The sequence below is a fragment of the Mercenaria mercenaria genome, chromosome 11 (assembly GCF_021730395.1).
Source record: "Mercenaria mercenaria strain notata chromosome 11, MADL_Memer_1, whole genome shotgun sequence".
Lineage (NCBI taxonomy): Eukaryota > Metazoa > Mollusca > Bivalvia > Venerida > Veneridae > Mercenaria > Mercenaria mercenaria.
In genome coordinates, this window is record NC_069371.1 from 72,552,793 (window position 1) to 72,693,839 (window position 141,047).

The window sequence follows — 141,047 nt, forward strand, 5'->3', positions numbered from 1 at the left end:
CTCAAAAAGTAGCACTGGGACCCTCATTTTTTTTTTTTTATTTTTTTTTTTTTTAAATATATTTGTTTATAATATGATGCTCTATGATCATGCAGAGTTTATGAAAATTCTCTCGGCTAGTTTAAACTTTCCTTTTTGGCATATATAAAAACCCACAGAAAGGTCTTTAATAATGGTTAATTTTCTAAAGTTAAAATCAAATGTAACTATGTATTTGTCGTAGATGTATTCTTTAAGACGGTATTGTTAAATAGACTGATTACGTTATGGGCATTATGAAAATATACCTGACTGTGATATAGTATGCCCTTTATGTTCAAAAGCTATAAAATGTTAAGCACATGTACTTTCCTATTTAGAAGAAACAAGGTAATTGTTTTGAACACACTAACATTGTAAACAGTATTTTTGGATACTCAGCGAGATTGATAAACCTGTTATCATTATTACCCATTTGCAAATGTAGAAATGATTAGACTAGTAGCAAAAGCCTGTTGAAATATCTTAAAAATTCCTTTTTCAGTACATGTATTGTTTTTAACCGCACTTTATGTGTACAGTGTTTTAGTGATCAGAAGAAATAGTATGACATTTCATTTTGCAGTTGTAAAGATAAAGAATTAGACTAAGAGAACAGTACAACCTCTCCAGAGTGGCCCTCTCTTTAGCAAAAACCTCTGTAAAGTAACATCATCAAAATTTCCCAAAGCTGAAATATACTATCAAATTTACCTCTCTAGAACAACAACCTTTACATAACAGTCAACTTTTGTATCTCTCAAAGGGTGTTTCTCTACAGAGGTTGCACTGTATGTACAATATTTAATGACAAGTTTATTTTTGAATTTATTTGTTGTCTCTTTTATGTACGTCTCCCACTACACAGTGGTGTAGGAGACGTATTGATTTACTCCTGTCTGTGTGTCATAAAGCTTGTTCACACTCTTTGTCGAACATTTCTCATCCGATCTTCACCGAACTTGAACAAAATGTGTTTGCCAATAAGTGCCCAGCCATGTTCGATAACTAGCCAAATCGGCCCAGGCAATTCGGAATTAAGGCCCTTAATTTACCAAAAAAACACTCAGATTTCTTGCGCGTTGTTGACACCAAAAGGACACCTATACTACTTTTATAAGGACACCTATGACTTTACCTCACCTGAGTGAAAGGCTCAAGGTGAGCTTTTGTGACCACTCGTCGTCTGTAGTTTGTCAACAATTTGTATAAAAAACTTCTTCTTCAAAACAACGTACACTGGGCAGAATTACACCAAACTTCAAAGGAATGATCCTTTGATGGCCGCCCTTTCAAAATTGCCCAAAAAATTGAAACCCATCAGAACTCTGGTTGCCATGGCAACCGAAAGGAAAAACTTTGAATATATTTCTTAATATTTTAGGTTGTCAAGTTGACATTTGAAACATGTTTGCAAAACTTGGATAAGGTTTCAACGCTTACTTACATTTGACTTTCTTAACTGATCTCTTACACTTGTCAGTGAAGCTCACATTACTCAGGTGAGTGATCCAGGGTCACCATGACCCTCTTGTAAAAAGATATCACCTTTAACTACTTTTTAATCCCCCGCCGTGGCGGAGGGATTATAGGAATGGTCTGTGCAGAACCCATGAGTCAGCTATGCCGGCTCAAGGTCAAGGTCACAACTCAAGGTCAAAGGTTTGAGCCTTCCATTTTGTGTCCGCTCTATATCTCTTAAACCCCTTGAAGGAATTTTATAAAACTTGGGTCAAATGATCACCTCATCAAGACGATGTGCAGAACCCATGAGTCAGTCATGCCGGTTCAAGGTAAAGGTCACAACTTGGGGTCAAAGGTTTGAACCTTCCATTTTGTGTCCGCTCTATATCTCCTAAACCCCTTGAAGGATTTTCATCAAACTTGGGCCAAACGATCACCTCATCAAGGCGATGTGCAGAACTTATGAGTCAGCCATGTCAGCTCAAGGTCAAGGTCACAACTGAAGGTCAAAGGTTTGAGCCTTCCATTTCGTGTCCACTCTATATCTCCTAAACCCCTTGAAGGAATTTTATAAAACATGGGTCAAATGATTACCTCATCAAGACGATGTGCAGAAATTATGAGTCAGCCATGCCAGCTCAAGGTCACAACTAAGGGTCAAAGGTTTGAGCCTTCCATTTGGTGTCCACTCTGTATCTCCTTAACCCCTTGAAGGATTTTCATCAAACTTTGGTCAAATGATCACCTCATCAAGAACTCATAAGTCAGCCATGTCAACTCAAGGTCAAGGTCACAACTGAAGGTCAAAGGTTTCAGCTCTGTATCTCCTAAACCCCTTGAAGGATTTTCATGAAACTTTGGTCAAATGATCACCTCATCAAGACGTTGTGCAGAATTCATGAGTCAGCCGTGTCAGTTCAAGGTCAAGGTCACAGCTAAAATCAAAGGTTTTACCCTTTCACTATCCATAGCAGTGGCGGGGGATTTAGCTGTCTTTCAGACTGCCTTGTATAAGTAGTATAGGGGTACTTTTAGTGACAAAAAATGCACATACGCTCTAGTAGTATAGGTGTCCTTTTGAAGTCTTTTATGTGCTCTAAGTAACCAATATACATGTATATATACTGACTTACTATCTAGATGATTAGGCAGTTGTGGGACACATACCCTTTTCTCAAAAGCAGCTCTAGTTCTATTCCGAGTATGACTATGTACAGAGCTGTATTTTATTTCTGTTTTTTGCCAATTGTATTGTACATAAATGAGACTAATAAAGTGAAAAACTACAATTAAATAGATTTATTTCATGTATTTTTTAAATAGTCTTTAAAGGGAATTCCTATAGTTTTGTATGCAGAGAACATGGGGAATTACAAGGCTAACTCCATTTTCATTCAACGTTTGGACTATTTATTAAGTATTATAGTTTTGTATGTACATCTTTCTGTGCAGCCGACACTATCTATGGAAAATTGAAGTGAAGTCAACATTTGTTGAAACTTTTGACAGACAGTCTAAAGTATGATATGAGCTGTGCCATGGGAAAACCAACATAGTGACCTTACATGTCAAGCATAGATCTGTCATGTGATTTTAGCAAATAAAATGCAAAGAAACTAAGGAAAATAGCTCTACAGAGCAAAAAAAACTAAGAACTATTTCTCTCCGCCATTATGCTACTACCTTTTTTTGCGCCATTTTTCTATGCTACTACCTTTTTTGGCGCCATTTTCTGCCTATTGCAATTAGAGAATCTGTTAGCGAACAGCATGGATCCTGACCAGACTGCCGGGATTGGCAGGCTGTTGGTCGCAATGCCATTATGTTGGTTTTCTCATTGCGCAGCTCATATATCATGAATAAAGTAACAATTTTTAATAAGTTTTATCAGTGATCAAATGTTGATACCTGTTTATGCTGTATTGACATGTATCATGCCTGACAAGTATCATGCAGCTTGCCATTTCTGTCTGTGTTTAGACATTCCATTTTATTAGATAGACTATTTGAAGAATAGTCTAGCTATTCTACTTACCCTGGCCTCAGTGTCGGCATCAAACACCTGGGTTAAGTTTTTGCATGCAAGTACATACAGCTATCATTTAAAGGCATATAGCTTTGAAACTTATTTTTTCTAGGTCAATTACCAACCTCACTGGGTCAAGTTCCAGAACTCTGACATGTATTTTGAGCAAATTGTGCCCCCTTTTGGACTTAGAAAAATCTGGTTAAAGTTTTACATGCAAGCTACTATCTCCAAAACTAATGCAGATATTGATTTGAAATTTCACGTGTCTTCGGGGTTATAAAACAAATTGATGGCACCAAGTCCCATAACTCTGACCTTCATTTTGGTTTGTGGTATTTTTCGTCCGAACAGGTGTGGTATTCAAGTGGTCTTAACTTACAATTTAGCCTGGTTACTCATACATTTTTGTCCATTTTTGTGTTCACAGTACAATTACTGGTACCTATATACAAGGAAAACAGGGAAAATCTATGTATTACAATTAGTAAGCAAAATCTTTACTGTTTCCTAACATATTTATTCCTCTCAATTTATATATTATAAATTTATAATGATAATAATGTTTTATTGATGAAATACAAAAATGTGAAGTAAATCATAAATACATGGCATCGCATTCTGTTTAGGTAGTTCTGCACTTCAGGACCGGAAATTTTTTCTACAATGTAGAATTTGATTAAACTCTGATTTTTCAAAACTTCGGAATATTCTAAGAAAATTCAGAAAATAAAAAAGATAGGGTTGTGTGCTTGATTTTTTGCTAGACTGATTTGAAAAATTTCGACCTAACGCAAGTTTTCATAATGGGAGTCTATGGGAAAAACGCAATTTTCAAAACATTTTCGCAAATAGAAATATTTCTGCAATGTAGATTTTAATGAAACTTCTCAGAGTCATAAACAGACATATGGCCTATAATACGACGAAATAAAATGTATAGGTCCATGTGCTTATTTTTGAGATATTTGGCTATGATTAAAGTGAACTGCCTATTTCAAGCTAATTTTAAGACATTATTTTAGATTATTTAACGTGTAAGATGTTTTAATATCATATTTTAACTTTAGAAAGATAGTAACAGTGCCATTTTAATATATTTATTCACAGGTTGTCCTTAATTCATAAAATGATTTTTGTTTCCGTACGCCGAATCAGGGCATTATTCTACGTTTTCCAGATAAGTGACGTTATGCAATCACTTCCGGTTTTTCAAACGTGCAGAAACACATTAAGTGACATATCATAACAGTGACAACAATGTGAGTTAGCAGTACATTGCAATAGAAATAATCCATCATATGAATAAGTGATCCTTAAGAATATTAAAAGATGCTGATTATTTCATCAGTTTTACAATAAAATTTTATAGCAACTAAAGCAAAGGTTTAAAACTTAACAATAATGAGTTTTCTACAAAGACATCCATGTACACAGCTAGTCACTTCTGGACATGCATATAAATAATTTCACTTCCTCTTGATACAACATGTATATGTACAGGCTACATTCTTGTACAATTAATAATTAGGCTGAGCTACAGTGCCTTCCACGTCACTTAATTCTACAACTGTAATGGGAGTCGGTACTGTTCTGTTCAAGCAAAACAGAAATACCATTGAAGGTTCTTCAAACATTGAACTGAGTGCTATTTGAACATTGCACTTCATGAGTTCCAGGATTCCAAAGCTGAATGATGTACACATCTCACCAACAGTTTCCACGTTGATTCTGAAGACATAAATAAATTATACTGTCAAACTGAAATCACACCTACTTATGAAGTGCTTTAATATCTTTTTTTGGCCACCCAATGGGGAGGCATATTAGTTGGGCTGCCTGTCATTCAATCTGTCAGAATGTTTAATTAACAAATAATCAAGGCCTTCGAGTGGTTTATCGTCTAATATACCACGGTCAGAGTTCAGATGCGTAGGAATTGAACCAAGAGGGCGCTAGCCTGAGTGGTCAAATACTGAAGCATAACGATGAACTGTGGTAAATTAAAGATAAATCACAACAAGGCCTTGATTGTTTTCATTCTGACATGCTCACTGACCATGACTGACGTATTTAAATAAATATTTTGCTGGAACTAATTTACCGGAGAAGTAATGTATCGGACATCATGTGGCAATTTGACGTCATAATGCTTCCTTACCAGTCTGCGCGTCAACTGTTGTTTATCACAGAATATACAGAACTTTATTTCCTTCTTTTTTGACTGTAAATAAAATCGAGCCATGTTAGAATTTACTATTGATCAATGCAGAACCTTTATGCATACACGCGTCAAACTTCATATGATGATTACCTAGGGTAAAATTTCTGTAAAGTTTCATCAAAATCCATTCAGTGATTTTGGCATATGTTATTTAAAAAATCACAGAAGGAAAATGACCATGCCCATGCCCTCTGGCGGCCATGCTTTTTGAAAAATCTGAAATTCATTAACAACATTTGTATAAGGTCACACAAGGACATTGTGAGTGGAATAAATATTAAATTAGGCAAATATTAGGGAAATGTTATCAATTGGTATAAATACTGACACAATGACCAACATCTGCAAAACAATATACACCTTCTCAACTTTAACCAACGGCGCTGACAACGCCGAGGCGAGTGCAATAGCTCTACTTTTTCTTCTGTAGTCGGGCTAAAACAATAACAGTGTGAGTCAATTACTGTTGGGTAATGCATCATTTATAACTGCATGTGTAAAGTTCAATACATACTTGACAGTTGGACTTGAAGTTCTTTGAAATCAACTACACAAGCCTCTCATTGACATTACAAACATTAATTGACCTATGCAGTGATTTAAGAAATAATTTATAGCAAAAGAGTGGTTTAACAATATTTATGCACGTTGGGTGGTTATACTTCTGGCGTAATAATTTCACGAGGGCGCATCCCGAGTGAAATTATTTAAACGACGTATTACCACCCGAGTGTATAAATAGTGTTAAAGCATGCTTGTGCTATAAATTAGTCCGATTCTAATATGCCCTAAATCTCAAACACTAGATAAAATATAGAAGCGCTATTTCTTGGTCGCAACAAAAACTTTGACGTCACCGCACGTTAACGTGACGTCATTATAGCGTAAGAGTGTTTTTAACAGAGACAAGCATATTAGAATTTTTCTTTTTGGAATTTATTCTGATAAATTACAAGTGTAAACATTTACCTGAGTGTACCAATATCTCATTATTATCTGTGTTTAAACATGTTATAAACCAACACACTGGACGGTTAGTCTCCTCAAATGATTCCCTCAAGAGGTTTATATTGAACTGTATGAACAACTTCCTACAATCATAAATTTTATATCATCATAAAAAACAAATCATAGATTTCACATGGATCGATATAATATAATTGAGCCTTGCCATGAGATAATCAAAACAGTGGCTTTATGACCACCGCGCAGTCTGGTCAGGATCCATGCTGTTCGCTAACAGTTTATCTAATTGCAATAGGCTTTGAAAGCGAACAGCATGGATCCTGACCAGACTGTAAAGCCACTGTGTTGATTTTCTCATGGCGCGGCTCATATAATTGGACACATACCAAAATATTTTACAAGTTAACCAGTCATGAAGGGTCTCAATATTGAACATTTGTCTCATGTAAATCAGTATCTCTCAAATATACATCCTGTAAAAACCATTAATGGTGTCATATGAGAAGGCGTAGTAGACACCCTAGTGGTGCATAAACCAAAAAAGCTTGATTCAGTGGCCAGCACCTTACCAAATAGGCCTGTCCGTACTATATCATTATCATGGTTACAATTAAAATAAGATGGGTAATAATTTTTATAAAGTTCTTACTCTAAACAAAACAGACACACAGCACATATTACTCTCTACATATATAATGAAATCATTGGTGCACAATGCATCTTTAAATATTTACAGTGAATATGATTTTATTACCTGAACCTGCATTACTGTCACCAGGTCTGTCTCTTGAGTGTAGTTTTTACATCATTAGCATTTACAAATTAAACCATTTTCTTCTGCTTCTTTGAACTAAGACATACAGCAGTCTGAAGTAGTTCAAGACTCATCATTGCAATTTAAAAAAAAAGAAAAAAAGACATCATATCATTCATCTTTCAACAATTGTAAGTAGATAAATTGCTTGTTCTTAGTATCATAATCCATTATTTATAAAATACCTTTAAAAAAAAGAAATTACATATATACCAGGTGTTATCCTGTTACTTGAACGTCAATTGCTGCATTTAAAAAAGAGGTATTTTCAAAGCTTGGCAGTCACTTGGTCATGTTGGTCACCTGGTTATTTTACCAGATTCAGTCTGAAAAAAGAATAATGATATTTTTATTAATTCTTTATAATAATGTTATCATTTGCAGAAAGAACCAACTAAGTCTGAAAATGAATTTTAACTCAAATTCTAATACGCTTGTCTCTGTTAAAACACTCGTGCTGGAATGACGTCACGTTAACATGCGATTATGTCAAAGTTCTTATTGCGATCAAGAAAAAGCGATTCTATAATTTATCTATTGTTTGAGATTAAGGGCATATAAGAATCGAAATAATTTATAGCAAAAGTGTGCTTTAACAGTATTTATACACTTGGGTGATAATACGTCGTTCAAATAATTTCACTTGGGATGCGCCCTCGTGAAATTATTACACCCAGCTTATAACCACCCATCGTGCATAAATAGTGATAAAGCACTCTTTTTGCTATAAATTATTTCTTAAATTCATTCTGTATTAGTGGCATTATGCGCATCTTACTGCACATAGTGCGTTTTTGGTGAATGTTGTATAAAAGCAATTTTCGGTTGCTGTGCATTTAAATGTGTTAAATTTACAATAATGCCGCGTAAATGTTTGAAGTTGATGCTTTAGAAATAAAGAAATCAGACTAATAAAATAATAGTTCTTTTCTTCCATCTTCTACGCAGTGATCTCCCTTACCTATAGGTAGAGATTTCTCCAGTTGAAAGGAAACAACTCCTGCATGCAGTTTGACAATTCTTAAAAAGACTGCCCCAGTCAAAATAAGAAAAGTCATACAAAAAATGTATTTGGAAATTTATTATTTCGTACTGGTAACAGGAAGAGTTTGGTATATTGGGTTAAAAGCTATAATTCCATCCACCATTTTTACACACACATCTATTTCAGCTGAATTTTGACTTGAAAAAATGCCCATAATTCCACTTTAACCTGTTTACATACTTTCGTTAACGGGTATGACTGAATAGCAAAATCTTGTAGATTTCGCGAAATCTAATCAAATTAGCGAAATCTAGACTTAAAATGTAAACTAATGAATAATTTTAAAAATCCTTTTAAGCTTTTATTAAAAATATAAATCTACACGTGCATGTCAATTTTCAAGAAAATATACTTATATTTAGGGTGGTTTTGAAGGGAAAAATTATACGGGTCTTGATTTCGCCCAATTGTACATGCGCGGAAATCTCAAGTGACAGGTAAAATCAAGACATAAAATTTAAAGTGATGAAGTTTCTTTTTAAATCTTTTTAGGCATTTATTAAGAATATATTTTTTAGTTTGCATGTCAATTTTCAAGAAAAAATATTTATATATAAGGAGGTTTTGAAACGAAAAACGTATACGGGTGTTGATTTCGCCAGATTTTATATGCGAAGAAATCTCAAGTGACAGGCAAAATCAAGACATAAAATCTAAAGTGATGAACACTTTTTAAAATCCTTTTAAGCTTTCATTAAGAATATATTTCTACGTGTGCATGTCAATTTTCAAGAAAAAATATTTATACTAAGTATTAATTAGAAACGAAAAATATATACAGATGTTGATTTTGCCAGATGGTCAGTGACATGCAAAATCAAGTCATAAAATTTAAAGTAATAAATAATTTTTAAAATCCTTTTAAACTTTTATCAGGAATTTAGATATACGTTTGCATGTCAATTTTCAAGAAAAAATATTTATATTTAGGGTGGTTTTGAAGCGAAAAACGTATACGGGTCTTGATTTCGCCCGATTCTACATGCGCGGAAATCTCAAGTGACAGGTAAAATCAAGACATAAAATTTAAAGTGATGGATATTGTTTTGAAAATCCTTTTAAGCTTTTATCAAATATATATTTCTACGCGTGCATGTCAATTTTCAAGAAAAAAATATTAATATTTAGTAAGATTAATAAACGAAAAACTTATACGGATGTTGATTTCGCCAGATTTTATACCAAATCTTAAAATTTTAAGGAATGAATATTTTTAAAAAATCCTTTTGAGCTTTTATTAGGAATATATTTCTACGTGTCCATTTTAAGTTTCAAGAGAAAAGAATAATATTAAGTATGGGTTTGAAAAGAAAGCGTATGCGGGCCTTGAATTCGACTGATTTTGTATGCGCAGAAATCTCAAGTGTCAGGCAAAATCAAGACATATAATCTAAAGTAATGAATATTTAAAAAAATCCTTTTGAGCTTTTATTAGGAAAATATTTTTACCTGTCCATGTCAAAATTCAAGAAAAAAAAATATTTATATTTAGTAAGGTTTTGAAAAGAAAATCCTACGCGAATGATGATTTCGTCCTATTCTGCGCGGAAGCAAAATCAAATCGTAAAATTAAAAGTTTGTCGTATTCATTAAAATCGTGTTGAGCCGTTATTGAGAATATAATTCCACATTTATATGTCGAAAAATAATATTGTTTTGAAAAAAAAAACGTATACGGGTGTATCTTGATGCATTTTTCCGATATTAAATCTAAGTTGGGTTTTAAAGTTATTACTTATTTTCATAATAAACCGGCAATACAATGATTAAGGAAGGTGTGAAAATAATTGGACCGTGTTGCTGTGGGACTGTGTTACATGCACGTGTCATAGTTATCAATCATCATCTAAATTGTTTAATACATGAAAGAAATTGTATTCAACAATAATTGGAGAAAGAACGCATATATGAATGAAATTAAGAAAATGCGCCATATCCTAAACATATAACTTCAATTTAATTCTGTACACTGTGTACCTCGAATCAAACCGGCACTGAGAGACATTATTTATTTCATTGTAATTTTTTCGAAAGACAAAGAGAAATTTTCATGCAAAACTCAGCATTTTCCCAAAGACGCGACCTTACTCTGAAATCGCTATTAGGATCGAAGAACGCTTTAGTCTTAAAACATTTAGTAAAACTCCTTGACGTTATTATGAAACAGTTCAAGAGATAATCCCAACGCCTCCTTTCTACTTTTTTTACATTCTTTATGTTCAAAAGATGTCACTTACATGTACATATTTATCCGTAACTCGCATTATGTTATTTACATTTTTGCTCTATTTTATGAATGACATTCCTTTCAGTTGTGAAAAGACAAACACGAAATCCTCGTTATCCACGTGCAGAACTAATTAATTCTCCTAACCGCTTAAAACAAATATCTCACATATTATCCATGTAAATATAACAGAACTGTTACAGTTATAATTATTTTATATTTGAAAAATGTTTACAGCTTTTCCATAGAATATTTTCATTTATATATATAATATACACTTTTAAATAATATAAAGGTACTACTTTTCTCGGCGAATTGACTGTGAGTTTCGGTTATATTACAGGCGCGTATATATCGCACCCCTATACTAAATGTCCACCCCCCCCCCCCCCCCCCACGATATATATATTTAAATATCTTCTTGTTGAAATTGATTTTAGTATTATATACAAGAGTTTCTAACTATTTATTAGTAAATGAACCCCTGCTCTCCATTTACTTGATGAATACTTAATATTGCAAACGAATTTCAAGTCTCCTATGTAAATGTCTATTGATGTTGTTACTATTAATTTTGTTAACAGTACTTCTTGTGCCGGAACCATTCTATTGTTCATGTTAACCTTTACTATGATATATATCCATGTTGTATTGTAAAATGCCTGGATGAAATAAAAGAATATGTTCTGTTCTGTTCTGTTCTGTTCTGTTCTTAGAAAGACGTTTTCATATGGAAAATGTGTTAACGAAAAATAAATAGCAAATCTAAATAATTACTGTTTGTTACATGTAATACTCTAATAATTGTCGGATGATATGGCACAATTTTGACCGAATGATTACCTGCTGCAATTCGCACCTCCTCAAACGTGTGAGAAAACCACCTTTGATTAAATTATCGTTTATCCCCGCTTAACTAATTGGATTAAATTTAATTTGATTAACTAATCAGCTGTATGTGCCGACCAGTGTGACGACCGTTGTATCTTCTGTGAGGTAAGATTAGTTGTTGTGTATATTGTGTTGAAAATATTTAACTTACAGAAATCAAATTTTTGTAGAAAATGATAACTCTGTATATCAACGGATTACAGTTCCGTGAAAATTGTTGGAACGGGCGTAAAACACAATCGCATTATCATGATAAGATTTTAATATCAAATCCAAGTGATATTTAAATATTAGTGTACTGATTATACACTCATAGACTTTTAAAATCGGTCACGACTATAACTGCGATATTTTTAATAATATTTAAATTACACGACTGAAATTTCATACCTTAAGATTTTAAGATTTGATTTTGCCTCTCAGTTGAGATTTCAGCGCATATAAAATCTGGCGAAATCAACATCCGTATAAGTTTTTCGTTTATTAATCATACTAAATATAAATATTTTTTCCTGAAAATTGATATGCACACGTAGAAATATATTCTTGATAAAAGCTTAAAAGGATTTTCAAAAAATATCCCTCACTTTAAATTTAATGTCTTGATTTTACCCGTCACTTGAGATTTCCGCGCATGTAGAATCGGGCGAAATCAAAACGTTTTTCGCTTCAAAACCACCCTAAATATAAATATTTTTTCTTGAAAATTGACATGCAAACGTATATTTGTATTCCCGATAAAAGCTTAAAAGGATTTTTAAAAATTATTCATCACTTTAAATTTTATGACTTGATTTTGCATGTCACTGACCATCTGGCAAAATCAACACTCGTATATATTTTTCGTTTCTAATTAATACTAAGTATAAATATTTTTTCTTGAAAATTGACATGCACATGTAAAAGATATTCTTAATAAAAGCTTAAAAGGATTTTAAAAAGTACTCATCACTTTAGATTTTATGTCTTGATTTTGCCTGTCACTTGAGATTTCTTCGCATATAAAATCTGGCGAAATCAACACCCGTATACGTTTTTTCGTTTTAAAACCAAACTATATATAAATATTTTTTCTTGAAAATTAACATGCACACTAAGAAATATATTCTGAATAAAAGCTTAAAAGGATATTTTTTTTTAAAAAAATCATCACTTTAAATTTCATGTCTTGATTTCGCCTGTCACTTGAAATTTCTGCGCATATAGAATCTGGCGAAATCAACACCCGTATACGTTTTTCGTTTCAAAACCACCTTATATATATTTTTTTTTCTTGAAAATTGACATGCAAACTTAGAAATATATTCTTAATAAAAGCCTAGAAAGATTTAAAAAGAAAATTCATCACTTTAAATTTTATGTCTTGATTTTACCTGTCACTTGAGATTTCCATGCATGTAGAATCGGGCGAAATCTAGACCCGTATAAGTTTTTCGCTTCAAAACCACCCTAAATATAAATATTTTTTTCTTGAAAATTGACATGAACACGTAGATTTATACTTTTAATAAAAGCTTAAAAGGATTTTTAAAAATATTCATTAGTTTACATTTTATGTCTAGATTTCGCTAATTTGATTAGATTTCGCGAAATCTACTAGATTTCGCTATTCAGTCATACCGTTCGTTAACACATGTATCAAACTATAGTGTCAAATGTAACATCAGTAACTTTAATAACAGTTCATCACAGAGTGATGTTATAACAAACAATAGATAGTAGAGCTATATTAGGTATCTACAAATGAAAATCAACAAAAAAAAAAGACTGCGCAATAAACAATCTCAAAAATTAAGTAATGATTTTATATAGTGCTGAATTACATGAATCAATAAACATTATATCTACATACCGTTTATATCCATTTCTTGTTACCCACTATCCATCGACTAATGATCAAGGACGACTGTTCAACGCAATAACTCTGTGGTAATGAGGCATTCTCAGGGAATCCGACATTGGGTACCTATCCGAATTGCATCACGAAGTTGAAAAAAACACAGTCCTTTATATCACAATAATCTGTTTCCAGTGCATATGGACGACCATTTTCCAGTTTAGTGGTTGTGTTTTATCCAAATTATCCATTCATAATTGAGAAAAATTCATTAAAAGTATAAATATACAGTTGTTCTTTATGTTATTGTTGTTGTTGTTCTAGTTCGCTATCGTGTAGCTGTTAACTCTAGTGCGAATGTGTTGCCACATCATTGTCATCCTTGGTACTTTTTAAACTCGTGCTTAAACTCATTTGCTTATTTGATTATATGTCAATATTGGGAAGAAGTTTATTCCGATTCGCTGCTGAAGCGACCAGAATTTTGAATATATTGGCTGAAAACTTCTATTAATTCTCTCCTTGCCTCAACCCTGATATCAGCCAGTTCTCCTACTAGGGTGGCCATTGATATATTTCCACAACTAATATTTTCTCTATATAGTATTGTCTCTATGTCCCGTTCAAGTGTCTCTCTTTGTTTTGTGAATCTGGCACAACTGAATATGTAATGTTGTGCTGTTTCTGGAACTTTGCATTGGCAGCACATTGCTGATTTTGTTGAATCAATTTTTGACCAGTGTGCATTTAATCTTGTGTGTCCACTTAATAGCTGATTGATCATACAAAAAGTTTCCCTGTTTTCCTCTCCCACCAAAGACCTAACTCCTGCTTGCTGATAAACTTCTTGAATATTTTCAACATTTTCTGACAGGCTGTATTTGTTGTTCCATTTTTCTTTTATTTTTTCTTTCATAATTTTGACAACTTCCCTTGCATCTCTCTTCTCTGTGTTCTCCTCAGTATCTGATGTACACATTTCAGATGCAGCTGCTTTTGCCTGAGAATCTGCCAATTCATTTCCTGTAAGTTCTTTATGGCCTGGGATCCAGCGAATTTCTATTTCATATTTTCTGTCTTGTAGGTTTGCCAAATATTTCTTGATTGTGATGATGTTTTCTATCATTTTTGTTGGTACTTCTTTACAGAACACTGATGTTATTGCTGCCTGACAGTCTGTAAATATATGTATCTTTTTAGCAGTTGGACTTGTTACTTCAGTCAAGAATTCCAGAGCAATTTCAATACCAACAATTTCCCCAGAAAAGTTATTTCCCCTTTTGCTCACTGACCTTTTTAATAAAACTGGGATAGAGTCATAGCCATTTAAGTATACTGCAGCTCCGGCTCCAGTTGGACCAGGGTTCCCAATGGCAGATCCATCTGTGAATGCTAATATGCAGTTATCTTTACATGTGCCTAAAATGTCTTTTATATTTGATACCTGCATATCCTTTGAGTTAATTCTTTATTACTTCCGTGAGCGTTCGTACAATCCCAACCGAGTTGTCTTTCTTCTAACGAATAGCATCTAATAAACGACAGCGCCGTAATTTACCGGGTTACTAACAATACAATGGCTCACCTGTCTTCCTGAAAAATCCAATATAAGATATTAAAATGCAGAAAATACAGCAAATATAGCCTGTCTTTTTACTGATATTTGTGAACTAAGAATTTTCTTAGAAAGATAAGGAAGGTGAGGTGCTTCCTTAGATTTAAGGACAAAAAATACATATCTTAAGATTTTACTTAAGATAAAAAAATTCTGAAATCACACTTAAAAAAAAATCTTAGATTTAAGGAAAAATAATCAAAACTTAAGGAAATTATATGAACTTAAGATTATTTCCAAATCTTAGATGCTACTGAAATACGGCCCCAGAAATGTTTTGCTGTATGTTAAAATTGATGTAATCACGTACACAGGAATCGTATTCCAAACACTTCACAATACATTGAATCTGTTTTCAAAATGTTTACTCAGTATAGCGAAAGACTGCGGAAAAGTAAGTATCTATGCTTTATAAGTTGCTGGGATCTCATAACTAGAAAATATAGGTATAAGTTGCAGTTTTATTTCATTAGTAAAACAAAGTGGAGAAAAACTATTGATAACTTCGTTCGAATAATATAAGCATACAGTAAATGTACTAGCTGAATGTTTAGCTTTTCAGATACGAAATGCAACAGATTGCAGGAAAAACAGCGTCTTATACCATTTTGGAAGCATTTAGCTCCTGTTATTAAGACAGGTGGCTATTGAAAAAAAAAGTGAATTTAGGAAGTTTGTTGATTCGTTATTTAAACAAGTGGTTATTTATTACAGGCGACAGCTGAGGCAGGAGTTGTTGTATACCTCTATCGCAGTTCAATAGACTATATTGTTACGGTGCAAAAAGTCTCTCTGAATAACCGCAACCCTATGGCCTACAATTTGCTTCTAATTTTTTATTGTCTAAAAGTTAGATGGCGTTATGCCTGTGCGTATGTTCTTATGCTGAGGTACGTGACTCACTGCATTCACTTTGAGGCAGAGCCACCAATTACATTGTTATTATAAACTGTCCACTTGGAATGTTCCACTGACCAATACAAGTGGAAGGGGAAACCCTATTTCACAACCTCCTGCTGAGTAAATTTAGAATCAGTTGCGTTACGCCCCTGACACACCTCTATATGTGATAAAAGAGGCTTTTTCAAACATTCTCAAAATTGTTGTCGTGCAACATTCTGCTTCTCAATCCTCCAATCGTCATTACGTGCTCAAATCCTCAAATAACCAGAGATATAACTGAACGGAGGCTGGTATCGAGCGATGGGTTTGGTTGCACACTCTACAATAAAAGTTTTCATACCTATATTCAATTACGTATTTTTTCTGGCTATTTTATTCATATGTAATTTTTCGACAATATTAAAATGTTCATAATGTCTGTCATTTTTTTGAAAACAAATTATAGCTCAGGATCAAAAAGCGACGAAAAGTTCTTTTAAATTTTCTTTTTATATGTTCCAACAACAAAATTATTTGAAGTTGAATAAATCTTTATAATGAAATAGATATCAGCGTATAAATCATATCCATTTATTTGAACCTATCATATCTGAATGATTGATATAATATTATGATTCAATCCGTGATTATCAAACTTTAACACAATTCCATATATAATTGCTTTCATCTTAAACCAAACAATTGTATGATTGATATAATATTATTATTTGAACCTATCATAGATTTATAGACACTGATGGACCATGGCTAATTTTCGCGTATTTTGAACAATAATAAACTTTAGCACGAAGTTGTTGTAGCGTCATTAATGCCGCGTGAATATGTGGTATAATGATGATTTGATGAAATTTAATTGATGATTTAATAATTCTAGTTTAGATGCGTTTGAGTGTTTTATACAACCTACTGATGCTTTATTATAATTTTACGTCACAACCAGTTTCATCAAAATCTATTTGGCTCTTATTTCTGTGGTAACTCACATACCTAGTCTTTATACCAGCATGAATGTTCAGTTTTTGCTATGGGAAACTTATATCCTGTTCCTCATGTGCAGCATAAGATGAAACTTTGATTGTAGGGAAGTAATTTTTAAAACTCATATGTGATAAACCAGGAGTTCAATCAATAAACGTATTAAAAATACACCTGTAAATAGGAATGTCATGCGTTGTATCTGAGATATCCTTCGCAAAGAGACAAACCCGAAGCTCGAGGGAGACACAGAATCATCGTCATTTTAACCAAATATTCCTCTCTCCTTCCGCGTCTCTGTGTTAAGTGTTATGTACTATATAGTAATAACATTTCTAATTACATACAAAATCTTGATTACTTCTAGGATAGAGATAAATCCTGAGTGCAAAGGACAGTAAAGATGAATTAAATGTGCACTTCAAACTGAAATGTTAAGTTTTACCTGGGACTGTATTATCGAGAAAGCAGGCTAAAAATGTTCCAATGATGTTTGGATTCTTCAAGATCATTGGCAAAAGTCGATCTAATTTCTCTTGTCCTGAAAGGTTGAGAAAAATATGTACATCGATTTTTACAACATTCGAATGTTATTATACGCTATGAATGAATAGTAATTTTACAGTTGTAGCGTCTATTTGCTTCGGAATACACTGAAACTCGTGTAGTGTATGTTATTATGAAAATTACGGTACCTCCTTTTTTAACAGCCTCCATTTTTCAGCTGACAGCTAGCGTCGTTCACTTTACTGCTAGTTGCTTAGATATTACTGAAAATCATTCATCTATGTTTACCTCTTAGCAGTTTATCATAACACCAAGCAATGTTCCTACTATAACCACGTTAGCCCTCTAAGAACCGAATAAGGTAAAGTGATAAACAGCGCCGAAAATTTACCGTAAATTCCTATTGCAATGTAGGGTATACCAACAGTCAAGAACCTTTCTGCTGGCAATCTGATCATAGAATGTAGACCTAGATTTACACAAGAAAATTATACTTGTAACAACAATGTAGTAATCTGTAAGTACGACATAATTATGCATCCATTTGTTAATATTTTAAAAAATATCATTCACAGAATATGCAAAAGGTTGACCAAGAGACAACAATAGTCACTGGCTTTTTGAGTTTTCATTGCTTAAACTGAAAGAGATAGAAGCGAAACATTGTCAACACTAATTTAAGTTGTTATTTCACTACTTAAGCTTAGTCAATGTACTAAAATTTACTTATTAAATGTTTGAACAGAAGTAACACCATTCAAATTATTGCATTATATTAAAAAAGATGCATTTTATATGTCTAGATAAGTTTCAACGCGACCTCTTGCAAACACAATGCACGAGTTTTAAACCCACCGGCAATACTGGACCTTTAGGTCTTTATGATATATATGTGTGTACGTTTTTAACGTCTTTTCAACAACTTGTCAGTCACATAGATGACAGCATAATATATATATATATATATATATATATGTTTATAGGTTTGTTATTACAATAAATATGTACATTTACTCTTCATAAGAACAGTTGTAGAATTGGTTACGTACACTAACCTAGATAATGTCATATTGGTTAACAGTTAACAACTCAAAATTAAATAAAATGGCTTGTGTCACATGAAAATTAAACAGCATATAAAACATGTCTATTACTCCATAAAACAGTAGGGGCCAAGTGGTATATGTAGCTCATGGGTTCGAGCCTGATTCGGAGAGCTGAATTCCTTGTGTGAGGAAGCCATCACGCTATGTTGGCATACAGAAGGTCAGATGTTTTACCCAAGCTCAGATGTTTTACCCAAGCTCAGTTGTTTTACCCAAGTGCCCTCAAGTGATGATATAATGCTAAAAGGAACACCTTTAGTCTTCCTCTACCTTCAATGCTGGAAAGTCGCCATATGATCCTTAATTGTGTCGTTGCGCCGTTATACCCAAAACAGTTGTCAGTTTGCAAACGATTGCTTTTGTCTTTTCCTTCATTATGGTTTGTCCAACTACAAGCCAATTGTAATTTTGAACATACCTTTCCACAATGTGCGTCTCGGCTACCCGACCAAATGAATCCACTTGAAGAATTTAGACTACGTTGCACATAGAAATTTAAATGATTGAAGACGATGGTCGTAAAATGCCGAACTTGTGTAGCGGTTTCTATTTTCAATATGTCAATTTCATTTGCTAAGCTGTTTATTGATTAATTATCTCTGTCGCATGATTCGTCAAAAATGTTTTCAATTACATAGTCGATTTCTTTTCCTAAGTTAGTTAAAAGAATGCAAATGTTCTGTTCACTTTGATTAGTTGATGAGAAGAATTATCTCGCTTCATGCTGTTTCCACTTGCTTTAGGGAATAAGCTTGATACTATATACCCTCTCTTTGGTCAAGGGAAAAAATTGTTAATAGAATATAAATTGTTAATCTTAATCAGATCCGTGTTATTTCGGTACAATGGAAAAGTTATATACGGTATACCTAATATATGATACTGTGTGCATCTAATAGTACTCAAAAATATTTGTTTTGCCAAGAAAGGTTAAATCGCAATAAGAAACATTTTAATTCTGGAACATAGTACTTAACTGTAAAACTAACCGAGTATAGTCATTTCCTACTGTCATTTATACACTTCATACTAAAGCATCTGATAGGTTAGTCTAAAACAGTTTCTATTTTGGTTATATGTCATAGGGCATGACGGCGTTGTTCTGAATTAAATTGTTTTTAATCTTCTTAAATAAAATATAAACCATACTAAATTTTTTTATTGTAATTAAATCGAGTACACCCCTTTTAAGATTCAGTGTACGAGTGTAACAATTTCACCCAAATATGCTTTATTGAAAATTCATACATCTTTTCCATCCTGTAACCCTTTACTTGACATAATAAATTACCGTTTTCCTTGTCTATCCCGGTCCCCGACCTGAATTGTACTAACCTTTAATCTATGTCTTTGTATTGCAATAATTGAGAGCAAGTGTAAATGCTTCATTGCACTTGCCTCATACGCATTGATTTTACATTATAATAATAAATATTATCTAAGATAATTATTGCTTTGTTTCAGTGATTGTTCTGAGAAACAAATATTAAGTGATTCCAGGTGTGTAGCACCTAAAAACGAACACACATCTACCAATAAAATATAAATATTTGACAGAAGGGTCGAGCTAGCCTTCGGAAACGACAAGGAAAGCCCTTCGTCAATGGCGCCCAACGTGGGGCCGTGACTGCATTACACTTGTTAGTCTCCGACGCCTGTAATTGCTTATATATAAAGTACCCGCTAAAATTCGAGAACGAATTTCAAAATGGTGGGGAAATATGTCGCGGTATAGAGCTTGTATATTTAAACGGAGAGAAAGTGTGTAGGCGGCCGGGAAGCTCAGTCGGTAGAGCATCGGAACGGTATTCCGAGGCCCCGTGTTCGAGTCCCGGTCTGGTTGCACATTTTTCTCACCCTGTGACATTTGGCGCCCAGCATAAATAACTCGCGGGTAGATATGAATGGGCACTTCGGAACGTCCAACAAAGGGTCAGTCTCCTGGAATTCGAGGACGAATTCAAAAATGGAGGGGGTATATGTAGTAGGGTAGAGTAGAAGGGTGCACTTATACTTCCTCGCTATTGAGCTAGCTTTAATAGCGACGTGGTAGAGTGTCCACCTTAGGTGTGAGAGGTCCCAGGTTCGTTTCCTGGTCAGGCCTGAAGTATGTTTAGCCTGTGATATTTGGCGCCCTACGTGGGGCCGTGACTGCATTACACTGGTTAGTCTCCGACACCTGTAATTGCTTTTATATAAAGTTCCCGCTAAAATTCGAGGACGAATTTCAAAATGGTGCGGAAATATGCCACGGTATAGAGCTTGTATATTTAAACGGAGAGAAAGTGTGTAGGCGGCCGGGTAGCTCATTCGGTAGAGCATCGGAACGGTATTCCGAGGCCCCGGGTTCGAGTCTCGGTCTGGCTGCACATTTTTCTCACCCTGTGACATACACATGGTAATTTTCAGCTGGTACTTCAATTAAGATCCCCCATAAGTGTCTTTTTTGGAAGTTTTGGTCCCAATTGTGTCGAAAACTGGAATTTTGCGGAGTCAAATGTTCGATTCGAGGACTATAAACTGTTTGTCCAGTGGGCCCCAACACATTTGCGTAGGTTCTGCATAATCATAAATGCTCAGGATGATCGGCACCACTGACTAAATTAATTTAATAGGCCATTTCCTGCTTTTATCATTTTTCTTTAATACTAAGTGATTAATGTAATTGATACAATACCGCTTTGGTTATCAAACCACCCAGCATACTTCTTAAATGAACACACAAAATGAGTTTACTTTAAATGAATTTATTCTTTCATACAAAACACACATTCATAAAATTTAAATACGTTTATCAATAAATTTGCATTACTCTATATGCTATTTGAATTATATACACAATTATGGAATTTCAGTCAATACCGTTCGAAGAATCCTGTCTGCTTACGATTCTGTCCCAAACAATATTCACATATTCTAATATTTGCGGCAAATGAAATTTAAAATAAAACTCCTAAAATTCTAGTTTACGCTCAAGCTGATATACAACTCCACATTACTTTGAAAAAGGAACAACAACATGAAACATATTAAACTATACCTGTCATTTGACGTCACAGCAACTCATCGTTTTTAGATTAATATTATATGTTACAAATATTTACAAAACTAACAGATCATATCGTATTCTAAAGCATACGGATGATCCTCAAGAGCTTAATGAAATTATGGTTTCAAGTAAAACACAAAATAATCGGCCATTAAGTTGTATCAAAGAGAGCCGCTGATTGTTTCAAAGACAACAGATATATAACTGTTACAAAGAAAGGCACTTAAATTTTGTTTGCCAGTTTCTAGAATTTAATATCTTGGCTCAAGGCCTAAAGTTAAATTCAAGAAGAGTTAAATCCAAAGTGTAAAGTAACAGAGCCATCTTGACATTCACACAAACATGCAAAACTTTCTTTAATGAAAAGAATATTATCCAAAAACAGATACAGAAACATATAATTAGATGAAACACAACATATTAGCAGTACATTCCAGATTAGAAAAGGTGTTTTTCCCAAAAAATTACATGGCCGCCGAAGGACAAATTCAAGGATTACAAGAATGCCTGACTTTTAACATATCTGCAGAATTCCATATAACTCACTCTTGACAGTACAGTTGCATACCTGAATAATATCTACATTTAATATGTATTTTTCAAGATTTCCTGTCTGTTACTAAATTGCAGCTCCATAAATTTTTGATAATGTTCAGACATATTCTGACAACAATTTAAGATGTAAATGTCATCGTGAAATATAAAATTATGTCTGATGTGCCTGAACGTTTTTTTACAGCAACTCGGTTCCGATTCGGAAAATTAGGCAGTCTTTTTTTTAAACAATATCCATTTGACATAATTGTACATTGATTTGGAAACAGGATCTTTATCTAATTGTTATAATGTAAGGCGACAGTATATAAACAATGTAAAACAAAAGACACATGCTAGCTCTCCTGATAAATTCTTGATAAACGTTTTAAGAATGCTCTTTGACCTACTTAATCTGTAACTGGATATATTGTAAATGACGTATCTAAATATTAACCTCTCAATATTTAATTCTTACGGTATATTAGATCTTTAAAATAATATTAAAACATTATTGTGAAATAAGAAAGATAAAACATACTTGACCTCAGGAATAAGGGGACATAGAGAGTTTAAAAATGATATCATTTCATAATTGTGATAAAAATCTTAACCGATATTATATTGGCTAGTTGGCTGGTGATAAGATGTCTATTCGGAAAGTAGTTTTGTTTGTGTTAATGTTTCTATTATCTTTTGTCTCCTTGCAGTTGAAATATCTTCTTTTTTTTTTAGTGATCATAAACTTGCCTTAAAATCTAAGTCAGTCTTCTTTTCTATATAGATATATTGTCAAACTACGTGAAAATAATTGTAGTGAAAGGCAATTTGTCACTTAGTTCTGCTCATACATACAATTTCCCCTGAAAAATACACTTTGTTGCGAATTAAATTTGATCACATACATTAAATAAAAAAGTACTGTGTTGATGTTTCATCCTATCCTCTTCTTTTGAATGAAATGATATAGTGATATTTCAGTCTAATGCATTGACAAATATGAGAAAAGGTGTATATCTGAAAATGAGGTTCAATAAATTTCACCTTCAAACACATAGCATTTATGAAGTTTATATTGCCATTCAGATATAACGAAATTTGCTTGTTTTTGCTTGGTCTTGGAGAAGTATGTCGAATATGTGCTCAAAGTTTAAAACTCCAACGTAGATAACGTTGGCGAAATTCAAAATAAAAAATATCACACGGTTGCTTCGAACCTGAATGTCCAGTATACCAAGTATAATGTCATGGGTTCCTCAAAACAAAAATGTCCTGCTAATGTTCGAAATCATGGCATATAGCGTTTCAATAAGATATTTGGAGACATTCCTATTTTGTGAAGAATCAAAATAAACACTGAGTTTTATCCCCCGACGATGAAATCCCCGTCCGCAGCCTTTTCTCAGTAACTAGCAGGTAGAATTTCATGAAACTTGAAATAAACATGAACCAACATACTGCGATGATGCCAGACAATTTTCTATTTTTTTTTTGTTTTTTTTTTTTGGATTGGTCAATTTTCCTTAAAGTTATTGCTCTTGGTTTAATGAAAAACCCACGTCTGCAGCCAATTCTCAGCAACTAGCAGATTTGTACATAACAAACAAACAAATTGGTAGAATTTCGTCAAACTTCTTTCATTCTTTTCAATGAACATCCATTATAAACATGTGAAGTTGTGTACCCACACCTGGTCACCACCTTGCCTTTGTCACACCCCTTCTCCTACCCAACCCCACCGCCACCCCATCCCCACCCCACAAAAAAGAAATTCCTTCCTTTTTACTATTTTCTAAACCTTCCATGAGTATTTATCAATATGCAAAGTTTTACTGTTCCCACACCTCACTCCTCCATCCCGCTGAGTCATGCCCATCAATCCCCCCACCCCCACCACAACCCCTTTTTTTCATTTTTAATTATCCATCAATATCTATAATCAACATGTGATGTTTCGTACCCTCACCCGGTCATCCCCGCTGCCACCACCCCCCCCCCACCTCCCACCGACCCAACCCAAATAAAGTATTCATTTACTGTTAAATTAATTTTGACTATTGAAATTATTTGCTTCTTAGTAACATCCTAAACTTTTTGCTGGATATATCTTTGCCATTCCTCACCACAAACCCTTTCGGCGGGGAATACCAATTCATCGAATTTACTTGTAATGAATTTTATCATGATCTACATGCGCCCAAGTGACAATGGGCACTCGTCAAGTGTCACAGAGAAACCAACTTATTTGAGACTTGATGAATTTACCTAAGCAAATATCAAAATATTTGGAATGAAATAATATATGGAGGATGTGTTTTTGAAGTCATTGAATGTAAATAACTTTTTCTCTTCTTCGATATTGTTTCGTTTCTTTTTGGTTACTTTAACAACCAGATTAATTTGGTGTAACAGTTAAAAATTCATTTGACACAACATCCATCAAAACACGCTCAAAATCTTGATACGAACTATACTCTCTAGAGAGTTTGAGCATGTGACGTCTAGTATCTGCTACAGGAAGCTTTGACCTGCCTTCAGATGTGTTAAAAGTGATGTTGATTTTCTTCGGCATACAAGGTGATCCTGTGAGCCAGATCAGAAACTGTCGTAGTTGTTTCTTGCTCATATCACTGATAATGTTGCTGAGATAATTGGTGATGATTTTCTCTTCTCTACTAAAGTCAGCTCTGTCAAACATATCTTCAATCATTTGAACAACTCTTTCAGTTGTAGGTTGAGACATATCATACTCTACTCTTATACCGTCAGTGTCAAGAACATCAAAGAAGTGTTCTAAAGCAAAATCAGAAATGCCTCGTCTCATCAATGCAACATACACATGTGACGAGTCGATGATTTCTGTATATGCAATGTTTAGAAGGTCTTTTCTAAAAGACTTTGGTGTCGGGTGCATGGAGATCTTGTTCACACTAAAAAATCTGGTGAGGCGTTTCATTCTGTTTTCTGACCAATCAAGATCCTTCAAACTCTGCGACAAAAGCGTACTTTCTCTTTCCGGGACGAAGAGTAAGTAATCGCCCAATACTAAATCAGCATCAACATCTTGGTCGGGATGAGCAATAGCTAAGATAAGACTACGGCATACCTGGAGAGGAAAGTGCCCAAGTATACACAGCGTATGCTCAAGAATTTTACCAAGAATAGGAAATACACGTCTGGCTTCTGCTCTTTTTTCAACGGGTATAAGCGGGATAGCAGCATTTTCTCCTCGAAACCATACACTACAAATCTTTTCCCAGAACAGCCCGAACATTTCTTTTGTCATATCCCTGTCATCTTCGTCAGCAAAACACGCCTTCAATGGTTTCGACACATCTATGTCTCCGTAAGCTGTGATAACATCAGCAGTAATATAATTTCTTCTGACTGATATTTCTTGTGGCTTTCCCTGCAACCTCTGTGACAAAGATTTCAGTCCTGCGTGAAAGAAGATGAAATATTTCAATAAAACTAAAATCTAGCACAATGTTAACTTAAGGGGAGATTCAGATCGAAAGGTGGACCAACAAATAATTATAGATCCTTTATTTAATCTAGACAAATAGATGTATATGCTCAGTTTCAATGATTTTTTGTAACCTGACGAAAGTATGCCAGGTTAAAACTGAAAATTACTATCGGCTATAACATTCCACTTTGCAATATAAAGTCTGCTCATTTTTACAATCGCCCAAGTACGATACCAATATTTAAATGAAATATTCTTGATCGGACCATTTACCAAATACATTCGCGACTTTACATCAATTCAGATAGAGAATTTATGGCAGAGTTTTTCTTTTGACTGAGTATGTGTATAAAAAAATGTTTCATTTTGTATTTGATACATTTACCTGTCTGAATTTTCGATGGTCTTGCTATTGTTTCGTCTTCTATAAAGTCGCTCGAAATTGAAATCTCGGATACGCTTTGCACAAAATCACTTGCGACTGCTTGGTCATCTATTTCACAATCACTTGCTTTCGACTGATCATCTTCTCTTATCACTATGGTGTCACTTCCGTTTAAAACACGATCTATCGTTAATGGAGGGATATGTCCCAGCATTACAGAACCACCGATAGTAGCAAATTTAGGTTCGAACGGTATGAAAATGTCAAAGTTACTAAATTCTTTTATCACAGCTTCTTGGAGTATTTTAAAACCGGCATATCCTCCAACGAGCAATAAACACATGTGTTTGTCACATGAGTACTTCTCAAACACATCGTTTAGTTGCTTGACTAACGTCAGACAGTATTCTGCTACAAGACCTTTCCAAAGTGCAGCAGACAATCTCAGCCTACCATGAACAACACTAATCTCACCAGCATAAGCAGATATACCAAGGGCAGTCTTAAAATTATCCGCTGATACGTGGTCAAGCAAAAATAGTTCAGATAATGGGACTGCGATTACCCTGCTAGAATCTGTAGCTTCGTGTTTCAGTTTTTCATTGAAGGTTTTGTGCAAACGCCTATAACCATCTCTGCTATATTCTTCAGTTTGGAACCTGTGATATGCTTCATTTCCAACGATGTCTGTCAATACATTGTCAAGTGCTTCGTGTATACTGTTACCACCAAGACCAACAACACAAACCTTATGCTGCTCTGTAATATTTCGTCTGAGGCCTTTCTTAATAACTGTGACATCTAGCGTTTCTCCTATAATGTTCAAAATAAACCGAAGATAACTTGAGCGTAAATGATCTATATGTCATTTTTCCTGCTGGACAAGACTAATTTAATTCTGCCTTTGCGACCAGTGCAGATCATGATCTGCTTATCTTGACCAGTACTGTTCGCAATTCAGTAAGTTTCATTTTGGTATGCACCTCATTTTACAGTTAATGGTACTGTCCAAATTGAAAGATGGACAAGTTAATTGTAGAAATTTGGCAGGGTAAGGGTTAAATTCTACTTATATCTAAAAGATGCCCTATCTAATTACATATTACACATTGTGACAATGGCGTCGGAAGGATAATCTCTATGAGAACGTTTTGTCAGATCCTTTTGCCGTTTGATTATTTACGTTGAAAAAACCCACATAATAACTATATGCAAATGAGCAATAAAATGTGACTAAATAGAGTGATGCCGGATAGGATAGTGTCTTACGTTATGGCCATTTTCTTGAAAGCATAGACTTAGAAAGTTTCCGTCTAGTTTATCTAGTTTATGCATTGATAAAGAGTTAGCAAACTATTCAGTGGAGTAAGAGAACAATTTTTTTGTAAATTCCTATAAATGTACATTTCCGGTTACGGGGTTAAATAAGTACTCATCGAAACTGTCCCAAATCATTTTATGTTAATCACTTTGTTAATTGGGACAAACAATATATAGTATTTTGATTCGACTCTTTGATATTGCCAGATATGTTTAAAATGAAACCATTCCTGTTCAAAACGAAAACTTGTCATTGTCTTTTATTACAAATTCTAGACGAAACAGATTGATGGTATACCTCCAATATCTACTACCATATACTGTCTTCCATCTTGAAACATTTCCACTTCTGAGCTGTTTAATCCACCTGGGTGATGAATAGTACAGCACTCTTGTTTACTTGTGCATGAGTTTGCAATATTCCAAAGCGGAAACTGGCTCAGTGGAAATGTTGAGTTTATTCTTGGCAATTCCAGACTGTAGAACAAAATATGAAAAAAAAAAATAAAACATAAACGTTTAAACTGAGTATTTTGTACATTTTTTCTAATTCATTTTTTCTTAAGTCTACTAAATAAAATCTGTAAAAAGATCCATTACCCTGCTAAATTTCTACAAGTAGATTTTTTTTTCCTGAATATTACATCACTATGACACAATTTATGCCATATGTTGACTGTTCAACGTAATTGTGAAGTAAGACTCTACATGCATTATTTCCTGCATTGATGGGTAGTATGGTGTCTTTAAATGACAATACATTTCATATATTAGAGTCAGTGTACCCGGTTTCGCACACATTTCCTAAGAATACCTTACTATTTAGCTAAAAAAGATATAAAAAAAATGAATTTACCTCAACATGTTGTAATTAACTAACTTATTCCATTTTAAAACACGCTACTTTCACTTCCAACTTCAATGACGTCATAGCTCCTGGTCTGCTCGATTCAGATAACATAATTTGACCAGTTGTTGGACTGAAGTGTATCCGGTTTTGCACATCCTGCTACTTACAGAATTCAATGACAATAATGCAAATATCCAACAATTTCTAAATCTAATTCAATTTAAACATATATTTTCCAATGAAACATCTAAAAGCAAACATTAAAAACAGTTATGAAAGTGAAAGCCAGGTACCAAAACCCTGTTTTACTTCTGAAAGCAGAAAAGGCTAAAGCAACTGAGTATATGAAACAGAAATAAAACAACAGAAGCTGTTGAGTCACCAGTGACCCCCACAAGACTAATTATTCGATTAAGTTCTCTGTTTTGATAAAAACTTAAAGCAAACAATCAAGTTGAAGCCATTTTGCCTGTTGGGAGAACTTCAAGAACTGTTGAAATATTTCTATTTGGGTAGAGTAACAGGTAAATACTTACATGTATGATGGAATAATGATTTTTCAATTTATTTTGCACATTGCCGTTGTGAGCATAGTCATTATTTTCATGCATTTTAATATATTTCAGCTGACATACTGGTCTCCATTGGTATCGTTACTGTTTTCCGTCTGCACTTACCAGAACAAAGCTCCAGCGGGGAACGACCCCTTGTGTCAAATTAGATAGGGAACTCAGTTTCATGAAATAATAACAGAGAATTGTTAATTTTTCTGCTTTATTCTCACAATGGACATGAATTTGCCGAGTGTGCGAAACCGCGTTTAATGCGAAACCGGGTACACTGACTCTATGTTTTTGTTAGGGCTGTTTACTTAAACCTTCAACTATATTCATCTCAGTAGATCTAAATTCGAATCTACCTGTATTGCTGCTGTTTCTATCACAGTGAATGCTCGGTCCGTGAATACAGCAGGGAGAGAAATAACCCAGTAGATATCTTCAGGTAGAACGCCCCTTAGTATCTTGTCTAGAAAAGCCTCTAAATTGTCTTTAACGAGGCTTATAATTGCTTGAAACACTTCGACTGCAGGAGTCTTTTCCCCTGATTCATCTTTGATATGTACATTATGTATCCCTTTGTCTGTCTGAAAATCAATTAATATTATTATATGATGCACTCTTATAATAGAGGGGGGTCAATTTATATATCAACCAGTTGGTCAGATATTAACCTAGGATTGAATACAAATAGGCTCGGGTTTAATGTTGTTTCAGGCAGTTTGAATATTTCTTTATGTTTGGTTTCTGATGTGTACTGTGTATAAAACTATTAAATATGAAACTAAACGTTAATAAAAAGCCATCATGTTGTTAAGACCTTCGAACCTACCAGTATTTTATAAAGAGGTAGCTTTATTTCTTTGTAGAGATGACCCTGGCAATGTTCCATATACTTGTCAAGTGCATCATATCCAAAACTGTCAAACGTTTTTTTGTCATCCATTAATATAATAGTAGGATTATCTGTTGATAATTCTGTTGAACAAAGATAAGGCTGCATCAGTATGTCTGTAGGATCCTTTTGATAGTCGTATTTAAACGAAAATGCGTATCTGGTGTACGTATTACCAATATCTACGCTTGCAACAAGAATGGAAGTAACGTCTGGCTGCATACACGACATCGTAGCCTATAAACATAAGTACACAGGGAACGATAGCATTATCAAACCATAAGCTAAAGATGTCAGAATGGTTATTGCTTGAATCTTTATAGTGTCATTTGTTTCATACAACACTGTGCCAATTTTTGCAACGTTACTGATGACGCAAATTGTGTTGAACAGCGACGGCCAAAGATGGTAACACAATCAATTTTCCATTATCTTTTGGAGGTGTAATGTGTATAGAATTGTATTTATACTCACCATCAACGTTTCTTTTCTTTCTGCTTGTATGAATCTACAATCCAGTTTTGTTCCCATGACTGCATCTGGAGATATTTCCTTCCACTTCATAGTCAGCATAAGAAAGATAAAATTAATTTTCCAACATAAAATATACAAAAAAAGCCATAACAGTAATCACAACATAGGTTATGAGAAACTTATTCCTCCAACATTCACATATATAAACCAGTTAGAGCCATGCATGCAAAACTGTTAAATATCATGAGTAATACATGTTCAATTGAAAATTACGACAGATGGTTTTTATAGTCTGAATCTGAGATGTTCCGTTTTCAGTAGTAAAAACATTCATTTGCTTTATTGTCTGATTCCCCAGGATTCAGAGTTTACAGGCATAACCAGGTGGTTAGTCAGACGATAACAAGAAGGTTTTTTTATTCTGGCGTGATCACTGAAATATTGTGATAAAAGTATGCTAAACTTAATACATCCGAAGGGCATCATGCAGTACTCTGACGTCAAAAGTAACGTCATGATATCCTCACTGCTCCGAACGTCAACCGTTAATTATTGCAGAATTCATCATGCTTGACTTCCTTCTTTGTTTAAGTGATAGACGAATCGGGTTATTTATTAATAAAGCTTACTTCATGTACGCCGATGTATAGTTCTTGAAATCCATTAAAATCTTTAAATATAAGAAGAAAAGTTGGAGGACAACAAAGCTCGACTATTCAAAAGCTTATCACTACAAGAAGTTAAAATACTGAAAATATGCCCTGACATAAAAAATTACAAAAGCGGTCAGAATTTTGAGTCATAGAACTTTGCCCTACTATGATGCTTAATGAGATAACAGATTACAACGAAACTGGGCTAGGTGTAAAAAAACACAGAGACATAAAATAGCGAAAGATGTGTGACCTATGCATTGCATGTCATATCATCAAAGTTAACAAATGCGAGATGTTTGATTCATTCCCACAAGCGGTTAATGAGATACCAGCTTACATACAAACATTAACCAAGAATTGCTCTCTTGGGAAAGGGACATAGATTTGTAAATTGCAATACAGAGTTACATAAACTGCGCATTGCATACAGGATCATCACAGTAAGCAAGCATGTGAAGCTTTAATCAAGTCCTATAAAAACTGTCTTCTCTAATGATACTTAATGAGATAACAGACCACTTAAGATATTATTGTCCAGAAAAGGGCATAACTGTGCGTGTAAGGCTTCAATCCATTCCTGTTAGTTGATACTGAGAAACTTACCGAAAATCGGGCCGCCGACGCCGACGAACGGGTGAGCGCAATATCTCTACGTATTCCGTGAGTAGTCGGGGTTTAATTATGTGAAAATAATGCAGTAGAAAGTTATGGAACCTGTTCAGTGCGTGTCAGATTATCACAGTGAGCAAGTGTGTGAAGTTTCAGTCCATTTCAATCAGTTGATACTGAGATACCAGCTTACATACAGAAATTGAACCAATGCGGGAGGCCGACGAACGGGTGAGTACAGTTGCTTCGCATATTCTTCATTAAAATGAAACCAGGCAGAACCACAGATAAAACATAAAGAACATTACCTGAATGACTTTTCATGTTGAATGAAACAATGAAATATGAGACTCTGCCTAGCATTTCCACGAGTTTTAAATTAATAGATTCAGTGTGAAAGAAAAATACAAGTGATTTTATAGTAATTCTTTTTATTACATGTTAGCTTTATTTTTCTTTGCTTGCCTACTTTTTTCTGTACTGAAACGACGTCAAACATCTTACTTTATTTCCTTACCATTTGGTCCATGTGGTCCTCTAATGCTTCGCCACGTGCAAACATTGATCGTACCATTAACTTGTGTTTGTATGTTTGATTTTCACCGTACTTGAATGAATGAAGCGTGACTGCGAAAATATAATATACAAATAGGTCTGTAATAGAATTCCGCATGTTCTTTTTTACTCTCATTAATAGAAACTGGCTTCAATATTAGATTAACATAAGGAAAGCACAATCGAAACTAGGGAAGACAGATTTACTAAGAGGGCTTGCGTCTTCTCAGTAGTAGGCGATTTGGTAATAATGACTGCAAGGTACACATATATTGTTACAGTGACAGTTATGCTGTTAGGTACTCATATTTGCTGTAAGTCAGACGTTGTAATATCGTTATATTTAATTAAAAAGACAAATTGCTTAATTGTTGCTCTTGTACCACAATGGTATAAATCACATATTATTAAAGTATATACATTTACCATTGATTTATAGCATAGAGATTAAAAATATTGCAGAATTTAATGATAAAAGACACGCTTAAATGTGTTCAACAGCTTATTTGATTATTTGAGCCGCGCCACGTGAAAACCAACATAGTGCGTTTTGCGACCAGCATGGATCCAGACCAACGTACGCATACGCGCAGTCTGGTCAGGAGCCATGCTGTTCGCTTTCAAGTCTGTTGCAATTAGAGAAACCGTTAGCGTACAGCATGGATCCTGGTCTGAATCCATCCTGGTCGCAAACACACTATGTTGGTTTTCACATGGCGTGGCCCATTTGTCCTTTTACAACCCTCAGTCGCAGAAGCAAAGAAAAACGTACGTATGCATTAAAAAGTTGTTGTTACCTAATATTTCTGTTGACTGGTTTGGTGGAATTATCCCCTTGTTTGGCTTGATAGTGTATACCATCGGAGCTGTTACCATTATTTTAAAACAAATACTCTCTTGTGAAGGATTCATTAACTTGAGTTTTGCTGTAACGTTCTTGTCAGATGGCACTGGAAGTAACAATATGCGAGTATATCTGCATATATATATTGGCATAGCCCCGTGTTATTTCGAAGAAAGTAACTTCAAAGCGAGAAATTTTGTTTGTTTGTTTACTTCGTTTTTCAACAGTATTTCAGTCATGTAACGGCGGGCAGTTAACCTAACCAGTGTTCCTGGATTCTATACCAGTACAAACCTGTTCTCCGCAAGTAACTGCCAACTTCCCCACATGAATTATCAGAGGTGGAGGACTAATGATTTCAGACACAATGTCGTTTATCAAATAGTCACGATGATCATACGCCCCGCCCGAAGATCGAACTCGCGACCTCGCGATCCGTAGACCAACGCTCCTACCTACTGAGCTAAGCGGGCGGGCTTCAAAGCGAGAAATTGTAAATGGTTTAATATATGTTAGAATCCAATTTATGTTTGATTATATGAGCAAATACTTCATTTATGAATATATATAGTGGACGCAACTTGACCCCGATGGTTGACCTTTGTATTATAATACATAATGAGGCACAGCCTATTATTGAAAAGGAGTGTACGTAACACACGATCTGCACGAGAAAAAGGAAATAAATGTTTGTGTAAATATGAATTACTGTATTGGAAAGTTTGAACTGATCAAATGTAAGTGTATATACTTTGAAACTGCATTATATACAAACTAATTCCATATAAATATATACGGCTACCCTAAGCACCCTTGATTTCTATAATGAAATAATCGATATGAATAATCAGCCTAAGGTCAACCATCGCGGTCAAGTTGCGACTACTATACACTAACCAGGTTTGTGTTTATAAACAGTACTGTGTGATAGGTTTACAAAGTATAAATGTGTATAACCACTACAAAACTGAAGTGTTTCTTTAGAAATTTACCGTTATACGGGACATGTAAAGTTAGCATTGCTATACGCGCTATTTTAAAGATAGATAGATGTGCGATGGAATATCATAATAACGAAAAAGTTATCATCAATGTATGGTGGCACACTTCTGCATACGATAACCAGATAAGTTTCGCGAAAATGTATCGAGTTTTCAAGAAAAACATTAAAAAAATCTCGAAAACATATAAACTTTTCGCGAAAACATAAAAACTTTTCTCGAAAGGAACTGCAAATATTAAGTGGATAAATTTGTGTTATTGCCAACTTCTGCATAAGAAAACCAGATAAGTTTCGCGAAAATGGACCAAATTTTCATGAAAAACGGTAACGTTTTCGTGAAAATAAAATAATATTTTCGCGAAAATTTTATTTTCACGAAAACTATACCGCTTTTCGTGAAAGTTTAGTCCATTTTTCGCGAAACTTATCTGGTTTTCCTATGCAGTAGTGGGCACTAACGCAGTCTTTTTACGTTTAATATTTGCAGCTCTTTTCGTGAAAAGCTTTTATGTTTTCGCGAAAAAAATTCTGTTTTTCGTGAAAACTCGATACATTTTCGCGAAACTTATCTAGTTGTCGTATGCAGAAATATGCCACCATATCAATGGCAGTAGATTGCATTTTCCATTTACATATGAAAACTACTGTTTCATAAACAATTTTCCTGATAACTTATGCACAAGGAACAAAAAAAATGTTTAAGTATGGTGGCATATTTCTGCATACGATAACAAGATAAGTTTCACGAAATTGTATAGAGTTTTCACGAAAATTTACAAACTTTTCACGAAAAGAATCTCTTGTTCTAAGTGGAAAAAATTCACGATAGTGCCAACTACTGCATACGATAACAAATACGGAATGAACAGAAATAACAAAGGGAGTTAAAAAAAATACGTTGATTTTGAAACCCATCTGAATGTTATAATTAAATATCTATAAGTTCAAGACACTCTTAGGGGTGGTGGTCGGGGATTGAGGTGGATATAACACACTTCATCCGTAGAGGGGCCTATTGGGTTATCTTTATGCAGTTCAGGGCACTACTTTGACATATTGTCTCGTTAACCAGATAAAACTTTCACGAAAACTTTCTCCTACTTTCACGAAAGTTTGTTCAAATTTTCGCGAAAAGTATTGTTTTTTCGCGAAAGTTCATAAACTTTTCATGAAAACTTTATGATTATCGTATGCAGAAATATGCCACCATATTTAAGTGATAATATTTGCGTATTATATAGACTCCATAGACAGAGTGTAACACTATGAGACGTTCAATGTTAAAATCGATCAATTAAGAGGCATGGGGAATCCACCTTCAGACAGACTGTGAGAGTTATGTGCGTTATAATCCTGACATGCTATATGTCTTAAAAGAGCCGGAAAGTGTGTTCCCCAAATCCCAACCATTTTAAATCATTAGGGCGCCCTAACCATACCGAAGAATATTCCTCCCGCCAATAATCTATAGCGGTTCTAGATATAGAAATAAGAAGGACATGTACATATTTCACTAAGTAACAAAACTACTAAAAGTAAGAAATCTTAGTTGCAAAAATATTATCAATGTTCAAAATTTGATTCTTCGCATGGTAGTTTTTAAATAAATTTTATCTTTATGCTTGATTCGTAAACCTTACTATTTATAATGCCATCATTTCGTCATTTTTCCTTCTATTTTCTATATAAAAGTATAAAAATTTCTTTTATGCGTTTATTCAATTTAATTAAATGCAATTTTTTTTTATAAAACCATAGATATGAAAGCTTAGGTGCAAATGTCCTGGGGGGGCAAATGTCCGGATCCACAAACCAGTTATTACTTTTATAACGGGTTTAGAAAGCCTGGTTAAACTAGGACTAAACAATCAAAGTGATAAAATACAACAGTATTTTTATTTTTCAATAAATCAAGTTTTATTACAATAATATCTCATTATTGCTGGATTTTTATCTAAAATATGAGAAAATGCATTCAGGCACCGTTTGTAAATAATAAATCATGTGAGCACAATGATATCTCTTGATTGCTGGATTTTCTCACAAATAAAAAATAACGTATTTAGGCCACACATGGGGAACTACATATTCCAAAATCACAGTTCTTTTACTATAATCAGAATTATCTGACATTAATAAAGTTTTCTTATAACTCAGTTTACATAACACAATTCATACTGATCAAGACCATAATAACTGAATAAAAAATACTTGTCATTTCACTTACTCAGTTTAAAGTAATTATTTTAATTTTCAATTTAATTTGTTAAATAAAGGTGAGAGTTTTCTAAAAGGGTGAGAATTGCTTTGCTGTAAGAGTTATAATTTAATTGGTCAGGACATTACTCAACATGACTGAGAAGTTACAATTAGCATATTATCAACTAAAATAAATTTGTGTATATTCTGAAAAAAAAACTGCATTTTAATCAAATTTTAAGCAATAAAATGCAAAACACAGGAAATAACCAGTTATCTGTACATATCAATAAAATCTATGATCCTCTGACATGGACTATATGTCAAGCCGATATAGAATTTATGGGCCCTTATCAGACAGAGCCAGACAGGATCCTATATATTGAGAATTAAGATGTCTGACATTTACGGGCTTCGTGCGGGGGGGGGGGGGGGGGGGGGGGGGGGTAGGTCACTTATATAGGAGAGTTTCTTTACCTTTAAACAACACAGACATGTGCAACACTGATAAGTACGGTAGCACAGAGGTGACATAGATGTTTTTTTATATTAATACGTGCGCACGTAATAACTAATACGTGCGCACGTACTAGTACAAAAAGCATCATCACACATACTATAAAGTAATACGTGCGCACATATTAGTACAAAAAACATCATCGCACATACTATAAACAATCTTCGTACGTATAAAGTAATACGTGCGCACGGATTAGTATAAAAAACATCGTCGTACGTATAAAGTAATATGTACGCACGTAAAAGGTTTTACGTGCGCACGTATTAGTTTATGCGTAGGTAGATATTTTTTATAAACTAGTATGTGCGCACGTAAAACCTTTTACGTGCGCACGTATTACTTCATACGTACGAAGGAGTTTTGTTTTTTTTATAGAATGTGCGATGATGTGTTTTGTACTAGTACGTGCGCATGTATTACTTTATACGTACGAAGATATATTTTTTTTAGTATGTGCGATGATGTTTTTTTTGTACTAGTACGTGCGCACGTATTAGTTATTACGTGCGCACGAATTAGTTATTACGTATGCACGTATTAATATAAAAAACATCTATGCCACCTCTGTGCCACCGTAGATAATGCTATAAATGCGTTATGAATTACGGGTTGATTTTTGTAACTGCGTGATATAATTATAATGTCATTTCATTTTTTAGCATCATTTTTTTTATTTTGCAAACAGTTTGCATACTTATATTGGTGAAATATGTGAAGTTATATTCATACATGCAATGTATGCTTGAATATGGCAAAATACCTGTACCACCAATATTTTTAAAAGAAGTAGAAAATGATCAATTTGACCAAAGGTAACATAATTCTCCCTTTTATTTGTTTTACAAACATACCATAATTTTCGATTCATTAAATGTTTTGCTTTCCCATATCTTAAGAATTACTGAATTGATATAATACCAAAGAAGTATAGAACGTATAGCTCTTTGGATATACGCATGATACTTAACCATTTTAAAGTAAAAAATTCAAAATCTACTTCTGTATTATTATATATTGTAATCAACCGGATTTATATTATATTCAGCGTCACTGAAAAGTTACCATCTAATAAATACCTCTTTACTATTTTATACAATATCGACGTCACTTTTTCATGGCCTGTGCGCGCTCGCTTACTCATAAACCCTGTCTGATCATGTCTCCTAACCCATTTCATGACTGTCAGGTGAGAACAGCACATACGACGTGCAATTTCGCGACATGAAAATTCGGCGTTAACCATGCCAATGGCCTGATGGCGTTGATCGTGCCTTAAACGTGGCATTCTTAGCAAGGATAGTCTAGGTTTTTTTAACGTATTTCTTTTAGTCTGTCGACTAACTTTCAAGTGCGATGAATGATTTGCGACAGAAAATTCATACATGTCGACATTGCTGGAAAAAGTCATTTTGCACGTGCAGCCCGTGCCTCAAATGGAGTTAATCGAATTTGACAAATCTTTACACCAGTGACGTCTCAGCTGCGTCAAAGATGTAGTCGTGTTATGCATTTAACACAGTTCAATGCGATTTTTAAAATATAAGGGCCATTAGGGTGGTAACTTTTCAGTAACGCTGAGTATATATATATATATATATATATGTATGTATGTATTTTGTGACTTAAAAAATGGACGTGGTAGTAAAAATCTAACAAGGTCAAAATCTGGATTTTGACTCTGGGTCTGAAACATTTGATAACGTATACTGCATGTCACAAAGAAAAGAAAGAGCAGTATTATAAATCAACATGATTTTACAATGTCAATTCTAAAATTTATTTGAAAATGATTAAACTTGTTATATGCAGTAGGGTGCTGGCCAAGACTAAGCTGAACCGACCCGGGGGCGTGGGAATTGTTTTAATGGTGTCATTGGACTCGGTGAAGTTAGTGCTTGGGTTTTCAGGTGCGTCTCGACTGCTCTGATAAGTTTGTATTTTTAGAATATTACCGGAATTTGACCTATGACCTGAACCCCTAGCCGACCGGGTTCGAACCTGACGTGGCCTCTTTTCTCTAGGTAGTGACTTGTCCTTTGCAACAAGGTATCATTTATTAAAATCGGACATCAGGTTATGACGATATGGCTTCTCAGACAAGGACCACCCTTCTATTTAATATATGTACGTAGTATGCATATTTTCACCAAAACTGATACATTTTGAGACAAGTTATATATCCGTTTAGACAATGTTTGAATTTAATTTATAAAAGTTGTTTCATTAAAATATCTTGGGTCTGGAACATTCTACAATTATTTAAAGTTAATGAAAAACACGGACATTTTCCGTATGGACAAGTACGGAAATACAGCTTTTATCTTTAATCATGTACAGACTGACGAATAGATGTTTTTTTGACACAAACATTCAGATGTTTTTTCATTTTTCTATCAAAACAAGATTTTATTTGCAGTTATTTACCCAAAATGAATATTTTATAAGCACCTTTTTCTTATTTTACTGCTAATATTTTAAGCCAAAATTGACAAAGTTCAGCAAGTGCCCGTCGGGGAAGAACATTGTTTTTCATATTCGATTAGGCAATGCTATTTATTAAAAGAAATTTCACTTTAATACCTTACTTTTAACGCTTTTAATGATAAAATGAAATTGATGAATCTTCCGAAATAAATGCGACAAAGATTTGCCGATATTTAATCAAGTGAACACCGGTCGACTCACGACAATGCGATACGACATTATGAAAATGTCGCTTCGTATTGTCGAGTGTCACTTCGCGTGTCGTATATCGTTTGGAATTATCGCGCGTCGACCCTCATCTAAACCTGCGACACGCGACATACGATACGACATTTGGAAAATGTTGCTTCGCGTTGTCGAGCGTCGTTTGTGATTATCGCATGTCGTTTGATAATGTCGTCGTCGCGTTTGTAGGGTCGACACACGACAATGCGAAGTGACATCGCGACATTACGAAATGACATAGCGACAATGCGATACGACGCTCGACAACGCGAAGTGACTTCGCGATATATCGTGCTTTTGAAAGGCGACATTTCAAAGTGGATATCGCGACATTGTCGTTTGGAATTGACGCCGTCGTTTGCGATTGTCGGGTGTCACTTCGTAATGTCGCTATGTCACTTCGCGTTGTCGGGTGTTGACCCCACAAACGGGACGGCGACATAAATGGTCCCAACAGGATTCCGTAGATTATTGAAAAAATAATCTCACATGGTTACAGAATCCTGTTTCCGAAATCGAGGCCGAGGTCGGTTTTTGACCCGAGAATTGTCATGCAAACGTCAGCTTGTCGACCTATGATCAAACGCGAAAAGTCTTAACTTCAACTTCTCGCACAGAGATGTCCCGCGAAAAGTTGATGTTTTTGATGGAAAAATTGTCGTGCAAACAGCAACTTGTCGACCTATAATCTAGCGTTAGAATGTGAAGTTAACCGGACTACTTTCAACTTTCCGATTTAGGCTTTGTTCGATATTGTCGCTTAGATTCCGCTTTGTCGTTCCAGGACGAGTTCGAAGTCTCTACACCGATAATCGGTGTCTTGGTGAAATTGTATATCATCACCGTTTTTATTTTCGAAACAAAACTGTCTGTAGAAGACGATATTCGTCATTATTTTATTTTTGGTGAGGTAATTAGATACACCCTGGATAAATGGTGCTGCCGAATTTTATCCTTGAAGTTAAAAGTCCTAATATCGCTTTGTCGCGGAAACAAGAACTGACACGAAAAATAGAAGTTAACACTTAAATTTCTACTTTTCGCACTACAAATGTACATATGCCACATAGTATTCAAATATATAAAACTATCACTTAATTACCTGCATGGAATGTAAGTTCAGTTGCAGGCTCTATTTGTAAAATTTGCTTAAATTTCGCCATGTTTTTATACTTCAGTGTTTATTTCACATACATATGAATCAGCCTCATCATCAACTGAAAACACTTTCACTCCCTTTTTATGAAATGTTAAAACACTAAGTGTATAACACGGCCATTCGATATTTCACTTTTCCGAAAATTTACCGTCTACATGATGTTGAAATACATTTTGCACTCATATCTTGAAATACAGTTTTATTACCGTAACCGTTCAAAGGCTAGGTAATTTATGAATATAAAGTATACGCGAGTGGAGTACATAATGGTAAATTCTACTTGAAACTGAAAATACCATAAATTTCGTATAGATCGTTTTGGGAGTACCTACTTAAGACCTTAAGGGTTTATTACATCAGTTGCATGCATACGAAATATGGAGCTAACCATTAAGATGTTAAATAGATATGTGCTAATTTAAAGCTGTTCGGCCTGTAGGCTGTGATAATGCATACAAAGGTTGCGGAGAAAAGCCGTTGTAATGTGAAGCTGCGGATTGTTTATGATCAAACCTAAAACTAATGACGGATTGCAGTTTCCTTATGAAACATCCGAACTTGAAATTATCAACACTGATGTAGGAGAAATATTATTTATTTTAGTTAACAGTTGGAAATTTTGTTCTGTGGAACTTTTGACACTGAATTTCCTGAACTTTTATAGATTTCCTTTGATGAAAAAAAATGACAAAACGTTGAAAACATCAATAAATATATCTTCTGTTCATTCTTTGATGGAGTCAACACCTTGACGGCTGATTTTTATTTGAAACAAGAACGCTTAGATAATTAACACTAACATGTGTTCGATTAATAATTTTAGCGAATACTGGTACAAAATATGAAAAGAAATTCAGTTTCTCACAGTACACTCTCAGTACATTTTTGCCCGTTTCATTCATACATAGACCGATCATTATAAACAGTTTCATACATGTTTGACCCCGTACAATGCTCGGGCATAATCGTGAAACATCGGATATTTCCGTATTCTCCGTATAATAGCATAAAGGCCGAAATGATCAGATTGCGACTCATCAGCGATCTCACTTCACGTCGGAAGTTCACATTTTCAAAGTAACAATAGTAACTTCACGAGATCCAGCAATTAAACTTCTTCAAAACATTCCTGTCATATTTCGACTCTTGTCTGTATCTAGAATTGTGAAATCATAGTGCCCGGAATTCAACTGCATCTATCAATTATTTCTTATTATTCATTAGGTCTTGTTATGACAGTAAAGTGAATTTGTTTTGTTTCCAATACATGTACATTTATTCTTTAGTCGTTCTATTTCCTCTTTATTGTGCATTTAAACGGATATACATCGCCAGAAACTGCGATGATTTTCGACCAAGACATGATATTTATAGGTAGATTTTATGTATTTTACAAAAACAAAAACGTATCAAGGCGATTCAAACAATTGTAAAATCTACTTACATTTAAGTTTACATTTATAAAACTCGCCAAAAATGCAAATGATAAGAGAAACCGATTGTACGAGGGGAATTCAGAGAAAAATAGACTAATGCGCTTGCGTAAAAACTATAACAGACACAAGCACGATCTTTTCATGTCTTTCCAGGAGGTTTTAAATGCCATGTACGTTAAAAATTTCGACTCCGTTAGTTTTGTTATTGCCAAGTAACAAGCGTTTTACACACCACATTAGTAATTACTGGTGTTATTTTATCGTAAGTATTGAGTCTCAGATAGGAAGGAAATAAGGTTCTACATACGTTGTTCTCTGAAGAAACAAGCCAAATAGATTCTCCAGGAATTTAAAACTGTTTACGGTAATTCTGTCCTATCCAAGGCCACTGATAGTTTAATGCTGGAGAATTAAATATCAACACCGTGTAGGGCGTCCTAAAACGTCAGCATTCTCTCATAACGATGCTGCTGTAGCAGCCGTTGTAGCAGACGACTCGAGGTATACAGTTTCCCAGACAGCTGCATTGTTGGGCATTTCGTTGGGAAGTATTCGTGAAATTCTGAACAAACACTTGAAATTATCGAAGGTGTAAGCAAAGTGGATGACCAAGGAGCAAAATGCAAAAAGCTCAAAGGGTTCGATGTTGAAAAAATACCTAGAAATACACACAAGTAGCTTAGAGGAGGTTTAATGAACTTCTCATAGGGGATTTTTTATTCTCTTTTTTTCATAACACAGCGAAGAACAGTTTTTTATCCTAGCACTGTTATATTTCGATAACTCACTACGTGTGATAGGTAGATTTTTTTACGTGCTACATTGCCAGTGCCAACATTTCCAATTACATTCAATGTAGTTTAGATGCAAATCGCGATTACTTATAGTGCAGCGAAATGCGATTAATAAAGATGAATGAAATTTGCATTTCAAACGGAAATGTCAAGTTTTACCTAAATGAGATAAATAGTTGTCTAGCTTTGGTAATGTATTATTGATATGCATGTTTCAATTGCATGTTTCAATTGTTTATAAATACTTTATTTTCTAAGTTACTAGCTACCCCTGTGTCTGTAAGGAACGAGTTTCTAAATAAGCTTAACTTTCTACTCAATCCTTGATTTGTTTATAAATGTATGTTTGCTGTATATTTGCTGAAAATAAATATTGTTAAAACAACAAATGTTCCCAGGATGTTTGGATTCTTCAAGAACATTGACAAAAGTCGATCTAATATCTCTTGTCCTGAAAGGTGGGGTCTATTGGCTGTGTCTGGATACACTAAAGTACATGTGGTGTATGTTATTATGAAAGTTACGGTACCGTCTTACTATTGATCTTAAATTGAATTTAGGCTTTTCGCAATATGCCGTGCGTGTATGAACTATGCAGTATTATTTTATTGGTTACCTGTTTTTACTGGTTGATCTACAGTTTGTGCCCATGTTCGCACCGCTAATCCCACACAAACAGACAGGTCGATTATCGCTATATTTCTTGGACACTGGTAATTAATATACTGCAGAATGTCATTCACATAAATATGTAACAACCCGACTCATTTACATAACTATTTCACTGTTTAAACAACATTTTCTGAAATATATGTACCGATAATATAGACGCACAGTACAACCTACCTTAGCAACCCCCTGTATTGAGCAGCCAATTGCCTAACGCAGACAGCTAACTTCACAATGTGACATTTTTCAATTTCAATTTTTAAACAGCCTCTACTTTTCAGCAGACAGCTTGCGTCGCTCCCTTGACTGCTAGCTGCTTACATATGACTAAATAGCATTCATCTATATTCACCTCTAAGCTGTTTACCACATTACCAAGGAATGTTCCTACCATAACCACGTAAGTCCCTCTAACAGCAGGATAAATATAATGATTAACAGCGCCGAAAATTTACTATAAATTTCTTATGCAGTGTAGAGTATACCAACAGAATTAAGAACCTTTCTGCTGGCAATCTGATCATATAATCTACACCTAGATTTACACAAAAACACTCGTAACTACAATGTAGTAATCTACATGTACGACATAATCATGTATCCATTTTTTGACATTTTAAAAATACTATACACAGATTATTCAAAAGGATGACCATAACAACAATACTAACTGGCTTATTTGATTTTTCATTAAATGGTTTGCTGAAAGAGAATGCTAGCGAAATATGCTGGTAAACCTTGTAACACTCTAGTTTAAGTTGTTATTTCACTGCTTAAGCTTAGTAAATGTACTAAAATGTACTTAGTAATTGTTTGAACAAAAGTTTCACCATCATTTTTCAAGCTATTGCATTATATACTTGACGTCATTGAAAAGTTACCACTTAATATATACCTCTTTACTTGTTTATACATTATCGACGTCACTTTTTCATGGCCTGTGCGCGGTCTATTACTCATAGACCCTGTTTGATCATGTCTCCTAACCCATTTCATGACTGTCAGGTGAGAACAGCACATACGACGTGCAATTTCACGACATGAAAGTTCGGCGTCAACCATGCCAATGGCCCGATGGCGTTGATCGTGCCTTAAACGTGGCATTCTTAGCAAGGATATTCTGGATATTTTAACGTATTCCATTTAGTCTGTCGACTAACTTTCAAGTGCGATGAATGATTTGCAATAGAATTTTCGTACATGTCTACATTGCTGGAGAAAGTCATTTTGCACGTGCAGCGCGTGCCTCAAATGGAGTTAATCGAATTTGACAAATCTTTACACCAGTGACGTCTCAGCTGCGTCATAAATGTAGTCGTGTTATGCTTTTAACACAGTCCAGTGCGATTTTTAAAATACGAGGGCCATTAGGGTGGTAACTTTTCAGTGACGCTGAGTATATTAAAAAGATGCGCCTTATATGTCTAAATAAGTTTCAACGCGACCTCATGCAATTTTGCAAACACAGTGCAAGCGTAAGCGTTTTAACACCACCAGCAATATTGGACAGTTAGGCCTTCATAATATATATGTGTATTCGGGTTTAACGTCTTTTCAACATTTTTTCAGTCAATAAAGACGACAGTATAATTAATATATATATAGGTGTATTATCATGATGAATGACTATATACACGAACTCTTTTATAAGAACAGTCGTAGAATTTGTTACGTACACTTACTTTAATAATGACATATTGGTTAATAGTCCGCTTTTAAGAAATTATTAACAAATACATTCATAAAGATTTTGATATCACTAAGTATTTCTCTTACATTTTGAGAAAAAAATCAAACAACAGAAATCATATACAAAAGGCTTGTGTCATATGAAAATTGAACAGCATATACATTTTTAAAGCATTGTATACATTGTAAAACATGTGTCTATTACCCCATAAAACTGTAGGGTCCTCCGTGGTCAAGTGGTTATGTTCGCTGACTTCAAACCTCTTGCTTCTCATGTGGGTTCGAGCCTCACTCTGAATTCTTTATGCGAGAGAACCATCACGCTAAGTTGGCTTACAGAAGGTCAGTTGTTTTACCCAGGTGCCCTCTAGTGATGACATAATGCATAAAGGCACACCTCGCGTCTTCCTCCACCCTCAAAGCTGGAAAGTCGCCATATGACTCATAATTGTGTCGTTGAGCCGTTAATATCGAAACGAAAACTATAAAACTGTTTTCAGTCTGCATACGAGTGTTTTTGTCGTTTCCTTCAGTATGATTTGTTCAACTACAATCCAGTTGTGATCTTAAACATACCCTTCCGCAATGTGTGTCTCGGCTACCCGACCAAGTGACTCCACTTGAGGAATTTAGACTACGTTGCGCATAGCAATTTAAATGATTGAAGACGATGGGCGTAAAATGCCGTACTTGAGTAGCGTTTTCGAATTCAACCTGTCAATTTCCTTTGCTAAGCTGTTTATTGATTAATAAACTCTGTCGCGATGATTTGTCAATAAAATGTTTTCAATTATATAGTCGATTTCTTTTGCTAAAGTTATTTAAAATAATGCAGATGTTCTGTTTACTTCTTGCTGTAGGGGATAAGCTAGAGACTTACCATAAACCCTCTCTTTAATCAAGGAAAACAACCTGTTCATACAATATAAATTGTTGAGTGAACCCCGTTTGTTAGTCATGTCATATCCGTGTTATTTCAGTACAATGGAAAAGTTATATACGGTATAACTTATACATGATACAGCGTGAATCTAATAGTACTCAATATGATTTGTCTGCCAAGAAAGGGTTAAATCGCAATAAGAAACATTTTAAATCTGGTAAATAATACTTAACTGTAGAATTAATCAACTATAACAATTTCCTACTGTCATTTATATACTGCATACAAAAGCATCTAATAGTTTAGTCTAACACAGTTTCTATATTGGTTACACATGCTAGTTTTCAGCTGGGACTAAAATTAAAATCCCCAACAAGTGCCTTGTTTTAGGTTGTGATGCCAATTGTGTCGAAACCCGGGATCTTACGGAGTCAAATGTTCGATTCGAGGACTATAAACTGTTTGTCCAGAGGGTCTTTGCACTTTTGCATAGGTTCTGCATAATCATAAATGCTCAGGATGATCGGCACCATTGACTTAATTAATTTAATAGGATTAATTTTAAAGCCATTTCCGGCTTTATTTCAATTTTCTTTGAAACGCAGTGATGCAGTAATTAATGTAAGTGATACCACACCTCTTTGGTTATCAGAAAACTCAGCATACGTCTTAAATGAACACACAAAATAAGTTTACTTTAATGAATTTATCCTTTCATACAAAACACACATTTATAACTATAAAATTTAAATACATTTATCAATAAATGTGCATTACTCAATATGCCACTTGAATTACATACACAAACTATGTTAACTATGGAGTCCAATGGACGAAACATGTTAGTTTCGAAGTAAAAAGTATATTTCTGGAGTAAGTTCTTCGCTTTATCTATTTCATACACAAACTATGGAATTTCATTCAATCCTATTCGAAGATTCTGCAATCTGCTTTCGACTCTGTCCCGAATAAAATTCACATAATATCTAATAGTTGTTAAAATAAAACTCTTGAAATTCTAGTTTATTCTCAAGCTAAAATACAACTCCACAGTTGCTTAAATCTCTTTAAACAAACGTTAAGTGCATTACTTACAAATACAAAACATGATACATATTGAGCTATACCTGTCATTGAGACATCACGAGAACTCTTTGCCATCTTAACATTCTCACAAATATGCAAAACCTTTCTCATGAAAAAATATCATAAAAAATACCCAGATACACAAACATAAACTAGAGGAAACACAACATATTATCAGTACATTTCAAATTACAAAAGGTGTCTTCTTTTCAAGTATTTAAATCAAGTGCCAAAGAAATGACACAAAAATGATACAATTTTAATCTTATGCATTGAATGATATGAGAAAAGGTTTCTATATGAACACGAGCTTCTATAAATTTCACTTTCAACCATGCCATAAATGAATCTCATATTCGGATTAGTGTCATCCAACCATATATTACCTTGTTTCTTTTGATTAACTTCGGCCATGAATATCGAATATCTGTTTTAAGTCGTGACACCGTTAAAGGGTAAATAAATAAATCAGCTTTTCAATGATAAAAGGTTAATTTGATTTTCAGTCGCAAAAAAAAGCGATTAGATGACGTGGACGTAATTTAAAATAAAAACTTTCACGTGGTTGCATCGAACCTTGTATGTCCAGTATGTCCGGTATATTTTGGCGGACTTTCCAATACAAAACACATCCCGATCATGTTTGAGAGTGTGAATCAGACCTAATGAATGAATAAGTAAATATAAAAATATTAGAATTAAATTGCAAAAATTGCAATAATGAAATAAATTCAATATATGGATGATGCATTCGTTTCTTTGTGGTTGTTTCAACGACCAGATTCATCTGCTGTAAGTGTAAAGAATTCATTTAATAGAACATCCATCAAAACACGCTCAAAATCTTGAAACGAACTATACTCTCTGGACAGTTCAAGCACGTGACTTGTGGTATGTGCTACAGGAAGCTTTGACCTGCCTCCAGATGTGTTGAAAGTAATGTTGATTTTCTGTGGCATACAAGGTGATCCTGTGATCCAGATCAGAAATTGTCGCAGTTGTTTCTTGCTCATATCGCTGATAATGTTGCTGAGATAATTGATGATGATTTTCTCCTCTGTACTAAAGCCAGCTTCGTCAAACATATCTTCAATCATCTGAACAACTCTTTAAGTTGTGGGTTTTATCATTTCATACTCTGCTCTCACACTATCAGTGTCAAGAACATCGAAGAAGTGCTTTAAAGCAAAATCAGAAATACCTCGTCTCATCAGTGCAACATAAATATGTGAAGAGTCGATGATTTCTGCATATGCAATGTTTAAAAGGTCTTCTCTAAACGTTTTTGGTGTCGGATTCACTGAAATCTTGTTCACACTAAAAATCTGGCGAGACGCTTTTTCCTGTTTTCTGACCAAATATGATCCTTTAGACTCTTCAACAAAAGTGTACTTTCTCTTTTCGGGACGAACAGTAAGTAATCGTTCAATACTAAATCAGCATCAACATCTTGGTCAGGGTGAGCTAAAGCTAGCACTAAACTTCGACATAGAATGGGAGGAAAGTGACCAAGTATACACAGCGTATGTTCAAGAATTTTACCAAGAATAGGAAATACACGTCTGGCCTCTGCTCTTTTGGCAACAGGTACAAGCGGGATAGTAGCATTTTCTCCCCGAAACCATACACTGCAAATCTTTTCCCAGAACAGTCCGAACATTTCTTTTGTCTTATCGCTGTCCCCTTCGTCAGCAAAACACGCCTTCAATGGTCTCGACACATCTATGTCTCCGTAAGCTGTGATAACATCAGTAGTAATATAATTTCTTCTGACTGAAATTTCTTGTGGCCTTCCCTGCAATCTCTGTGACAAAGATTTCAGACCTGCGTGAAAGAGGAAGAAATAGTTCGATAAAAATAAAATTTAGCACAATGTCAATTTAAGGGGAGATTCAGATCGAAAGGATGACGAACAAATGATTATAGATATTTTATCTAATCAATACAAATAGACGTATGTGCTCAGTTTTCATGGTTTTTTTTTTGACGATGCACGCCAGGTTACGATATAAACTGAAAATTACTATTAGATATAACATTCCACTTTGCATTTTAAAGTCTACTCAGTTCTACCATGGACCAAGTATAATATCAAGATTTTAATAGAATATTCTTGGTTGATTCATTTGCCAAATACATTCTTAATTTGCCAAAATAATAATGTCTTTCTTTTGACCGAGTTTGTGTATAAACAAAATGTTTCATTATGTATCTGATACATTTACCTGTTCGAATTTTCGAAGACCGTGTTATTGTTTTATCTTCTATGAAGTCGCTCGAAATGGACATCTCGGATACGCTTCGCACAAAATCACTTGCGATTGCTTGGTCATCTTTTTCGCAATCACTTGCTTTCGATTGATCATCTTCTCTCATCACTATGGTATTTCTTCCGTTTGGTACACGATCTATCGTTAAAGGAGGAATATGTCCAAGCATTACAGAACCCGCGGCAGTTGCACATGCAGGTTTGCTTGGAATGAAAATGTCGAAGTTATCAAATTCTTTTATCAAAGCTTCTTGGACTATTTTTACACCAGAATATCCTCCAACGAACAATAAACAAATGTTTTTGTCACATGAGTACTTCTCAAACACATCTTTTAGTTGCTTGACTAGCGTCAGACAATATTCTGCTACGAGTCCTTTCATAAGAGCTGCAGACAACCTCAACTTATTTCTAACAACACTAATCTCACCAGCATAAGGAGACTTACCAAGGGCAGTCTTAAAACTATCCTCTGATTCTAGGTCAATCAAAATAAGTTCAGGTAGTGTGACTGTGATTACACTTTTAAGATGTGAAGACTCGTGTGTCAGTCTTTCATTGAAGTTTTTGTGTAATTTCCTGTACCCATGTCTACTATCTTCTTCAGTACGGAACCTATGATATGCTTCATTTCCGACGATGTCTATTAACACATTGTCAAGTGCCTCTTGTATACTGTTACCACCAAGCCCAACAAAACAAACTTTATGCTGTTCTGTAACATTTCCACTGAGGCCTTTCTGAAGAACTGTGATATCTAGCGATTTTCCTGTAATTTTCACAATAAACTGAAGGTAATATGAGCGTAAAAAATCTATAAGTCATTACTCGCAATTGTTAAATTCTACTGATATTTAAATGTTGTCATTTAAATGTAAAGATGCATTAACTGATTGCATTTCATATTGCACATGTAAATGATGGTGAAAGAACAGTCTCTAATGTTGTCAGAACTGGTTGTCCGGCCCTTTTGCTCTTTGATTATTTATGTAGAAATTGTTATTGTAATAAGTATATGTAAACGAACAATGAAATATGATTTAAATCAAGTGATGTCGGACGTAGCTGCCTACTTATTTTCTTGTTTCACATTCAGGGCGTTTTTATGATCTTTTGCAGCTTTATAATGTTTCCTTTCCATGCATTTGACACATTTCAAGCTTACCTTTTTTATGTGTAAATTAATAAGCAAACTGCCGGTTACGGTGTAAATAAGTGCTCCTCGAGCCATACCAATATTATTCATGTTAATTTACTTACACAGTGTATGGTGTTTTGATAGTATCAATCAGGTATGTTTAACATGAAACTGTTTCTATTCAAAAATGAAAACATACCATTGTCTATACTTATTTTAATCGAACAACTGGATGACATACCTCCAATATCTGTTATCATATATTGTCTTCCATTTTGAAACATATCCGCTTTTGAACTAGTTAATCCACTTGGACGATGAATGGTACAGTCCTCTTGTTCATACTTGTGTGTGATTGTACAATACTCCAAAGCGGAAACTGGCTCGATGGAAATATAGAGTTTATTCTTGGCAATTCCAGACTGCAGAACGAAATATGAAATATATTAGTTTGTATTTATTCTAATTCATGACCTTTTACTTGGATGTTTAGCCGCATGGACAGAATGTATGTCATATAACCGGGGGTGGGGATTGAACCTCTATATGCAGTCCGTCTGGGCATACCATGTGATGCTTTAAGCACTGGTATTCGCAATATGGGTAAATTGACCTCAAGGGGATGGGTGCGGTCATGACTGTTTGTTAAAATAAGGCTGTTATTATTATTATTGCCATTATAAATATTGATATTGTTGTTGTTGTTGTTGTTATTATTATTACTATATACAACGCCATTGAATATGCCATTGTATAAAATAGGCGTTTAATCAATTTATTCCGTTTCAGTTTCAGTTTCAGTCATATATTGCGACTTATCAGCAATGATTATTTAAATAACACAGCCTAGTTTCTTTAAAGCGCAATACGTTTTATATAGTTTGCTAGATTTGTTTATTTAACCATTCAACGATATTTATCTGAGTAGACTTAAATTTAAATCTACCTGTATTGCTGCTGTTTCTATCAAAGTGACTGCTCGGTCCGTAAATACAGCAGGGACAGAAATAACCCAGTAGATATCCCCAGGTCGTATGCCCGTGTTTTTTCTGTTTTGCTCAGCTTGTAAATGGTCTTTAACTCGGTTTATAATTGCTTGATATACTTCGACTGCAGGTATTTGTTTTCCTAATTCATCTTTAACATGTACATTTTGTATGTCTTTGGCTGTCTGAAAATCAATTTATATGATTAAATAATACGCGCTTATAATAAAGTGGGCCAGTTTGTATTGCAACATTAGTCAGAAATTAACCACGGACTGAACAAATATAGGATTGTTTTAATGTTGTTTCAAGCAGCTTGCTTATGGAGGTGTGCTCATTGTACATAAGCATAATATATGAAATATAATCTAATGATTAAACTTTAAAAGAAAAGCTGTCAGGTTGTAAATACGTTTCAGCCTACCAGTTTGTGATAGAAAGGAAGTTTTATATCTCTGAAAAGATGTCCCTGGCGATGTTCCATATACTTGTCGAGTGCATCATACCCAAAACTGTCAAACACTTTGTTGTCGTCCATTAATATCATAGTTGGATTATCTATAGATAATTCTGTTGAACAAAGATCAGACAACATCCATATGTCTGTAGGGTCCTTGCGATACTGTGATCGAAATGAGAATGCGTATCTGGTGTACGTATTGCCAATATCAATGCTTGCAACAAGAATAGGATCATGGAATTGTCCTTTTTTACTTGTATGACTTTCAGAGGTTACGTCTGGCTCCATATACAACATCCTAGACTATAAATATAAGTACAAAGAGAATAATAGTATTATCGTACCATTAGCTAAAGATGTCAGAATGGTGAGTTTTACGAGATTTAAGATTAAACATAAGCTCTTGCTTGAATCTAAATTGTCTTAGTTATTTCATGCAACACTGTGCCAATTTTTGCAACGTTACTGATATCACAAACTGTATTGAACAGCGACAGCCGAAGCTGGTAACATATTCAATTTCCCTTTAGCTTTTGAAGGTGTAATTTATATAGAATTGTATTTATACTCACCGTCATCTTTTCTTTTCTTTCTGCTTGTATGAATCTACAGTCCAGTTTTGTTCCCATCACTGCGTCTGGAGACACTTCCCTCCACTTCATAGTGAGCATAAGAAAGATAAAATTAATTTTCCAACATAAAATGTATAAGAAAAAACCACAGTAATCACAACATAAATTATGAGAAACTTATTCCCACAACCTACACTTATATATACACGGCTACTAAACACTAGCGCCACCACCAAAAAGTGGTGATTATAAAAGTAGCTATGGACATTTCCGTGGTGCAGTATCACCACGTTCAAACTTCAGATGTTTACATCATGTACATTATGCCTAATATATCTAATGATAAAATTTATTTTAAAAAATTACAGAAAGTAGTGCGTGTAAGAACGCTTTTAATACACAATGACTGTAATTTCATTAAAATATTATAAAAATTGAGGTGTCAAGAGTTCTACTCCTGTTTCGCACAATTGTACATTTTGATATTTGTTTGTATTTGAGCTGTAATTTGTTGCATAGACACACTGTAAGAACATTATCACGCATGCAAATGGTCTACAAATGTATGATGCTTACACAGGCAAACATTATCAGTAAAGAAATTTCCCTAAAAACAAATATCCCAGTAATTTCTAAAAGTGGTGACGCTATCGCATCAGTGATGATGCTATACAGTAGTGGTGGCGCTGTGACTAAGGTATGCGTTTTCTGTTCAATTGCGGCTAACAACTCACACGTCTATCTTGTTTAAGAATAGTTTTATTTCTCATATTACCAACATATATTCCCAATCAATAAAACACAGAAAGGACAACATTTCGTAGCTAACCATTTCCGAGATAAAAGAGTCCACCACATAATATCATTTAATCATTTTATTACAATTAGAAACAACATGTATACATGTGACATCAGCATGTGAAATTTTCATTGCCGCTCCTCTGAAGATAAAAACTCAATTTTTACAGTTTCATTTTCAAATATTTTCAGAACATTTCTTAACACTTTTGAAATGGGTTTCTCTTTGGTAAAAAGAAATGATTCAATAAATCGCCTTATTAATAACAGAGTCTTCACGTGCACCAAACTGAGTGTCACATTCCTCCATTTCGCTAATATTTTCCAGTACTTCTCTATATTCATTGTCATCCTTAGAATCATCTAATATGTTTTTTTATATGAAAGTGACTGACTTGTCAAACATTTTGTTTTATTTGGAATGGTGTTTTTTTTTAGTTATATATCTCTTTGGTGAGATGTATTTATTCAATTAACTAATTAAAATATTAACTTGATATTAAAACTTACAATCGTATGTCGCGTCCGAATGCTCACTCCCATCCATAGCAATTATAACTTTTCTTATTTTGTCTGTCATTTTTGTTTACTATAAAACACTAAAGAATTGAACTGACAAAAGTAATGAAGTAAACCACGTTATATATAGATCAAGGTCAGTGTTAGGGACAACGCACCCAAGCGATCGTTATCCAATTTTTAAAGTTCAGTTCGTTATCAACTGTTGATTTTTGTACCATTTCAAGGATATCCAAACAAGAATGTTTACCTCTATGAACTTGATGTGGACTTTTTTTGAAGTATGATTTTGATCTTCCCAAGCTAAGGTCTGCATATTGTCTTTAGTTTAGTATCAGTGTGGCGATTTTTAGCGACCTTTCAGTGTAAAGTAGTTGCGTATTTATGAGATACACCTATGTATCGAATGCATGTACGAGTTATCGAGCGAAAATATAGTCCGACTATAGAGCGCACTGTCATACGAGTGCATATTTCTCGAAGCATTTCTATTATAAACAATGTTATTTTATATATGAGCTGCACCATGAGAAAACCAACATAATGCATTAGTTTGGAATTGCATTTGGAATGGTGTTTCAGTTTTATAACCTTTTTTGATAGGTGAAGAAATTAGGCCCTTTTGAATGACGGTATATATTTTGGAGTAGTATGTGTTCTTGTTGTAGAACTTGCCTTCAGTTGGATTATTGTGTTGATTTGAAAAAAAGCCTTCGGAGAAAAAGGCTTGGCAAGATATTGTTCTTGTTTGCGTTGTTAGGAGTGGTCCACTTTTCCCATTTCGCTTGGGGCTTCCCGTCTACAACTGATAAACAGTGCCTGCATGATACTTGAATATATGAAAGAAAGGACGGAGGGAGTTGATGTTTTGCCTTGCAGTTTTCTTATTCGTGCATTTTAAAGTTACGCTCTTGTTGCTCTGACTTCAGACAAGTTTTTGAGTACATTGGTGTAAGTATACCTTAGATTTACTTTAATTTTATGTTTTACTTTATTAATCTGTTATTTTTGCGCTAATGTTACAGCCTTCCTCAGCAGGGATTTTATTTACATTGTGTTGTCTAACTTGTTGAAAATAGGGTAAGTGCGAGATTGGCATGCCCTAAACGCGTTTAAACCCCCAGTTTCCTATTTATAGGTTACTGACCGTTCCAAGGCGGTGCCCCTATTTTCAAATGGTTTTCTGTCTGTCTTGTATTGTCTGTTGCGTATGTTTTCTTCTTTGTTGTAAGCGTTTTTTCCTCCTCCTCACTCCCCCTGTTGCCCCCCTCCTTTCCCCTTGCATTTGCGCAACCTTTTGCATCCCCTCCTCCTTTACTTTGAGTTAGTTTTCGTGGCTCTCCTTTATTTTGGCTGCCAGAATCCTAAGGCGGTACACGATTGTTTTTTTCCTGCTTATATGGGTGCGTTTGTGTGCTTGTGAGTCTAAAACTGTTTTCTTGTATCTTACTTGTTTGAGTTGTTAGGAGGGATCCACTTTTCCCTTTTCGCATGAGACTTCCCATCTGCAACTGATAAATAGTATCTGCATGATACTTGAATATATAAAAGACCGGACGGAGGGAGTTGCTTTTCGCCTTGCAGTTTTCTTAGTCGTGCCCTTAAAAGTTAGGCTCCTCGTGCTCTGACTTCAGACAAGTTTTTGAGTACATTGGTGTAAATATACCTTAGATTTACTTTAATTTTATGTTTTACTTTATTAATCTGTTATTTTTGCGCTAATGTTACAGCCTTCCTCAGCAGGGATTTTATTTACATTGTGTTGTCTAACTTGTTGAAAATAGGTTAAGTGCGAGGTTGGCATGCCCTAAACGCGTTTAAACCCCCCAGTTTCCTTTATATAGGTTACTGACCGTTCCAAGGCGGTGCCCCTATTTTCAAATGGTTTTCTGTCTGTCTTGTATTGTCTGTTGCGTATGTTTTCTTCTTTGTTGTAAGCGTTTTTTCCTCCTCCTCACTCCCCCTGTTGCCCCCCTCCTTTCCCCTTGCATTTGCGCAACCTTTTGCATCCCCTCCTCCTTTACTTTGAGTTAGTTTTCGTGGCTCCCCTTTATTTTGGCTGCCAGAATCCTAAGGCGGTACACGATTGTTTTTTCCTGCTTATATGGGTGCGTTTGTATGCTTGTGAGTCTAAAACTGTTTACTTGTTCGTTTTTCAATGTTATTTAGTTGGGTGTGGCTGTGTGTTTATCTTTGGTACATGCGTGTCTGCGCTATTGTGGTTTACGTTGTAGTGGGACTGTTATTAAGGAACGTAGCATTCCCTTTGCATCCTTGTTCTACTATCCCCTTCAAATTCCTTCCCCCCACCCCCATTTTGCCCCTTACCAGTCCCTCCCCCCTCCCCCTCAATCTATATTTGGCATAAATTAATATGTACTTGTTAGATGTTTGAAGCAACCCGTCTGTAATATTTTTCCATTGCAGCTTCTTTTTGTTGTTTTGTTGTGGGCCTACTTTGCAAATGCGTGGCTCTGAGGCTGTGTTTTTTGGTGCTCTGTGCTTCCGAGAAATCTACCCTTACCTATTATCTTTTATAATGTGATTAAAAGATAAGCCGTTCAATCATTATTTACACACATGCTTCTCTTAATTCTAAAATAACTTAAGACATTATGTTTAAAAAGGTAAATGACAATCCCTGTAATCATACCTTACTTTTCATGAATAAAACTAATTATTTGTAGCCAGAGACGTTCAAACGCTAACCGTCCGCCACAGCGCCACCACTACTGTATAGCGCTTTCACTGATGCGAAAGCACCACCACTTTTAAAAATGCTGGTGTATTTCTTTTACGGGAGATTTTTCATAATACTTATGTATGTCTGTGTGAGTATCATACACATTTAAACCATTTACATGCGCGATAATGTTTTACTCACCTGTTTACATTTTGAAACCGGTGATAGCTGCAGCACGGAAATGTCGATAGCTCTTTTCCTTATCACCACATTTTGGTGGCGGCACTAGGGTTTAGTAGCCGTGATATAGAAGATAGAACTATGTATACAAGGCAGAACCATGCATGCAGAAATGTTGCATAATATGTAACACGTACAATTGAAAATTACGACTGATATGTTTTATTATCTGAATCTGAGATGTTCAGTTTTCTGTTTAAAAAGCATTCATGCGCTTTATTGTCTGATTCCCCTTGATTCAGATTTTACAGCCGAAGAAATCAGTGAACAACCAGGGGGTAAGTCAGACGATAAAACACAAGAAGGTCTTGCTTTTTTATTCTAGCATGCTCATTGAAATATTGTGATAAAAATGCTAAACTTCATACATCCGACGGGCATCATGCAGTATTCTGACGTCAAAATCAAAGTCATGATATCCTCACTGCTCCGAACGTCAACCGTTAATTCTACTCTATGATGCTCTACTATATAATGCTTAATGAGAAAAATGATTGCACCAACACTTTGTTATGTGTAAAAAAGGCATAAAAACGTAAAAGCTATGTGACCTATGCACTGAAAAACAACATACGAGTACATCTGCGTCAATGTTTTGATATAGCACCGAGTTATTCGAAATTAATTACATACCACGACCATTTTCGACGAGCGGTAATATCAGAAAAAAATATGTTTAAACGTGAATTAGAACCAAATCAATAATTGAAAATATGAGCAATTACTTCACAATATATACGCATAAATACAATTAACATTCACATTATAAATGGCAATTGCCACTTATTACCATAATATGCGTGCGTGCTTGCTTGTTTAACAAATGAATGTTGTGTATAACATTTAATTTAAACTATTGCTCTTCAACATTGCTGACTCGACTTTCCAGATTTTATTTGAATGTTAACATTAAACATTGGAAAGACAGTTTAACAAGTTTGCACAGGACGTATTGATTATTTACTAGTTGTTAATAGCGATCAAGATATAAATAAACACAACAAATACTTAGAATCTATAATTACACTTCTGTTAAAGATTTTATCTGCGTATTTGTACCTTTCATGTTTAAACAAGTTATTTGAACCTGAATATAATTATGTACATATACTATTTAATGCTACATGAATTGATATAGAAATTAAAAATATCACAATTACCTGGCCCCGCCCGCTTAGCTAGGTAAGAGCGTTGGTCTACGGATTGCGGGGTCGCGAGTTCGATCCTCGGGCGGGGCGTATGTTCTCCGTGACTATTTGATAAACGACATTGTGTCTGAAATCATTAGTCCTCCACCTCTGATTCATGTGAGGAAGTTGGCAGTTACTTGCGGAGAACAGGTTTGTACTGGTACAGAATCCAGGAACACTGGCTAGGTTAACTGTCCGCCGTTATATGATTCAAAATACTGTTGAAAAACGGCGTAAAACCCAAAACAAACAAACAAACAATTACCTGGGAATACAAGTTCAGCTGCAGGCTCAATTTGTAAAACTTGTTTTAGCGCCGCCATTTTGTTTACTTCCGTGTTTAATTCACATACGTATTTATCAGTCTGATCGTTAACCGAAAACAAACTACCTATTTATTAGCCTGATAATTAAAATGAAAACTCTGTTTCATTATGTCCATATAACAATTCATTTTTGATTTGAGTTAAAAAGACTTTAAGTACATAACATAGCCATAATAAATACCCGATCGATAGTTATACTTTGCAGAAGGGGTACTTGTTTATGCTCTGTTGAACACACCCGTCATATTGACATACATTTGTCATTCGTATTTTTTACTTAAGGTACTTTCGTAAATTGAAATTAGAAGGTCATGTGAAAAATCAGAATCCTGGAAACAGTTTTCGAAATGCAAGGACACAAAAATATATGATAAAAATTGAAAAGATATATCTGTAGGTAAACTTGCGAGCATGAAAGCTACGCTGAACCCTATCTCCACAGTGCTTTGGAAGAAAATGAATGAACATTTTTGGTGCAAAATTTTGGTATCGAATTGCTATAAAATATTTATTTTCAAATCAAAGAAATGCCAAAATAGTGCACACGAGCGTTACTTTTTCAAGAAAATGTCGTTAAACATTCTAATGCGCAAAACACGTGCACATTTTTTTCTAAAATATTTCGCCGCCATGTTTATTTCAAGGAATTAAATATATTATTGTTCTTTTACCTCATATTTCCTTACTGAAATATATATGTCTCCTTATTCATGGTAAGAAATATCCATTTTGTATAGTGTTGCACTGTCCGATCTCCTTAATCTGTTACCGATCCCTTACATTTAAAGAATAAACGCAATATGTAATGATAGTTTTCGCTTTACACACCACTCTTGGACAAGAAAGCCGTTTCACTTAAAATTTGTAAACATCCGCTGAAAAAATATTAATGAAAGATCGGAACTTTTTCTAAAATAAAGTTCAGTTTCAATCATTTTCAAAAACTGGAAATATCGCACATTGTATTGAATTTATAAATAAAACAAAAATCCCAAAAATAAACCATTTTAGAACTTTTCCGGGAACTATACGTTCCAGCCGAACAACGCATTTCAAGATGACACAAAACTGATTTCACTTTGTAAACAATGTCAAAGTTCACCCGATGGACATTGCTGAAAAGAGTAAAAGTGCTTACTTGTTTCAGTTTTACGTCTTGTAGAAAACAATCAACTTTCAACTTTAAATGCGTATATGTTCTATAATTATTCCAGTCATGGCCAACATTCCAATACATTGCCAGTAGTTTCGGCAAAAGTAGTCTCCCTCGAATATACACGGATCGCGGACCCGATAACGTTTATCGATAAACAGTTTTACTATAGGTTTGTATAGGAAAATATATTTCAAACATTAAAAACGTATTTTTATCGTTATTTAACAAAATTTTATAACCTCGTGAAGTAATCTTCATTTGTTGCCCTTTATTTCAATATATTTTTTATCGATGTGATACAAAAACTTATTGCTTCCATTTTTGTTTGAAGTTGATGACTATGGTTTCTATGTATTTGTATATAAAATTTTTGAAAAGATCGGTTATGTTGGGTTTTAAAAGGCTATAAAAACATTTTCTATCAAAATGACATTATTTTATAACCTCGTGAAGTATTCTCCATTGTCTGAACATTGTCTGGGTATTTTTTATTTTAAAATTGAGTAATGACAAATTGCTTCCATTTTAATTTGAAATTGAAGTAATCGCAATCTTGAGCACGCTTTTCACAAATATTTACTTGACGGTACGACGACACAAGGCAATGCTTATCAATGTGTTGCATATCTGTTTGAGCGATTTATTTATTTATTCATTTACATGTATTTATTATAACATATATAAATAACATGTACTTTATTTGGCATAAATGACATTATAAAATGACATTAATTGGTATATTATGATTAAAGGTAAAATTTTTTGAATTGGCAAACTTTAAGTCATATCTTTAATTGGATTTTTTTTCTTAAAAAGTCCGCATTAAATTAATTTAAAAAGGCAATTAGAATTAATTCTATGTAACTGCTTTACAAACTGTGTGCCGGTATATTACTATAAACTGTTTTATAATTGAAACATTTCGCGAAAATTTTGATATATATGTGCCTAAAATATTACATACAACCATGGCTTCTTTACATTCACTGATCACTGCGTGAACGTAAAAGTATAAATTACAAATTAAAGAATGATGGTCATGTTAACTGTGGTGATAAGTTGAATTATTTACCCGTGCATGCATTTCAGTAGAAGATGAAAAAAGGTGCACTTTACGAAACTTATTATTCAAGTTTAAAAGAAAAACAAGTATATATTTATCAAATACAGTAACCACTTTCACCGGTATATGACCTGTTTCATTATCATGATATTGGCAGATATTTTTTATGAAAACAAAGACATTTTTATAACTATATTAATTTTCAACATTCCATAAAGGAAAATTAATTCCTACTCCACAAATCTTCATGGTCCGATGGGGACCCCTGTTGTGCAAAATTGCCCATCAATTAGCTGCTATTACATAATCGCTGATAAGCAGCAGATAAGACGGGGGGTTTAGATTAGATTATCGTGGCGGACACCTCTTCGCAATTGTTTTATGGTCTTAGTGCGAATATTGTGAAACAGTGAAGTTTTATTGTAATACAATAATTTTTAATAGCAAATAGTTATTTTAGGTTAATTATAAAATGTAAGATAGTATATGTTTTAGACAATTATAAAATGTGTTTTTAACAAATGTATATATAATATAAATGTGCACAAAGATGACTGAAATGAAATGTTGAACTTATATAGTAGTGGATCTAGGCATTTAAAAACACACATAACACTAGAAATTGCCAAAATTTATATATGCGTTTAATTCAGTTTAGGTTGTGTTGTCCAGCTGTTCGAAACTATTCTGAAACAAACTGTTTAACTGTCACCTAAATTTCTTTTATAATTTTCTACATCCATCTAAAATTGTATGCAAAAAAAGTATAATTAGTAAAAAAAAGTACATCTGTGATCAATTTGCCGTTAGATAATTTAATAAATAAATATCTTGTTTTATCGTTTAAGCTATAAGAAGATATATATGACAGAACATCTCTTCTTTATGTCTCAGTTGATGGTTTTTATTACAGACATATTTTGGGGGTAATTAACGTAGCCTGGGGTGTTTAGCTTGTCTCCATCCGGTGTATTCGCAAAGGTCCATAAAACATCACGCGTAAAACATTTACAGTCAATATGCAGTAATTGTCAAAATCGAAATTTTCAGGGCGATAAATTTGAAAAAAAAAATATAAAAAAAAATAAAATAAAATAACACGAGAACATAATTTTACAACACTACGCTTGACAGCAAAAAGGGGAAAGCTTTCAAAAGGGAATTGAAAGAAAAGGAATTATTTTGTGTGATGCTTTATCCTTTACCACTAAAAAGTGGCATTTTTTATTTTTATATTATCGGCCCATGCATTCAACGAAACTTAAAACTTCACCCAGCATATACATGGCAGAAAATACACATTACGTACGCATGATGAACAAGTATTTTTACCGTAAAATCATACATTTTACTTATTGTTTGATATATAATTATTTATAACTCATGGAACAATGTCGGTATCTAGCAAAGTCCATGAAATACAATTAATTACAGTAGCTTAAAGATGTGTTATATTCTGCTTTAATTTTCATACTTCAATACTTATCATATCTAACCAAGACGCGTTGCTCAGAGCCGAGTTTACCTATATATGCCAAACAGCAGGTTTATCGATAATTTGGTGTAAAGGGAAACAACTACAACGGCGCACAAGGCAAAAAATCAATACCGACAGGAGTTGCGGTTCTCGTATATTTCACGCTCAAAGTTGGGGATGATCAAAAACCGTCCGATCTTTTCCGTGAGAAATAAAACGAAGCAATTTTAACTATTTGTTTACACTTCAACCATGTGAAATTAGAGGCATATACTATCGCGAGACTCCCGTGCATTTTGAACCTCGTGGTGAATAAACTGAATTTACTTTAAAGTATGGTGTCTCAGTTGAGCCAATTATTTGTTAATTTCAGAGAACATACATTAAAGAAGTGTTTATGAGATGGTGCATGTGTACGAATATTTCAAAGTCTACTTATTAAGAAATAATAAGTTCCCAAACATGGTTTATTGTAGAATAACCCGAGTTTTAAGTTCTTATGCTTAAGGCATCGCCACAGTCACAACTCAGTACCAGTTCATATTTTCAGGCCGAGTATTTTTCTCTTGAAACTTGCACTAAAGCCTTAACAGCTGGTCAAATTATCATCAACATAAGAAGCATATGATGATTTATAGTACATATGCCATTTGTAAAATGTTAGAGTCTCGTTTAGACCGAAAGTTTACCCCAAAATATTGAAATTTTATGTGCAGTCAAACTCCAATATAAAAAAAAATATTACAAAGACAAAATTTAGTTAATTTCATAGTACAATATGTATACTGCAAACTCTTATGGATTTTTGTCGAAATTGTTCCTGGTTATTGCATTAGACACAAAAAGACAACCCCGTGTAAATTTAATTTAAAATGTTGTTTGTACATGCATTACTGACCACAGGTAGCCAGGTAAATGAAATTATTCACGTTTTTCATCGTCTGCTAACTATTTTGTCTCCAGTTCCCGGTAGTTATTTTACCGCGTTTTCTGCTTGCAATTCACGATTTTCTCATGTTTTCAGTGCACTATATAAGTGATTGTTAATTGATATTCTTCACTCGAGGTTGAATATTTGACAGCATAACAAGTATTTTGATTATTTGTTTATTCCCTGCCACCCACCCTTGCAGACATTTCAAGTTTCTTAATAGTTATTGCTGATGGCTTGTAGCTGTATTCGAATATCAAAGGCAGTTTTGACTTTTTGACTGTGATTTAAACAAGAGTAATCTTTTAGTTCTAGAGAGATTCCTCAGGCCAGACATTATGTCTCCTTTATGTTCTGATAGAAAATAAGGTTCACAGTTACGTACCTTATATTTCAAGTGTCTTTAGACATGAACAGTTCCTTGATAATTATTACTGTTGAGTATTCATGTATTACTATAACTTTAAAGGCAGATATACATTTAACATTATATGAGAACATTTGAATTCTTTATGCCAGGTATCTACATTTAGAAAAGTAACATTCACATGTACGCATTTAATTCTATATCAATATATTTTATGCTGTTCTTTCCGATGCAATGTTATTCTTTCATTATCAAATGGAAATTGCCGTTATCCTCTTTTGAGTTAGTTTTCATTTTAATTTTGATTTGACCTTGAAAGAATGTTATGTTTTACACACTGCACATTTTTTCTTATTTTGTGGTTATTCAACGAAGCTGAGAGAGACCAGAATTGTCATCTTATATGCTGTTTAACTATTCTAGATAAGACGAGTTCAAGTTATTACATTTGGTTCATTCGGGACCTAATAGAAAGCACATTTTTACAGTTTAGATTTTCATGTACATCTGATTGTATGTTTGCCTTAAATTTTGATAGTATGTTTTCAGGCTGAGTGGTGTACAAAGATAAAGATAACCACATTTACCCAGCTTCTACTGGTCGATCATCAACACATCGCACAACATCGTACCGTCTGACATTTGCTAGACAAATATATTCGTATTTTTTGTACATTGGAATGCTGTCAAAAACTAAGACCTGTATCCTATATTTTTGTTTGTTGTTTTTGTAGTTAGGAACATGAAATTAGTGAATAATTGATTAACTTACGACATAGAGTGAGTAAACCTATACATCATCCTATAATATCACTTGTTTATATACATGTAAATTATGTGTGAACAGATAACACAACTTGGATAAATTGATGGTGTAGGTGTTTGGGATTTTTGTGTATAATTCAGTAATCAGGTAAAATTTCAAAATAATTTCTGAAGACTTTATTCTTCACAGTCTGCTTTACAACTGGCTGTAATTATCTTTGAAATGTATTGAATATATATTGAGTTTGACTGCACGTAAAATTGCAAAATTTTGTCATAGAAAAATATCGAATAAAGGCATAATACAGGTAGTGAAATGCACATCCTTTTACTTGCATATGTTCACATAGATATTTAAAACATAATTATGACAAATTTATTGACTTTATTGTTACCACTTAATCATCTTTTATTTTTATGAAAATTTGCATGTAAAATTTTGAGCCAAATGGCCGCCACTGTAGGCGATACCTTAAGAATATATCGCAAAGTCCGTAGGCCTGAGTGATATATTGTTTCGTATAAGAACGAAAAACTCGGGTTATTCTACGATAAATCACACTTGGGAACTTATCATTTCGATTCTAACACCATTCTAGCATCAACAGTGTTAGAAAAAACTTCGGAATTATGGCCTTGAATTACGAAAGGCAGCCTTTTTACTATTGTCGGCTCTCTGTGTCGAACAATTTTTCAAGATATTCACCAACTTTAACAAATTGTGTTTGTCAGTAAGTCCTAGGCCAAGATCAATAACTAGCCAAATCGGCAAGAAACTTTGGAATTATGGCCTTTGAATACCTGGAAGGCAGTCTTTTTACTCTTGTCCGTGCTCTAGGTTGAACATTTCTAATCTGATCTTCATCAAACTTGAACAAAATGTTTTTGACCATAACTCCTAGGCCAAGATCGATAACTAGCCATATCGCCTGAGGCACTTTAGAATTATGGCCCATGCGTTACCCAAAAACAGCCTTTTTACTCTGACTCACTAATTAGATGATAAGACAGTTGTGGGAGACATGCGTTGATTTTTTTCGAACAGCCTTTTTACTCTGACTCACTAATTAGATGATAAGACAGTTGTGGGAGACATGCGCTGTTTTTTTTTTCGAAAAAGCAACGCTAGATTTTTGTTATTTACATTTACGTATGCAATATTGAAATGTCATAGCCTCTCATGAACTTACAAATTTTCATAGTGGGTCTAATTTTCCATAGCTGCATTGGTTTGCTTACATTTCTTAATTTTATGCATTTGTCTAGATAAGACTGTTTTGAATCAGTAGAGTCAACTAACTTGAAAATTAAAAGTTTAGAAAACATTGTAAATGTGTTGTTGCGTTTTCCTTTTAAAAATGTATTCAACACTGTGAACATAGAGAGTTTATTGAGGTACTCACTGGTACTGTTTCGCCAATTACGCCATGCAGGATGAAATTTGATAAAGCATATTACAAATGTGTCCGAGTTATATTGAAAACTAGGTCACTAGGTAAAATAAAAGAAAATGCTTGTTACACTCAAGAGCTACGTGATTTGGTTCAGTCTTTATGAAAATTTGAATATTCTCATGAATTCAATATACTAGGTAAATTGTGTTTATACTGATATGGTGTGATACTCAGGAGAGCGACCTAGGGCCATCTTTGCCCTCTTGCTTATTCATTTTATGCATTGTAAAGACTTATTTATTCACCTTATCTTCCCAATCCTCCAACATGGGAGGGGGTCCACCACCTGTTGTTGCTGCCATCTGCCTCCTCCTCCTTTCTTTCTTTTTAACATCTGTCTTGATATCCGACAGTTTTTTCTTGCACTCTTCCATTGTTCTTATGCAAGTTCCTTGTGCATTGACACTGAAAGCATGATTTAGTTTTATATAGCGCGCTCAATTTTAACAGATAAAAGTTGTTATGAATAAAAACGGCAATATATAGATACAGTTGAACATGTTTGTAAACACTACACGCGGGGCCTCCGTGGCCGAATGGTTAAGGTCGCTGACTTCAAATCACTTGCCCCTCGTCGATGTCGGTTTGAGCCTCACTCGAGGCGTTGAATTCTCCATGTGAGGAAGCCATCCAGCTGGCTTACGGAAGGTCGGTGGTTCTACCAATGTGCCCGCTCGTGATGAAATAATGCACAGGGGTGGGAGCACCTGGGGTCTTCCTCTACCATTAAAGCTGGAAAGTCGCCATATGACCTATTATTGTGTCGGTGCGACGTAAGTCCAATAAAAAAAAATAAAATAAACACTGCACGCGGAAACAGCAAACGTTTGTCTTTGTTTATAGGTGTTCATTCTTAGTAGGTTAAATATGATAATATTCTTAAGGGAGATAAATAAAAATGATGGTCTTTGCAGACAGGTTTTGTAATAGTGATCATTATTCTCATGGCCTGGGTCTGGGTCCATGGTTTAAGGGATACAGTCATTGATCTGTAATCTCTAAAACCCTCACTGATAAAGGATTGCAGGTTTGAGCCCCGCTAACGACCACTATAAATTCCGTGAGAAAGATGCAAGTTGCTTAGAACCTGATAATAAGCGTATTATACAGTTATATAGAGGATATTACACGAGTGTCTTCTCATATTGAATTTATTAAACGAGTCCTATAAAAGTAAAATCCGAGGCACTGAAGAGCAATTTATCAATTTTATTCAACGAGTTAAATAAACTCAATGTGTACATTCGCAAATGTAATATTCTTTTTATCACATGATAGCTTTTTCCAGTAGAAAAATAACAAAAAAACTGTCAAAGCTTTATTACACTAATATTTATCAATATTAGCTCTTATGCAGGCTTTTCTTTCATCATTCTGGCTTAATTATAAATCTGTATCATTCCTGTTCTTTACCGTCTTGTATTATAAGGAACATGTAATTATATGCGATCATTGAAAAAAGAAGCTATTGCCGAATAATACAACTTTAGCCACTCTAGACATACACTGTCGGTGTAATATTTCTCCTTAATCATTGAATACATTATTGTTTTCTTCGCTCGTGCGGCTGGAGTAATCCAATGGGACCGCCGTGTCCGTGTGGTTAAGAGCGTTGGCTTCAAATCACTTGCCCCTCTTCAAATTGGGTTCGACACTCACTCAGGGCGTTGAATTCTCGACGTGAGGTAGCAATCCGGATGGTCGGTGGTTCTACCTAGATGCCCGCTCGTGATGAAACAATGCACGGAGGGGCACGGGGGTCTTCCGCAACCATCAAAGCTGGAAAGTCGTTAATTATGTCAGTTCGGCGTTAAACCCAACATCATAATCATTTGGAGCCGAAAACAAAAACAAATTGGAGCCGGATTTATATCATCATGTTACCTTAATAGTTACCGTAACATATATATTTGAGCCGTGTCATAAGAAAATCAACATAGTGGGTTTGCGACCAGCATGGATCCAGACAAGCCTACACATCCGCGCAGTCTAGTCAGAATCCATGCTGCTCGCTAACGGTTTCTTAAATTGCAGTAGGCTTTAAAAGCGAACAGCAGGGATCCTGACCAGACTGCGCAGATGCTGGTCGCAAACCCACTATGTTGATTTTCTCATGGCGCGGCTCATTTCATGTTTTTTTAAGTACATGTATACTGATGTAGAGATAGTTAACACAAGTCACATGCCAATTATGATACTTCTATGAACACCGGACAAAATGGTAATTAACAATCGATCTCCGTGGATTTCATCAAAAGACTGTGCAAGATACAGTAGATCTAATTAGCATGTGTTCGTTCAGTCCGGAAGAAAACAATAGACACGTAACACTTGCCACGGTTAGGCCTACGGACATACACCCTGTGAAATTTAAAAGCATAATCCAGACTACAACTTCGACAGGAATGTACTATATAAAGCAAGCATTGTTTCAAAAAGTAAAATATGAAGTGTAATGAAATTCTCCGTCAGTACTGCTGATTGTGTATATACTAGGTAGTGTTCCTTTGTGCACCTCGTATAATTTTGCAAACTGTACTACAGTATGGCCATAGTACTCTTACGTCATTTCTATCATACGTCACAAATTTCTGTCGGAGAAAAAAAATTCTATTGCATGCACATCCGGGACGCGATATGGTGGATATTGTTTACTGAAAACTGATGATTGTTAAAGAAACTGGATATGTGGCGGACTTGAAATACATCTGTAAGGATGCTAAAATACAGGCTATCTTTGAACCATGCGCTTTGAAATGGTGTTAAATTGAACAAATCACCGTTTCAAGTGCATGGTGCGATTGGTGCCTCAATGTCATCGATGCTTGAAAGAGCTTGTTGATTTACAACTTAGTAATCGAGTAGGCCTATTGCTAGGCCTGTAGAGCTACTGAAAACCTGGAAGAACTTTTGAGTTATTACAGCTTTAATAGGTAAAATGTAAGTCAGTTTAGATCTACATTTTTAAGTTACATGGCCATTGTTTGTTTGTTGTTGTTTTTCAGATCAGATCTATCTAGTACAAAATTACTGTCCACTCGTGCATTCGCATGTAAACTAGATCTAAATGAGTTCTGAATTGTTCCCGATAAAATTCACAGGAAATTTCCAGTAGCTCTATTAGTCTACTTCAAATTTAGAGAGCAAACTCAAATGGCGTAAAGAAATTACAATGAGAGACTGCCGTTGAAAGTAGATTCTTCTATAAATTAGCCATGTTATAATACAGTATGCGAATCTGCTGGAAGCACATTTCCAGAAACACTTTTCACCCAGCTTTAAGGAGAATTTTAATGGACCATATTTACGCACCAACACAGTATCGTTTATAATACTGGAATTTTAACCAGAGAATAAATAAGCGACATGAAGATGCAAGAAAAAGGCATAGAGATTCACCTGTCCTCAATTTCTCGCCAGCATCTCTCTTTGTCGACGGCGCGCAATTTCGGACCAAGGCGGCCGTCGACAATACTTGCTCTTTCAAAATATGCCGACTTTAGAGCCTCTCCCTCTGCTCTGGTCCAGTTTTCCTTCCTCTTTTTTAATGGAACGTCAGCCATCATTCGTGCAGACGATTCGGTGATAGTTTTGCGGGAAAATCGCGTCATTTCAATAAACGTAAAAATACCTTCAACTGAAGAGTTACGCACATTTTATGCGCACGTACGTTGTATAAGTTACGAACGTTTTAGTAAAACTCCACGTTATTGCGTAAAAATATTTCCGGAAACTTTTTCTCTAAAACGTAGGATTTTACTAAAAAGTACGTAACTTATACAACGTACGTGCGCATAAAATGTGCGTAACTCTTCAGTTGAAGGTATTTTTACGTTTATTGAAATGACGCGATTTTCCCGCAAAACTATCACCGAATCGTCTGCACGAATGATGGCTGACGTTCCATTAAAAAGAGGAAGGAAAACTGGACCAGAGCAGAGGGAGAGGCTCTAAAGTCGGCATATTTTGAAAGAGCAAGTATTGTCGACGGCCGCCTTGGCCCGAAATTGCGCGCCGTCGACAAAGAGAGATGCTGGCGAGAAATTGAGGACAGGTGAATCTCTATGCCTTTTTCTTGCATCTTCATGTCGCTTATTTATTTCTGGTTAAAATTCCAGTATTATAAACGATACTGTGTTGGTGCGTAAATATGGTCCATTAAAATTCTCCTTAAAGCTGGGTGGAAAAAGTGTTTCTGGAAATGTGCTTCCAGCAGATTCGCATAACTGTATTATAACAGGGCTAATTTATAGAAAAATCTACTTTCAACGGCAGTCTCTCTTGTAATTTCTTTACGCCTTTTGAGTTTGCTCTCTAAAATTTGAGTAGACTAATAGAGCTACTGGAAATTTCCTGTGAATTTTCGGGAACAATTCAGAACTCATTTAGATCTAGTTTACATGCGAATGCACGAGTGGACATAATTTTGTACTAGATAGATCTGATCTGAAAAACAACAAAAAACCAACAATGGCCATGTAACTTAAAAGGGTAATCTAAACTGACTTACATTTTACCTATTAAAGCTGTAATAACTCAAAAGTTTTTCCCAGGTTTTCAGTTACTCTACAGGCCTAGCAATAGGCCTACTCGATTACTAAGTTGTAAATCAACAAGCTCTTTCAAGCATCGATGACATTGAGCACCAATCGCACCATGCACTGAAACGGTGATTTGTTAAATTTAACACCATTTCAAAGCGAGGTTCAAAGATAGCCTGTATTTTAGCATCTTACAGATGTATTTAAAGTCCGCCACATATCCAGTTTTTTTTAACAATCATCAGTTTCAGTAAACAATATCCAACTTTCGCGTCCCGGATGTGCATGCAATAGATTTTTTTTCTCCGACAGAAATTTGTGACGTATGATAGAAATGACGTAAGAGTACTATGGCCATACTGTAGTACAGTTTGCAAATTATACGAGGTGCACAAAGGAACACTACCTAGTATATACACAATCAGCAGTACTGACGGAGAATTTCATTACACTTCATATTTTTACTTTTTGAAACAATGCTTGCTTTATATAGTACATTCCTGTCGAATTTTGTAGTCTGGATTATGCTTTTAAATTTCACAGGGTGTATGTCCGTAGGCCTAACCGGGGCAAGTTTAACGTGTCTATTGTTTTTTTCCGGACTGAACGAACACATGCTAATTAGATTACCTGTATCTTGCACAGTCTTTGATGAATCCACGGAGATCGATTGTTAATTACCATTTTTTCCGGTTTTTTCATAGAAGTATCATAATTGGCATGTGACTTGTGTTAACTATCTCTACATCAGAAATACATGTACTTAAAAAAACATGAATGAGCCCGCCATGAGAAAATCAACATAGTGGGTTTGCGCCCAGCATCTGCGCAGTCTGGTCAGGATCCCGCTGTTCGCTTTTAAAGCCTACTGCAATTTAAGAAACCGTTAGCGAGCAGCATGGATTCTGACTAGACTGCGCGGATGTGTAGGCTGGTCTGGATCCATGCTGGTCGCAAACCCACTATGTTGATTTTCTTATGACACGGCTCAAATATATATGTTACGGTAACTATTAAGGTAACATGATGATATAAACCCGGCTCCAATTTGTTTTTGTTTTCGGCTCCAAATGATTATGATGTTGGGTTTAACCCCGAACTGACTTAAATTAACGACTTTCCAGCTTTGATGGTTGCGGAAGACCCCCGTGCCCCCCCGTGCATTTTTTTCATCACGAGCGGGCATCTAGGTAGAACCACCGACCATCCGGATTGCAAACCTCACGTCGAGAATTCAACGCCCTGAGTGATGTCGAACCCAATTTGAAGAGGGAAAGTGATTTGAAGCCAACGCTCTTAACCACACGGACACGGCGGTCCCATTGGATTACTCCAGCCGCACGAGCGAAGAAAACAAAAATGTATTCAATGATTAAGGAGAAATTATTACCCCGACAGTGTATGTCTAGAGTGGCTAAATTTGGGTATTATTCGCAATAGCTTCTTTTTTCAATGACGCATATAATTACATGTTCCTTATAATACAAGACGGTAAAGAACAGGAATGATACAGATTTATAATTAAGCCAGAATGATGAAAGAAAAGCCTGCATAAGAGCTAAAATTGATAAATATTAGTGTAATAAAGCTTTGACAGTTTTTTTGTTATTTTTCTACTGGAAAAAGCTATCATGTGATAAAAAGAATATTACATTTGCGAATGTACACATTGAGTTTATTTAACTCGTTAATAAAATTGATAAATTGCTCTTCAGTGCCTCGGTTTTTATTTTATAGGACTCGTTTTAAAAAATTCAATATGAGAAGACACTCGGTAATATCCTCTATATAACTGTATAATACGCTTATTATCAGGTTCTAAGCAACTTGCATCTTTCTCACGGAATTTATAGTGGTCGTTAGCGGGGCTCAAACCTGCAATCCTTTATCAGTGAGGGTTTTAGAGATTACAGATCAATGACGTACCCCTTTTAAACCATGGACCCAGACCCGGGGCCATGAGAATAATGATCACTTTTACAAACCTGTCTGCAAAGACCATCATTTTTATTTATCTCCCTTAAGAATATTATCATATTTAACCTACTAAGAATGAACACCTATAAACAAAGACAAACGTTTGCTGTTCCGCGTGCAGTGTTTTTTTTATTTTTTTTTATTGGACTTACGTCGCACCGACACAATAATAGGTCATATGGCGACTTTCCAGCTTTAAGGGAAAGAGGAAGACCCAGGTGCCCCCCACCCCTGTGCATTATTTCATCACGAGCGGGCACATTGGTAGAACCACCGACCTTCCCGTAACCCAGCTGGATGGCTTCCTCACATGGAGAATTCAACGCCTCGAGTGAGGCTCAAACCGACATCGACGAGGGGCAAGTGATTTGAAGTCAGCGACCTTAACCATTCGGCCACGGAGAGCCCCGCGTGTAGTGTTTTACAAACATGTTCAACTGTATCTATATATTGCCGTTTTTATTCATAAAAACTTTTATCTGTTAAAAATTGAGCGCGCTATATAAAACTAAATCATGCTTTCAGGTTCAATGCACAAGGAACTTGCATAAGAACAATGAAGAGTGCAAGAAAAAACTGTCGGATATCAAGACAGATGTTAAAAGAAAGAAAGGAGGGGAGGCAGATGGCAGCAACAACAGTGGTGGACCCCCCCATGTTGGAGGATTGGGAAGATAAGGTGAATAAATAAGTCTTTACAATGCATAAAATGAATTAGCAAGAGGGCAAAGAGGGCCCCTAGTCGCTCTCCTGAGTATCACACCTTATCAGTATAAACACAATTTACCTAGTATATTAAATTCATGAGAATATTCAAATTTTCATAAGACTGAACCAAATCACTAGCTCTTGAGTGTAACAAGCATTTTCTTTTATTTACCTAGTGACCTAGTTTTCAATATACTCGGACACATTTGTAATATACTTTATCAAATTTCATCCTGCATGGCGTAATTGCGAAACAGTACCAGTGAGTACCTCAATAGACTCTCTATGTTCACGTGTTGAATACATTTTTAAAAGGAAAACGCAAACAACACATTTACAATGTTTTCTAAACTTTTAATTTTCAAGTTAGTTGACTCTATGATTCAAAACAGTCTTATCTAGACAAATGCATAAAATTAAGAAATGTAAGCAAACCAATTTGCAGCTATGGAAAATTAGACCCACTATGAAAATTTGTAAGTCATGAGAGGCTATGACATTTCAATATTGCATACGTAAATGTAAATAACAAAAATCAAAGCGTTGCTTTTTCGAAAAAAAAAACAGCGCATGTCTCCCACAACTGTCTTATCATCTAATTAGTGAGTCAGAGTAAAAAGGCTGTTCGAAAAAAATCAACGCATGTCTCCCACAACTGTCTTATCATTAATTAGTGAGTCAGAGTAAAAAAGGCTGTTTTTGGGTAACGCATGGGCCATAATTCTAAGTGCCTCAGGCGATATGGCATTTTATCGATCTTGGCCTAGGAGTTAGGGTCAAAAACTTTTTGTTAAAGTTGATAAAGATCAATTAGAAATGTTCAACCTAGAGCACGGACAAGAGTAAAAAGACTGCCTTCCAGGTATTCAAAGGCCATAATTCCAAAGTTTCTTGCCGATTTGGCTAGTTATTGATCCTGGCCTAGGACTTACTGACAAACACAATTTGTTAAAGTTTGGTGAATATCTGATGAAAATTGTTCGACACAGAGAGCCGACAATAGTAAAAAGGCTGCCTTTCGGTAATTCAAGGGCCATAATTCCGAAGTGCCTAGACCTATTTGGCTAGCTATCAAACTTGACCAAGGACTTATAGACAAACACATTTCATTCAAGTTTGTTTAAGACTGGATGAGAAATGTTCGACGTGGAGTACAGACAAGCTTTGTGACAGACAGACACACAGACAGGAGTAAATCAATATGTCTCCCACACCATTCTGGGGTGGGAGACACAATATTATATTACAACCACTTCGTTTATATACCACAAACTGATAAGTGTACATAACAAACAGAATCGTCCACAAAACAATTTATGTTAAATTTGCATGTTAAAGGATCGCAACTATATAAATCTGGTATAATAATAATAATAACTACCAGTATATCACAAGTCTACATTTATAACTAATAAACTCAAGCACATCAGAGTTCAGAATCAAATTCAAACACACTGGAATGGGGCAGCTATGGCGTGCCATAGATTCATAATAGTCAGTCTAGTAGTTTTATGCACCCTGACTGAAAATGAAAAATTGGCCAATATAATTGTTATTTAGGATAACTGGGAAAGGCTAATTAGGCTTTCTTGTTTTAAAAATTTAATATTATACTATACATATTGTAGATGGTTCAGATAGTTGGAGAATCTGCAATTGGAGGGTTTTGTGGAGTGGACACTTTCAAACTAAGCAGTGGGATCAATTCCAGTACTAAACCTGTTAACTCTGGTGAGTACCTTTTATTGCAGCTTTGGCAGAGCTGTTTTTTTTTTTTCAATTATTAAAGGCCTAAAATGTACAATTTTAAATATTGTAAGTAAAAACATCCTAGGTCAACAATGTCAATGCTAAGACAATGAAATGTGATCTTTCTCTCTTACATATATTCAGATAAAATATAATACAAGACATCAAATTCTCTGTGTTGTTAGTGTTAAGAAAATTATTTTTCTACCTATTATGCAGGTTTATTGAAAATGAAAAAAAATGTATTTTATTACATAGTATGGAATCCATTATTCCTTTCCAGCCACTAGTGTGTTGCCAACGTCAGAATACAGAGCATACAACCCACCAATACAAGACTTGTTGGAAGCAGACTACCCACCAGTACAAAATGTCTTTGAAGCAGACTGCCCGCAAACACTAACGTAAATTGTGTTGCCATATAAAAGTAGTGTGTAACTTTCTTATGGAAAAACTGCTCTTGTAGAAACTTGGTAGTTGGCCTTTGAACAATGCCTTGTACCAAATATCTAAGTTCAGAGTCTAGTAATTCAGACAAAAAGATTTTAAAACTTTTTTCTTATTATCAAAAGTAAATGTAAACATTTCACCCTCCCCTAACCCCGATACTAAGTTCCACCATGGCGACAAAATGCCAACACTCATGATAGAATACAACTAAACAAAGTTTCAGACACATACATTGGGAGTTCTTTAATGAATGTTTTAATTAATGAAAATTATACAGGTCATACATAAAGGACTTTGTGTATTAATGTTCAATGAAATTTAATTCCAGAAATCAAGTGGAGATCAGTTTACAACCAGTGGTTGACAGAAGCCACAGTGGCAGAGGTGAGTCTATCAGATACACATTAAACTTGAGTAGTCTTTAAGACCCAGTTTCAAATTTTACCTAAAATTCCTCAAGACAAACATTCAGACTTTAGATTTTTAGCTCGTCTATTCGAAGAATAAGTAGAACTATCCTACTCACCACGGCGTCGGCGTCACGCCTTGGTTAAGTTTTTCGTACCAGTCCACATTATGACAAAGTCTTTAGAGATAAAGCTTTGAAACTTTCAACACTTGTTTTGCCTAAACCATGTCCATTTAATGGGCAAGAACATAACCCCATCAAGGATTATGGCTGAATATGGCCCTTTTGACTGAAAATCATGGTTAAGGGTTTTCGTACCCAGTTCATATTTTGATAAAGTCTTTTGAGATAAACTTGAAATTTTTCAACATTTGTTTTACCTTTACCATGTCCAGTTATGGGCAAGAGAACATAACTCCACCAAGGATTTTGGCTGAATTATGGCCCCTTTCGACTTAGAAATCTTGGTTATGTTTTTCGTATCAGTCCAGATTTTGACAAAGTCTTTTGAGATAAAGCTTTGAAACTTGCAATACTTGTTTTCCATCACAATGTCCAGTTATAGGCAAGAGAACATAACTCCATCAAGGATTTTGGCTGAATTATGGCCCCTTTTGACTTAGAAATCTTGGTTAAGTTTTTCGTACCAGTTCATAGTTTGTATAAAGTGTTTGACATATGGCTTTGAAAGTTTTATCACTTGTTCAGTATTATAGTCTCAATCTGTAGGTAAGAGTACATAACTCTGTCATCTACTTTGGCTGAATTATGGTCCTTTTTGGACTTGAAAATTGGTTTTGTTTTCGTACAAGTCCATGTTTTGTCAAAATTATTTGACATATGGCTTTTAAGCTTTGAACACTTGTTTATCATCATGATTTCCATCTGTAGGAAAGAGTACATAATTCTCACAACTATATTGGCTGAATTATTTCCCTTTATGGACTTGGAATTTACTTAAATTTTCAATACCATCCCATATTTTGTTTAAACTGTTTGAAACTTTGAACACTTCATAACCATCATGGTCACACATTGCCATTCAGTGCAAGACTTATCGAAATCCACAAATAAAGAAACATGGTTTGTCTAATCTATTTTTTTCTTTTGTCTGATAATCTGTTGTAATATTTTGACCCCATTCTTCAATCAATGCTTCGAATAGTCAAGCGCGATGTCATCCGACAGCTCTTGTTATGATTTACTAGTAATAATTTTGATACACAAATATTCTGACAAATTTAATGATAATAGGATAAGAATTATCCAGTGGGTGAAATATAGCAATCTCTGTCTATCAATGGCCTGTAACTCTAGACCCATAGATCTGATTTGCTTGTAATCAAACTTAGCAAAAAAATTTAAAGGTTTCATACATATGTTGTATGAATATTATTAAGATTGGAAAAACATATGAAAGTACTATTGTGTACATGGGAAATGAAATAAATCAATGTTTACCTATCGGGGCCCCATTAACTCTTAAAAAAATGGTCTGATATAGATTATTACCGAACTTGGGGCTGAGATTTTGGGTGGCCTAAATATGTTGTTGAATACTGTGAAATGTGGACGAGATGATGTATGAATGCGGACATAAATGTTAACTAACTCTGGGCAAAGGACAGATGTCCTACCATTATATAATCATCTAAAGATACAATAAAATGCAGTGAACAACTGCTGAATTTTAAAAGGGAATTGTTATAATTTAATTTTAAAGGTTTTCATACAGTGCATTTACTGATGATGATTTGAGGTCTGTAATGCAAGAGCAGAATTAGACTGCTGTCACAAATTTTGGAGCAACAGAAGAAAACCCAAATGATCTGTTAATGCCCCCAAAGACATTAAAGAACTGAAAGATGGTTCTTTGTTTTCCTATGTGATTAATAATGAACTCCATTTCAAATATTGTGAACTGTGATATTTTTATTCAAAAAAATTAATTTTAGTTATAAAAGCATTTTTGCTGTATATTACTAGATCTTTATTAAATATTATATCTAAATGTCACTGTCTTTATGAGTCATAATATATGTACTAACTTCAAGGTTTTTTTTGAAACTTCATGTATTTCATTGTTCAAGAAAATTAAAGGATTAATTTCCTCAAAAATAACATTATTTAGGGCAGATAACTCTTTAAATACCGATGACCTATGACTTTTATTGCATACTGAAATAAAAAATTTACCAATCTCATATACAGGAATTCTAGCATATGCCTTTATGAAAATACTTGCTTAAGATACCATCATTTTTTAATCGAAACAGCAATATGCTTCCATTATTTCTTTTGTATATTTAATCTTATTTCTATGAAGCATTTTCATTACAAGAAACGCGGCAATGCCACGAAACCAGGTTTTCAACACTTTTCATAAGAATAAAAAAGTATACTGAATCACAGTGCACCACTTTAAAGCACAACCCTAACCCTAACCCTAAACCCTAACCCTAACCTAACCCTAACCCTATTTTTAGTAACAATGACCTTGACCTTGACCCCAGAAACCCAAAATCAATCCCAAGCACAACTTTATATAAGTTTTTCTATACACCAAGTTTCATCATGATAGCCATTCCTAAGTTAAGTTACTGACCGGAAACCCTTTTTCTATTTTAAGTAACAGTGACCTTGACCTTGACCCCAGAAACCTAAAATTAATCCAAGCCTTTGTCTTGATATAAGCTACATACATACCAAGTTTTATTCAAATATCTTTACCGAAACAAAAGTTATTGACCGGAAACACCAGTTTGACGCCGCCGCCCATCCGCACGCCCGCCCGACCAACGACATACCCCAATCTAATAACTCAGGTTTTCGTTGAAAACCTGGTTAATAAAAAGGCAGTCTGAAAGACCCACCATTGTTATGGATAGTGAAAGGGTAAACCTTTGACCTTGAGCTGTGACCTTGACCTTGAACTGACATGACTGACTCATGAATTCTGCAGCCCATCTTGATGAGGTGATCACTTGACTCAAGTTTCATGAAAATCCTTCAAGGGTTTTATGAGATACAGAGCTCAAACCTCTGACCTGAGATGTGACCTTAACCTTGAGTTGACACAGCTGAATCATGAGTTTTTGATGTAGTTATCATTTGACCCAATATTAATGAAAAAGCTATATGACAGGTGAGCTAAAAAAGAGAAAGTGTAAAAAAGACTTTAACCAAAGTTGCAACGTGGAAAAATGCAGACGCCGGGTCGAGTAGGATAGCTCTCTTTATACTCTGTTTAGTAGAGCTAAAAATTAAGAAAAATACTGTCAAAATATAATCAAAGTAAGTCTTGCATGTCTAATTTTCATGATGACTGTTTGTGTCAATTTTCGTATTTAAATTTTTGACAGGAGAGCTAACTAGAGCTATCATTTTAAGGTGATGAATGTACACCCCCCACCCCCCCCCCCCCCCCCACCCCCCCCCCCCCCCCATGCACTGACACAGTACATTGCAATTTGACACACACAAGATTGCATAATTATGTGGTCTGTATGTATATAGACTGTATGTATACAGTATAGTAACAAAAAACAAAGTCTCATAACTATGCAGAATATTTATCTAAAAGAACGTTACATGCACCATGCACAACTAGGGTTGGTACTGATCACTTGTGTGAAGTTCCATTAAATTGTGTGCAAGGGTTCGGAAGATTAGGCGCGCACAAGATTGCATATGCAGACTGTATGTACATCGTATTTTAACAAAAACAAAGTCCATAACTCTGCAATTTTTGTTGTTGAAGAACCTAACATACCCCATGCACAACTACTGTTTTTTACTGATCACTTCCGTGAAGTTTAATTAAAATTTTGTCGAGGGGATAAGGAGAGATGATGCGCACAAGATTGTGTCTATGTATATAGTTTTAGTAACAAAAACAAAGTCCCGTAACTCTGCAAATTTTTTTTTTTGAAAGAACCTAATATGTCCCATGCACAACTGCTGTTGTTACTGATGACTTGTGTGAAGTTTCATTAAATTTGTCAAGGGGATGAGGAGAGATGGGTTTCGCACAAGATTGTGGGCTAATGTATATAGTATAGTAACAAAAAACTCTGCAATTTTTTTTTTCTGAAAGAACCTAACATGCCCCATGCACTACTACTGTCGCTACTGATGACTTGTTTGAAGTTTCATTAAATTGTGTCAAGGGGAGAGGAGAGATGGTGCGCAAAAGATTGTGTCTACGGACAACAGACGGCGGACAGACAGACAACCTGAAACCAGTATACCCCTCCCCCACTTACAACTTTGTTGTCGGGGGGGGGGTGTAAAATAAAATGTCTGTTTTTATCTTTCATTGGACAATGAAACACACTGAACTTTTCAAAGTTTTCCTGAAGAATTTCTAACTTCATTCAATTTGAAAAGTCTAGATGTTTTTCATAATACAATAAAAGACAGAAACATGCATCTTATATGGTCAGAAAAACATTCTTAGAACCTATTAATTAAAGCGTCTCTAGTTCTCTGTGCATTGGGGTTTCCCCATTCCCCTGGTACGGTTGACCGTCCATATTGGATGTTGATCTACTTGGCCATCAAAGTCGATACCCTTGTCTATGCACAGGTTGTGCATTTGGCACAACAACAAACACTTTCGCAGCTCTCTCAGGTGTTTTCTGCAGAAATCCACCAGTTTTGTGAAGGCATCTGTGTACAATGTAAAAATAATATCTTTAATTTTTCAAAATAACTGTATTCTGTCTGTATTTGGTTTTTAGGTGATTATTTAACAAATAATCAAAGCATTTGAAATGGTTTATCATCTGATTTTCCATTTTGATACATTGGAAAATTTAACCATGGGGGATTAGCCGAGAGTTAAATACTGAAGTATCTGAACAATGAATATCAGTAAACTAGATGTGAAATCACAAGATCTTGATCTGACATGCTCATTGATATATTTTTGATAAATATCATGCTGGACTTCATTTAGGTGAGGAATAATGTATCAGACGTCAGGCAGCAATTTAATGTCATAATACTCTCTTACTGGTCTGTGCATCAACCATTGTTTATTGCATAATATACAGAGCATGATAAATTTTCTTTGTTCAACTGAAAAAACAAATCGAGCCATATTAGAATATAAGATATATAAAAATCCAAAAAACTCAAAATGCTCTGAAGTACAATTTCACTTCTATAATGCCACCTGAAGATGAACTGTACAATAATTGAGCTGTCTGTGCAAAAATCTTTTGGTCTATTTTCAATCACTATCAAACCTTGAAAAACACTGTGCGATGACAATTTATATTTTCAGTGAAAGAAATTTATGTAAATTTGTGCAATTTCTAATTCTTTTTAACTCTAAAAATAGAAGTTAACAGATTAAAAACTTTAATTTTGGAAAACAATGTCCATGGTGGAATAAAAAGTTATCCTTAAAGAAATGAAAATTCTTCAAAAACTGAAAAAAATCACCCCGAAAATCAAGGTCAAATGTTTTTAATCAATGTAATGGACATGTGATAATGAAATTTTTTCTGTGAATAGGGGGGAATTCATAAAGAAATGATAAGTTAAGGCAAGATGGCATAAAAAGACTTCAATATTGTATGTCTTTACTTAAACTTAATAGTTGAGCATTATGAATAATTCTACCACAAGCCGATTCATTTCCCTATTAAACAAAGAAAACAGAAAACAGTTAATTATTATACAACAAATCACTGTTCTAACGTCACATTTATTACGGCATGGCAACAAATGGCATAGTGGCACGCGAAAAGAAAACCCATTAAAACGGGCAAATGTTTAATGCATGTCATCAAGGATGTGCTTAAAAATCCTTTGTAACATGTTGGAATCGAAATAATATATATCTTATTTAGTGAAACTGCTCTTGAATAAATCATTGTTTGCCATTCAGATGCGTATTTTTATGTCACTTGTGCTGTACCCTCGTGATTTTAATTCCTTTGCATATGAAACTCCAAACAATGATTTATATTCAACGACAAATCACTGGATGAGATATATTATTAATTAAATATACCTGCACTAATGTAAACATTAAATAAAAATTGTGAAAAATTTTTACCTGAAACGAAATTTAAGCAAACCCAAATGCTCTTTCAAAACCCCCATTCTGGTTCTGCTGTGTGCGGTGTTGAAGGCATTTTCTTGTCTTGTGTGGTCTAATCTGTTGATAAATTCCGTAAACACAAAAAATTTAAAATAATACAACAAATTTTTTGTTATTGAATATATAACGTATTACATGACAAGAACATAACAAGAGCAGCACCCACCAGTGCTAGATGCTTTACTTTTTTGTACCTGATAGTAAAAAAGGAAGAAATTGAAAAGGGATTCAATCATCCAATTCCTAATGTAGTTACCTCCTCTTCTGTACAGGTCCATTACTGTAATCAAATAATGTTCAGTTGTTTGTTTGTTTTGAGTTTAACCCCATTTTTCAACAGTATTTTAGTAAGTAATGGCAGACAGTTCACCTAACCAGTGTTTCTGTTTCTGTGCATGTTACAAAATTTTTATCCGTAAGTAACCGCTAACTTCCCCACATGAAACCAGAGGTGGAAAACAAATGATTTCAGACACAAACGTATTTTATCAATCATCATGGAGAACATACATCCCCTTGCAAGGGGTTGGATTCGGATCCACAGATCTACGCTCTCTGTATTGAATTGGATTTCAAGTCAACTTATCTTACAGATTTGAGAAAAATTTTACCAATGCAAACTTCTTAATTTTTAAAATTGCATTAACTGGCATTTACCACATGTTTGATGTTGCAGGAGTGTAATAAAGCCATTGAATAAAAATGATAATACACTAGTGTAATAAAGCTTTGACGTCGACGTCGTTTATAGTATAGGAGACGTTGGTCAAATTGTCTTGTTTATATAGTAAATGAAAGTATAATTTTTTATCTTTTGACAGGAAAGGCTAACATGTGATAAATAGAATATTACATTTGTGACTTTCCACATTGAATTTATTGGCAGAGCCTCGCATTTTATCATTTTATTCAACTCGTTTAATAAATTCAATATGAAAAGACACTCATGCAATATCCTCTATACTGGTACTGATGATAAACCGGACAGATGATAAAATCGACCCCCCTTGGAAATTTTTTGATTGCAATCGGTTAATTTTTAAAAGTGAACATACCATCTTATAGTTTTCACTTCAACACCAACTGGTGTAAACAAAAACAAAATTGGTAAAAAATTCTGCATAAATAAATACTTACATTTATATGTCTAAATAAAATTTATCCAAAATTACTGGGGAAGAGTGTTTTTTTTGCACATGCTCAATGTTGACACATGAAGGTTGGACATTGGGTCACTTTTCATTACTTAATCAGGAATGACTGTTGCAGCCTTTTGGGGAAAGTTTCAATATAATACTACGAAGAAAATTTTGTAAATGATAAAGTGGTCGAATTTATCATCAGTTAATGTTCATACAGTCCCCATTTTACAAACCCCTTTCAGGGCCTCATTTCGTGTGAGTTTGCTTACTAAATATGAATTTGTATTATGTAAAGTTTTCAGCAAATGTCAAACTTTAATTTGATACCGACCATTGATTACAATTTGCAGAAATAAAAAAGTTACAGGCAAAAAAACTCATTTTCTGTTCGGGTTTATGGCATATAATTAACTGGCATATATGTACTTTGTAGTATGTTATTTGAAGCACGAGAATCATCTTACACCACGGGGTGTAAGATTGATTTTTCCAGCACTGGTAAGAAAACCGGCAATCCCTGTATGGTAGGCAAGAACAAATATTTGTTTACCTTGGGTGTGACCAGATATGGCTTCAAGGCATATCCAGAATCTCCAACGAGCCAACCATGGTTTCCTGTCTCTAACCAGGCCTTCAATCCACAACTTTCAAACATGGTACTGTCATGGGTTGAACCTGGCCATTGAGCAACTACATCCACGAACCTGTAATATTATTATCTTTAATAAAAAGTAAATATTTTAAATATTGCAAGTGGTAGACTGCCAGAATTTATTATAATATATCTACATGAACTTAATGCAAAATGTCCATATGGATTGAAGAAAATAATTTCTTAATTCAGACTCGATTTTAGTGGTTTCAAGTTATGCTTTGGGAAAAAAATTATTTTGTATAATAAAGGGAGATAACTAAAAATCCATATGAAGTTATGGTTATTTTGATAATGTACATCTTTTCAATGGCCCCTTTAAATATCATACATGAAAATTTTAAAATACTTAAATGCTGTTAATACTTTTCAAGTTACCCGTATGCCCAGGAACAAACATTATGTTGCATAAAAAGGGGAGGAAATTAAAAAATTGGTAGGTAAAGTTATCGTTCTTTGACAAACTATTCGTCTTAATGCCTTTTTCATTATGTGAAGTTTCAATCAAAAAAACATTAATACTTTTAAGTTATGCTCAGACAATAATGTGATTGACAGACAGACGGTCAAAATGGCAACTATACGCTTCCATTTGGGGAGTATAAAGAGAATGGCACTTTATTCTTTGCCAAGGACATGGAGTTTAAAATATGTAAAATGTTTTATGTTTAGAGCTTCTTTTAATTTATGAAATATATTTTGGAAAGAAAACTCTGCAGTTACTTCAATAAACGACAACAATATTATAATGTACTTTCATAATTTCAATCTTTATATGCATTTATATCACATGTGACAGCCTTTTTACCCTACTTATGCATATTTATGAACCATCAATGGACTGTAAAGATTTCCCAATAGATTAAGATTAAATTGATAAAGATGTGCTCATTTTGAATATAAATGCATAACTTACATGACTATATGCAAAGAAATTTATTATTCACTCAAATATATTAGATACTACAGTAAAAACGCTCTAAGTTTCTATACCGCATGTCTTGGATCCACAACTGCTTGTACATTTTTGCATGGTACCCTTTTCGACACACAAAAATGTCTTCTCTACTTTTGGTGCCAGAATTGGGATGAGTGTGCCTCAATCGCACCAATACAATTCGGAATCCTTGCGATATTGAAAAAACTTTCTTTTCATTGTTGCCAGAGACGCAGCAGTTTTTGGGGAAATTGATGTTATTCCCGCTTTGCATCAAGTGCTTCGATAACCTTCAGTTTAAACAATATTTATTGTATTATAATTATCATGTACATTGTACATTGTATACATTCATACTTAGAAGTTACAACTAATAATACATTACAAAATTTACACAATACTTAAAAGTTATACACAACTCCTATTTAATGGGTTTATTTCAAAATGAAAATATCATTCAGTTTCTATGCCATAAAAGGCATGCGATCTGATCCAGACCCACTCTGTTCAATTAACATCTCATTATAACTATACTGACTGAATAGCGAACAGTACGGATGATGATCCTGATCAGACTGCAAATGTGCCGGCTTATTCGGATCAATACTGTATTTCGAAGATACTGTAGATAAATCTTGAATAAAGTGCGGCTCATAGAGAGTTATTTATTGTTTACAAACATTCTATTATTTATCATTGAATACTAAAATGTAACATATTGACTTACTTGCCATATGCATCGACATACAGAACTCTTTGAGACACCATGTATTAGCCCGCCCTCGCTGTAAAATTCACCTTTCGCCAGGAACTGTAGTGTGATCAGTAGCTGAATTGAATACAAATCAAACAAACTCACATTTCACGTTTCAATCATAGTCCAACAAATTTAACCCCCAAAATAATAGTAAAGCCCTAGAAATATTACCTTGTCAGCTTGTTTGCTCGGCCAGCTATAGATATTTGTGTGTTTCCTCTACTTTTCAGTGGTTCACTATTGTGTGGTAGATTTTACTGGCCCAAAAAAACAATTTTGTTGGTTGTTGTCTTAATTAATTATCACAAGACATCAACTCAACCTTATGCCCAAAATGCCAGCATTTTCGTCGAAGCCTTTCTTTCTCAGCCCAGCCAGTGTTCCAACTTCAACTCTGACAACTTTTTAGACAGTGCTACATAGACACCCCTGTTTTATGAAATCCATAAGTTTTTTGCGATTAAAAAACAACGCACGTGTGTCCCCACATACACAATGCATTATTATTATTAACTCTTAAATCTCAAACATCAAATTTTGGTTCTCGTGTGTATTGTAAGGGTGAAGGTCGTAAACAATGGGAGATAACACAGTCACAACTAAATCAGGCTATAGACACGTCGACCGACATTAGACTACTGCAACGATACTGAAAATGATAACACTAACAATATAGATCTTTATATGAGATAGATCTGCAGTACGGTAATACCTTCGTGAGAGAAAATCGGATGACCCGCATCGTCTTAGGTTTAATATTTCCTCTATTAACCATGTAAGTCCATAATCTGTTGCCTCGAAAGACGGTACTTCTCTTTGATTGCACTTCAGGCAATTTTATCTAAGTAATTCGGCCTTTCGCGAAAGATTCGCGGTCGTCGACGCTGGTTATTTCTCCTGTCGGCCATATTTACGCAGGCGTTACTCAAGGTTTTTGTATGCGTATATTTACGCAAATATTTACGAATAAACGTACGTACAAAAGTTTAGTAAAACGCATTTACGCAAAATAATTTTGCGTACGCACAAATTTACGTAAAACTTAGAGTTACGCATACGTAAGTACGTTAGTAAAACGGTCCCCAGGACGGCAATGCAATGTCAACTGAACTAAATCCCATATCCTTACAGAGTGCTATACTTTCGAACCAGCTCAGATCTTTGTCAACTATTGTCATCCATGTCACATTGGTTCCTGTGCACACGTCAACAGATAACGATGTACTGTTTTCAGGAATGGACACTTGTTCAACTAAGGCGGAATACGAAGTCAGCGTCATTGGTAATGATCCCAGAAAATAACAGAAAACTAGAAGAGGACTAATTCCGCTTTCTTTACCCATGATGAATATATCCTGAAATCGTTTGTCTAAAAGACTTTCCCCCAAAATAAATATGTTCTAATATAGCTTTTATTGTCTTATGTCTTTGATCAGCAATGATTCTTGCTCAATATAGCATGGAATAGAGTGCTGTAAGTCTAAATAATTTGGTATTTACATAACTACAGCATCGTAAAGCATGGCAGTTAAATCAAATATTTTAACAATATGTCAATGGATGACCATATTCATTTCTATTGTCTTATTGATATTTCTGAACTTTACAAAAGAATACATTAGCTAAATTAAATTGAAGCGATGTTTCCAATTCTACTGGTATTTTGAACCTAATGTTGACACAAGTATTGACTGATAATTGAATAACGTACACCTTAGTATTTTCTGAATTATAATATATTGGTTATTGGTCTGGCTATTCACTGAGATAATTGATAAAACAAGGTGGAACGTTGCTTTACTTATTGTTGAAATACTCCCCTGTTAAGGATGTAGAAACAAATGTTTTCTTACGTTAAGCAGTGTTTCTTTTTATATATTCTCTGTTAGCTTGAAAAACAGTAGTTTCCAAGACGAACAAGAAAAAAAAACAAAAAAAAAAACGAAAAAACAAAAAAAAAAAAAAACATGTCACCGACTCGTTTTTAACTTGTAGGGCATTTTCTTCGCACACTGTTTAAGCATTCCTGTTTTGTAATCTGGAAAAAATGGTGGTGCTTTGTAAAACATAAAATCCCACTTAATGTTATAGGGATGTCAGGTCTTAAGATTAATATGAATACATGGTGATGTCAGTATTATATAAGCATAAATGTCACCAACAAAACTCATTTTTACATGTTGACATAAACACACCACCCACTTTATTTTTCAACAGAACAAAAAACGTAGTAAGATAAAAAAAATCTGATGTTAAATTTTCAAAATATTTTGAAGCTTTAATGGCACACAGAAATATTTTAAAATGGACAGAAAAAGGTTTGGGTCACCGTGCATCTAAGAGATCAGTTAAGAAAATCTGTTAAAACTGGTGAATTCTGATATTTTTGTTATAATTTATATTTTCTAGTAAATAAAAAATGCTTTCTTACTTTTAATTCAAAAATAGCTCATCATTATATGTATCAGTCAGGAAAATATCAAAATAAAACCTGATCTACTTTAATAGATATTTGAAATTACCTACCCCTGCCCCATTGTAAATCTCACGTCAATTTAAGGCTAGTGCCAGACAAAACTTAGGGTGATTTTTTCCCTAAAAACATAAAATCTATTTGGTAAAATAGTACACTTAGTCTATTAGACATGTCTTAATTAATTACAATATTTTTTGGCATTTTTTTTTGTTAGAAGGCAATGTTTCAAGAAATATTTTCTAAAAATGCGGATATCCTGAAAAGAAAAAACACCAAAAACTAACGCTCATACATCCTTAAGACTGTCATTTATATTGCAGTTCCGTTCAAATCTTAGCAAACTTAGCAAAAACAGTTTTTATATTGTTGGCTATCTAGAGTTTGTGGTGAATTGTAATTATGATGAGTTTTTCCTTTGTTTTGAAAATATATGTTTTTATGACAGCTTATTTGAAACTGTCATTGGTAATAACAATCTTGAAATTCAAAATGGCTGCAAAGATATCTTTTCTAACTAAAAAATGGAAATTTATATTTCTAAATGGTAAATGCTTGTATTTATAAGGTTTCATTAAAGTTAAGTTTTAATCAAGATTTTATTTTATATACACAAAAAAACCGTAATTTTCAAATGCAATTATAGGTAGAAAATCGCCTTTTTATACTTTTAATTTTGAAATGGTAAAATGCAGTTATTCTTTAAGACATAGTGTTTATAAATCTTGATTGTGACAGTGTATAACAAAAGTCCCGGGTGCAATGAACACTAATTACAATGTATGAACAGTTATCTGTTTAATGTAAGAAAAGTTATCTGATTTTCTTTTCAATAAAACATCATCATTGTAACTATGTAAATGTAGAGGTTTTTCCAAAATCTAACATAGAAAGCCTGCTACAAATTAAATATGACAGTGTCATAAACAGAAGGCAACATGAATTAGTATTATCAGTTTTGAATTACTTTAAGTATAACAGCAACATATGGCTTAAATAAACTGTCTGCAGCCTTACACAATCAAACATTTTTAATAGCCAAAATTCAGCATATGAACTTGTTTGTGTAACATGAGTGCACCTGAAGGATATAAATAAGCATATGGTTATATAATGACGATTTCCACCCCATTGTAACTATTATAGTCCCAGAGATCTATATGAATCAGAAATCCATTGTGTTATGGGAGGTACCAGTCAAACTGAAAATAAAAATGCAGTTTAACTACTAAATCTTATATTCTTTTCACACACAGAAACATTTGATGTTTCCTTTTGCGATCTGATGATGTTAGTCATATTTAATCAAATATCTTCAGCCAACTATTAACAATTGCAAAAAGGGAACTTGAGTAATACAATCACCGAAGGACTGAGTCCTTAACAGGGCCTTATTATAACATTTTCTTGAAGAAAAAAATGCATTTTGAGCGCTACCATGTAAACATTTGTTCAAAATTCAAGCTCAATGACCTGCCTAACCTTAGAAAGCTTGAAGGGGAAATGAATCTTTAGATATATTTAATTTCTATATTGCATTTATAAGACAGAGAGTTTGGTTTACTATTTCTTAAAATGGCGACTACATGATGACACTAGAGTTGAATAAACAATCGAAAATGCCACAAAACAAACTATGTAGAAATACAATACATATCAATAGCATTACAAAATGCATAATGTATTTAATGTAAATGAGTTAGGCAACAAGTTATTGCAACCAGTAAAATAAAAACACTTTATAGATTACTCTAAACATAGATGTTCAGAAATATTGCGTTGATGCATATACAAGTTGTCATTTAGTGGTGTAAAGGACGCTGGGTCATTCTAAAGTACTTACAATGTAATACATCAACAGAATATGACAATGTAAATTAAGCTGCAGTTTCGTTCCCAATCTGTGACTCGATCATTAAATTTTCGTTTCGAATGATAATTTCCATTAAACATCCATGGACGTTTGAAGTATTTGATTTTGTACAGTATATTTTATGACTGAAAATGTTAAGAGATTTCCCATGGTAGATTAAATCTATGTGGAGAACATATATCTCATAGACTGTTTTGCTGACACTGAGTTCAAGTTATAATGTCATAAATAACATAAAGTTACAACTTTAAAAGGAAGGAATAAGATAACGTAGATCCCCGTAATATTGTTCAATATTTTTATCAAGCTAAATTTAAAGAAAGAACGTTTTTGTCAATATGGTTTATTTCTGCGAACGATAACCGGTTTAATTTCATCAATATCAAAAATAATTTTCGAGAAATTCTAACTTTATTTTTCATGAGTCAAAAGCTTCTCGAGATTTTTTTTCCATTCACTTACGTTGCACTCACTATCACATCGAAAATTCATATTGGTGCCAGGTACTGCATTACAATAACAGGTTAATAGTATTTCGTGAAATCGTTCCATTCTTTTCGTGAAAAAATGATTCACTTCATGTATTTCTTGAAATTTTGTTCGTTTGTCTATTGTATAATGAATGCACGATACGAAACAATTCTACGACAATATTTCCCAAATACATTTAGAAATTTTCTTAATTACAATAATTTAGTAAAGTAAATCAGAATATGTGCTTAATTATAGTAGTCAGATAAAATACACAGTGTCGTGTATGCATGCGGTTATTAGGTTATCAAAATAATCACCGTGACGGTCAAAAACAAATGATGGATTCTATAGGACTGATTTAAATTGTCAGTGTGTTTGAGCCCATTATCTTTTAATTAATAACACTTTATCAGTTGCATAACAAATATTCCAATGTCCATGAAGCTTGCAAATATCATATGGATTGTAGATTAAGAATAGTGTAGACCGATCTTGGGAAATACAATAGACACGCTAACGTCCAACTGCTACTAAATAAGGGTTATACCTCATGTTCAATAGCATTTAAAGTATCACCATATTTTGATTGTGAAACTTTATTTGTCATTATAAGATATTGTTGTGAAAAATTTAAATATTAAGTTAGTAACTATTTTCATCTGACCATTATGTACAAGTGGCTAGTCACAGTTTGAATTTAATCTTAAAGTTCTAGTTAAATTTGAAAGCAAAATGTTAGTTTCAAACTGAGACCACAGTTGTTTTGTGAATATGGGGCCACATCAAGGTGCACAATCACGTGACTTGTGACGTTTCAGCTGGGGTATCACGCCAAGCAGAATTCGTAAACAAAACAGAGTTTTAAAAGGTAAACTTTTTATAGATATATTTTTGCAAAATTGCACCTAGCTGGTGCAAGTCCTTATATCAATGCGTACCTCAGGTGATATAACGTATGTACGTATCTTCTTTAGTTTTGCTGATAACCTAGACAAACCGCAATGCTTCCACAGCAAGCGTATTTTCAAATGGCTTGAAAACCAAACCCAAGCGACTGTTCCTTGATAAACGACTAACTAGTTGGTATATAATATGATGGAAATTCAGATCTATTATATCATATGTATGAAAGCTGCCATTGAATCCCATTGGGTATGGACATATAAACTATCTGTGAGAGGAAGAATTTGTTTGGCATCGCCACCTGAAAGTCTGCTAGTGTTTGTGAAAGTGTTGCAGAACAATGCTCCGGTCTGCAACACTTGTAGGAACATTCGCAGACTTTCAGCAGGCGATACCAAATGAGTCTGTGCTAACGAAAACCAAAAACAGGTTCCAATCCATTAGCACTGTTCTGCGACACTTTCAGGAACACTTGCATACATTCACGAGGCTTTATTGAACTCTGTCTTCATAGATTTTTTTTGCTTATCTACATGTATTGTCTATCAGATATTCGCTGTAATCAAATAGTTATACACATACACTGGTAGATGTAAGCGCCAAAATAACTACTGATATTTTGTAAGCAAGTAAAGCACCCCTATGACAAATAAATGTGGGCAAATTATAATAGATACGTAAATCTTTGACATTTAAGAAATAGGCTTTTGTACAAGATTTGAAATATCAGCTCTAAAAATTATGTTTTGCAATACATGCTGGGGTCATAATTGGCACTATCTATTGGATTACTTGATATTTTGTATGAAAAAATCTTCAAAGATCTATCTCATCTTAAAAGAATATAGAGTACGTCAATTATTGCTGCATGCGTCACTGTAATTTTGTATACAATTTTGGGTTAAAGAATCAGAAGGCGACATTTTTTTCAAAATGAATTCGTATAATTTAAAGCTATCTTGCTTTTGGTTAGACAGTTTATTTACATAGGATTCTGTAGAGTGAATATCTAGAAAATTCTGCAACATGGTGAATGTAAGCTCCACATATTGTAGGTTCGAACCTCGACTTCACCTTTTTTGTACATGTGCTTATTTTGTTCCTATATCGCGATTTTCTCGGACCTTTTTTTTAAACATAACTTGTCGCACTTTTTATATTTATCGATATTCAATATTCCATATTTGTCTTTTCATAATTATTTTTGAATTTGATAAACTCGTTGAATAAACTGGTGAAGTTTGCAGCTCTCCCGAGCATTTTAACAGTGTTCTTCGATGGGTTTAGTAAGTCAAAATGAACAGACATAAAGGCAAAAATTCTTTTCATCAAAAGTTTACTTTTCTGCTGAAACATCAAAATTTCTTCTGTCATTCGTGTCATAGGCAAAGTCAGTTCTCAAACACGTGAAACCACGTCAACGTCAACGTGCTAATACACCATCGAAATATTAAAATAATGTAATGGTTTTATTTCACTTTATTTGCATACGGAAGAAAGTCTCAAAGTTAAGGGGCCAACTGAGGGCCAACCGTGTAACATATTTCACGAATTTTAATGTTTCTTATGAATTAATTTTGTAGACACGCTGGTGGCGAGAAATTTGACTTTCTATCTAAGAAACTCTTAAAGATTTTTATCCGACATTTCGGACATCTAATTTACGGACTAAAATATATGCTTTTTTTGTGACTTTCAAGTGGATTTACCTCTGATTTTTTCATTCAAATCGGTACATTTTTTAAGATATCTTTTAAGCGTGAAGTTATGACAACTGAACAAGTCATGAAATACACAAAACATTTGTATTGAATAGACGTTTGATCAGATAAACAATCCTAAGCGGTGGATTTCCATTCTACCTATGAAAACGTAAAAGGTAAATTAACATACAGGGTAGAGTTAAACTTACGTAGCTAAAAGGTTTGCTCGCCAACAATGAAATGAGATGAACAAGATACATTATCATTGATTGTGATTCTTTAAACTCATAAAAAATTAATAGATGAATAAACATTCTCTGTGCGTATGTATTTCAATACAGTAGTTTCAGGTATCGGATTTCATCCGGGGCTATCTAATGCATGTTTATGACTGCTAAATAAAGTGCGCAGTTGAATTTGTTAGGCGGACCTGATTTGTAATATGAATAAAAAAAATTTCAAACGTTAAACATATTTTAATGTTTATAGTCAATGTGAGATGATAAAGGAATGATTTGTTAAGCAGGTAAGACTGTTTATTTTCGTATATCATTTGGAGAGAAGAAACTTTATTTACATATTTAACTAAATCATATTTTTGCCGTTGAATGACAAGAGGTTTGTGAAGGATAAAATATATCCCTGTTCATCATTCAATTCTAAATTAATGTTCAACAGTTACAAATTCTCAATTTTGTTATTGCAATTTACAAATATGTCATTATACCAAAGGTTCAATTTGACTGCCTCGATAACCTGGTGCGTCCGCCTCGAGTGTTCGAGGTCGCTGGAGCGAACGCCGGACTTTTCATTCCAAAGTACCAGTAGCTCTCTTGCTGGGCACTCAGCGTTAACAGGGAAACTGGCTTCTCGTCTCTCATATTTATACAAAGAATCCCATTCTAATTTGATCGTTGTAACATGAAGTGCAACTATTTAATTAACTGATATAAATCCCAATTCTGAATTTAGATCAACTCAAATAAAATATTGCATCAGAAATATATGGAAATCCTTTCAAGACTTGTAATTGATTTATTGTACAAAAATCGAAAAAGAAAGATAAGCAATTTCTTGTTGCTCAAAGTGCATTTACTACTTAAACAGAAGGGGTAGAGTTTCATATCTTTAAAAATATTGAGTTACATGGGGTAAAAGATCTCTATCTTGTTTTCACTCTTGATTATTACATATTGTGCAAGAAATTTAGGTAGGTTTTACGTCTGCCCCAAGGTTATTTTTGAATGAAGTAAGCAAAATTCAAAACAGAAACACAGGATTCGACATTATTTTTTCAATGTTGAAGTTAGAATTCTGTCGCATTAAATTCGTTTGCTTGAGGCACCCCAGAAAAAAATGATATTGACATTTTTATTTTGTGTTTTATAATTGTTTACAAATAGTTTGTTGTTTCTTTTATTAAAATTATTGGTAAAATGAGTTTTCTGCAAACGTTTTGGATTGTGACCATCACTTTTAAATTTGTCTCTACTTGAACTTGAAGAGATACCATAAGTTATACAAAATTAAAAAGAAACAAAAAAAAACAACAACAACAACAACAAAAACGGTACGGTAAAATGTGATTAAAAATTACAAAACAGTGCGAAACACGGTCAACTTAAAGACTATACCAAGCAAATACCATTTTTTAAACATTACTATTAGGCATCTAATACCTTAAGGATACAGGGCTGTAGCAAGCGGTAATTTATTTCCGTTTTATTTTTATTTTCATTACACATTGTTTTAGAAAATAAATCAGATAGATATGAATTACTAATATCGGTCCGACTAAAAGCCGATGAGCAAAACTATAATGATAGCCCCAACTGCTACACGGTTTCATTCTCTGGTAACACTGTAAAATCTGAAAATAAGCTCAAATATATGTGCCATCCGTACCGTTTTTTTTCCACTATTCTAGTTTTTCTGAGGCCCCTGCTAAAATGACAACTCTACTTTAAGCTAGCTCAGCGCAGGCATGTATTCCCATCTGCAAGTCATTACGTCATAATATCAAGATCAAGGCTACTCAACTATTTTTTTTTAAATAAGTGAAACTTAAGTCTAGCCGCTGAAACTTCAATTCTAGCAATTATTATTATTTTAAAGTTCGAATATGCACTTTATTCCGTAAATTGCCTCTTAATTGTAAATTCCACACCAACAGCTGAAAACCGTTTACTGCTATCTTAAGCTCAAGCGTTGTAGCCATTGTAATTGTATGAGTATGGAAAGCCGTAGAGGACCCCCGCTAATTCCATATAGATTATATAGTAACAGCGGAAATTCGGGTAACCCCGCGCGTCTGCAACCCCGCCAGTAGTTCCCGCTGATTCAATATAATTATATAGTAACAGCGGGTAACCCCGCGCGTCTGCAACCCCGCCAGTAGCTCCCGCTGATTCAATATACTTATTTAGTAACAGCGGGTAACCCCGCGCTTCTGCAACCCCGCCAGTAGCTCCCGCTGATGAAATATAAATTATACTATGGAAAGCCATAGAGTAGAGTATGGAAGAAATCGCGCTGTTTTGATTTTCCGCTAGTCCGACAGCCCCCGCGCGGGACATCGTACATCCCGCCGATTTGAACCCCCGACAAAGATAAACATAAAACGCGGAGCTTGCTAAAATATGCCGCAAGTTAGGTTTACAATCAGAGCAATGCCCGAGTTTAACAATTATTTAAAATAAGTAAAAGGGAGGTAATAAATTAGTGATCCGTATAAAGTTATTTATTAAAAGATGAATTAATATAAGTAAGTCTTGGCATTTGAAGAAAATATACTTATTATGAAACAAAGCTGGAAATTTATAGGGAAAAGATGAGAACAGGAAACCTGTACGGTTGTAATAATGATCGGATTTAAATATGAAATGCATGTTAATTTAAATTCTTAAAAGTGCACTGTCTGTAAGACAGAAACATTCGCAAGCCCAGCTTCATACCATTGGAGCTGAATATTAATAACAATGGAATGCGAATTATTTTTCTGATATTTTAAAAATACCTAATTTCACCGACATGTAACAAGAATAGAAAGATATTTCTGTTAGTTATATCCATTATACTTTATATACATGTATACCGTCAATATTAAGAACTATACTCTAACGCGATGAGAACGATGCAAGCACGAATTTTATTGCTTGGCACGAAGCCCGATAGGTAACAGGTAATTATCATTAAGTAGCTATCGGCTCATTGATCTAACACGGCCAGGCATTTATCTCCTGCTGTTAATACACGGGCTCTACAATACAGAGCTTCTTGTTAAATAATGTTAGTTATGACAATTTTAAATTTTCTTACACAAAAGGATCTGTAATTTTCATACCACGCATTATAGTGTCGTATTTAACTTGTCGCTAAATTGTAAACAATTTCATTGAATAGATTGACTTGACAAAAATATAAGTCGGCAATACAAGCTAATTAGATCTATCTGCTGGATGTAATTATACAGATATATTTCTGTGAATCCTTTATATGAATCTCAAACTTAGACAAAAAGCCGAATAATGCAATCAGTACTAGACGCATGATTGTTTGCGTGATCAGATATATTCAACTACATGTATTTGAATGCATAAGATTCCATTCTAAATAGTTTTGTATGTAAAATAACGATAGAAAATAACTTGCCTTTTGTCAAATGTAAAATAATATATATCTAATGTTGGTTTTGCGACGAGCCGTTCAGGTAATTTGGTATACTGCCTTTTACATAATCACGTTGTATATCTCTCTTACAAATCGTAAAATAGTTCTGTTCATCTGCGAATATATTTGAATGAACTATGTATTTGTTTGTATCGAATTTCATTTTGATAGACATAAATCCTTGGCAGGTGTGTCCAATAAACTGCACAGTTTAAGACTGAATTGTTAAAAATGCTTTTGTTAGAATAAAATGTGCAACTGGAATAAAAGTCTGAATACACATTGTATAATTACGCAGCTAAAAGAATATTGATTGGACATGTTTTCAAACAAACGGCAATTATGTTTGCAAATAGGATAACGTGATTATGAAATCTAAGCTTTTGCGATTACTTTTGATACTAATACTTTTGTATTGATAATTAACCTGAACGAAAATGGCATTTTCCCTGGCGAATAATCGGAAAAGAGATATTTTTAAAACATAATTGACAATATTCAAACAGTTTTCGTAACTACAATAATACGTATATTGAAAATAATCTCGCCATGCACAGCTGAATATCATTTTGCAACTGTTATAGCTAGTACGATGTCTTCAAACAAACATAATTTCATCAGCTTAAAATTGCAAATATTTGCATATCTATTTTCTCACATTATGAGTAAAAAGATAATAATTTTTTTTTATCCCTGTTGGTGGAGAAGTTATGGTATCGCCTTATCTGGCAATAAGTCTGCAGTTCGCCAGTCTGTGATGCCTTTAAACAAATATAATTTCATTCGCTTTCAACTGGTCAGTGTTGCACATTTATGTTCTCGTATCAGGACTTAAAAGAGAATGAATTTTGTGACTCCTAATATCGGTTGACATTGTCGCGCTATTTTGTGATGGATACGGGAGGAAGAACTCGTTTGGCACTCCTTAAAGTCTGCGAGTGATCCTGAAAATATGCAGACTAGTGCAAATCAACATTAACTTTAAGGGGTTAAAGTATCGCAGATAAATGCAAATAGATTGGAACCTGTTGGGAATGTCTTTAGGCGGAAGAACTCATTAAGCATCACCTTCTAAAAGTCTGCGAGTGTTTTTGAAAATGTTGAAGACCTATTCAGATGACTTGGAACCTGTCTTTGAGAGGAAGAATTTGTTTGGTACCTCCTCCTGAAAGTCTGCGAATGTTCCTGCAAATGTCGCAGATCAATGCCAATGGATTTTAACCTTTTGGTACATGTAATGGAAACGGTAGAAAGAAAGCTTAAGGTCGGCCTTCTGCAAGTCTGCAAGTGTTGTTGAAAGTGTCGCAAAATATTGCTCTAATCTTCAACACTTGCAGGAACAATCGCACACTTGCAGCAGGCGATACCAGATGAGTCTGTCTTGCTATGGACATCCAAAACAGGTTCAAATTCATTAGCGCTGTTCTGCGACTTTTTCAGGAACACTTGCATACTTTCAGGGGGCTTTTTTGAACTCTGTCTTGATCGCATTTTTATCTACATGTACTGCAATCAGATATTTGCTGTAATCAAATAGTGGTACACTGGTAGATATAAACGTCACAATAACTCCTGATATTCTATAAGCAAGTAAAGCACACCTATGACAAATATATGTGGGCAACTCATGACAGATACGTAGAACTTTGACATTTAAGAAACAGACTTTTATACAATTTTTTTTTGGCCTCAGTTTTGCCATACATGCTGGGGTCATGGGGTCATAATTGGCACTATCTATCGGTTTACTTGATTTTTGTATGAAAAAATCTTCAAGATCTGTCTCATGTTAAAATAATAGAGTACGACAATTATTGCTGCATGCGTCAGTGTAACTTTGTACACAATTTTGGGTTAAAGAACCAGAAGCGATATTTATCAAGATGGATTCGTGTAATTTAAAGCAATCTTGATTTTGGTTAGAAAGATTATTTACATAGGATTATGTGGAGTGAATATTTAGAGCGTTCTGCCACATGGTTAATGTAAGTTCCACATATTGTAGGTTCGAACCTCGACTTCACTTTTTTTTTATTTTGTTCCTGTATCGCGATTACTTTGTCGCACTTTTTTGCGACAACCTATGCGAATTATATATTCACCGATATGCAATATTCTATATTTGTCTTTTCATTATTGTTTTTTAATTTGAATAAATTAATAAAGTTCACAGCTCTCCCGAGCATTTTATCAACGTTATTCGATGGGTTTATTAAGTCAATATGAAAAGACACAAAGGCAAAAATTCTTTTCATCAAAAGTTTACTTTTCTGCCGAAACATCTAAATTTCTTCTGTCGTTCCTGTCACAGACAAAGTCAGTTCTTCAACACGTAACACCACGTCAACGTCAACGTCAACGAGCTAATACTCCATAGAAATATCAAAATAATGTAGTGATTTAATTTCACTCTATTTGCATACGGAATATCTCATAGTAAATTGTACAACTGAGGGGCAACCATGTAACATTTTTTGCACGAATTTTTATTGTTTCTTTTATGTTTATTTTCGAGAAACGCTGGTGTTAAGAAATTTGACTTTTATCTAAGAAACACTTAAAGATTTTTATTTCACACCTATCCTTTTAACCAACTGGAAGCTTTTCTTTCTATCACGTGACAATATAATAGAAACCAGTATTGTACTGTGTGTCACATTCTTTTAGTATATATAGGAACATCCGAATTTTATCATGCACAAACTCCATATTTTTTCATTCCGATTCCTTATAAAGACATTTGAAATTAGTTTCCTTGTATATAGCGACAACAGTAAATTGTTTAAAAAATGCGATAACTTTCTTATTTTTGAAGAAGCATGTTAGTTGTTAGTGTAAGCACTCAGTTCCTTATTTAGAAGGTTTCCTATCCAGTTAGTATGGTTTTGGTTTAAAATTTCACAAAAAGTTGATTTTGAAATTTTTTATACTGTGAGTATGTAGATATACATGTATGTGTCATTAGAGAAGAGCATATTTAAAACGAATATGTGTTGTTGTTTGCAAGTTAAAATGTATGAAGTTTTGTTTTCTTCATCTCTATTTTACGGTGTGAAATAAGGAGGTAATGTTAAGTTTGAGTACAATAGTGAATTCAAATGGACTCGTAAACATCGGTAATAACCCATATTTGGACTTGGCATTCGCCTGAACTTTTAGATAACTTCATATTATTTGACATTTTGAACATCCTGTTTACGGACGATGCCTACCGAACATAAGTCACTTAATTGCTTATAATCTAAAAGGCGCGTTTTGCTGTGACTGTCAAATGAATTTACCTGTCGCAAAATTGGTCCTTTTCGCGCTTTACATGCCTTTCGGTAGCTAAAACAGGAAGTCGATCGACTGAATTATTCATGTAGATTTGCATATTTATATGGCCGTATGACGTCACTTGCATACGGACGTACCTCTTACTTTTATATAGACCTCTGTATTTCAATAGTTTCAAATACAATTTACCAGTCTAGACTTATATCTGAACCTTGTCATTTGCATCGAGGTAAGATTACCAATTTCTGATGATATTTATATCATAAACAAGTTATATTTTACTGTTATTTGCTAAAACAGATCCCTCGCAAATCTACATGAATAATTCAGTCGATCGAGTTTCAAAAATGCGTATAAACAGAAATGCTTTATCAGTCCCTTCACTGTCAAATGTCAGTTAAAGAGGACGAATATGTCGAAACATGTCCTAGTAAATTTCAAGTGCGTGTGTGTTTTGTTCAAGACCAAACATATTATTTAGTGTGTATGGGGTCATTCTGAAATGACCTTTGAATATAATTTCACATTCAAGATGATTCCATACTAATGTAACAACATGCAGTATCCTATGAAACCATTTCATGGTAGCTTCTGCCACAAATATTGATATCAACAATAACAAGAGCTGGAGTCCTTACATTGTTGCTTTTCATGTTCTAATTTTGAATGTTAATCTTAAGACAGGCAGTAATGTCGACTGAACTATGCTAAATCTAATCTTCGAAAACTTTTGTTAATCACAAAACGGCAGATGCTTTAACGGTAGTTTCCAGACGGTAATTGGAAATCTTTATAGAACAGCCTAGCTACTAGTCTGATAATAAGTTTATATGATTATTGTTTTGAACAGTCAATGTCCTTTTAATTTTGTAAAATGCAATAAAGGAAGTTAATCATGTTATAACTATGGAGGGAAAAAATTAGGTAAGTATGAGAAGAGACCATGACTGTCAAATCTTAAGAGTGTGGTTTGCCTTACAATAGCTTTACTGATTTAGGTAAAACATTAAAAATATAGTTTCTAACTACTTAATGACGTGCTTTCAGATCAGATTATTTTGTACAGTTTTTGCGTTACATCAATTGACGTTTCAGAATTATTTCATATGCAAACGGTGTAATTTCAACATTTAGCATTTTAAAATGATACAGCATATTTTCCAAATCGTTAACAATGGTAAAACATAAGACTGCAAAAATGAAAATGCAATCCTTAAGAACCTAAAACGAATGTACTTAATGCCTTTGCAGAAGACAGAGCAAAAAGGAAAACACCCTTAAGGTCCCGACGAAACAGGCCAGAAACGGAAATCATAATAGCAGTCGCACCTTTTCCTAGTACCATAAACATTTCAGTATTTCAGTACTTCATAATATCAATCTATTACCACGTATTAGAGATTTTCAGCTTACTTCAACACGTACTGCAAACTTACTATAAGGGTTTTCTCAAACTGTATATAAGATTTTAATGCAAAACTGAACGCTACATATTCAGCATCCGGTTCTAATGCCATTTAAAATATCAGAGAAAAGACAGTTATAAGATTTATTAATATTCTTTGTATTGTTTATATGAATTACCGATTTACATGTATTTTGTCTTACAGGCATTCTTAACAAATTCCCCAAAGCCGAGTATCTACACATACCATATGTATGCATGTATTCTAAAAGGTACCCGACCTAAAAGGCTTTGTCAATAATGGTAAATGCTATAGTCTGTCCCATCTAATTTCGGAGACTCCGATAATTTAGTTATACTGTATATAAAATTGTCAAAAAATACACCGTTAATACCAGAAGGTTAATATCTCTAGGCACCTTTTTCATTTTTTTGAAAAAATGTAAACTGAAGTTAAAAATCAAGATTTTATGTTTCTCCCCATAGACTTGCATTGTAAAACGACGCGACGTCTATTTCAAGATGGCGGCATCCATACAAACGTCATTTGGGGATTTGCTCACAGTTGGCGACGTCTGATATATTTATTGTTGAATAACAGACATAGAAAATTAAAACAAGCTTTGTCCAAAACTGATAGGATTTTCTTGTACAGAAGACTCTGAATTAACATTTTCTTTCAAATTAAGCAGTTATTTCCGTTTCAGGTTTTCAGTGGGGTGGGAGGGGTGGGGTTCTGAAAATGTGTTTGTACTTACTCGTCAGCATTGACGTAAATTAGGTCTAAATACATATCTCAAGTCAAGTGAGTATTATTGTTTCAGACATAGATATCATAATAGAGATGGGTACAGCAGAGATGCGCGCAACCCATTTAAATCATTTTTCATTATGGGTTATTGTTGTTTCCAATCGTATCAAAGGTTCGGATGATAACAGTCTGTTAATAGGTTGTTTTTAAATAGCATGAATACATGTTTGTGTACTGACCGGTGCTTTCTGTGACTTTTGTGCTCACTATTTCAGTGACCGTGCAATTAATGATTTAAGATATACATATTTCAAACTGACACAACTGCCTATATAAAGGACTACGTTAAACAAATTAATAATTGCCTTTATTCTTTAGAATATTTTTTTTATCAATTCCATCCTAGGTCTTTATTTCTATATTAAATCTTATAACTGTCTTTTCTCGGAAATAGAAACAGTATTACGGCATTAGAACCGGATGCTAAATACGCCGCTGTTCAGTTTTGCAAAAAAAACCAAAACACTTACATACAGTTTGAGAAAACCCCTATTGTAAGTTCGCAGTCCGTGGTCCGCAGTACGCGTCGAAGTAAGCTGAAAATCTCTAGTAGAAGTAGTAGTATTGTACCACATTTATATAACACGCTTTACGTGCAAATGTACAAGTTCAAAAGTGTTTTACACAATAAATTGCAAACAGTAAAAACAAATACGCATCCAACATAAACAAAACTGATTTAATATTAACAAAAACCATGAATGTAAAACATATAGTTTAAACAGACAAACATACACACATATCTAAAAGTATTTAAGTGACCATAGATGAAAAACTGTTCTTCGCTGAGTTATGAAAAAAGATAACAAAAACCACTATGAGAAGTTCATTAAACTTCCTTTCAGCTACTTTTGTGTACATGTACTTCTAGCTACTTTTTTTTCAACAGTGCACCCTTTGAGCTTTTTGCATTTGTTCCTTGGTCCCAAAGATTTGTCACTCGCCTTCGTTGATTTCATTGTTTAGTCAGAATTTCAGGAAGACTTGCTTGATGCAGCTGTTTGGAAAACTGTATATCTCGAGTCTTCTGACAGAATGGCTACCACAGCAGCATCGTTATGAGAGGATACTGACGTTTAAGGGCGCCCTACACGGTGTGATATTTGAATTCTCCAGCATTAAATTACAGTGACCTTGAATAGGAAAGAAATACCGTGAGCAGTTTTAAATTTTTTGCAGAATCTGCTTGGCTTGTTTCTTCAGAGAACAACGTATGTAGGAACGTATTCCCCTCCTACCTGGTGAATCCATACTTACGATGAAATAACACCTGGTCCAATAATTACTAATGTGGTGTGTAAAACGCATGTGACTTAGCAATAACAAAACCAACGGAGCCGAAATTTTTAATGTACATGGCAATTAAAACCTCCTGGAAAGACATGAAAAGATCGTGCTTGTGTCTGTTATAGTTCTTACGCAAGCGCGTTAGTCTAAACTTTTTTTCTGAATTTCCCTCGTACAATCTAGTTCCTCTTATCATTTACATTTATTGCGAGTTTTATAAATGTGAACGTAACTGTCAGTAGATTTTACAATTGTCGGGAAAGTCTGGATATGTTAATTGGTAAAAAAAACAACATAAAAACTACCCATGAATATCATGTGTTTTTCAAAAACCATCACAATTTCTGGCGATGTTTATATTCAAATACAGCATATTGGTTTTATGTAAGCTAAAAAACTTTTCTCCGTTTTAAATGCCCAGCGAAGAGAAAACAGAACAACTAAAGAATTATAATGTACATGTATTGAAAAAATAAACCTTTGATTTATGACAAATTTTAATGATAAGTAAGAAATAATTGATAGATGCAATGACGCCTGGACACTATGATCATACTATTCTAGATTTATACTTACTTACAAGAATCGAAATATGACATGAATGTGCGAAAAAAGTTTGATTGCTGATTCTCCGGAAGTTACTTTCTTTAAGGGCTGTTACTTTGAACATGTGAAATTCCGACTTTTTCAAGTACAATCTGATCACCTCGGCCTTTATGTTTATTATATATGGAAATATCCGATGTTTTCGATGAGCCCGAGCAATGTATGGGATCAAACATATAAATATAAAATATGAATGAAACGGCAAAGGTGTTCTGAGATTGTACAAATACCAAATCATAGAAAGTAAGAATTATTTTATGTGAAAATGATAGAAAAGAAACAAATTTATCACTCTACAGAACAATTGTCAGTTTACTAATATATATACATTGATTTCCGGAAAAGGACATAATAAAGGGCAACAATTTCACAATCACAATCTTCAAAGAAATGTTACATATCTTCGTTTTGATGCATTTACACAAACATACCAAGTGCTGAAAGTTCACATGACTGGACAGAAAGTAGTTTTCAGCAACTTTATTTTTACTTCTTTACAAATAAAATTCATATTTTAAATGAGATAACTTACGACAGAACATGTAATGGACAGGCAGATTGTTTGAAAAGATGTTGTTTGTTACCAATACTTCTTTGTTTTGATGATATTCTCTTAAACCTTAATAGACAATTGTAGCTAATATTTCTGAAAAACTTCATTGCATGCTATTCTAGCAAGAAAATCTTGCATTCGTATGCATGCAATCGATGTAATAAAACCTTGAGGCCTTAAGTACGTATTTTCAAATCGATCTATACCGAATTTATCCAATTGATTACAAGATGGCACGTTTTCTGTAATTTTCATTTTGTAAAATGTCTAATATTAGATTTCCATTAGATATTACAACATCCTTCACGATCAAAAGAACACAATAAACAATATTGTTTCAAACTCTTACTAAACACGTTCAGCATACATTTAGTTTTTACAAGAAACATTCCTTTCATTTGCAGCTTTTGCGATACAGCTGATATTTCTTACTTATCATAATTTAAAACGGAAGTAATTGTAAAAAAAATGTAACATGTAGTATTTTAAGTGCACCAAAAATGATCAAGTAATAATATAGTAAATGTTATGACTTTCTGATTGAATAACTGTTGTCTTTTTCCATATACAATGGAAACACGTGTCATTATGTACCAGCCCTGTGATCTTACGGATTATTTGCATTTTTAGAGTCATTAGAGATAACTGTTAGAAGAAAAAACGAGTTCAAAGTGTAAATGATAACAATGCAGTTTCAATATAAAATACTAACGTAACATACATATATTAACATTCCTGCTATTCTTGTCTGTTGAATTATGACGCTTATTTTGTACAAACAGCAAAAGGAAAGGCCGCTGTTTTGACGACAGGGAGAACATTCCTTAAATTTCTTTATAATGTGCCTTCATTAAAACACGTATTTTTTTAAAATGTATTATTCTTTGCCGTTCTGTTATCATGCTTACCGACACACGTAGCAGAGGAATAATCAAGCAGAAAAAGCTCTATCTAAACGTTATCCTCCTATAGCTAGTAGATTTTCCTAATTAATACCGGCAACGAAGAAATAATATTTCTTACATTACATTGGTTCCAATGTGTAGTTTTTGCTTTTGTTTGAGAATAAATAGTGAACGTTTTATAACAAGTATATTTTTAATAAATAGTTACGAAATTTAAGGTGTATTATATCTATGAAAGGCTCGGCATTTAGTTATGTTAAACCGTGCATGTTTAAGAGGATTTTTTTATTCCATGCCTCATGTTTTTATTTCGATGTAAATGAGATGTGGAACCAAAATTTGTAGTCCAGTTTGGCGCCATATAACCTAGACTGTGTTGGTGCGCTGTAAAACTCAAATAAATAAATAAATAAAGCGGATTTTGGCTTAATCGTTTAAGTCGTGAGTGCACATGCAATGGTTTTTAGTTCTTACAAAACCATTTTCTAAAATTATTCGTCTGTGGGCATCTTAAGTCTAAATGCAAAGTTATCTTTTTGTTAACTTTACGTATATATATCGAGTCGCGCATCGCATTCGCTCCAAGATTTTTCCGTAACTTCTCCAGTTCGTACTAAATTTGATCACTATTAATATGTATTTGCTAGTCCGATTTACCAAGTAAAAGGTTTAGTTAATTGTAGAGGATAGAACATTATGAATTACTGATTTATCTGCCCTTCAAAAATATAAACGACAAAGGCTGGAAAAGCCTTTTTTTCATACAGAATTCATGTGAAAATCTTATATTTCATTAATTTAACAATAATGGTTTTTATTTAGTTTAAATGTTTCGTGAATTTCATTACTCCACACTCCGACATAGCTATGTTTTACTTCTTAGCTCACCTGAGCAATGCTCAGGTGACTTTTCTGATCACTCGATGTCCGTCGTCTGTCCTGTCTGTCAACATTTAGTTCGTGTATGCGATAGAAGCTGAAATTTTCAACTGATCTTCATGAAATTTGGTCAGAATAATAACCTTGATAAAATATAGGTCGAGTTTGAAAATGGATTATCTGGGTCAAAAACTAGGTCACTATGTCAAATCAAAGAAAAACCTTGTGTATGCGATAGAAGCGTATGTTTTCAATTAATCTTTATGAATTTTAGTTAGTAATAATTACCTTGATAAAATCTAGAGAAGTTGAAAATGGGTATCTGGGGTCAAAAAGTAGGTCACTAGGCAAATCAAAGAAAACCTTCTTTAGTAGCTGTATTTTTCAATTAATCTTCATGAAATATAGTCAAAATGATTGCCTTGATAAAAATCTAGGTCAAGTTTGAATATGGATTGTCTGGGGTCAAAAAGTAGGTCACTAGGTCAAATCAAAGAAAAGCTTGTATATGCGATAGAGGCTGTATTTTCAACTGATCTTCCTAAAATATGGCCAGAATTATTGCCTTGATAAAATCTAGGTCAAGTTTGAATATAGGTCATCTGGGGTCAAAAAGTAGGTCACTAGTTGAATCAAAGGAAAAGCTTGTGTATGCGGTAGAGGCAAATATTTTTCAATTGATCTTCCTGAAATTAGTCAGAATGATTGCCTTGAGAAATCTAGGTCAAGTTTAAATATGGTCATCTTGGTCAAAAAGTAGGTTACTAGGTAAAATCAAAGAAAAACATTGTGTATGCAATATAGGCTGCATTTTTCAATTGATCTTCATGAAATTTGGTCAGAATAACTGCCTTGATAAAATCTACATTGAGTTTGATTATGGGTCATCTGGGGTCAAAAAGTAGGTCACTATGTCAAATCAAAGAAAACCTTCTTTAGTAGCTGTATGTTTCAATTAATCTTCATGAAATGTGGTCAGAATGATGCCTTGATGAAATCTAGTCAAGTTCGATATGGATCATCTGGGTCAAAAAGTAGGTCCCTAGGTCAAATCAAGGAAAAGTCTTGTGTGTACAAAAGGGACTGCATTTTACTCTGGATTTCCTAAAATTTGGTCAGAATGGTTGCCTTGATAAAATCTAGGTCAAGTTCGAATATGGGTAGTCTGAGGTCAGAAACTAGGTCACTAGGTCAAATAAAAAAAAAGCTTGTGTATGCGATAGAGGCTGTAGTTTACAAATGATCCTCATGAAATTTGGTCAGAATAATTCAAATCAAAGGAAAAGCTTGTATATGCGATAGAGGCTGTATTTTTCAACTGATCTTCCTAATATTTGGCCAGAATGATTGCCTTGATAAAATCTAGGTCAAGTTTGAATATGGGTCATCTGGGGTCAAAAGGTAGGTCACTAGGTTGAATCAAAGGAAAAGCTTGTGTATGCGATAGAGGCTATATTTTTCAACTGATCTTCCTGAAATTAGTCAGAATGATTGCCTTGGTGAAATCTAGGTCAAGTTTAAATATGGGTCATCTTGGGTCAAAAAGTAGGTTACTAGGTAAAATCAAAGAAAACATTGTGTATGCAATAGAGGCTGCATTTTTCAATTGATCTTCATGAAATTTGGTCAGAATAATTGCCTGATAAAATCTACTTGAGTTTGATTATGGGTCATCTGGGATCAAAAAGTAGGTCACTAGTTCAATCAAAGAAAACCTTCTTTAGTAGCTGTATTTTTCAATTAATCGTCATGAAATGTGGTCAGAATGATTGCCTTGATGAAATCTAGGTCAAGTTCGAATATGGATTATCTGGGTCAAAAAGAGGTCCCTAGGTCAAATCAAGGAAAGCCTTGTGTGTACAATAGGGCTGCAATTTACTCTGGATTTTCCTAAAATTTGGTCAGAATGGTTGCCTTGATAAAATCTAGGTCAATTCGAATAGGGATAGTCGAGGTCAGAAACTAGGTCACTAGGTCAAATCAAAGAAAAAGCCTGTGTATGCGATAGAGGCTATAGTTTTCAAATGATCTTCATGTAATTTGGTCAGAATAAACATTGATGAAATCTAGGTCAAGTTCGAATATAGTCATCTGGGGTCAAAAACTAGGTCACTAGGTTAAATCAAAGAAAATACTATTTATGCTCAAGATTTTTGCTCCAATTTAATGATAATTGTCAAATATTTTTTCCCATAAAAACTCTAGGTCAAACATGTTTACACTGTTATGGTGTGTTTCTCAGGTGAGCGACTTAGGGCCATCTTGCCCTCTTGTTAATGTTACCCTGTGTTTTCCAAAGCTGCAGACCTGCCTTTTCCATGCAATTTACATTTCTTTTCTGTTTTTCTTTTTCATTTTGTAAGTCGCATCATCTTGACCTCCAACCTTTCAATATTTCAATACTTGAATATAGCTAGAGTTCAGTAGTTAAGTTTATACTTATCTATTATCTATTTCAAATCGATTGTGAAGCAAGTTCTACAACTTAATATTAGTCACTTTCAACACCTCATTCTTGATGGAATCCATCGCTACCTGGGATTGAGAGACGAGAAGCCAGTTTCCATTTTGATAACTGAGTGCCATGCAGGGGAACAACTGGCGCCATTTTTCACGTCTTTGGTATGACGGGCCAGGATCGAACCTATGACCTCCCACACTCGAAGAGGTTTCATGTATTAACCTATTTTCCCTTGAAGAAAAGTTTATCTTACAAGCATTAGGTACGCTACTCACGTCTGTTCTATATTCACAAATAGCTTAACCTTTAAACGGTTTCAGTGATAAAATTAGGAAATCAAGATATGAGTGACAAAGATATGTGAAAATGTAGAGTAACAGCGTAAACAGTGCATGTTACATCTTAGAAAAAGTATCAATATCGAATGGTCGTGTTATATTCGGAGTGTTTTAACATTTCATTTAAAAAGGAGTTACTTAACAGCAAATGTTTTGCTATTTTGACATAAAATTATAGTGATTTAAGTAAAGATGAAAATGATTGATATGTATGTGAAATAATTATTGGCGTATACAAAATGGCGACGCTAAAAGCAAGTTGTACAAATAGAGCCTGAAATAACCTTCCCATATAATTATGATAGCGTTAATTTTTATATATTTGAATACTACTAGTATGCGGCATGTGTCTATCTATTTCTTTAGCGCTATTAGCTATCAAAAGCTGTTTGGATATATCTAATACATCCTATACACAATTTTCTAATGTACAATGTCAGCTATCAAAATCGAGTCGATCATCGCGACAACTAACATGAACATTCTTCTGTCTAGAAAGCGTAGATATAATTATGCCAACATCTCTACTTAATTGCATAATACTGTCATTTACTAAGGGCAATAACTCTATATCGAGAAAAGATATATGTTACAGATTTATAGTTTCTACAAATATAATATAATATACTGTAAATTTATTATCTGATCTTGATTACATTTATAGTCTAGGATGTTGAGTATGGAGCCAGACGTAACCTCTGAAAGTCATACCAGTTTAAAGGACAAATTAGTGATCCTCTTCTGGTTGCAAGCATTGATATTGGCAATACATACACCAGATACGCATTTTCGCTCCGACACCAGTATGAACATGATCCTACAGACATATGGATGATGTCTGATCTGTGTTCAACAGAATATTCAACAGACAATCCAACTGTGATATTAATGGATGAAAACAACATGTTTGACATTTGGATATGATGCACTTCACAAGTATATGGAACATCGCCAGGTCACCTCTTCAGAGAAATAAAGCTTCCTCTTTATAAAAAAGTGGTAGTTCGTACGTCTTAATAACTTGACGCCTTTTCATTAAACCCTTTGTTTCATAATTAATTGTTTATGTGCAAATAGTACATCTCAAGAAACTAAACACACAGTCATATTTCAGACTGCCTGAAACAACATTAAACCCGAGCCTGTTTGTATTTTGTCTATGTTTAATATCTGACCAACTTAAAATTACAAATGTTGCAATATGTATTGGCCCCACTTTATCATAGAGTGCATCAGTAATAATCTAAAACTGATTTTCAGACAGACAAAGATATCATAATGTACATATTAAAGACGAATTAGGAAAACAGACTCCTGCAGTCGAAGTGTTTCAAGCAATTGTACACCGAGTTAAAGACCATTTACAAGCTGTGCTAGTCAAAAAAGAAATGGACATACAACTAAAGAGATATACTGGGTTATTACGTCCCTGCTGTATTCACGGACCGAGCAGTCACTTTGATAGAAACAGCAGCAATACAGGTAGATTCGAATTTAAATCTACCAGATGAATATCATTGAATGGTAAAGTATACATCCCAAACAAAAGCATATTATATGAAATGTATTGCTATTCAAAGACATTAGACTGTGTTTATTAAATTATAAACCATCCATGCATGAAATAATGAATGTAGGGTTTCACTTCACATTTATGTTGACCAGTCATGGCGTTAACTGTGTAAGTGTTATATCTAGGGAACAACTCATCCAGGTTTACTAGACTTAAGAAGAAAATTATAAATGTTAAGTACAAATAAACATTTTAAAGTTTTAGTTTTTCATATTTCGTTCTCTACAGTCTGGAATTGCCAAGAATAATCTCAATATTTTTATTGAGCCAGTTTCCGCTTTGGAATATTGCAAACTCACCTACAAGTATAAACAAAAGTGCTGTACATTCATCACCCAGGCGGATTAACTAGCTCAGATGCGGATATGTTCAAGATGAAAGACAGTATATGGTAGTAGATATTGGAGGTATATCATCAATTTGATTTCTGTTTAGAATATATTACAAAAGACGATAACATATATATTTGTTTAAGTACGGATGTTTTCATGCGAAAGTCTTGGCAATAGCAAAGAATTTGTCGCCGAGTTATCATGTTTCAACATAAGTAATCAAAGGACAAAAACTTTGACAACAAAAGTTCTGACAACACTATAGACGATTCTTACACTGACACTGACACAATGTGGTAATATGAAATGTAATTAGACAGGCGGCTTAAACATTAAAATGAAACTTTTAGATATAAATTTGTTTTTTTTTTCTGGTTTAACGTCACACCTACACAACACTACCGACTTGATAGAACCATCGACTTTCCGTAGTAAAGCAGAATGGCTTCCTCTCATGAAAAATTGGACGCCTCGGTGTGAGGCTCAAGAAGAAAGTAGTAAGTTGAATAAAACTATTGCGGTTGCTTACAAATAGATCACTTACACTCATGTAACCTTCAGTTTATTGTGAATATTACAGGAGAAACACTAGATGCCACAATCCTTAAGAAAGACCTCAGACGAAATGTTACAGAGCAGCATAAGTTTTGTGTTGTTGGGAGTGGTGGTAATAGCTTACACGATGCTCTTGACAATGTATTAAAAGACATAGTTGGAACAAAACATATAATAGGTTCCGCCTTGTAGATTGTGGAGTGCTTACAAAAAATTGCACAAGACTTCAATGAAAAATTGAAACGGAAAACTGAGAGGAAATGAGATTCTCAGTACCTGATCTTGCAAGCCTTTTGGATAGTTTTAAAGCTAGCATTGGTACTTCTCCCTATGCTGGTGAGATTAGAGTTGTCGCCGGTAGACTGAGATTGTCTGTAGCTTTTGGAAAGGACTTGTAGCAGAATATTGTCTGACGTTAGTCAAGCGACTAAACGATGTGTTTGAGAAGTACTCGTGTGACAAAAACATTTGTTATTGCTCGTTGGAGAATCTGCTGGTTTTAAAACAGTCCAAGAAGCTGTGATAAATGAATTTGATAACTTTGACATTTTCATTCCGATCCAACCTGAATATGCTACTGTCGAGGGTGGTGTAATGCTTAGACATGCCCCTCCATTAACAATAGATCGTGTTCCAAACGGAAGGACACCATAGTGATGAGAGAAGATGATCAGGCGAAAGCAAGTGATTGTGAAATAGATGACCAAGCAATCGCAAGTGATTTTGTGAAAAGCATATCCGGGATGTCAATTTCGAGCGACTTTATTGAAGACGAAACAATAACACGATCATCGAAAATTCGAAAAGGTAAATGTATCAAATACAGAATGGAACATTTTGTTTATGCACAAACTCAGTCCAAAGAAAGACTGTATTATTTTGGAAAATGGCCCGCTCAAGAATATTCCATGACATCTTGATATCGTACTTGTCGATATAAAAATATGAGTAGACTTCAAAATGCAAAGTGGAATGTTATATCCAATAGCAATTTTCAGGTTAAATTAGCCAGGTTTAAGAAAAATCTGAGCACATAAGTCTAATTGTCTTGATTGAATAAAGTATCTATAATTATTTGTCCGTCATCATTCGATCTCAATCTCCTCTTAGGTTGACAATATTAATGTGCTACATTTATCTTATGGAAATATTTCTTCTTCTTTCACGCAGGACTGAAATCTTTGTCACAGAATTGCACGGAAAACCACAAGAAATATCAGTCAGACGAAAGTATATTACTGCTGATGTTATCACAGCTTACAGAGACATAGATGTGTCGAGACCACTGAAGGCGTATTTTGCTGAAGAAGTGAAAGGATATGACAAAGAAATGTTTTGGCTGTTCTGGGAAAAGATTGCAGCGTATGGTTTCGAGAGAAAATGCTACTATCCCGCTGTACCCGTTGACAAAAGAGCAGAGGCCAGACGTGTATTTCCTATTCTTGGTAAAATTCTTGAGCATACGCTTTGTATACTGGGCAGTTTCCTCCACAGATATGTCGTAGTCTTCTATTAGCTATTGCTCATCCCGACCAAGATGTTGATGCTGATTTAGTATTGAACGATTACCTACTGTTCGTCCCGGAAAGAGAAAGTACGCTTTTGTCGCAGAGTTTGAAGGATGTTGATTGGTCAGAAAACAGAAAAGAAACGCCTCACCAGATTTTTTAGTGTGAACAAGATTTCCATGCACCCGACACCAAAGTCGTTTAAGGAAGACCTTCTAAACATTGCATATACAGAAATCATCGACTCTTCACAGTGTATGTTGCGTTGATGAGACGAGGCATTTCTGATTTTGCCTTAGAACACTTCTTTGATGTTCTTGACACTGACGGTCTGAGAGCAGTGTATGAAATCACTAAACCTACAACTGAAATAGTTGTTACAATGATTGAAAATATGTTGACGAAGCTGACTTTTAGTAGAGAGAGAAATCATCATCAATTATCTCAGCAACATTGTCAGCAATATGAGCAAGAAACAATTACGACAATTTTTGATCTGGCTCACAGGATCACCTTGTAAGCCACAGAAAATCGACATTACTTTCAACACATCAGAAGGCAGGTCAAAGCTTCCTATAGCACATACCACAAGTCACGTGCTCGAACTGTCCAGAGACTATAGTTCGTACCAAGATTTTGAGCGTATTTTGATGGATGTTCTGTCAAATGAATTCTTAATTGTTACAGCAGGTGTATCTGGTCGTTAAAACAACTACAAAGAAACGAATCAATATCGAAGAATTGTGTAAAGTTATAAGCATTCTTGCTACTACATCTAAATATTATGTATTCGCTCATGGTGGTTTATTTAGTCTGACAATCCAATGGTTGTTTCTTTGTGACACTGATGCGTAACCGTTGTCACTTTGGTGCGCGTAGCTCATGCTGAAATTTCATTAAAATTAGTATTTTCTTTATTCTCTCAAATAGGCATTTCTCACCATGTTTTATTGAAACGCTATATGCCACGGTTTCAAAATCATCGCATATTTTTTGTATTGGAGAGTCCTTGAAATTATACTGGACTTTCCAGGTTCGATGCAAACATGTGAACTTTTCTATTTTGAATTACGACCATGTTATCTACGTTGGTGTTTTACAACATAAAATCGACTTAACCGTTTATAACTGGGAAAAATATCTGAGCCGCGCCATGAGAAAACCAACATAGTGGGTATGCGACCAGCATGGATCCAGACCAGCCTGCGCATCCGCGCAGTCTGGTCAGGCTCCATGCTGTTCGCTTTTAAAGCCTATTGGAATTGGAGAAACTATTAGCGAACAGCATGGATCCTGACCAGACTGCGCGGATGCGCAGGCTGGTCTGGATCCATGCTGGTCGCATACCCACTATGTTGGTTTTCTCATGGCACGGCTCATCTGATTTATGGTCAATTTATGTATCTTTTAATAGTTAACACTTTAAATAGATATTCGACATTCTTTTCTGAGAACAAGCAAAACAAGCAAATTTCTGTGTATCTGAATGACAATATGAGCTTCATAAAATTAATGCTATGTTTGAAAGTGAAATTTATAGAAGGTCATTTTCAGATACACACCTTTTCTCATATTAGTCAATGCATTAGATTGAAAATGATATGATGAAACATAAACACAGTACTTTTTAATTTAATGTTATGTGATCAAAGTTAAATCACAACAAAGAGTATTTTTCAGGGCAAATTGTATAAATAAGCAGACTTAAGTGACAAATTGTCTTACACTACAAAGTTTTTCACGTAGTTTGACAATATATCTATATAGAAAAAGTAATGAATGACTTGTTTTTAAGGCAAATTGACGATTGCTAAAATACAAAAAAAAGAATTATATTTCAACTCCACGGAGACAAAAAATAATAGACATAACAACCTATACAAAACTATTTTCTTAACAGATGCCAACACAGATACTTGCCATTATTATAATTTCTAATTTAATAGAATTATGAAAGGATATTATTTTCAAATTCTCTATCCCCTTGTTCTGTGGTTAAGTATATTTTATCTTTCTATTTAAACAATAATAGTTTGATAGAATCTTAAAAATCTAAGGTACCAGAAGAATCTAATGTTGAGAAGTTTATATCTAGATCTTACAAGAAAGCGCCGCCATTCACTATATACCCAGTTACAGATTAGAAGATCAAACAGCAGTCTTAAAACTTTATAAAATATCCCTGCTTTCTAAATACAAAATCCAGTGGTAAAGACATTTAAACGGCCTGAAGTAAAATGAATTTGTTTAGCAAATATTGTATCAGAAGAGCTATTGTTTTTTCTGTGTTACATTGTTCATATATTTTCGCCTTACATTCTAACAATTGGAAATGGATCCTGTTTCAAAATACAGCGCTAAATCCAAAGCAACAAGGCATTCTGAAAGACAGCTAAATCCCCCGCCAGTGGTATGGATAGTTAAAGGGTAAACCTTTGACCTTGAGCTGTGATCTTGACCTTGAACTGACATGGCTGACCCATGAATTCTTTTCTGCACATTGTCTAGATGAGGTGACCATTTGACACAAGTTTCATGAAAATCCTTCAAAGGGTTTAGGAGATACAGAACTCAAACCTTTGACCTTGAGTTCTTGATGAGGCGATCATTTAGTTCAAGTTTAATGTAAATCCTTCAAGGGGTTTAGGAGATACAGAGTGGACACAAATGAAGGCTCGAACATTTGACCCGGCGTTGTGACCTGGACCTTGAGCTGGCATGGCTGACTCATCAGTTCTGCACATCGTATTGTTGATGCGATCATTTGACCTAACTTTTAAAACATTCCTTCAAGGTGTTTAGGAGATACAGAGCAGACACGAAATAGAAGGCTAAAACCTTTAACTCGAGTTGTGACCTTGGGCCGGCATGGCTGACTCCTGAGTTGGATAGGTCTTGGATAGGTGATCACTTGACCCAGCTTTCATAGGAATCCTTCAAGGTGATTAGGAGATACAGAGCGGACACAAAAGGGAAGGCTCAAACCTTTGACCCGGCATTGTGACCTTGAACTTGATCCAACATGGCTGAATCATGAGTTCTGCACATTGTCTTGATGAGGTGATCATTTGACCCAAGTTTGATGAAAATCCTTCAAGGGGTTTAGGAGATACAGAGCCAACATGAAATGGAAGGCTCAAACCTTTGAACTTGAGTTGTGACCTTGACCTTGAGCTGATATGGCTGACTCATGAGGTTTGCATATCGTCTTGATGGGGTGATTATTTAATCCAAGTTTCATAATTATCTTTCAAGAGGTTAATGACATACAGAGGGGACACAAAATGTTAGGCTCAAACCTTTGACCTTGAGTTGTGACCTTGACCTTGAGCCGACATAGCTGATTCAAAGGTTCTGCACATTGTCTTGATGAGGTGATCATTTGACCCAAGTTTCATGATTATCCTTCAAGGAGTTTGACAATACGGATCGAACACGAAATGGAAGGCTCACACCTTTTACCTGAAGTTGTGACCTTGACCTTGAACCGGTATGGCTGACTTATGGGTTTTGCATATTGTCTTGTTGAGTAGATCATTTGACCCAAGTTTCATGAAAATCCTTCATGGGGTTTAGGATTCAGAGTGGACACAAAATGTTACAGATGGACAGAAGGATGAAAGGATGGAAGATGGAAGGACAGACGGAGACCATTCCTATTTATAACCCCCACCACTCGTGGCCAGGATTAATAAATAAATCATCACAAAACACCAGTTAAATGTATCACATCAACACAACCAGTTTTTCATTTCACTATGCTGACAAGTTTAGCTTGTCAGTGTTCCTAGAACATGTACAACACACTTTCCTTTAAATCATGCCACTATCATGAACTTCACTATGTTGGAGATGAAAGAAGTCTGATGATGGACAAAGCCATTGTCTTTCTAAAATCTTACCTTTTCCAAATATTCATTATACATGTATATCAAAAGAAAAAGTACCAAGACAAAGCCTGTGACATTTTTTGGGGGGATCTGACGTCGCATCGGCACATGATAGGTCATAATGGCAACATTCAGCTTTAATGGTGGAGGAAGACCGCAGGTGCCCCTCTGTGCATTACTTCATCACGAGCGGGCACCTAGAACCATCAACCCTCCGTAAGCCAGCTGGATGGCTTCCTCGCATGAAGAATTCAACGCCCCGAGTGAGGCTCGAACTCACATCAATGAGGGGCAAGTGATTTGAAGTCAGTGACCTTAACCACTCAGCCACGAAGGCCCCTGAAAGCCTGTGACATGTACTGTACTTCAAAAATTCTAAACTGCTTAAACATACATGTACCTGGGAAAAACCTTCCAAGACAGGCCTGCAACTTCTCACATAACTGAAACTTGGTCTGAGCCTCTTCGGCTGTCACCTGCAGGTTCTGGCACAGCCATTCCAACTGGTTCTGAACCTGCAAAGGAAATAACAATTAGCATTATTCCATTTAATACCAAATATAACAGAAATCTACTACCAATATTTCAATGTGACAACAATAAAGTTAACAAATTTTGCCAGTTTCTTTGTATTAAAAACTCAAGTCAGCTTGCACATAAAAAACAGAAACGTTTTTACCTTATCTAAGAAGTCAGAATTCTTAACCTTAATCTTTAAGTTTCTAAGCCTACAAACCGCAAAATTTTGAAACATGACAAAATTATTTTGAGGAGTCAGGACTGACCAGACTGACCAATAGAAATGTTACAGAAAATTAAATGATGTAAACTTTCTTTTCCTAGAGATAAATAGGCTCTCAAGTTTACTTTAGTATGAGGACAGTTTCTCACCCCTTTCACTTTCATAAGTTTCTCAATCAGTTCCTCATGATAGTACTGTTCTATCTGGTCTTCAACATTTGCTTTTTTCTTCTTGCTGAACCCGGCTCCTGATCATCATAAATAGCCCTGATCATACATGGGACCAGGGCCATAGTTACCCTGGTACCCTCCTCGCCCATACCGTAGCCACCACGACCTTCATTAAGAACAAAATCCATTAAAATTCTTGTATACATGTATACACTTCTTAAATCAAAAACTCGTCTTAAATTAATGGCAGAAAGCAAAAACATCGAATGTTACATAATTCGCAACAGTTAAATGCAACAATAATGTAAGTTTATTTCTCCTAATCTGTCCATGTTGCAATCCTTTCAATGACTCTGTTTTTCACCAAACCAAACATTTACAATTTTTTTAAGGTATGAATCTTTACCAAAAAGGATGGGAGCGAGTGATTGAAGTAAGTGACCCTGACCTTCATGCAGGATATCTCTTTGAAGTCTCAATATGGCCTGTACATAAATATAAATGTTTACTTACCTGGACCTGGCCCGGGCCTGGGCCTCCTCTCCCTCTCATCATTGGTCCCATCCCAAGGTGTCCACCACCTCTAAACTGCTGGTACCCATGCTGATACCTATTTGTGCAGTTGGCCAGGAACCTTCACAAGTAAAAACATGCAAGTCAACAAAATTTCTACCTGGCAAGCTAGTTTCTAATTCATTTGAGCAAACAAATAACATCCAAAGTTCGAATATTACACCATCCTTTTAGAACTATACATGATGGTAATGCTTAAACAGTAGTTTTCATTTAATCTAATCAACCCCTACCACTAAGCTACTGCTGTGGTTACACATCAATGAAGACTATATTGAAACTCAAATGATCTCTACCAAACTATTAATCACAAATTTAAAACTCAAATTCTGTAGACCAAAAGTACTGCGTACAGAGAGATTTATAATGGCAAATATGTAAGATTTTGCTCACCAAATTCTGAGCACACAAAAATAGAATACTGTGAAATCATAGATATTCGTGGGTGACTAATTTTTGTGGATTTCATGGTTGAGTCAATCGGTGAAATATTATCCCACCGAACTTTATAAGTAAGATTCCCACTAATTTCATGTTCAAAAGTTAAAATCCACAAATATTCCCATGAAATTTCATGCCCTCAAAATTAAATGATTTTACAGTAAATTCAAATTTACCTCAACTTCTCTAGACTTCACAATTAAATTCTGGCTGTTTAGCTTGTGATTATTTTGTTGCAGGACATAGTCAGCTGTGTCGGCACTACTGAACTCAATGATAGCATAAAGATTCTGAAAAAAAATCACATGGTCAGATAAGTGATGAAATTTTGTATTTCCAACTTAAACTCAGTACTGTGATAGTTTTAGTGTGGTACAAATATTTTCATTGAATATTCCCTATTACCTGAAAAAAAAAATCAACATTTTCTGCTCAAATAAGATTTATTCTTAGAACTTGGCACATAAAACCCACAAAAAATTAATTCGAAATCAGAATGTGTCAGCAAACCTCTCACATATAACTTTCAACTGTGCGAAAAACTAAATGCTCTTTTAGAAAGAATCTTTTGCAGTTACTGTGCCTTTCATATTTATAAATACGGAACTGAAAGATAAAATAAAAGCTCAATATTACATATAAAGAAACACTTTTAAGTCAAATGAGTTTTATTTTAAATGTGTGGGAAGCTCTTTTGTTGTACAAATTAGAGTCCCTATTGCTGTGAACAGAATAACAGTAAAAGTGTACCTTTGGAGGAACAATGGTGACTTTTGTTACACGTCCAAACTGGGCAAAATATTGCCACAATTCTTGCTCTGTAGTGCCCATCGGGAAGTTGCGTACAAAGATACTCAGTCTGGCTGTCTCTTTCTTTTTCTCCCAGAACTGAAGAGCATTTTGATGCTTTTTTCCTTGAATATGCCATCTCATAGAATTGACTGAAAAACAAGTTTCACAAGTTAATACAACCTCATAAAACATGCAATTATATCATGGACATAATGAGCCTACCTCCACAAACTTTAAACTAGAAATGTGTCCATAAGACATGGATGCCTCTACTATTAGATGTTAGCATACCAGATCTGTATATTGGTTGTAATGATCATATGATATGTATCATTTTAAAATTATCAATATTTGATAATATGATATCGTAAAATATTTTTGTATTTGGAAGTATGTTTTCACCAAGTTACAGATAATGCCCATTCAAATTATGCCAAACCACATGTTAAGTTGTACTGGAAACTTGTATTGGTATTGTAGAATCTTCTTTTAAAGTGTCCTTTTCCAAGGAAAGCACCATGTCCCTTTAAGAGTCTGCAGGAAACACTACAAATACTTTAATTACTATTAGGGGATTTATTCACGGCGCAAAGTGCTGCGGACGAAAATCCCCAAAGACGGTAACGTCCATACATAGTTCTTCGTCTTTGTTGTTTGCATATATTGAGGCATTTTTTTCCCGATTGAATACTAGTCTTATAATTTCTGAACACAAAATAATGATTTTAATCATCCAATTTGTTGTTCTGTTCTGAACAATAGGATGGGAATTTTTATTTTAAGTCGGCAAGACATATAACATTACAACATAAGCTGTATACCGCTAATAAACGCGTGGTAAAAACACAATGATCTAAGACTCTACTGTTTATTAATTAACTTTCACACATTGACCAAAAAACGCCTTTGATAATGTACTAGATACAAGACGCGAGATGACGTGTCTCTCAGCGCGTGGCGTGATTGACATCTGTCAGTAGTTAAATTAACATATGGCATGCCGCCTACAGCCATACTTCGCTTGTGCCGGCGAACAAAATTGAAATTAATTGGGATAATGATTGACAATGGGCAGAACTATCAGATATGAGACGTATCAAGGAAAATTTCTGCGAATCAAACTGACGCATGGGGCATATTCTATGGCGATCAAATACGAGTTTTTCTGGAATCTCGGTTTAAAAACTTAAAACCTCAGGTCAATCAATCGCACTGATCAAAGTACCGCGCTCAGTATAAAATAAAAGAAGTACTGATTCGATTTTTGCAATAAAATTTATTGAGCAAAATCTCGGGTCGGTCGGTAAAGGGTTAACAAACTGAATTCTAATTTAGCACTTAGCCTTACAGAAAAAAACTTGCGTGACCTTCCCTAATGAACATCTGGTCTAGAGGTCACGGTAGTGAGCAGATGTTAGGTGAAATGTAAACAAACAAAAACAGAATTTTAAAACAAGAGGGCCAAGATGGCCCTAGGTTGCTCAACTGAGAAACACACCATAACAGTGTAACAAGAGGGCCATGATGGCCCTACATCGCTCACCTGTTATCATTGCACTTGAGGACAAGAAGGTCCTCAGAAAAAATATCTAAGTCCAAAGGACAGGAACAACAAAGGGAAGAAATTTAACCAAAAAGAAAAAAAATGCTTACAAGGTACAGATATGTCAAAATACACCTAAAAATTGGAGGTACCATCCATGTTGCACCACAGAAAAGTGGTCTCGGTTTTTCCCTACGGCCAATAATAAAAAAGTTACTAAAAATACACTATTTATAGTAACGTAAAAGGGAAGTAATTAAAAAAACAAATTACTGTAAGTGAACAAAATAAGGATATGCCAAATAAATCTGTTGACATAAATGAAATTTCAGATCAGTATCTTCATTAGTTACGGAGATATACCCATTTTAATTTGAAATAAAGGGAGGTAATTTGACATAAAATCAGTCCAAAGTTATCTACCCTGATTGGCTCAGTCCAACTTATGACAATAATGAAATTTCAAATAAGTCCTGTAAGTACTTACTGATATAAATCCATTTTGATTACAATCAGGGGAGGTAATCAGATATAAAATAACTCTGGAACCTACAATTGGATCTGATTGGTCATGGAATTCAAGATCTATTGTTGTGGAAGATATTTTGGAAGTTTTTATCAAATAAAACCATAAATGAAGTAAATATATGGCTGCAAAAGCCAAAATAGCCAATTTTGGACCTTTCAGGGGCCATAACTCTGGAACCCATTAAGGGATCTGGCCGGTTTAAAAAAGGAACCGAGATCTTAAGGTGACACAAGTTTTGTGCAAGTTTGATTAAATTCAAATCATAAATGAAGCTGCTATTGTGCAGACAAGGTCAAAATAGCTAATTCTGGCCCTTTCAGGGGTCATAACTCTGGAACCCATAACGGAATCTGGCCGGTTTAAGAAAGGAACCAAGATCTTATAGTGATACAAGTTGTGTGCAAGTTTGGTAAAAATCAAATCATAAATAAAGCTGCTATTGTGCAGACAAGGTCAAAATAGCTAATTTTGGCCCTTTCAGGGGCCATAACTCTGGAACCCATAAAGGAATCTGGCCGGTTCAAAACAGGAACCAAGAACTTATGGTGATACAAGTTGTGTGCAAGTTTGGTAAAAATCATATCATAAATAAAGCCGCTATTGTGCAGACAAGGTCAAAATAGCTAAATTTGGCCCTTTCAGAGGCCATAACTCTGGAACCCGTAATGGGATCTGGCCGGTTCAAGAAAGGAACCGAGATCTTATGGTGATACAAGTTGTGTGCAAGTTTGGTTAAAATAAAATCATAAATGAAACCATTATCATGCAGACAAGAAATTGTTGACGGACGGACTGACGGACGCACAGACGACGGATGACGGACGAAGGGTGATCACAAAAGCTCACCTTGTCACTATGTGACAGGTGAGCTAAAAATGTATGACCTAGTGATTTCATGGAAAAAAATATTTTGGCCAATTTTCATTAAGATTAGACTAAAAATGTGTCTCTTGAGTTTAAACATGTATTTTCTCAGAATTGACCTAGTGACCTAGTTTTTTACCCTAGATGACCAATATTCGAACCTGACCTAGATTTTATCAAGCCAATCATTCTGACCAAATTTCATGAAGACCAATTGAAAAATACAGTCTCTATCGCATACACAAGGTGTTTCTTTGATTTGACCTAGTGACCTTCTTTTTGACCCCAAATGACCCATATTCAAACTTGACCTAGATTCTATCAAAGCAATCATTCTGACCAAAATTTCATGAAAATCAATTGAAAAATACAGCCTGTCAAATACACAAGGTTTTCCTTTGATTTGACCTAGTGACCTACTTCCTGACCCCGGGCCAGAATCAGATGATCCATACTCAAGTTTGACCTAGATTTTATCAAGGCAATCATTCTGACCAGTTTCATGTAAGTCAATTGAAAAATACAGTCTCTATCACGTACATCAATTTTTCTGTAATTTGACCTAGTGACCTAGTTTTTTACTTCAGACGACCCATATTCAAACTCAACCTAGTTTTCATCAAGGCAATCATTCTGATTCAAATTTCATGAAATCAACTGAAAAATACAGCCTGTATCGCATACACAAAATTTTTCTTTGATTTAACCTAGTGACCTAGTTCTTGACCCCAGATGGCCCATTTCTGAACATGGCCTAGATTTCATCAAGATAAACATTCTAACCAAAATTCATGAAGATCAATTGAACTAGGAATGTGTCCATGGGACACAGATGCCCCCACTACATGACAAAGGATACAATATTTTTCCTGTCAGGGGCCATAACTCCTACAATACTGAATGAATCCGGATGCGAAACCCAAGGTGCACAACCGCAAATGCTGATCAACATTCCTTTAAACTTTGGTGACTCTAGGTCAAATACTTTTGGAGCTACACGCGACACAACATTAAAATGATCACTTTTTAACTAAGTCAGGGGCCACAACTCCTACACGACTAAGTGAATCCAGACACGAAACCCCAGGTGCACAACTGCACATGCTGACCAACATTCCTGTAAACTTTGGTGACTCTAGGTCAAATACTTTTGGAGCTACGCGCGACACAACATTAAAATGATTATTTTTTTACTAAGTCAGGGGCCGTAACTATACATGCTGACCAACATTCCTGTAAGATTTTGTGACTCTAGGTCAAATACTTTTGGAGGTACGCGCGACACAACATTAAAATGACCAATTTTTCCAAGTCAGGGGCCATAACTCCTACACGACTGAATGAATCCAGATGCATTGTCATCATGCAAAACCCCAGGTGCACAACTACACATGCTGACCAACATTCCTGTAAAGTTTTGTGACTCTGCGTCCACTATCATTTCAAGTACAAAATCATTGTTCTAGTCCTTGTTTACTTTTAAACCTATCATGTTTCCAGTGCAAGTGACCTTCAATTTCGCCAAAGGAGTTAATTCTAATTTCGTGGTATGGCATCCAACGTGATAAAGCACTTCCTGTGAAAGTGTAAAATGTATAGGACCCTTAAATTTCCAAAATAAATTTTGTGAGTAAGGCATTAACAATTACTGAATGTAAAATTAATACAGTGGAAGGGTAACTCTGTCAAATAGTTGGACAACACTCAATTCATTACCAACTTAACTGAGTCAAATGATCGACGGGGTCATTCAAAAATAAACTGACCTACGTATACAAAAATAGGGTGTGAAACGTAATCAATCTGACTAAAGTACTTGATCTTCTAAACGAAGATCTGAGAACGACCCATTCACATTCGTCTTCTGTATATTTTGGATTTCCAGTATCGCTATTTTTATTTTATCCAATCAGACGACTTGTTTGAATGTCAAAGAGTAAGAAAAATGTGCAGTCATTCTAGGGCTCGAACCCGAGACCCCTCGCTTACAAAGCAAGTGGCCTACCGACTGAGCTAGCCGGCTATCTGATACATTACGACATAAGAATTGTAAATATCAAAAGTCAAGGCTACAGGTAGATTTGCAAGATGTTGTAAGTTAGGCTCTGATTGGCTAGCAAAAGGGTCGTCAGAAAGAGGCTATCAATAGGTCGTTCTCAGATCCTATGCGTAGCGTAATAGGAGATGTACTTCAGTCAGATTGGAAACGTAATCAGCTTCCAAAGTAGGTCAAATCTGTTTATTGTAAAGAGTGCTGCAAAATTCAAATACTGCGAGACCAGATGTAACGTGAAAATAGCAGAACATGGTATACCACTTGTCTGATATACATAGTACACATTTACCAAACTGCGTGTTTTAGGTATGCAATGCGCAACTAAAATGGGTTAGTATATATTTTCCCCTTCATGACCATGGTTCTTATAGAATACCTAATGCTGTAACGGTAAATATATAACATGTGCCGAGGCATTTTCTTTCTGTTCTTGTGCCAGTGGTTGTGAATTGACCATATCGACATTATTGGTCTTTAGAAAAGGGGGCGCCTTGAGAAATTCAGAGAAATGGACCTACGATGGAATAGAAATAGAAATTGTTGACCACTTTAACTATCTCGGATTGGTTTTGACATCCGGTGGCTCATTTCGAACAGCAGTTAGTACACTGGCGGGAAAAGGCTTAAAAGCAATAGGATCGCTCTACTCCATTATAAAAGACATAACTGTTCCGACAGAAGTCATGTTTAATCTGTTTAACGCCTATGTATCTTCAATCCTATCATACTCAAGCGAAATCTGGGGTTTCTCAAACCCTGATTGTATAGAACGCGTACTCAGAAAGTTTTTGAAGTGGACTTTTAATGCTAAAATGTCAACCAGATTTTTGCATTTTGCTTGTCCGTGGGCAAAAACATACTTTTTGATATTGGGAACATAGCCAAATAGCGGCTATAAAAACGTCCCAAAAAAAAAACCCTGTCTTAATTACAACGTTTAATGATAATCTGCAATACTTTTTTTATTCATTTTTTTTGTTTAAAACTTGAAAAATGGATAATCTAAACACTACCACCATATAGCATAATGGCCGATACACCCTCACCGTAAAACCGGGAACGGGCATTTATCGGTGGTTAATACCGGAAAACAGGATTTATCCTATGTCAATATCAAGAATAGTTCCTTTACCTTTGTAATATAAGCGGATATATAAAAAGACTAATCAGCAGGCTAGGCAGTGCCTAGTCCAAAATATCAGGCCTCGACCTTAGCGGTGGACCGTTGGACCGACGCAACCAAAATATCGGCAGGTCCACTAACTATCAAAAGTTGGGTAAACCGACGGTCAACCAATTTTCAGTCACGGTCTGCAAATAAAATAAAACCCTTAAAAGTAAAAAAATAGGGGGAAATCGTACCCATATCGGCGAATTCACAAAACGAAAGTTGATTTTGCCTTAAGTACGGCATTCTACCGTTATAAGCATTGGCGAGTTAAAGTCAGGAGAGCCCGAATGGACTACTCCATCGATCGGGCGAGTGGTTTTTACGTGGTAACTTTACCAAATTGAGAAATTACATCAGGCAAAATTACCTGGATTGACTGGAATTTACCCGCGAATCGTAAAAATATCAAAACGTCATGCTGGTAATTTTCCATTCCACAAGCACGTGCGCCCTATCGTAATGTCTAATTTACATCGCGGTTACTTTTGACACAAAAAACGCGCGTAGTGCATTCATTTTTTAATATAATCGCTTTAAATTTTCAACACCGCTTGAGAACTAATACAGTTTGAATTCTATAACAATTTTAATAAGATATCGACAGGAATGTAGGCAAAATTCTTTAAAGGGGAATCGCCGGTAGCTGCTACACACACAATTTGTAGGTGTGGTTTATATGTAGCAGACGATAAGATTCCAACAGGTATCTGATAATGTTTGCCTCCATTAACGACTAATGGTCACCAGCATAGAGAGCACCAAGTACTAGTATTTCATGTATTTCATAAATAATGTGTATTTACATTTTTAGTTAAAATGTAAACTTTATATTAGTCATATTAATCAACAATTGATAACAAATGCAAAGAACAATGTTGTTATTAATAAACTTAAATCATAACACATTATTGTAACATCTGTATAAAACATTGCAATATTACTTTTTAAATCAGTAAAATCTTGAATAAATTTAGAGGACTATCAGCCTTTACCAGCCCTAAAATATTCTGTTTATTATCAATTTTCCAAATTGTTTATTTACCTGTCATAATTGGTAAAGAGGCATCTTTTAGAAATTATGTTTACAGATTTTAATTGTGTTCTTAATGCATATTAATTCAATTTTCACGACTGCAAATTACATTTATTAGACTAAATACATGTCGGTCTTCACAAAATGCAGTCTACATGTGGATATATAGATAATTGATGAGAATGCTTCATGCTGGGCCATAAAATAAATCCCTGACCTTGATGAAACAGATAACTGTAATGGTCAGTGGATCATAAACTAATTTGGGTCAAGTTCCATAGACACTAGAAGCATTTTTTGAGGGGTTGCAGGATTATCTGTTATGTTGACTTTATTATTTCAAAAATTAAAGAGTAAACTATTCTGCTCCATTAAAGTACATAGCATTACTATAATTTAATTATACAGTTCTGAGCATATAGTATTATTTTAGTACAAAATATATCATATATAAGCAAACAGAAACTGTACACAGAAATAATGGAATCATCTGTTCCAGATATGTTGACATTGTGAAATTTCCCCGGCAAAATTTGTGTGTGAGATTTTAGACAAAATGGCTGAAAAATGAGAAATTACTTTGAAAGTTTCAAGGGAACAGTTTGGTACATTGGTTCATTTTTTTAAGAATTTAATGAGTGGGATTTTGAGAATTCATTAGTCAAATAGTGTGGGCACAGGATGATGAGGAAAATGATTTTAATAATTATAATAATAGTGAAAACTTGCTTGTTGTTGAAAATGTGGAAATGCCATGTCCGGTAACTGGGGGAACGACAGGCGGTGGGGACAATGATGATGATGACAGTGATGATAATATTGATGACAGACAGGCTAACCTTGTGGATATTGACATTGGACAAGTGTATCAACATTGTTTCCTGAATCCATGTGTTACTCAACAATGACAATGGTAATGGTGCAAATCCACATGAAAGAAATAGTGGGTTACGGAAAAAAGGTACCAAAAATACTGGAATATGCTATCCAGTGCAGGGGCTTGGTACTTCCCTCAGTATATTCAAAAAAAGCAAAGGGCATTAAACAGGACAAGAACAGAGGCTGATGTGTGGACATTAAGGGAGATTATGCAAGCATGTGTAATTAATCAAGTGCGGGGCTTGTACCCAAACCTTCCAGGTCAGCCAAACATGGGCCATAAATGGAACTAGATACATAAAATTCATCTATATTGTAAAAATAAAACGACAAAAGAAACTAAAACTCTGTCTGTATTATGTAATAATGTATATACTAAAAAGTTACAATCATTTTAAAACAGTGACTTATATGTATCATAAAAAGAAATATTCACGGAAGAATTATTACAAATGGATAACATATCATTTGGAATTATAACTGTGATGGACCTAGGACTCAGGTTAGTGGAATTATTAACTCAAGTATCATGATATCTAAATCAAAGAAGCATAATAAAAAAGCATGCAGATCTGCATGCCTTCAAAACTAACCATAATCTAAAATAAACACATTTGTGATATTAAATAATGTGAACTATATATCTTTCATACATGAAACTCTGCTAGGAACAAAATATCCATACACACAAGTGGGTTATATACATCTTGTGGTTGTTTACATCACATGACTTGGGTCAAAGGTCGTTTCAGATTCAAATTTTCAATAAAATACCTTGATATTTCAATTTTGTAACTGCTGTATCTAATTTATTCAATGGGTTATTTGTGGAAGGAATGCATTTTTGTGAACAGAAAACATGTCCCCACAACTGCATATTTTTACAAAAAATATATACAACTCATTTCTGGTAAATTCCTGAAAAATCTCTCTCTGATGAAAATTGTTGCAAAAAACAGCCACCATTTGAAATTTGGCTCCTCCCACTTCTTTTTATAGCAAAGGTTGGGGTTTAAAAACGATCAAATTTTCATATAATGTTTTGTAAAATTTCAAACAGCGCGATCTTGATTATTTATTTCTTTCTTAAAGTAAATAAACGGTACATACTATGGTAATAAAATTCAGACTTTTGACCAGAAAGTACAAAAAACACATTTAAAAAATCTTAAATAATGAAAAAGCGGCAGCAATTTAAATACATGGAGTATAACGATTTTTGGCAAACAGATTTCTGTTAGCGCGGCAGAATAGGTTACGTGACCTAATGAACGTAAAAAGAAATGTGGTATAAAATAAAGCAGTATGATGTCGTTGCGGTTTTTAATAAGTTTTAAATGATTCTTTGTACATGTATGTTTTGACACAACACTTTGTTAGATATTCTTCTCAAACAATAATGTAAATTTCTTGAGGGCAAATAGGTCACAGAGGTAGGACATCCACTATCATCGTTCACGGTTTGACACATTTACATATCAGTTTATTCGGGATATTGCACATTCGCTTTTAAAAAATTAAAGAAAAAACTTTTTTACTGATTTCTTCTCAACAATTAAAGGAATCGAGAAAGTACGATCAGACAGTGATGTGTCACATGGCGCGAAAACATGACGTAATGCCATTCATGACAATCTCGGGGAAACTATACCGCTTTGATCTCCATTTCGGATGCCACGAATAACCGACACACTTCTTTTAGCTCTTTGAGGGGGTGTTAATTGAAGATGAAAACAAGGCCAATTACTTAGTTTATCATCAGAATAATTACCGATAATTAATTGTTGATGTTTTCTTTTTTCACTTTCAACACGGGTTGGGAGGATGATGATTATTGTGTCCATATTTTGGGACACTTTTCAAAATAATTATTTTTCGAGATAACAGATTGCTACAGTCTTCCATTTTTAATTAAATAAGTCCTGTTTCTTTGAGTCATATGAAGTTATGACGTCTACAACATCACAATTTATGTGATAGAATTGGAGGTCCACTAAAGTCTGAGCAGGTCTACTAGATTTTAGCAGTTGGTGGACCTGCTGGCAACTGCTGAAAAAAGTTAAGGTCGAGGCCTGAATATTAGAGTGTACATGCTCATTTTACCTTCAACATTCATTATTTTACATTTCATTTTCAATCTGCATTGTAATGTCTAAAAGGGCCCTGATCAGTAGAATGTAACATTTTCTCACACGTAAAATATACGATGTACGCAGGTTTAAACAGTTAAGCCTACAGTTATTTTAACATATTCTAGTAATATATCATTTAAATTTAACTTTAAAACCCCTTATATCCAATATATGTCAACTGTAGTTTTGAATACTCATTCCGCCACTTTTCAAGCATATTCATTCTCATCCATCAGATGTTCGTCAAAATCCCGAGACGAACCTCTGATTTATTTCTGATGTTTATTTGGTGAGCATGCGCACTCGTAATTACTACCGGGAGAAGTTTCAGCCAATCAATGTTCGCCACTATTTGGCACGCCGAATTGAAATTTCAAACAATATGTAAGCAAGGTAGTTGCTAACGATGGATAAAGGCGATATTCCATGATTGCGATTAATAAAGATTTATTTCTGTTATTCGATGTTAAGAAATTTACCTGAAGAAATAATAATATTCCTCGTAAGTCGGCATCGATATTAAAGGACGCGGTCACGCTTTTCACGGACGATTTTGATTGGTTCGCTACATTTCGTCGCGAAACGACGCTGATTGGCTGAAACGTTTTACCTGTAATGTAACCAAACCACAAATATCGGCGAAATGTGCCAGAGGTTCATCCGCGGAACCACGGTAGACCTCTGGTGTGCGAGAATGAGCATATTCAGCAGGTTATAATATATTTAAAAACAACTTAGACGAAAACAATTTTCCATGTGAACTGTTTGCCAAGTGATCTAGAGTAGGGCTAGGACGATTTCGAAATTTTGAAACCAGTTAATCTTTTGTTTGAAATCTAACCGAACCGGTTAATCGATCGCCATATTGAAAATGCTGTTTTCTTTCCTGACAACCGTATCAATGTACTTCCAGCAGCTGACTTCATTAGAAACTTACCGACTTTATCGTTGGCAAGCAGAATTGGTAAGCAGGGCCCTCGTTTGCCGGTTTTTGGGGCCGAAATACGGCCCCATTCCCCCCTCGAAATAGTATGTTTTTTTCCCCCCCAAGTACAGAAAAATTCCCCCTCGAAAGAAAAAAAAAATCAAGAAAAAATCGATACCCGATAGTCTTAGGAGCCCGGGTCCGGGAGATTTTCAAAAGACGCTCAAAGGACCCGGCATGATTATTGCCTGTGCGTCACTCGGACCCGGAGACATTTTCCTTTGATAATCAGTCATTTCCTAAAGTAAAACTATGTCCACGATAAACACGTGTATTCAAAATAAACACTAGCGGTCATGCCCTCCTGCCTTTGATCTTCTGCTAAATTCCCGCCCTTTATCCTGTGGACATGCCACGCTGATTTTCTTACGTCACGGCGAGTGCACATAGGTAATGAGAATCAATGAAGTGTTAACATTAATTGATAAAGCGTTACCCGTATTGAGCCTGCATACTGTCAAAAAAGGCGCCAATTATTAAATTATCGTAATTAAGCGACCAGCTGAATACCGAGCACGTGAAAAGTGTCCTGCAAGATTTCTTCATGCAAACTTTAAATTAGATCATTGTTTAATGATTGTACCTTAACTTCAACGAGAAAATCCACAAATTTAAATGAATTTGGAAAGTAAAAATAAGTTTAGAATGTCCATTCACGATTCTAATTACACCCGATGACATATGCAATTTTTCCAAAATTCACTAAAAAAGTTGACTTTCAATGCAATTTTTAATGAAAAGTAGCATCATTATTTGAGGAACTATCTCTGGTTTACCTAAGTGGACCAAGTAACTGGCAAAAAACAACATCTCAGACGACATTCCAGAAATGTACCAGTATCCGGATAGTACGTTTTTGGATACATTTGTACAGAGTGTTTTAGCACTTTTCTGCCAGATCTAACAAACAAAAATATTGAAGAAAAACCTCATCAAATTAAAATGAATTTTGATAAAAATTTATTTACAATATGAAATTATATGACCTGAAACAGAAATTGTTATTATGCTGTAACATGTTCTTGGTTGTAGTAGCTATTAATTACGTAGTATTACTTTATAAGAAAATATAGTAAATTGTATCGATGTGTTGGGGCAGGACTCTTGTACTTTGAAAAAGGACCTTTCAAAATTTGGACCCAAGGGTCCCGGAACTCTTGGGTTTTCAGGTCTAGTGGAACCCCTGGTTTTACTGATCCGTATAATATGCTCGTTTTTCAGTTCCCCGGATGCATGTATGCAAAGTTACTTCCCTTTGAAAAAAAATGTTGCATAATGCACATCATACAGTAAAAAGATCATGGATGCACCTGGGGCGAAATGCGCAAAAATAGATTTGATTTTTAAGCAGCATGCTCTCAAAAAAACTACTGTCACGGACACCGCTGTTTCATCAGGGCCAGACATGCACAATCAGGTAGATACGATGAAGGGAAGCCCTGCTCCGGCTGCTGCTGAGACAATGTCCGTGGATACTGCTAGTGCTTCCGTTAATGACAACATGTGAACCTCGATTGTAGTCACCTAACTGATTTAATAAAAGAAAATAAAAGTTGCCTGTTTTCAATAGATTATGTTCTGTACAATACTTCTTATATATTCACATTAGTTTGATATCTGTAATACTCAACTGACCTTAATTTAAGGGGTTATGATCAGATGTCATCAGGGGAAAATATTAGCAGTCGCCCAGTCGCCCAGTGCGACCAAAAAATCGGCTGGGCGCCTAAAAATCGCAAGTTAGGGGCCCAGGAGGCGACCAGGGTGAAAAAAATAAAATTATCCATAATTCGGTGTTTTTTGCCTCTTTTCGTTTTTTCACAGTTCTCTTGGGAACTGAAAGGAATATAATGAGTTGCTCTGTCTGGACTATATGTTTATGTCTACTGGGAAATGGATTGCAATAGTATGAATCATTCAAAAACGTAGTCGACTCCATTTAAAAATGGAGGTCTGTCAAGAGAAAGTCCGTTATACCGGTCTATACCGGACACGTTTAAACTGCGACGCCATGTGACCCCATGTGCGGCGCAGTGCTTCCTCCAATATTTGAAAATGTGGTTCGCAAAAGTGGCCATCGGTTTTCACTGTTGCATGTGCTTCATTATTATCGGAACCACAAACTTAATTTACACATCTCGTGTAGAGATGCCGATGAACTGCTAGCTTTTTGGAACGAACTTTAGACATACCACACCGATGCGAGTTATCTCCCTTGTAATGGCGGCGCCCTATGTGTGATGTACGCGAAGCCAGCAAACTGAGGAAAAAATGTGCCATTTTCTTGATGGGGTTACTAAGCCCGCTGAAAAGCAAGTACAAACGGCGGCCGAAAAGCGAAAATATTATCAAGATTATGAAAAAAACAAAAGGTCCAGGAACTTTAACAAAAAATGGGAAGAAAACAGGCTCTGGTTGCAAATACTGATAAAGGTCTCATTTGCAGTTTTTGCTGTTGGGGGACATGAGAAACATTTAAAGTTGAAAAGTTTAACACTGTCACATGTTGAATGTATTTTGAATATGTTTATTTTAACCTGTTGAGTTTTGAAAGGTTTTAATTTAATTTCCATTAAATACAATTGTACAATTACATAAAACAAGCATTAGCTTGTATCAATTAATCCCCTGTAAATGTTGATAATCAACTGAACATACATGTACCCGGTTTGTATGAGAGCGACCTGAAATGCAATATTTCACTACAGATACCTGACCGTATTAACTGGGCCCCTAACTTTTGGTCTGGGCCCCTAGTTTTTAAAAGTTAGGGGCCCAGGTGGCCCCTGGCTGAAAAAAGTTAATATTTTCCCCTGTGTCATATCTCCAGAATGAATTCCACCCCTCCCTTGAAAACGACGCGAAATTCTCCCCTCCATGGGCCCCGGCCCCAATCCCCCAAAATGTAGAGAGGGCCCTGGTAAGTCACATTTTGGTGTTTATTTTAAATATATCACGACATGCAAATCCGAGACTATTGATTGTATTCTGCTGATGTGTTTTAGCGGAAATATACTGTGGATCAATGTGCTGGTCAAAGAAATGTATGAAGTACGATTGGTGATGTTTATTTTTTGAGAGTGATTACCAGTTTTGCAAAATTGAAATCGGTTTCACCTAGTAATCGAATATGATCCGATTAACCGAGTAATCATCCCAGTCCTAATCTAGAGGGAAAATATTTCATCTAAAACTTTTTTTTTGTGTAAACTGTGTTTACACAACATTCGGAATAGACCAGCAATGTTGCACACCATAACACAGATACAAAATGTAACTTTTATTTTGTAATTTTTCACATATGCAGTTGAAAAAAGGATTATTTTTGGAGTAAGTAGTGTTCTTTCACTTCGGATTGTGTTATAATGCTGTTCCTAATTTGAAGATTAAAGGCGACACAGGGCCCTCACTCTACTTCGGGGGAAGGGGTCCACAGCCGTCAGATGGGGGAAATTCAGCATCGTTTTTTGCTAAAAGTGGGAATATTTATTGTCTTATAGTTATACACTGTAAAAGTAAGCTCATAAAAGTCAAAACAAATTAAAGAATCAGTTTGACAGCAATAGTTGGTGACATATTCACAGAAAAACATCCATAGTTTGACTATTTCTTGTCCGATTTTGATAAATTTTTTTCCAACCTGACCGTGACAGTCAGTGGGGAATTTTGAGCCCATCCTTGGGGGAAAAAAACCTATATATGATAGAGGGGAAGAGGCGAAATTCAGTGGTCAAACAGCAGATTGAGGGCCCTGCGACATGAAGTGTGTTCGCTTCTCACTACATGTTATAAATGGCGATTCGGTTAAGACCAGACACAAGTCATAACCGATAGACGTCAAACTGTTATGTCAGGTCTTATTGATACGACTAGGCAGTGTCATAATTGATTATTCATATTACTACTATATCCTAGTACCCTTACTTACAATTTGGCAACTGTGCATTGCAAACTTCGCAGTGTAGTACACCTTGTTGGTTCATAATTTCTAACCTCAAGTCACGTGCAGAGCTAGCAAGACATTTCGACCCCAAGACATTTCAACCCCAAGAGACAATTCGACCCCAAGACATTTCAACCCCAACTCCTTGGACATTTCGACCCCATTCAATGATATGCCTGAAAACATCTAAGAATGCCGTCATTATTATAATTAAGCTTTAATCTATAGATAATTGAGCAATTTCAAAATGTAATAACGCTGAATTACCAATTTAATTTAAAATGTTAAAATACGGTTATTTTCGCGAAAATAAGATTTTTTTACAAAAATGAGCCATAGATCTATTTGTCTTAATTTCTTTATTTTCTAAAATTCTTTTTTTTAATTTCTTAAAGTCTATATTAGTACATGCCTTCATATGAAAAAATGAGTGATTTTTATCTCACAATACCGAACAATACCGAAATAATCATCATTTATAAATTATTAAAATAACGGGATTTATGTATCAACCGCGTTTATTACGTAAATAATTTATGAATAAATCGTTCTGATTATCTATCTTAAAATAACCTTCATATAACATATTTTCATACTTGGTGTTTATTTATATGTTCAAATCATCTTAAAGACTATTTTAGTACACGGCTATATTAAAAAAAAAAAAAAGAAAATTTTTTTAAATCATGGGCCGATTTCGCCGATTATAATTATGAAAATAACTTTAATAAAGTCACATCTTTAATACCTCTTTATTTATTTATTTATTTATCTTTATTTGACTTTTTTTTTCGAAAGATATATGCATCTCATTTCTATGGGATTCAACCAAATATAAATAATTATAATGTAACTCAAAGAAGTTTAAGATGTCATCATCTTCATTATATTGATATTTAAAATCATTATCAGAAACACGTAATCTTTTGATTGGATTATCACACCTTGATTAATTGTTTGTGCATTTATCTGCAGTGCGCATTGCAATTAACAAGCGATTGTGGTGACATCGGATATTTATAAACATGTGTCAACATTATCTTTAATTTGGGCGAAAATGTAAAGAAAACAATAGGAAATTAAACAACATATTGCTTATTTTCGCATTTAATGTTATTTTCGTACGCGATTTTGACGCACACATAAAGTATTTGCTTTACAGAATATGAATTATGTTATTTACAAACTGCTCTTTTCTTTTCTATGTACGACATTCCTTCCAGTTGTAAAATATCAAACACGAAATCCCCGTTTCTGCAAAATGTAAGAATATGTGAGTACTGTTCTGTTAAAAACGGGGAAAAAATTATTATCATATTTCATATCTGTAAAGAAAATGTAACAGCCGTATTACTTTTTTCTATATTAAATATTTTAGCAGATACAAGTGATTTAATGTATGATTTTAAAAGTATGATTTAAGCAACTTCAAGCGATTTCGGTCACACATTAAAACGGAATCCACCTAAAAAACCGGGATACGCCGGAATACATTTTCCATAACCAGGATACACCTGTATTTTGTAAGTTAAAGGTATTTTTGAAGTTTTTTTTAAATAATTTAATCATATATATCATAAATGAATAAAATACGAATGGAAAATAAAATGCATTCACGCAAAATAACTTTATACGAGACTGAAATTCGGCGACCGCGCGGGAAATTTCCATTACCGAAATACACCCTTTTTTTATTAATAAATGGTATTTTTGTAGGGTTTATTGCAGAAATCATTCGTGTATAATATAAATAATAAGTTTCAGAAGGATAAATAAAATTCTTTAAGCAAAACGATTTTATAAGAGATTGAAATTCGGCGACCACGCGGGAAATTGCCATAACTGAAATACACCCGTATTTCTTCAACAAATGGTATTTTTGAAGTGATTTATGACTGAATTCAAACATATAGATCATAAATTATTATTTTTCAAAAGGAAATTAAAATACTTTTGCGCGTTACGTCTTGTACATGATTGAAAATCGGCGTGCGCACTGGAAATTTGTACATTCGGAATTTCCATGTCCTAAAATATTCTAATGTACACAGGTATTTCTTTAATAAATCGTATTTTTAGGGTTTATGATAGAATTCAATCATATCTCAAATAAATAATTAATTTACAAAAGGAAAATAAAATGCACAAAACGTATTTATACGAAGTTGAAAATTTGTTGAGCACACGGGAAATCTGCGCACTCGTGGATGAACCACAATCACCATAATTTTGTTAGCTTTTAAATTAAATAAAGCTTATCATATTTAACTGCACTTACCTTGTTAGACATTGTTTGTCTCATGTCATTTGTGTGTGCTTACAAATATACTGATTAATTGATATAATCAATAGGTGTGATAATCCAATCAAACTCTATCAGGACTAATCAAAGGACATTATTCGTGCTTTGGCAATAAATGCAGTAAACGTTTTTATATTCATATATAAACATGATATAATTCTTTTAAAAACTGTTTTTTCATAATATATTTTCTTCTTAGATTATCAAAATAACATGAAGAAATAACTCAATTAGTTCCAATAATAAACATACGGCCGATCCTTTCCGACCATCGCGGTTTATTCACTGACATGTATTTAAAAACAGAATATTTATAGAGTGGTGGAACCTATGCTCGCGGTATTTTGTACATATATAATCTTTTTAAGCAAGAAAAAATTATTATTTCGATTTGCCTATGCAAAAACATAAAGTTATCCTCCTTTTATCGAAACATATTGTTGATGTGCGTCATCACGTGAATTAGTCGTCTCGTGAGCTATCGACACGGCATACGTGAAAAGGTGAAAATTCGCCCTGAAGGGAACCTATACTGGCGGTATGTTATATCGATTAAACTAATGGCGAAAAAAAATTCAGCAGGCTAAAAATGAACAAACAAACATATGCGAATATAATATTTAGAACATTACTCATTTATTATGTGAAAAACAAAAGAAATGAGGATAAAATTTAGTATGTGTCTCTATGTGTATAATAGTTCCCTTACAGAAATGGAGTCACTATTATAACAAAGCTTAAAAACGTATGATAATGTTATTTAAAAACAGAATGTTCAAGTATTAAAGATTCAAACAACGACAGAGATTTACTCACTAATGTTTTTTACACGTCTTTTGTGTGTAGGAAATTTACTTCTCCCTACATCTCAGAAAGAACCATTTGGACTTTGTCAAAATACTAAGATCAACGTCGATCTTTTCATGGTTCGAAAGGCACTCGTAGTGTAGCCAGGCGTCACATTCATCACATCTTGCTCTTAAATGTATCTTCTATCTGAATGTAATGCATGATTTCTAAAAAACTAACTTTAGTTGAGTGATTTTGACATATTTGAGTGAGATTTGTGCGACAGATACAGATTGTGTAAAATGTATCGGCTGCTGTATACGTCACGTGAGCGGCACGCGCGGCTATCGCTACGTTTGTTGTAAATGCATTTCACCACTGGTCGGTGTTGAACATAGTATGATGAAATATTTTTATCAGTGCTTCTGCAGAGAGCGTATTTATCGAAATACCGCGAGCATAGGAATACCGCGAGCATAGGTTCCACCACTCTATAGATCTATATATTCATATTTTCTAAAATATGTAAAATGGAAGAAATATAAAATGAAAACACACAACTATTTCTGAGGGGTCGAAATGTCTTGGGGTCGAAATGTCTTTGGGGTCGAACTGTCCAAGAAAATTAAATTTTGGGGTTGAAATGTCTTGGGGTCGAAACGTCCAAGATTCACGTGCAGACGTGGGTAGGGAAGGCTTTCAAGTAAACTTTGGACTTATCCGAGTAAAATGGAAGAAATAGAACTTCCTCTTCAAAATCTTGACAATAAAGTGAATAAATCTGTCTTGTTCTTGCATCAGAACAATTTCTTAAAATGGGTGCCAATTGAGTTTTACTTTCTCCTCCAACAACTTTCTTTTCAACACGCCATTTTTGAAAGCTTCTAATCCAATGCCGAATATCATTCAACTTTGTTGTCATCATCTCGACGAGTAGGTTGAGCACCATTAAATCGAGCTATTTATCTATCTATCTTCCGTAGACGTCAAACCCCTTGCGTGAATGTAGACGTTTTCCGCGTCAAAATCACACAGAGAAAGGATATAGTGATAAAAATTTAGAGTGGAAGAAAGTAAAAAAAATAACTTTGGTGATATAAAAAGGTTTAAACTTGAGTTTGCAGGATAACTAGGGCGAGGCATGTTCAAGGCTGCAAACTACAGCACTGAACTGCTCTAGGGCAGGGAGGTGGGCGACACTGGGGAGAAGTTGGTTCCAATGGTACACTGTTCTTGGAAAATAAGAAAACTTGTAATATTCAGTGGGGGCAGCAATTAACCTATAACTTAGGGAATGGCCATAGCAGACAGATCGGGTCATTGGGGTATGGTATTCTACGATTGGGATAGCAACCAGATCATGGCAGATTGGTTTGATGATGACAATGTTAGATATATTGCCGTGTCATCTGCAAACAGACAGACTTTGGAACTGACGTTTTATGGGAGGTCATTTATGTAAGCTAGAAAGAGTAGGGGACCAAGTACAGACCCCTGCGGGACACCTGATGATACTGGGATGGCATCAGAGGTAGTGCCATTTAGGACTACTGATTGGATTCTATCATCTAAGAAGCCTTTGACCCATCTTAGTGTGTTACCTCTGACTCTGGACATATTCATGCATTTTTATAGTAGAACTTTTTCATGGCTAACCTTGTCGAAAGCCTTACTAAAATCTAGAAGAATAAGGTCTACTTGTTTCTTAATGTAGACTGAAGTGACCAGATCATTTACTAACATAACTAACTGAGTAATGCATGGCCTTTTCCCCTAAATCCATGCTGTAGGTCAAACAGAATACTATGGTTGGTGAAGTGTTCAAGAATTTTGCATAGGACACATGTTAATGAAATTGGCCTATAATTTACTGGATTAGACCTATCCTTTATTTTTTTTTTTAAATGGGGGCAACATATGCGGATTTCCACTGGGATGGAAGTGATGCTTCCTCCAGGGAAATCTGACCTCAAGGATGGGCGATAGTTCTACAGAGAGTGTTTTAAGTATTATAGGCTTGATTTTGTCAGGACCACTGGCCTTATGGGGATACAGGTTGCTGAGAAGTTTCTCAATACCAGTTGTACCTATCCTAATATCTGGCATAGTAGGGACTGAATTACCATCTGGGTTTAGTTTCATTTTACTGAGCGGGGCGAGGTTTAGTGGTGATTTGGGGCTAAAAACAGACTGAAACTGTTTGTTCAGTACTGTTGCCTTAGATTGGTCGTCCAGATGGAGTTTATTTTCATACTTAAGGAGAGGGATAGAGGAAGATTCCTGTCTCCAGTGTTTAATCATCGAGTACAGTTTCTTAGTATTTGGTTTATTTGGGAGTGAGGCATCAGTGTTGTCCAGGTTTAGAATGTGCTAATTTAGACTATTAGCCAGAAGGGGTTTTGCTCCCCCCACCCCAAGGGGGAATTTTGTGGGCCGTATCTTTTTGAAACTTGAATTTGTGTTGAATATCTTGGCATAAACTTTGCAACTGGCGAGAGGGGTTTTTCTCCGTAACAACGCCTTAAAATACGTTACCCTCAAAACCATTTTTTTCATCAATATTTACAGACAAATGGTACCATTATGTTGGTAAATCATTTCAAGTTTACATATTTTATTTCAAGGTGTATACTAGATGCTGCAATCTGATTAAATTTTAATGTCTAAAGTATGATGTTAAAGAAGAAAAATATCGGAAAAAGATACGTTACCCTAAAAAAAAAAATAAAAAAAAACATTTTTGGCATAATTTCTTTTACTGCAAATTTAGATGACCAGGTTATTAAAAATTGAAGTTACTATTAAGAAGTTCAAAGTTTAGCCAAAAAAAAAAAATGATACTGTATAGTGATTGCTAGTATAAGTTAAGGGAAAGCATACTTTTAAAGATTCGTAAAATGTAATGGCATTCTTCCAAAATATGCTATTTTTCAATCATACCAATTTCAAACATGTTTTTCATAAAAATGTCCGATCAATTTTAAATTGACATTCTTTAGTTACATGTAATACAACTATGTCCTTATTTATCAACAAACCTCTAACTTGTTCGATGTGTTAAATTGAATTCTACATTACATTTTACGTTACCAAACATACAAATTATATTGTATCATGTCTTCAGTTTCTTTAAAACATACTTTATCATTTGAAAAAAGAGGGACAAAAAACATTATAATTTTGTTCTCAACAGTATAGTTTTGCATTTCAAACTGAAGTTTTAACTTAAAACACATGTATTAAGATATCAAATTAAGTTACAATTTACGTTACCGAACACACTAACTATATCTCTTGTGTTCTGTTACCTTAAATATACTGTAGCACTTTAAAAAGCATATTTACAATTCAATCAAAATATGTTTTAACATAGCTTTGCATTTTAACTTTATACTCATGTATTAAAAAAAAAACAAAAAAACAATTACGTTACAATTTACGTTACTGAACATATACGCTATACCTTTTCATGTATTCTGTATTGCGAACATATACTTTGTCTTTGTGAAATAGCAAACTTACAATGATTTTTTTCGTTTTAAATATTTTGCTTTCAAATCTAAACACATACATTTAACAATCAAACTATGAAACTAGAACCTAATTTACATGTTCCATGATTACACCTTCACAAGAACACTATGCGCCTAGACATTTTTAAACAATTAATATATTATATATATTTAGCTATTTAAAGGCAAAGAAAATCTCCTATATAAGTGACCCCCCCCCCCCCCCCCCAATACCAGACTTTTTAATCCCCAATATACAAGATCCTGTCTGGTCCAGTCTGATAAGGGTCCATAAAACCCCTGTAGACTTGACATGTAGCCTAA

The 141,047-nt window shown here is 34.6% G+C and overlaps 8 protein-coding genes and 1 long non-coding RNA gene across 9 annotated transcripts; 1 reads left to right on the top strand and 8 right to left on the bottom strand.

Moving 5' to 3' along the window:
• Nucleotides 1-4,007: 4,007 nt before the first annotated feature.
• On the bottom strand, nt 4,008-13,823 carry LOC123557570 (uncharacterized). Its single transcript, XR_008366138.1, has 5 exons — nt 13,528-13,823; nt 7,726-7,838; nt 7,453-7,565; nt 6,702-6,823; nt 4,008-5,239 (listed from the first exon to the last, which is right to left on the bottom strand). It is a non-coding gene; the product is annotated as an uncharacterized LOC123557570 (long non-coding RNA).
• Nucleotides 13,824-13,963: 140 nt separating this feature from the next.
• On the bottom strand, nt 13,964-14,962 carry LOC123552970 (uncharacterized). The gene has a single exon (XM_045342720.2). It carries the CDS (start codon nt 14,960-14,962, stop codon nt 13,964-13,966), a length of 999 nt encoding a protein of 332 aa, XP_045198655.2.
• Nucleotides 14,963-24,596: 9,634 nt separating this feature from the next.
• LOC128546822 (uncharacterized) lies at nt 24,597-27,716 on the bottom strand. The gene is made up of 3 exons (XM_053518193.1): nt 27,674-27,716; nt 26,056-26,868; nt 24,597-25,639 (listed from the first exon to the last, which is right to left on the bottom strand). Exons 1-3 carry the CDS (start codon nt 27,714-27,716, stop codon nt 24,597-24,599), a joined length of 1,899 nt encoding a protein of 632 aa, XP_053374168.1.
• LOC128546929 (heat shock 70 kDa protein 12A-like) lies at nt 26,644-29,877 on the bottom strand. Its single transcript, XM_053518340.1, has 4 exons — nt 29,615-29,877; nt 29,145-29,369; nt 27,674-27,852; nt 26,644-26,868 (listed from the first exon to the last, which is right to left on the bottom strand). Exons 1-3 carry the CDS (start codon nt 29,783-29,785, stop codon nt 27,772-27,774), a joined length of 477 nt encoding a protein of 158 aa, XP_053374315.1. The 5' UTR covers nt 29,786-29,877; the 3' UTR covers nt 26,644-26,868; nt 27,674-27,771.
• A 217-nt stretch (nt 29,878-30,094) lies between these two features.
• LOC128546823 (vesicle-associated membrane protein-associated protein B/C-like) lies at nt 30,095-40,562 on the bottom strand. Its single transcript, XM_053518194.1, has 4 exons — nt 40,349-40,562; nt 32,769-32,921; nt 31,934-32,043; nt 30,095-30,235 (listed from the first exon to the last, which is right to left on the bottom strand). Exons 1-4 carry the CDS (start codon nt 40,407-40,409, stop codon nt 30,095-30,097), a joined length of 465 nt encoding a protein of 154 aa, XP_053374169.1. The 5' UTR covers nt 40,410-40,562.
• Nucleotides 40,563-46,563: 6,001 nt separating this feature from the next.
• Nucleotides 46,564-58,354, bottom strand: LOC128546661 (heat shock 70 kDa protein 12A-like). Its single transcript, XM_053517708.1, has 7 exons — nt 58,083-58,354; nt 52,388-52,471; nt 51,780-52,118; nt 51,316-51,540; nt 50,611-50,791; nt 49,188-50,000; nt 46,564-48,786 (listed from the first exon to the last, which is right to left on the bottom strand). Exons 2-7 carry the CDS (start codon nt 52,442-52,444, stop codon nt 48,275-48,277), a joined length of 2,127 nt encoding a protein of 708 aa, XP_053373683.1. The 5' UTR covers nt 52,445-52,471; nt 58,083-58,354; the 3' UTR covers nt 46,564-48,274.
• A 7,235-nt stretch (nt 58,355-65,589) lies between these two features.
• LOC123523257 (uncharacterized) lies at nt 65,590-69,027 on the bottom strand. The gene is made up of 2 exons (XM_053518195.1): nt 68,756-69,027; nt 65,590-65,761 (listed from the first exon to the last, which is right to left on the bottom strand). The coding sequence occupies exons 1-2, from the start codon at nt 68,965-68,967 to the stop codon at nt 65,590-65,592; spliced, it is 384 nt and encodes a 127-aa protein (XP_053374170.1). The 5' UTR covers nt 68,968-69,027.
• Nucleotides 69,028-72,430: 3,403 nt separating this feature from the next.
• LOC128546824 (uncharacterized) lies at nt 72,431-77,439 on the top strand. The gene is made up of 5 exons (XM_053518196.1): nt 72,431-72,553; nt 74,211-74,313; nt 74,615-74,735; nt 75,110-75,165; nt 77,402-77,439. Exons 1-5 carry the CDS (start codon nt 72,431-72,433, stop codon nt 77,437-77,439), a joined length of 441 nt encoding a protein of 146 aa, XP_053374171.1.
• Nucleotides 77,440-117,789: 40,350 nt separating this feature from the next.
• Nucleotides 117,790-135,078, bottom strand: LOC128546825 (speckle targeted PIP5K1A-regulated poly(A) polymerase-like). Its single transcript, XM_053518197.1, has 4 exons — nt 134,106-135,078; nt 118,944-119,134; nt 118,370-118,483; nt 117,790-117,813 (listed from the first exon to the last, which is right to left on the bottom strand). Exons 1-4 carry the CDS (start codon nt 134,158-134,160, stop codon nt 117,790-117,792), a joined length of 384 nt encoding a protein of 127 aa, XP_053374172.1. The 5' UTR covers nt 134,161-135,078.
• Nucleotides 135,079-141,047: the final 5,969 nt, after the last annotated feature.

Excerpts from the sequence above, each read along its gene's own strand:
- LOC123552970 (XM_045342720.2), bottom strand. The coding sequence starts at position 14,962 with ATGCAGGTATCAAATATAAAAGACATTTTAGGCACATGTAAAGATAAC.
- LOC128546822 (XM_053518193.1), bottom strand. The coding sequence starts at position 27,716 with ATGTTTCAAGATGGAAGACAGTATATGGTAGTAGATATTGGAG. Across the intron at positions 26,869-27,673 it reads TATGGTAGTAGATATTGGAG|GAGAAACGCTAGATGTCACA; the intron begins GTATACCATCAA and ends TGAACATTATAG. Across the intron at positions 25,640-26,055 it reads ACCATCGAAAATTCAGACAG|GACTGAAATCTTTGTCACAG; the intron begins GTAAATGTATCA and ends TCTTTCACGCAG.
- LOC128546929 (XM_053518340.1), bottom strand. The coding sequence starts at position 29,785 with ATGCAGCCTTATCTTTGTTCAACAGAATTATCAACAGATAATCCTACT. Across the intron at positions 29,370-29,614 it reads TACCTCTTTATAAAATACTG|ACAGACAAAGGGATACATAA; the intron begins GTAGGTTCGAAG and ends ATTGATTTTCAG. Across the intron at positions 27,853-29,144 it reads TAGAAACAGCAGCAATACAG|TCTGGAATTGCCAAGAATAA; the intron begins GTAGATTCGAAT and ends TTTGTTCTACAG.
- LOC128546823 (XM_053518194.1), bottom strand. The coding sequence starts at position 40,409 with ATGGCGAAATTTAAGCAAATTTTACAAATAGAGCCTGCAACTGAACTT. Across the intron at positions 32,922-40,348 it reads TGAACTTACATTCCATGCAG|TGCCATCTGACAAGAACGTT; the intron begins GTAATTAAGTGA and ends TGTTACTTCCAG. Across the intron at positions 32,044-32,768 it reads CCAGTCAACAGAAATATTAG|TCACGCTTCATTCATTCAAG; the intron begins GTAACAACAACT and ends ATATTTTCGCAG.
- LOC128546661 (XM_053517708.1), bottom strand. The coding sequence starts at position 52,444 with ATGGGAACAAAACTGGACTGTAGATTCATACAAGCAGAAAGAAAAGAA. Across the intron at positions 52,119-52,387 it reads AAAGAAAAGAAAAGATGACG|TCTAGGATGTTGTATATGGA; the intron begins GTGAGTATAAAT and ends TTATATTTATAG. Across the intron at positions 50,001-50,610 it reads TATGATAACAGATATTGGAG|GAAAATCGCTAGATATCACA; the intron begins GTATGTCATCCA and ends TGAAAATTACAG.
- LOC123523257 (XM_053518195.1), bottom strand. The coding sequence starts at position 68,967 with ATGACGCGATTTTCCCGCAAAACTATCACCGAATCGTCTGCACGAATG. Across the intron at positions 65,762-68,755 it reads TGGCGAGAAATTGAGGACAG|TGTCAATGCACAAGGAACTT; the intron begins GTGAATCTCTAT and ends TCATGCTTTCAG.
- LOC128546824 (XM_053518196.1), top strand. The coding sequence starts at position 72,431 with ATGAAGAGTGCAAGAAAAAACTGTCGGATATCAAGACAGATGTTAAAA. Across the intron at positions 74,736-75,109 it reads GACTGCCCGCAAACACTAAC|AAATCAAGTGGAGATCAGTT; the intron begins GTAAATTGTGTT and ends ATTTAATTCCAG. Across the intron at positions 75,166-77,401 it reads CAGAAGCCACAGTGGCAGAG|GAATTCTAGCATATGCCTTT; the intron begins GTGAGTCTATCA and ends TCTCATATACAG.
- LOC128546825 (XM_053518197.1), bottom strand. The coding sequence starts at position 134,160 with ATGAACCAACAAGGTGTACTACACTGCGAAGTTTGCAATGCACAGTTG. Across the intron at positions 119,135-134,105 it reads CAATGCACAGTTGCCAAATT|TCAATTCTATGAGATGGCAT; the intron begins GTAAGTAAGGGT and ends CTTGTTTTTCAG. Across the intron at positions 118,484-118,943 it reads TCACCATTGTTCCTCCAAAG|AATCTTTATGCTATCATTGA; the intron begins GTACACTTTTAC and ends ATTTTTTTTCAG.